Source organism: Girardinichthys multiradiatus, chromosome 4 (assembly GCF_021462225.1).
Source record: "Girardinichthys multiradiatus isolate DD_20200921_A chromosome 4, DD_fGirMul_XY1, whole genome shotgun sequence".
In the NCBI taxonomy this organism is placed as follows: domain Eukaryota; kingdom Metazoa; phylum Chordata; class Actinopteri; order Cyprinodontiformes; family Goodeidae; genus Girardinichthys; species Girardinichthys multiradiatus.
This window is the reverse complement of record NC_061797.1, coordinates 44523787-44667965: the sequence shown is the minus strand read 5'-3', so window position 1 is coordinate 44667965 and position 144179 is coordinate 44523787. Positions and strand designations below refer to the sequence as shown.

The 144179-nt window shown below is 39.1% G+C and overlaps 3 protein-coding genes and 2 long non-coding RNA genes across 7 annotated transcripts in view; 4 read left to right on the top strand and 1 right to left on the bottom strand.

The window, feature by feature from the left end:
• Positions 1-14688: 14688 nt before the first annotated feature.
• On the top strand, positions 14689-18585 carry LOC124866696 (guanylyl cyclase-activating protein 2-like). Its single transcript, XM_047362590.1, has 4 exons — positions 14689-15014; positions 15103-15252; positions 17030-17138; positions 17216-18585. The coding sequence occupies exons 1-4, from the start codon at positions 14817-14819 to the stop codon at positions 17341-17343; spliced, it is 585 nt and encodes a 194-aa protein (XP_047218546.1). The 5' UTR covers positions 14689-14816; the 3' UTR covers positions 17344-18585.
• A 10792-nt stretch (positions 18586-29377) lies between these two features.
• Positions 29378-90908, top strand: LOC124867257 (C-Jun-amino-terminal kinase-interacting protein 1-like). Of its 2 annotated transcripts, none has more exons than XM_047363616.1 (12): positions 29378-29695; positions 43859-43970; positions 58551-58808; positions 72639-72720; positions 77487-78608; positions 79653-79728; positions 81009-81181; positions 83733-83836; positions 83991-84107; positions 84528-84598; positions 84810-84908; positions 87026-90908. In XM_047363616.1, the coding sequence occupies exons 1-12, from the start codon at positions 29619-29621 to the stop codon at positions 87096-87098; spliced, it is 2364 nt and encodes a 787-aa protein (XP_047219572.1). In that variant the 5' UTR covers positions 29378-29618; the 3' UTR covers positions 87099-90908. The 2 variants fall into 2 exon arrangements, with proteins under 2 accessions (XP_047219572.1, XP_047219573.1); XM_047363617.1 differs by lacking the exon at positions 29378-29695 and adding an exon at positions 35114-35357.
• Positions 90909-95193: 4285 nt separating this feature from the next.
• Positions 95194-118859, bottom strand: LOC124867355. The gene is made up of 3 exons (XR_007038026.1): positions 118690-118859; positions 100706-100861; positions 95194-97076 (listed from the first exon to the last, which is right to left on the bottom strand). It is a non-coding gene; the product is annotated as an uncharacterized LOC124867355 (long non-coding RNA).
• Positions 97851-100270, top strand: LOC124867357. Its single transcript, XR_007038027.1, has 4 exons — positions 97851-98052; positions 98429-98525; positions 99082-99225; positions 99331-100270. It is a non-coding gene; the product is annotated as an uncharacterized LOC124867357 (long non-coding RNA).
• An 11353-nt stretch (positions 118860-130212) lies between the features above and the next one.
• The window catches only part of LOC124866475 (N-acetyllactosaminide alpha-1,3-galactosyltransferase-like), a 25745-nt gene continuing 11778 nt past the window's right edge, over positions 130213-144179 (top strand). The window contains exons 1-4 of one of the 2 annotated variants that reach the window (XM_047362273.1): positions 130213-130375; positions 140608-140691; positions 140842-140937; positions 142094-142231. In XM_047362273.1, the coding sequence (XP_047218229.1) occupies positions 140609-140691; positions 140842-140937; positions 142094-142231 (317 nt within the window). In that variant the 5' untranslated portion in view covers positions 130213-130375; position 140608. The remainder of the gene's footprint in view (positions 130376-140607; positions 140692-140841; positions 140938-142093; positions 142232-144179) is intronic. The other variant, XM_047362274.1, reaches the window with a different exon arrangement.

Here is a 144179-nt window from a genome sequence, read left to right as displayed (position 1 = left end):
CCTTTCACGGTGGAATAAAACCATCCCAATGCAGCGTCCTTACCGGCGACGCACTACCAACGACTTTTAAGTACTTTTCTTCTTTTATTTATATAGCGCTTACTCTATTCCCTCTCAGGAGAATAATCCTCAGTCGTTTTCTTTAATCCCCTTCACGGCGGAATTGTACCAAATTTGTCACTATCCCTTTCACGGTGGAATAAAACCATTCGAATGCAGCGTCCTTACCGGCGACGCACTACCAACGACTGTTAAGTACTTTTCCTATGAACTGTATTTTAAAACTGTCTCACCTCGGAGTTGACTTCTTGGTGACTCTTTGGACCCTGTGAGAGTCACCCCGCGCAGAGGAAGGCAATAAACCACTGGCCAGGTGTGAATTCACACACACCGGGACTTTCAGCCACTCCGGCTAAAGGAGGCTGTGCAGCGGTGCTTCGCTCGACGTCAGGCTTCCCCCACGGATCCCAGAGTCACTGTTAAAGCAAAGAGAAATAAGGTTATTGAATTAATCCGGCTTCGAAGGACCAATAAATGTTAGGTATTATTTAGTCAACTCAGAGGTAAGAACGATACAGTCATAGTTACTTGTGACAAGGGTAGCCCACTTTGCAGTGAAACTACAAAGTTTTGACACCCTATCTCTTTATTTATATACACAGTTCAACAGACAGTTCAGACAGGGTGTATGTGTGTGAGACGGAAAGGAGGCTGGTTCACACAGAGATAACAATGATCTCACACACACAGGGAGGAAGGCATAGTGCAGGTGCCTTGCAACCCAAGGTTTTTACATGAGTGATAACAAGTCCTCACACCCATCCAACACTATCCAAAGACACAGTTTGTCTCTTGTTTCAACTATTTAGTTGTACACAATAAAAATAGCTGTAGCAAATGTTCTTGCCAGATAAAAAGATTTTTGGGGCCTTTTTATTAGGAATGTCCCACTAAACATTTTGTTATTTCTGTATTTGAAGAAAATAATATCTGATAATACTGAGAGTCAAATCAAAACCTGTATTTTATGATTGTTTGTAAAAAATAATGAAAACAGCGGCTTGTGTGTGTGCATAGTTGTTTGTGTGTTGCCCTGCGATGGACTGGCGACCTGTCCTGACTGTACCCCACCTCTTGCCCGTAGTCTGCTGGAGATAGGCGCCAGCTTCCCTGCGACCCACTATGGAATAAGCGGTAGAAAATGACTGACTGACTGACAATGGCTTGTTTATGACTGATACTTTAGTCGCTCTACAAATGTCAGAAGTGCTGTTTTGTAATACCATGCAATGTGAGGAGTTCCTCATGTGCATCTTAAGTGCACTGCCTGGCCAAGAAAAAGGTCGCCACCCAAAAAAAAGGTCACACTCTAATATTTTGTTGAACCGCCTTTAGCTTTGATTACGACATACATTCGCTGTGACACTGTTTCAGTAAGCTTCTGCAATGTCACAAGATTTATTTCCACCCAGTGTTGCATTAAGTTTTCACCAAGATCTTGCAAAGCCTTCTCCAGCACATCCCAAAGATTCTCAATGGGGTTAAGGTCTGGACTCTGTGGTGGCCAATCCATATGTCAGAATGATGTCTCATGCTCCCTGAACCACTTTCACAATTTGAGTCCGATGAATCCTGGCATTGTCATCTATGAATATACCCGTGCCATCAGGGAAGAAAAATCCATTGATGGAATAATCTGGTCATTCAGTATTTTCAGGTAGTCAGCTGACCTCATTCTTTGAATACATACTGTTGCTGAATCCAGACCTGACCAACTGCAGCAAGCCCAGATCATAGCACTGCCCCCACAGGCTTGTACAGTAGGCACTAGGCATGATGGGTGCATCACTTCACCTGCCTTTCTTCTTACTCTTACTCTGATCCTTCCTGCCCACAGCCATCAGCATCTACAATGGCTCTTTGAAGAAACCTTCATAATGAGCTACAACAACATTTAATTTCCCTTTGGGATTAATAAAGTATTTTTGAATTGAATTGAATTGAATTGAACATCATTCTGGAACAGGGTAAATCTGGACTCATCAGACCATATGACCTTCTTCCATTGCTCCAGAGTCCAATCTTTATGGTCCCTAGAAAATGGAAGCCTTTTTTCCCGGTTAGCGTCACTGATTAGTGGTTTTCTTCAGGATACAAAGCTGTTCAGTCCAAATCCCTTGAGTTCCCTTCGCATTGTGCGTGTGGAAATGTTCTTACTTTCACTATTAAACATAGCCTGGAGTTCTACTATTGTTCTTCTTCGATTTGATTTCACTAAACGTTTAAGTGATTGCCAATCACAATCATTCAGAATTGTTTTCCTGCCACATTCCTTCCTCGAAGACAATGGGTCCCCACTATCCTTCCAGTTTTTAATAATGCGTTGGACAGTTCTTAGCCCAATTTTGGTAGTTTTTGCAATCTCCTTAGATGTTTTTTTTTTTTTTTTGCTTGATACATGCCAATGATTTGACCCTTCTGAAACAGACTGATATCTTTTCCATGACATGGCTGTTTAAGAAATGAGAAACAACTCATTGCACCAGTTGGGGTGAAATAACTTGTTGTCAGATGAAACATAATGGCCCATGCAGTAATTATCCAATGGGAGGCTCGTACCTCCAGGTGGTGACTTTTTTTTTGGCCAGGCAGGGGATGTGTGAAACATCCAGTGCTTTGAACGGCCATATCATCTGAGGCCTTTTTGCATATTTTTTTTAGTCATGTAGTCATGCTCATTTATTGACCATCTCCTTGATTGCTTGCAGTCACCAGCCAGTTTATTAGGTACACTTAACTGGTACCTAGTTGGACCTTTTGGCATTCAGATCAGCCTTACTTCGTTGTGGCAATGATTTAACAAAACATCCTCAGAGAGTTTGGTCGATATTGACATGACACCATGATGCTGTTGCTGCAGATTCTTTATGTGAGCATCAATGGTGCAAATATTCAGTTCCATCGCATCATAAAAGTTCTCTATTGGTTAGATATCTGGTGACTGGGGAGGCCATTGGACTACATTGAACCCAAACTCAGTCATGTTCAAGAAAACAGTTTGAGATTATTTGACTTTTATGACATGGTGCATTATTCTGGTGGAAGTAGGCTTAAGAACATGGGTTTTTAATGGTCATAAAGGGAAGCCGCATCAAAGCTCTAGTTGGCTGTGACATTTAATGAGGCTCAATTGGTTCTGAGGGGCCCAAAGTGTGCCGGGAAGATTTCCTGTAGACCATCATACTGTACCTGGTAAGCTGAACTGTTACAACAAAAACTAAAACAATGCTTTCATGTTGTTTACACCAAATTCTGACCTGATTTATTGGACCAGACAATGTTTTTTCTTCTCTGCCTTTGTCCAATTTTGGGGATCCTATGTAATCTGTAACTACAGTTAGCTGACAGAAGTGGTCTTCAACTGCTTTAGCCCATCTGTTTCATTGTTTGATGTGTTGTGCATTTAAAGATGGTAATCTACATACCTTTGTTGTTATTAGTAGTTGTACAACCTATTACTACCTTTCTGTAAACCCGAACCAGTCTGCCCATTCTGCTCTGCCCTCTGACATCAACAAGGCATTTTCAAAAACAGAACTGCCCCTCAGTGGCTGTATAAATCTTTTTCATCATTCTCTGTAATCGATGAGATGAATGTCTGTAATGTCCAAGTAGATCAGCAGTTTGACATAGTTAGACCAGAAATATGCCAGAAAAAGAAGTTGGCAGTGAGTGTGTATGTGTGTATGTTATGAAGTATGTTATGAAGTTTAGACGAAAATTCAACTTGGAATACTCACCTCCACTTCCGGCTCCGTCTAAGTACACCACTACGTTCTCCGATCCAACCAATCAGATTCTGGTCCGCATTCCTCTTCAGCCAATCATCCCACAAGACTTTGCTTTAAAAGACCTTCATACGCAGAATTTCCTGCTCTTTGGCTGAGCTTCAACCCTCCTCCACCCCATCTCCACCATTTGGCTTCCAAGTTCCTTCCGACTCCCTTATCTCCTCAGGCCTCCACTCTATCACCAGTATCAGGATCCCGTGGGGGGAGGAGACTTCTCTAATTCTAACCCTAAGATGTTCATTCAAGCTCATGTCATTATCAGCATCCATGTCTTCCACCAGGTCTAATAAACTTATCTAACTGCCATCTCTATGTTTCTCTCATTTGTGAGTCTTTTCAGGTTGAAATGCTATATGACATAAAACTGCTACTCAGGCAGTAAAGCACGTAGCAAAGCGGAATTTTTCGAAGTTGCCAACTGGTTAATTAGTGACTTGGGTCAAACTACCAAGCCGCTGTAGTAAAGCCATTAGCAGCCTCATCAGATAACATACCCTGGAGGTTATGACCAACTTTTCAAAATTCACAGCAGCAACAGCTGACGATAACATACTTTCTTTCCACAGAGGTGGTTTGGTCATAAGGAGTGATATTAGTTTCCTCTAAGTATGTTGAGAGCAACCCTAGTGTGCATCCAAGTGGCAACTGAGTTGCTCACATTCTCCATCCATCCATCCATTGTCTTCTGCTTCTCCGAGGTCGGGTTGCGGTGGCAGCAGCCTAAACAGAGAGACCCAGACCTCCCTCTTCCCAGCCACTTTGGCCGGCTCGTCCGGGGGAATCCTAAGGTGTTCCCAGGCCAGCCGAGACATAGTCTGTCCAGCGTGTCCTGGGTCTTCCTCTGGGCCTCCTCCCGGTGGGACGTGCCCGGAACACCTCACCAGGGAGGTGTCCAGGAGGCATCCTAAGCAGATGCCCGTGCCACCTCAACTGGCTCCTCTCGACGTGGAGAAGCAGCGGCCCAACTCTGACTACCTCCCGGATGACCGAGCTTCTCACCCTATCTCTAAGGGAGAGCCCAGACATCCTGCAGAGGAAACTCATTTTGGCTGCTGGTATCCATGCTCACATTTTCTGTTTTAAAATAGTTCCAAACAGCAGACATGTCAACAACATAATCTGGCACGTTCCATTTGTTTTACAGCTGTTGATGGCTTTTAGGCTTTTAGAGCACTGACTACAGGCATCAGAACTTGAGTGTGGTCAGTTACTCTGATCATTCAAATTGCCCTGATCTGGACAAGCAAATACTTAGTTTGGAATCAGGACATCCCCATTTTATTTACAGAGTCACAGCTGCTTGGACATATCATTTTATGTGAAAGTCATGAAACTTAAACAGCACTGAGGAATCTTGGTAAAAAATGAAAGTGATACGCTTTGTCCTTGTAATACCCTTGTGTGCCACTGAACCAGAATAAAAAAGCATTAGAACCATGACAGAATGCAGGGTGAAGAAGAAGTAAAAATCGATGTGTCCTACTGTTGTCCGCTCTATTGACCTCCGAAGAATGTTCATCATAAGATGTCACTGGGAAAAAAAAATATTGTAGAAACCCAGTTATCTGACCTTGATTTTTTTTATTCAATAAAATAAAAAATTTAAACTTGCCACTGAGAAACCTGAAAAATCAATATTACTGTCTTTAAAGACTAAACCATGAAAATAATAAACAGTCTCTCACTCTTAGGTTTCCACTGCAGACATTTAGGAACCTGTTCGACATAAATGCAGGATGTCCTTTTCAAGAAGGGTAATAAAATGTATTTTGGTTTTTTATGTGGTTATAAATACCTCATTTTGGGTAGTTACTTTTTCTTTGCAAAAGTTCAAAAAATATTTCCTCATTACCAAGACAACTATATTTATTCATCCCTTTCCTTTTGGATATAATGAGAGGCCAGTTGTTTGAGATGTATGGTACAGCTTTTCTTCAGCTTTTGACCCTCCAGTCTTCTTTCTAATCTCTATCCGCTGTACATGAGATTTAATAACTAAAAATAGCATTGGTTTGTGTTACATCTCTTTGCCTTGTGGTGCTTTTGTTTATTTTTTTTTGGGGGGGGGGGGGGGGTTGTGTGTGAAATGTGTCTTGCTGCTCATTGAAAAAGCTGACTATGTTAGCATCCTGTGGATTTTGTGTAGTAAAACTGATATACACTGTGAATATAGCCCATCAATTACTGGTAACCTGTTAATACTGGTTCATCTTAATAAATTAAAATCATTGAAAAGTGAAATTATTTCAGCAATTCAATTAAAGTCATACTACGCAGATTCATAAAACACAGGCTGATATGTTTCAAACATTCGTTTCTGCAACTTATTATTATTTGGTCTTAAAACTAATAAAAAAACCAACATCTGGTTTCTCAAAAATTAGAATATGGATCAATAAAGAAATATGTTTAATACTAAAATTTCCTCTTACCAAAATTTTACATTGTATACTTTGGGTTTTTTGGTCTGGGCTCTTGCATTACTGCATCATTTACTTGTGGTATGGAGGCAATCAGTCTGTGGCATTGATGATGTGTTTAGACACGACCCAGCTGCTTTAATTGCTGCAACCTCTCATTAGACCTCAAGCAACTTGGATTCTGTTTTGCTTCAAAAAAAAAAAGAAAAGAAACTAAAAATAGACCACATCCCAGAATTTAAGAATTCACCTTACTTACACTGTAAAGTTGAGGTATAACGTGTGATAAAAAATAAAACTGTTTGGGTGTATTTTTCATATGTTTGTGATGCTTGCTGATTGAGAACACAAGGGGCTCAGATTCAACACCTCATCCAGTCTGGTTCTTATAGAACAATGACCTGCATAGATCAAAAGTGTTTGACTATTGATTCATGACATTCTGGTGGTGCCCAGCTTAGTAATTTAATTACAAATCACTCAGTTATTATAAATGTGTTTGGGTACTTATTGTTAGCCAAACATGGCTATTATAATTTATAACAAGTATTTCACTCTGATTGTAGTGAATGTATCTAATACTGTCAATATTTGAACTGAATTAATGAAATAAATAAAAATTTGGACTGAATTCTAATTTACTAAGATGCACTCTTACATAGGGGAATCCTGTACAATCGGTAACTGTAAAGCAGTGATGCAACCCTGTTTCCTTAACATTGTGTTTCTTTGTCATTATTTATTTGCAGTCATTATTATTATTTTTAGTTCAGTACTGACTTTTTCTAATCTTAGTTTGATTAAATAGTTTGCACTCCTAAGTACTTTGAAGTTTAAAAAGAATGAAATATTTCATCAAAATGCGGACAGCTTGTTTATGTCTATTTAATTCTTGCTTGTTTATGTGCATCTATATCCTAAGGCTTGTGAGTTTAAAGAAAAAACTGAATAATCTGTGAATGAGAAATAATTAAGCTGTATTAATGTTTGCAAATAATGAATTTGCAGTTGTTGCTTACAGATCTTTTACTATAGTAAGGTTCTGGTAGCCGTTACAAACAGATATTTGATTTTCAGAAAGTAAAGTCCCATAAAATATTTCTGTGGGTTGCATTTAGAGTTAAAAGATAGATGATTTTAGACATGGAACATTTCAGCAATGGTATCTTCGTAATGCATTTGAGTAAAAGGATCTGTCCTTTCTGCCCTCCAGTCCTTTGGACTGAGTCGGGGGGAAACGTATAACTTGATGTCTGATATTACTGACATATGTTTCTGCAAATGGTACATAAAACTAAAATAACTTCATCAACCTCATTATCATTAAAGACACTTGTTTCGATGGTTATTCTGTCTTTTGAGTTAGTCAAATACTGAAGAGTTTATGTGCGTATTTCAAAAAATTTTAAATTTATCTACCACTTTCTTTGGGACTGAGTATAAATATACTATGTCATATGTGGATTAGACTAAATATCAGTATAAAAGAAAAAATATGATGGAATTGTGTTCATACTGTATGTTAATATGACTGCATATTTTAAGCCACAGTAACATTTTAAATATGATAAGAAGTTTTTAGAAATGTGAAGTAACACTGGTGTGTACAGCTAGCGATTATGAGTTATAGATTAACAAGATGTGATGAATGGAGATTTGTTGCTGTATTAGTGTGATGCTTTGTCACCATCTAGTGTACATTAAGGAGAACATGAGACCTGACCTAATCTTTCTAATGTTCTCAGAAGTGTATACATTTTTTAATTTACTGTGTTCTTCTTGGATTGTTGTGATACTGTAAAAGCCCCTTAAAAGAAAAGAACATAATTTTCTTTAGTTCCCTGTGATGACACCCAAGCTCCATTAGCTGAAAGGCTTTTGAATAAAAATATTTAGCTGACAGTAAAATAACGTTCTTATCAACTTTACAGTGATTGTATAAAAAACAAGAAATTGATTTCATACAAAAAGCTTTATGAGGCCTTGGGAAACAACAGTTTAAATACATGTACAGACAACTTAATTTTTCGTAAGTCAACAAAGAAATTTGAAGTGAAAAAGTATTAAGAGTATTTGGCTCTACAAAACACCCCCTGAGCCTCATATCCAGCACTATTCTGAGAAAAACAAAAGGCAACCCTAATTATAATACATACAAAGCTGAATAATATTGGTTTTGGTTTTCAGACCTTTTTGGTAAGACCAAGCAACTGCTCTGCAACCTCATGCTGCAACACAACAGAGCCAGTAAGACTCAACGACGCCTTAAAGTTAAAGTCTAGTACCTTTTTATTTAGGGGATGAAATTGCACTAATTCTTCCTCTTTTGTAAAAACACTGTTTATATACATAAATACAAAAAGCTTATTTTATTTCCTTTTTTATATATTTATATTTAAAATGGCCTCTTTAAGAGTAAAGTGGAAGAAAATAAAATGTCTTGTTTGTGTAAACAAATATGCTAAATAAAGCTGATTCTGATTTAGACATTATTTGCTTATTAACAGCTTTACTTGTAATAATGATGCATTATTAATTTATAAATGACAAATTGCAACTTTGTATTAGTTAACGTTCAATGTTTCAGCTGCATAATAGAAACCTTGGTTGCATTCGCTGATACATTGTGGATAAAATTGGAGAAACATGCATACAACAATGTTCCAATGCTGCCACCTAGCGGATAATCGGACGAGGTGTTTTTTGTTTGTTTGGACTAAATTAAATACCTTAACTTTAAAGAAAACCCACTTTGTTTACCTGGTTTGCTGATTGTATTGGGAATAATAATCTAACAAATTAAATTATGAGGTCAAGTGAGTTACTGGCAGCCCTTCTTGGTTCCCTTCTTGTGGCCAACTCCAACCTGTGTCACAACCTTTACTTGTTTAAAATTTTTACTTTTCAGATTGTTGGTTCAGTTTAGCTGACTTTGTGACAGTTTTTGAAATGTCACTATGTTGTCCTGTTAAGCAGAAATACCATCCAATTATTAAACATATGCTTTAAGCATTTTGCTACAACAAGAAAAAGGTTTGGGTTTGGAGATGAAAGATGCAGATTGTGAATTAGGCAAAAACCTGCTTGATGCCGTTTACTGAGCGTGATACACTCTTAGACAACATTGGTGATGTATTGCAAAGCTTTTGAAGGGACTTCAAGCCAAACTCTTTCTGTTTGATTTATTTGGTGTTTAATCTTATTTTTTTCTGCTTGGCCAAACATACCTCAGGACTTCCGGCAAACCATTACCCGCGCATAGACCTAATTAGCTTAAAGTAGCTTGACTTGATCTTTACATCTTTACTTTTGTATTTTATATCAATGCAACCTGTTGAATTGCTTCAGTTTTATAAGTAAATTCATAGTCATAATAGTCATACTGTTAGTTATTTTTTAATACAAACATTTTATAAGAATTCAAACCATTTTGAACTGCAGTATTAAAAACTTAAAATTAACCGTTAATTGGATATAATTTTAAAGTGAAACTTTTAAAGCTAAATACTATTTAGTACTATATACTAAATACTGTATTTTGTTGCTTGGTTTTATACAGTATACTTGAGAAAAAAAATAAATGTAAAAGAATGACTGCTCCTTGGCATATAAACTGAGGCTACTCAGTGATATGAAATATTTAATATAAAACTGCAATAAGGTGATTGGTGGGATTCCTGCTTTCTATTTCTTCAGACTACATCAAGACATTGAAGAATATCCTATAACCCTTTTACACCTTTCCTCAAATGTTCCTGAAGAGTTACTGAATCACTAAACCAGAACACATGAGCGTTCCTGTGTTAGAACCACCCCCAAAGACTGTCCTAGTTTCTAATTAAGCCAAATGTCAATGTATCCCATTAACCATATATTTACTATGCATGCTTAACCCTCATGGTTATGGTGTCAATCTCCAGCTGCAATTAGGCAGGGTCCACCCTGGTCAGGTCACCAATCCATCACAGGACAAGACACACTTAACAGATAAATCACACACATCCAAACACACTCACACCTACGAGCAGATTACTGTGGCCAGATAATCTCAAATAGATTTTTTTGAATTGTGGGGAAAAGCATAGAACATGGAACATGATGGCATGTCTTTTTCTCATTCATATAAATGTCATCAGAAGCCTGCTTTTTGAAATGTAGTGAAATATTCTTAGACTGCATAATGATTGGTTTCGTACAGCATAGAAACTAATAATATTATTTTGAATTTGAGATATTGAAATGCATTTAGGGGGCTGCAGAGTGGCACAGTGGGTAGCTCTGTTGCCTTGCAGCAAGAAGGTCCTGGGTTCAACTCCCAGCCAGGAGCCTTTCTGCATGGAGTTTGAATGTTCTCACAGGGTACTCCAGCTTCCTCCCACAGTCCAAAGACATGCCTGTTTGGTTAATTGGTCACTCTAAATTGCCCTTAGGTGTGTAAATGAATGTGTGCATGGTTGTTTGTGTGTTGCCCTGCAATGGACTGACAACCTGTCCAGGGTGTACCCTGCTTCCTGCCCACAGGCTGCTGTTGATAGGCACCAGCTTCCCCATGACCCACTATGGAAGAAGCAGTATAGAAAATGACTGACTGAAATGGAATTAGCCTGTCCATATGCATTTCAGCTTGTCATGGAGTTTATACCTGTAACACTCGGGAGGAAAGGTAGGTATCTTCAGTCAAAAAAGCATACATATAAAAGTACATGTTAATAAAGGGCTTAAAAGATTAACAGAAAGAGAGAAGATAAATGCCAACTGATCAGATTGGAGATTAACACAATTTCAATAAAGTTTAAGCTAATTTGAAATGACTTATTTCTTTCTGTCTTTCTTTGCACACACTTTATTACAGAGTTCTAATATATAGACAATTAAATTAAACTAAACTAACAAACAAAAACTGTAATTAATTAAAGCTTCGGTGACCTGTTTGCATAAACATGCAGATCCTAAAGATTACTTTGTTGAAGCACATTTTGATTCATTCCAGATTATTCTTATTAAAATACACAACTGCCACTATTTACAGACAATCTGATTGACCTGAAAAAAGATGGTGTCCCAGTAGGATTTTCTTGATATTTGATCATTTGCATCATTTAGCAAAAGCTATGGTTTGCATTTACAATACAAAAGACCATCTATAGACATAGTTGGTGGTTACTATTCCAAAACAGGTTGAAAACTCAAACCGAACATTACAAATAACCATTGGTTATTTATCAGATACTGGTGGTTTGGCCCTAGTGAAGAATCCTCTCACTGAAAAGGAATTATTTTCTCTAAGCACAGATTGGCAATCTAATTTTGAATTTAGGAGATTGGTAAAACAATTCCCTATTAGCCTGACCTTGAGAACTTCAGCCTCTTAGCTACTTTATCAAGAGAGGCTACACTGAGACAGATTAAGGGCATAAACAGACTTAGGCAGAACCCATTCTGATGATAATACTAGTTCACAAATGAAACACTATCTGAATGAAAAATTAAAATGGAAATAATAATAATAATAATAACAAAACAGATTATAAAAAAACACAACACTTGATATACACACACACAGTATCATGCATCTAACAAAAATTTATATTTGAGCTTTTTGTGCATATTGTCAGCACTCTACATTATTCACCATGCCCTTTTGATCTCAAAACTTTCAATTAATTTAACAAATACTTCTTCTTCTTTTAAATACTAATAGTCAATAGTCAAAAAATCAGTTCGCTAAACATCATTTTCCCAATGTGTAAAAACAGAACAAAAAACGAAAATGACTTTCAAAATCTAAGAAACTCTACCTGGCCGGACATAAATGACAAACTGATTCATGCCATTAAGACCCAGGGCTCCTTCAAAACACAAACAAAAAACAAATAGCATTTTTAAAATCCTAATGACACTATGATACTCACACCCATTTCCTTTGTTTTCTAAAATCATTTTTAAGAAAACTGTCCGATGTAATTTACTACTAGAAGACTTTCATGTTCAAGAGTATTTTTTTCACATGAAGAAAAAATTTTAAAAAAGCAAAGAAAGATTGTAAAATTATTTAGGCTTCATAAATATTTTTTTACTGGTATTGTTTTCTGAAGGAAAGATGATGATACTAAAACTGTAGAATCCCCCAGATGTTACCTTTCACCTACAAGAACTCCTCTTAGCCTAGAGGTTAGGCAAAAATATAATACCACAATGTTTTACATTGAGATCATAATCACAATTCCCCTGTCATAGAAATAAAACATAACACGGCACCTACATCAAAGAGCATTTACATAATCAATGAGTTTGCAAACTTTTGCCCATTTGTGTCAAGCCCAATTGACATTTAATAATATTTTATCATTCTTCAGATGTGAAGCACACTGGAACCCCAAACTGTTTTGTCTTAATGTAAACCAGGAGATGTTTTTTTGTTGTTGTTGTTGTTGTTTTTTATAAGCAGAAAGATTACTGTTAGCAGTAATAATTAGCTTGATCCTATTTGAGGTTCAGAGCTCTTTATACGTGGATAAGGCTTTTATTGTGCAGGTTTGCCATTTTGCCTATACATAGAGGCATAAACCTTGGGTTATTGTTTTGGCTGCTCGGCTGATTGCATTCAGACCCTTGGATCATCACTACCAGTCCAATACATTTAAAAAACTGGTAGTTACACACACTAACCAGACCGTTTTAAAGAGTGCAGCTAACCAGCTAAATGTTTACTTACTATTAGCAGCTATAGGCAGCTAGCAATAGCTGGATTAGAGGGATTGCTTATGTAGTTCCTCTATGCACAGAATAAGGATGAAACATCATCAAAAAACATTTATTTGCGCCTGTAAAGTCATAGTTCAGCTACATGTATTGTACATGTACTTATAAGACTTTTAAGATTAAGAGATGTTTTGGCAGCATGTTGACATTTTCTAATTTTGATTATCTAAGTTTGTCATGTTACCAAACCACATTTTCACCAATTAATTTTGAAATGTCCTTACCTGACCTATCAGATCTAGCAGTAGTAATTATTGCACACACATGTTGTTCCTGAACCCCCAAGATATTAATGTTTTCATGACCTTGAGGTGTTATACTTTGAAAAGGTTTGTCTGGACGCATCTCAGTAAGTCAACATTTCTTCTACATGATTATTATTATTTTGTCAATTTATAACTTCAAAAAATTATTCCTTGATTTTTTTATGTTTAAATCCTGATTAATGTGTGAAAATGTGAAATGTATTTTAATGTAATATGATTATATGTTGAAAAATCTTATGTCAAAACAATCCAGGACATGAAAAAGTACACCATCTATAGCGTTGAATTATTTACATTTCCAGTCACTCTGAAATATTACTGAATCCCTTTTTCCTCGGCTGTGAAACGTGACATAGCCCACACTTTATCCAAGGTCCGCCTCTGGTGGGTTGATCAGCCTCTTGTGACAACTCTGTTGGAAGCACATATTGCCAAGAGCTGAGCTAGGTTCCTGACTCAGACAGCCCAGCAAACCCATAGAGAACCCAGGACTGATCACTCTGTAAAATTCAGTTGTGACAAATATTTTTGTTTGATTCATATGCTTTGTCATGTTTAACTAAATGTCTGTTCGATGTTCCGCCAAAGTTTTTGTTTTGCTTTCCTCTACACCACGGACATGCATCTGCATCTCTCAGCAACTTTCTTCAAGAAAAATCCTTGTCATATCCAACTCAGTTCAGAAGTCAGAAACCACAGCAAACTGAGCCAGAACCATGAGCCTTCAAGTCTGACTGACCAGGAACACCAGCTGTTGTGCCAAGAATTCCCAACAACCAAGCTGAAAGACCGGATTTTGGGAGATGCTTGATCAGTGATCCAAAGCAACCCAGTTTCCTGCTCCCAGTCTTTTTTCTCTACTCCTTTGCAGAAATGAAATCCTCTTTGATTGATCCAAATTAATCTATTTGATGTGTGATAGAGAGTAATTGATAAAGAATCTCTGAGACAGATTTGTTTTATATAATTAGACTTATCTTTCGTGCATACAGTTTATCGTGGCATATTCATGCTGCACATGTCAACAGTATGGAGAACATTTATTTAACTTTATAAGCCAAAAAGATTAAACATATTTTTTATGTACTAATCAAAATTAAATTATTAATTTCACTTAGATGTAAACCTAAGTTTACTTAGATGTAAATTGTGACTCAATCAAAAATTTGGATTCGTTGTGATATGGCTTCCTTGCTTGATTTTTATAATTGATTGATATGCAGAATATTATCAACTTAAAGGGAAAGAACTAGTTGCTGTAGTTTGGTCTCACTGTTCTTTAACAGCAAACCTAAGCAACCCACTGAAATGTAACCCTACCAACATGCATCACTAATCCTGAGGCTACAGTAATCACTTGCTCAGAAACAAACTGGAGGATTTCAGAAGAGGATTCCCAAGGCTTATACACAAAAACACCTAGGAGCAAGAGATGCCCATTTCAAGCCGGTCCGCTCTGTTGTGGAGCGGACTGACTGACTGACTTACTAGCTGACTATGGACTGCTGTCTTTAGCTATGGGACAATCACAGCAAACAGGGAGTTGTGAGGAGATTGATGTCAAAGCCCTTCAGGATATGTATAAAAAATTTGTCCTGGAGTGTCCAAGTGGAGTACTTTTTCTGCACGAGTTTAAACGTTTCTTTGGAGTGCACCCAACTGGGGAAGCATCTGATTATGCGGAGAACATGTTCCGAGCCTTTGACAAGAATGGGGTAAAAGAGCAACACGTGCTTTTCTTGGTTTACATCATTCAAAGCATCAAAATGTAAGAAAACCTTTCTCATTTAACTCATCTTTTAGGACAATACAATTGATTTTCTTGAGTTTGTGGCAGCACTGAATCTTGTTTTCCGTGGAGACCTGGAGCATAAACTACGCTGGTCATTCAAGGTGTATGACAAAGACGGCAATGGCTACGTGGACAGGAATGAGCTACGGTCAATAATTGATGTAAGTCAGATATGAATGTTACGCTTAAATGACCTTTTAATGGATTTTCATAAGTTTACCTACCACCGTGATATTTTATTTTATTATTGTTTTTCTACATTACCTTGTTAGATCTTTTTAAAGGGTCTTACATTGGATTTATCATGTGAGAAAATATGGAATGTTAGTACTTTTTCTAAAATCATGCAAATTGGTGTCATTTGATCAAAATTACAATATTAACTTTGATGTAACTAATTTACAACTCTTAGCACGCAGACATGGGTTGGTATGAAATTCTTATAGTATAATAACCTCTACTAAGAACAGCCTCATGAGATTATGGTATTAAAATAAAATGCAAACAGAAATGTACAATTTGAAACAGTTGTTATCTGAAACAGAAAACCAGAACTTATTGTAGCAGAAGCTACTTCTATAACATGCTTATGGAGTATCACAAGAAAAAAAAACTGATTTTAGCTGGTTAATTAGTCAGGCTACGAGCTCTGATTACCAGCTTCCAGTCAGCCTCTTTACAAACAGGTCACACATAGCTTAAATATTCTAGTCTTAAAGCAGCTTTACCTTAATAAGACTAATGGGTGGCACTCTATTAGTTTTCACAACAAGACTGTCAGTGATTTTTGCAACTGAATATTTTCAAGCAGTCAATTCTCTTTTTTACAGGAATGGAGAAAAAGCAGCAGCCTTTATACAGCCAGCTACTTGGCAGTAAGCAGCAATATGTGGGGGAGGGGGAGTGCTGTGTCACTCTATACTCCATAAAGCCAGAGGCAACCCATTATTTTCCCTGAGATCGCTTTATAATGAATTTTTTTCTGGGTTTTGTTTTTGTAGTTTTGACACGCTGACACTTAAAAACATTAACATGGGCCATTAGCACCTATTAGTAATCGCATCAAAATTTTGCAATGCTTTATTATTTTATAATTATTATTGTACTTTTAGTTGTCAGTATCTTACCTGGTATTAACTGCAGACACATACAATATAATCCAGTCTGGAGAAACAGGTGGGAGTCAAGCTAGCATCTGCGCAGATCAAGAAATTAGAAGAGAAAATGTCTGTCTTTCAAAACAACTTTGATACTGTTTTTAGGTTTGAATGCTGCAACTGTTACCATGCATACCTTCAATCACTGTGTGCTGATCAATATAACCTGCTGCTCAACTGTGTCTGCCAGGAGGTGTTTATGAATATTGTCTTATTTCACCAGGAAAAACATTTTAATGTATCTCTTTTGCTGGATCGGAATTAGATCAACAACACTGGTCACTTTGACTTTGAGTGTAGGATGCAACAAATGTTCACCATGCAGGAGTTAGACATAGAAACACAGATATTGTTGAAGAAAGCAGTCACAAAGTAAAGAAACATTTGTAGTTTATAGTAAATACATTTTAAAAAGTCTTGCTTGTTTGTAAACAAGGAGTGTGTCTTAAGGGAATATTATCGTTTAAAAGAATTGCATAGATGGCATTAACCCTAGAGCATTTTATGTCAAGGAGCAGAGATTAAAAACTATAATGTGTATAAGGGTCATTATTCACCTACCATTGTACTTCTAATTTAATACAGCTTTATTATGTAATTGTGCTAATGCGTATTGCTTTGAATAAATATACATTTAATTCGGGTATTATTTGTTTTATGCAAATAAGTGCAGTTAAAAGGTGGATGTCCAGGCTCCATGTATTGTGTACCGACTGCTAACATTGCAAGTTATCAAAATATCTTGTCTCATATTCCATTGTTTATTTTATTATGAATACAGAGCATCTATCAGATCAAGAAATACTCAAAGAAAGACAAGAGCGAGTCACATCTTACAGTTGATGAGGTCGTGGAACGAATATTAGATGCTGTTGACTTTGATAGAGATGGTGAGGAAATAGTGTTACAACATTGAAAAACGACTGCAAGGATCTACCATTAAACACGTGTCTTTCTGCTTTCACAGGTCACATTACTTTGGAAGAGTTTGTTAAAGGTGCACAGCAAGATCCATGGGTGCTTAATATGTTGAGGTTGGACATGAATCCAGCTGGATGGGTTCTGGAGAACAGAAGAAAGAGTGCATATTTCTAATGTGTCAACTTTGCCTTTGCTGTGAGGTAACAAAGACACAGTCATGGCAAAAATAATACAGCAGATTTTTTTTAATCTGGTGAAAAACATCTTACTTTCCACACTTCTGTGCTGTTTCTTTGAACATGCAGTTTTACATTCACAAATGACAATATATTATTCAATATTTTATTCAATTTAACTTGTTTACTATGATTTGACCTGTAATACTATAAGAACCCATTACAATAATTATAATAACTATGAAGAACATATAAAAAATGCTGTTTATTGGTTTGTGTACATGACTGTGGTTTTACTTTTACAGCTGCTCTAATTGCCATGCTTCATTATACTGACTGGAAATATGCTGTTTTTTCTTCTTGTTTAGTTAGTTTTAATCACGCATTTTACACAAATCAACAGCCTTCTTGTCATTTAGTGTCAATGTATAAATAACAACCTAAGCCACTCTTCTCACTGAGCCACAGTCGAAGAGTGGTCATCTTGCAACCCAAGGGTCTTGGGTTCAGTTCCAGCTTCCTCCTGCCACATGTCGATGTGTCCCTGGGCAAGGCAGTTATCCTCAAATTGCCTACCGATCTGTGTATCTGTGGATGAATGTGTGCGTGTTAGTTAGTGCGTCTGGGTGAATGTGGCTCTAGTGTAAAGCGCTTTGAATGGTCAGTATGACTGGAAAGGCGCTATATAAGTTCAGTCCATTCGCCATTTAATATAATGCTTAATTTTTTTTTACTTTCTTGTTTAATGCTATTTTTTTTAATGCTTTATCAGCAAGCCATGTTACTCATTAAACAGTTATTATTGAAAGAAATATGTGTACTTTGTGAAAGAATTACCCTGTTTATAAAAGATATCCTGCTTAAACCTCAGTTCTTGGTGTAGAAATTTATTTCTAATCTTATTTTTATTTATCTTAGGAAGAGAAAGTGTTTTAGTTGAACCTAAACAACAACATAAACTTTTTTCACTCATTAACTAAAATATATCAACAATGTATATTCTAACGGATCAAAAGTTAGAACAACCTACCTTCTAGTAGTGTGTGCTGACCCCTTTCACTAAAATAACTTCACTGAGATGCTTCTTGCAGCCTTCTTCTAGTCTCTGCATCAGTGTAACGAATGTCTGACCTGCTCCTCCCTGTCATCAGTGAGATGTTTAAAGGAGATTTATGTATGTAGAGCCAGTTTCAAATTCACCCACCATGTTAATTGGATTAAAATCTGGTGTTTGACTCTGCCATGATATAACTTTTTATTTATTAGTCCTTGGTTCCTCCATTTCTTAGTTCTTGGTGGATTTACTGGTACGTTTAAGCTCTTATATTTCAGCTTCAGCCTTTATTTATTTATATTTAATTTTTTTACATGGTTGAATTTATGGTTACTTTTTTAATGGTGAGCTGAAAAGGTCTTGCTACAGCAAAGTGTCCCCAATTCATGAATGTCCACCTCCATGCTTCACAGTTAATATCAGGTTATTTTCCTGAAATGCTTCATTTGTTTGTACGTTAATAGTAGTTGGAGTTAACTGTATGTTTCCATATTGATATTTTTGGGACTGTTTTTAGTACCTTATTTTTACTATCTTGCATTGTCCTCACAGTATGAACCTTCTTGGCTGGTGAGGCTTGAGCAATTCACCAGTTGTTTTAAATGTCTTCTAATTATACTATTTCCTGTACAGTGGAATGACTGATTTCAAACCTTCTGAGATCTGTTTGAATGCCCTACGAGGCTCATAAGCTGCTACATTCTTCTTTCTGTGAGGGTTCATCCAGTTCTTTCAATCTTACCATGGTGCTCACTCACACTTTAGCAGTTAGGGGCACATCAAACTAAATGTTTGAGATTCCAACTACAGAGCAAACCCCCTTTGGAACATGCTAAGAAATGTTGTTTTCATTTTGGGCACGTGATCTGTTACAAATATGTGGATTTTATCCACTTTAACTGGGAGTAAATGTTTGGGTGTCATAATTATTTATTTAACAGAACAGTGCATTTTCTAAATGACATTCTAGAAAAGGGTTTTAATTGTTTTGTAATATTGTTTGGATCTCTTAGTATTATTAAGTTTCATAATAAATGTCCATATGTCCAAATACATAAAAAAACAAACCAAAACCAAGAAAATGCCCTGACTTTCATATGTTGGCCCAATTTTCCTCACTGTAAATACAATTTTATTATTGCTAAAGGCTGCTTTAAATACAAGTTAAATAAAAGTTTTGAAAGAAAGGTTTTTGTTATTTCTATAATGATCTGAAAACATGCATAGGTTTTAAGTGACATATCTGCATCAATCAGATCAAACTTTTTGCCAACTATCAGAATCAAAATCCGCTTTATTTTTAAGCTTGTACAGACAAACAAGGAATTTGACTCTGGTTCACTTTGCTCTCAATAATAAAGAATATCTTTTTTAATGTATGTATATACACAATTGACTTTACAATAGAATATAACATGAGATCAGTCCAAGTATGCATGGTGTTGTTCTGGAATTCTGACTGTTTTCATCAGCGAAAAAGCCTGGGGGAACTGTTTCTGTGGCAGCTGGTTTTAGCAGACAGGGCTTTGTTGTGCCGACTTGGAGGTAAAAGTCTAAACAGTTTGTGTGCAGGGTGTGTGGGGTCTGCAGAGATTTTAGCTGCCCTTTTCATGAACCTAGACCTGTATAAGTCCTGGATAGCGGATAGGTCAGCTCTGATTATTCTCTCTGCAGACCTGATTGTTCGTTGCAGTCTGGACCTGTCCTGTTTTGTGGATGAGCCAAACCACACTGAGATGGACAAAGACAGGACAGACTGAATTATGGCAGTGTAGAAGATGATCAGCAGCTTATGAGCTCATGGAACTAAATCTTTCAAATCTTGGAATCAGTCCCAGTTTAAACAGGTCAGTATCTGCAGCTTGGCTAGTGACCAACCTCATATCCACATCTGTTCTTTCAAGTGAATGTATAACTGACTGTCCATGCCTTCTTAACTGCTATCAATTGAAAATAACACCTGTTTAGGTTGCTGGATAAATAACATAAATAATAATTTTAGTGTTTAAATCCACAGTTCTTTAAAATCGCTTACATTTTTTTAATGAAACTGATCCATTTTGCAGTTGTGTAGTTCATTTGTTATTCAGATGCTGAGTATTTTACTATACGCGATACAAAAAAAATAAAAATACAAAGCAAACAAAACAAGAACATTTATTAATCATACAAGGTCTATTACGGACAACAGGGTGGAGAAGCAATATCTGGTTTGTGGATTACAGCTTTAAATTAGGTTGCTCAAGTCTTTAGCTGAGAATAAGCTTCTTTGTTGGGGTCAAACATTGCATGATTTAGCTGGCACGCTGAGATCTGAACCGAAAAGCTTCTGGAGAGACAACCAACACATGAAGTTAGGTGAGCATCTTGGAATATTTTAGACAAAAAAAAAGAAAGGTTTTTTTTCTGCAGTTTGTATAGATTTGGACAGCACGTGTATACACTCAGCACATATAAATAGTAAAAAAAAAAAGTTAATTTCATTACAATGAATAAATCAAGGAATGTCAAAGCAAATCTTTGTTTTCCTGTTTTCCTTAAGATTCAATTCAATTCAATTCAGTTTTATTTATATAGCGCCAATTCACAACACATGTCGTCTCAAGGCACTTCACAACAGTCAGGTACATACATTCCAATTAATCCTAACCATTGAACAGTGCAGTCAGATTCAGTTATTTATTCAAATTGGATAAAAAGTTTTTCTATCTAAAGAAACCCAGCAGATTGCATCCAGTCAGTGACTTGCAGCATTCACTCCTCCTGGATGAGCATGTAGAGACAGTGGACAGTCACTGGCGTTGACTTTGCAGCAATCCCTCATACTGAGCATTCATGTAGCGACAGTGGAGAGGAAAAACTCAATTTTAACAGGAAGAAACCTCCAGCAGAACCAGGCTCAGTGTGAGCGGCCATCTGCCACGACCGACTGGGGGTTTGAGAGAACAGAGCAGAGACACAAAAAGAACACAGAAGCACTGATCCAGAAGTACTTTCTATGGGAAGGAAAACTAAATGTTAATGGATGTAGCTCCTTTAGTCGTTTCACCTAGAAAGAAAGAACAGATAAACTCTGAGCCAATTTTCAAAGTTAGAGTCTGAAAGAGAGCACATATAATTAGTTACAGTAAAAGCTCAGTCAATTTCCATGTCTAGGGGAGAGAAAGGGTTAAACACTAAAAGACAGGGCTATGTGGATCATCGGTAGAGGGTGAGCATTAAGTTGTTGCCAGCAGAAGCTCGGACAATTCCCCTCTCCAGAAAGGTGTCACAGGCAGACACAGAGCCAGGCCAGGTGTAGCTTCTAGGAAGAGAAAAGAGAGAACAAAGTTAAAAGCTGAAATAACAGCAAATAATGCAAAATTGGAGAGTAGTGTGAGAATGTAGCGAAGAGGTTGAAAGTGGTCGTTATGTCCTCCAGCAGCCTAAGCCTATAGCAGCATAACTACACAGATAGTTTCAGTTCAGATTATTTAGTTAAACGGCGCTTATTTACAACAATGTCGTCTCAAGGAACCCCACAAAGGGTCCCACTGATGGTCATTGTTATACTAAAAACCACAACGATTGGGATACCTCTCTCTGTCAGACTGATTATAACCATTGGAAAAGAGAAGGGGGTCATACAGGTAGCAGAAATGGAGGGTGTGTTTGCACCTCAACCATAACTGAGCCGGTTTAGGCTAAACATGACTCCCCCTTACTCCAACCAACAGGGAGGGAAGAAGATGGAGGTGAAAATAAGGAAGATAGCTCAGGATAACCTAAGCCACTCTAATTATAAGCTTTATCAAAAAGGAAAGTTTTAAGCCTAGCCTTAAAAGTAGACAGGGTGTCTGCCTCACTGACTAAAACTGGGATCTGGTTCCACAGGAGAGGAGCCTGATAACTAAAGGATCTGCCTCCCATTCTACTTCTAGAGACTCTAGGAACCACCAGTAAACCTCCAGTCTGAGAACGAAGTGCTCTGTTAGGAACATATGGAACAATCAGATCTCTGATGTATGATGGAGCTAGATCATTAAGGGCTTTATATGTGAGGAGGAGAATTTTAAATTCTATTCTGGACTTAACAGGGAGCCAATGAAGGGAAGCTAAAATAGGAGAAATATGATCTCTTTTTAATTTTCATCAGAACTCTTGCTGCAGCATTTTGAATCAGCTGAAAGCTTTTAACTGATAGTAAAGAATTACAATAGTCCAGCCTTGAAGTAACAAATGCATGGACTAGTTTTTCAGCGTCACTCCTAGATAGGATATTTCTAATTTTGGCAATGTTCCGGATATGAAAGAAGGAAATCCTAAAAACCTGTTTAATATGGGATTTAAATGACATGTCCTGGTCAAAAATAACACCGAGGTTTTTTACTTTATTATCAGAGGTCAATTTAATGCCATCCAGGTTAAGTGATTAAGAGGATGTTAGCAATGCAGTGATCGAAATGCAAAAAACACATAATTGATCAATTAGTGGATTCATTTATCTGTTATTAAATCATGAAAAGCCATGCTGTAGATCTGGGATCAAAATGTAGATTTATTCCTGATTTATTTTGTCCCATCACTTCTTGTATATCATTATAATTATTTTTTATTATTATTTGTGGCTCATTTTGTGGTGTAATTCCCTGCAGTGCATAAATCTGTTTTGTTTTTTGATACTCTACCTTTAGTATTTAGTGGATGGGAGAGTTTTTTTTTTGTGTGACATTCTTCTATGTTCATTTTTTTTTATAGTTATCTCTCCCTGATAATGTCAGTAAATGTACCTGTCCTAAAACTTAATTTGTGTACTTGAATGACCGTAATGGACTACATGCCCATCCTTGTTATGCTCTTCAGGATGTGAATGAAATTTCCTTATACTACTTTGTTCATATAAGTATGTATGATAAGGCTGGCTCCTGTGTATGCATGTATGTTTACAGTATAAATGGAGTTTGAAGGGATGGCATGGACTTGTTGTTACTTGCCATAGTTTTGGAAAGGCAGCTGAAAGGTCAACCATTCTTCTTTTGTTTCATAATTTCATCACTTTGTTGTCCAGCTTAATCTTTTTGAATCAGAAAAATAACAGGAAAAACAATTTCTAGATTTTACAACAAATAAGTAAATTGAAACAAACACAGTAACTTTACAATTATTCACTTTTTTTCTTGAGGCAGGAACTCCCCTCCTCAATTGGAGGAGTTTAAGTATCTCGGGGTCTTGTTCACAAGTGAGGGAAGAATGGAGCGGGAGATCGACAGACGGATCGGTGCGGGTGCCACAGTAATGGGGGCGCTGTGCCGGTCCATTGTGGTGAAGAGAGAGCTGAGCCGAAAAGCAAAGCTCTCGACTTACCGGTCGGTCTACGTTCCTACCTTCACCTCTATGGCCATGAACTTTGGGTCATGACCGAAAGAATGAGATCCTGGATACAAGCGGCTGAAATGAGCTTCCTCCGTAGGGTGGCCGGGCACTCCCTTAGAGATAGGGTGAGGAGCTCGGCCATCCGGGAGGGGCTCGGAGTAGAGCCGCTGCTCCTCCACATCGAGAGGAGCCAGTTGAGGTGGCTCGGGCATCTATACCAGATGCCTCCTGGACGCCTTCCTTGGGAGGTGTTCCAGGCACGTTCCACCGGGAGGAGACCCAGGGGACGGCCCAGGACAAGCTGGAGAGACTATGTCTCTCGGCTGGCCTGGTAACGCCTTGGGCTCCCCCCGGAGGAGCTGAGGAGGTGTCTGGGGAGAGGGACGTCTGGGCGTCTCTGCTGAGTCTACTGCCCTCGCGACCCGGTCCCGGATAAGCGGAAGACGACGACGACGACGACTTTTTTTCTTCTCACCTGACTGTCCATACTCAGCTATGCAAGTTAGTGAAGTGCAGACAGAAAATTGTCTCACAGTAGAACTTGATTATGGTATGGCTCAAGAAACCTTCACAAATACCTTCCCTCATCTGAATAAACATGGCAGCATAAAATATAGTATTGGACAATTGTTAAAAATGTTGATTAAAAATGGGCAAATACCCGGATTATGAAAAAGCTTACAGTTTCTAGATATAAAAATTAATAAAATAAGTCAGTTATAAAAAACAACACTTAAAGCGCAGTTGTATTCTCTTCCTAGGTTTATTGAATTATCAACAGATTCTTTCTAATAATTTCATTATTAACCATTTATTTGATAAGAGCTCTGGACTGTCATGGTCAGTACAAAATCGTTTTTTTTTTTTTTTTTTTTTTATTTCTCAGTACAGCACAGTGTTTAGAAATATGCCGCACACCTTTTATTTGTCGTATTTCTAAACACAACAGATAAAATGTATTTTAAAGATGCTGACCTCTGCTGGATATGTTGGAAAACGACACACTCTTAATGTTAATGTTTAATTTTTGCTTCCACTGTATGGAAAACAGTTTTTTATTTTGAACACCTCAGATTTCTGAATAAGTACAATCCCACTAAGGTATTAGGATGTGTTTCTTGTCCTCTTTTCTTGGTGTTGCACTCACCTAGATCTTTGTAAATGCTAGAATACAAAAGCTTCTATTTTCCATTATTTATTGGTGCAGTATCCTTTAACTTAAGAGCGATAATATTTTTGAGTCCAATGAGAAACCCACTGACAAATTAGATTGTGAACACAAATTTCTGTACAAGCAATAAAAATGTGTAGGTTGAGGTTTGTTAGAAATCAGTGTGTTTTTTAGTCAGTCATAAAAAAAACAGTAACTATTATAAAGGGGGCTTGTATTTTCTTATATATTTTAACATTATGAACTGTCATATGATGGGTCATTTCATGCTATGCAATATCATATTTTTAAAAGCAGACATGCCTTCTCCTTGTCACAGAAATGCTACCATAACACAAAATCTTCTGAGAAAAAAAAACAATCACACATTCATAAAATATGGTTAATGCATTTCAAAGCAGAAATCATAATTATACTGGAAAATAGGCCTGGTATGGTTCCTGCAAATAGAGACTGGTAGTGGTTTTATTAACAAAAAAATGAGGGACCATACTGATACCTGGTTTTAAGTTTAAATTATTTCCGGTATAAATATGTATTTCAAGTATTTGTATTTCAGTTATTTCTGTTCATTTTGATCAGCTAATAAAAATCAGAAAATTCAGGATGATGACTGCTGACTTGACAGTGGTCAACAGACGGTCACTGACACATCCCGCAAGGTGGGTGAGCCTACAGGATACTGAAGACGTGGGCTGTCCGAAGCATAGACATCAGAAGCATCTGGGCAGAACTGTTGATCATATGCAGAAAGTCATCTTTTCCAATGAATTTGAATGTTTCATTTTTTTTTTTTTTTTTTATTCAAGGTCCCAGAGTCTGGAGGAAAAAATTGTGAGGCACAGCAAGTTGCTTGAAGTCCAGTGTGAAGTTTCCATAGTCAATTATGGCTTGGGGAGCTAAGCCATTTGCATTTATAGTGTTGGTCCACTGTGTTTTATCAAGTCTAAAGTCAGCATGAATATCTACGTGGAAAAGAGCTGTCAAGCATAAGATAAGAGACAGCAGAACCAACAATGCAGACCTGCTAAAGGCTTCTAGTAAAGCTTTCTGGGTTCCCTTAACACCTGAGCATTACTACAGGCTGATTGTCTCAATGCCAAGCATAATAATGCTAAAGGAGCCCATATTCAGTTCTGAAGTTTTAAGCTGTACAATTTATGAATATTTTAAGCCTTCTAATTGATTTTATGTAATATTTACATAGGAGCAAATTGTTTAAAAACTAACTGTTGTGTTTTACAGGCTGTAATATAGGCCAAGATGTACAATATCGTTATATGGAGCTAAATTGGGGCTATAGTTTGTTCAAAAGAAAAAAAATTGAACCTGAAAAATTATTTTGAACATCCCCCCCAAAAAATGTGAAAACTGGAAAAAAAGGTTTTCCAACTGAAAAAAAAACTGATGTGAAACTGGAAAAAATAAGTTCAAAACTACTTTTCAGATTCAAGTTTTTTTTTTCGAACTTGCAGATTTGTTTTTTGGCTTCAAACGTTTGGCCCTGTTTTGTATGGAGTTAAATTTGTCTCAATATTATTCAATCAAACAAAAAACTAATCTCAATCAAAAAAATAATATTCAATCAAAATAAACTAATCTCAGTCAAAAAATATTAAGTTGTGATCAAAACTTTCAGAGTTTTTTCTCACAAAGAGAAAAAAGTTATTTGCAAAACATAAACTTTTATTTGCGCATGTCAAAAATCTTTGGTCACGAGTCTGGCTTTTTTGGTTTTGACGCTGTCTGTTTTTGGTTGAACTCAACAAATTTTGAGTTCTGGAAACATGAACATCCTGGGCGGGGCCTAAAGACGAATGCTGTAAGACGTTTCCCTATTGGTTAGTGCTGACTAAAGCCACAGACTCTGATCCCCCGCACCTCTGAACTTCTGCTCGAACTGCAGGGCTTGCAGCGTCGCTTCAGTGAGGAGACATCAACTCTACAGAAGAAAACTGCAGTCAAGTGAGCCGACAGTCAGAAATACGCGGTCACGCCAGCCGACACCAGCTCTCTCTTAAAGATTAGCGTCGGGCATACAAGGTGCATTACGGTAATGGAGCAGAAAGGACACCGATCCTGGCAACGGTTGAGAAAATAAGAGGAAAACAGAAAAGTAACCTTCAGAACATTTATATTCATTAAATTTTTACAACTTTCACATTCATGTTTTATGTAAAAGAATAAATATTTTATATTTTACTGTACAGTTTTGGAGAAATATCTTGTCAAAATACCTCAAAATGCTCAACCATTATATGCATTTGTCCCACTTTCAGGAATTTATTTCTCCAAAACCATGAGAGGTGACAACACAACCTCTTCAGATTATATTAGAGGGTCATCTACGCTATAACCAGAATTAGTATTTCATAATTTCACTGTAGGTTTCTGGAGAAATACACAACTACCCCTCCCAGGATGTTCATGCTTCCAAAACTCAAAATTCGTTGAGTTCAACCAAAAACAGAGAGCGTCAAAACCAAAAAAGTGAGACTCGTAACCAAAGATTTTTGACATGCGCAAATAAAAGTTTATGTTTTGCAAATAACTTTTTTTCTCTTTCTGAGAAAAAAGTCTGAAGGTTTTGATCACAACTTAATATTTTTTGATTGAGATTAGTTTTTTTTTTAATTGAGATTAGTTTTTTGTTTGATTGAATAATATTGAGACAAATTTAACTCCAAAGTTTTGGCGTGGGGGGCGGGGCCTCAGATCACGGGGTTGCGGAGTCATGACTGACAGCTCAACACAGCGGCTGAACAACATATTCCCAGATGTTGCATTCAGAGACCGTGGGTTTGGAATTATCTGTAATACATCATCAATATTATATATATATGTGATTGGTTTTGAAAGATAACATGCTTCATCAATAGAAGCAGCTTACGTCAATACACGACGCGCATCTTCAGAGGAGAAAATATGATCTCGACAGATTTCCACAGCATTTTAAGTCCGTGTTGGAGATTTCCCATGCTCTCAACATAAAGCAAAAGAACCACCAGACTAAGCGGCGGGAATGAAACCAGATGCAAAACGAGCCGGTATTTTCACAGCCAGGGGCAAACTGGCATACGGGTCAACCTGGGAAATCTCCGGTGGACCGCTGGCTTAGTGGTTCACTTCACCACCATTTTATATATATACCGTTTTATATAAATCTCCGTTTGTGTCTGGCATCCAGCAGAGAGGTGCGCAGTGCATCTTTCTGCTGTATATATATAAATATATATATATGTGTGTGTGTGCGCGCGTGCGCGTGCGTGCAGGGACAAGGGTTAGTTTTTAATGGGCCGGTGATTCAGCTCGTGGGCCGGTGGTTCACTTCAGCCCGTGAACCACCGGCCCACGAGCTGAATGGCCCGCCGCCCTGCACAGACGCGGGGCGAGTGCGACATCAAGTACGCAAGAGGCACAGTTACTGGGGCGCTGATATTTTGCCGGACCATTGTGCCCTAAACATTGCCATATCAACCTGTTAAGGATAACCTTTATTTATATGACTCATAGCAGTTTTTCCCATTTATACCATAATGATATTAAGCATAAATTCTAATGTTTCCATTTTGTTAGAAAAGAATGCTCATCGACAGACATTACAAAGATAAATGGCCCAAGGTTTGTCATGAATGACCTGTGGCTGGGGCACTGGGTTTGATGGTGGAGCAGGCTGTAATTGGTTTGATTAGAATGCAGCACACTTAGAATGGATGGACACCAGCTATTACACAACCTACCAGATAGACACCACAATGGTGACACATGGTCTACTGATAATCACTGAGGGAGGGCACATCCATTGCATCGGAGTGCCAGATATAAAACTACATGTGACCTTCTATCAGGACTCTTCCTCATCCTTTCACAGAGCTACGGTCTGAGATGAGCCTCAGCGCTGATCTCTGTAATCATTCCTCTGCCTAATTTAGATTAAAGGAGCTCAACGTTAGAAACTGTTTAAGAGTCGTTCCTTTAAGAGTCAGTGTTAGATAGAGTCTGATCGCCTCTGGAAACCGCAGGGACTGGATACTCCCGAGGGGTCTGACCGCCAACAGGGTGCGGTAGCTCGGACAAACCTCTCCTCTGCTCCAGTCAAGCAGATCAGCTCTGCTGCACGCTGGCGAACAGCTGATCTGTAACACAGAGCGGAAATAAAAAAAAAAGCCCCGGCTTAATTATGCAGGGGTATTCGGAAAATACCGGCTCGTTTTGCATCTGGTTTCAATGCCACCGCTTAGTCTGTAGTTTTGAACTTACTTTTTCCAGTTTCACAGCAGTTTTTTTTTTTCAGTTGCAAAACTTTTTTTTTCCAGTTTTCACATTTTTTGGGGAGAGGTTCAAAATAATTTTTCAGGTTCAAATGTTTTTCTTTTGAATAAACTTTTATTTATCAGGTTCAAATTGTTTTTGTTTGAACAAACTTTATGGCCCCAATTTAGCTCCATACATTTACACTGTCGCTTTGATGAGCTGGTTGCCTCTATGGAAATAAAAATAAAATTTACGCTTTTGTATTTCTTGCAAATGTTAATAAATAAATAAACCGCAACAGCCATTACAAGTGGCCATTTTTCCCAGAGTCTTCGAAGGCATCACCCTATCGCAGCTTCCCCGCCGCACCTCTCAGGTGTCCGCCGGGCCAGTCGGCTTCACACTGTCATCGGAGTCTGTAGAGGAATGAACGCGCGGCGGCATGGCGGACAGAGAGAAGCGGAAAGCCACCCCGCCTTCCGGCCGTAGCTTCCAGGTGAACTCTCCGGCCAGCTTCAGGTAAGAGGTCCGGCAGGGAGTGCCTCTGTTGGGGTAAACGAGGTGACTGTGTATTCGCAGAGGGAGATCTGGAGAGACTCTGTAGGACTGATGGGTGCTAATGTTCGCTGTTCGGATCCGCCACTGCAGCAGCAGCGTTTGTCCCTACTAAGAGCTTCGGCTTTCAGGGGAACATCTTTTTGGTTATGGGCGTGTCTGCTCCCACGGGACTGCACGGAGCGGTGTTGCTGCACCATCACAGAGCATATGTCGCATAACCTACTTTTTCCTAATCTGATCAACCCTCTAGATCCCTGCAGTCTTTAACACAACGACAATACGAATTGAATAGCTTCGGTTTTTTTTAAAAAAATCAACTGGACCCTATTTGGTCCTGTTGGACTTAGGCTTTATTGTCTGGCTAATTTTTTTTAAGTCAGCTTTGAAGTTAAGAGGAAACCAACTTTCCTCCCCCATGATTTTACAAATGACATGTTATTTGACATGTCAACGTAATGGTATATGGTCCAACTGAATATTTGCATAATTTAGGAGATAATAGTTCATTAGTTTGTTGTTGTTCGACTCTTTGATTTCTCTTTGTGCTACCAAACATTGATGCATGGATCTTGTACTGCACAAATTAAACTGATAATAAGATGCATAATGTGACATGAAAAATAATAATAATAATACATGTGATTGGTTGGAGCTGATTTTATATGCAGATAAGAAAGCTAAGATCAGCAGCATGCTGTTGCTTCATGGACTGTCAAGTAAACTCAGAGGTTGCCTTTGGCCAAAGCTATGCTCATTAAGTGCCATTACTGTGTGGCTGTAGGCCCTTTGATCAATATTCCCCAGCTAGATAACAACAGAAAGTCACCCTCCCTCTGGCTCAGTCTTTTCCCATACCAATATTGTGGTATACACATGCATATACCAGTCTCTGTTGTAGAGACTTGCTTTACAGCAACAGTTGTGCTTATTGTCTGACTAACAGATAGCTATTTAATTCAAATAACATTAAAATGTGCTTCCATTGTGTCTAACAATCTGGAAACCAACAGCTTCAGCATAACAATGAATGGCAATCCAAATGTGTTAGTTGATTGATGAAATGAAAAGACATGTATCACAAGACCTAAAAATCGGTAGAATGATATGGCCAAGATTCAACACATAAATCAAGCTGAAAACCTGGTTCTGCTTTTTTTCTGGTTTGTGATCAAACAAATATTTCAGTATTGTGCCTGACATAATATGAGGCCATGAAACTAAGTCGGGCTTGGATTGGTCCCACATCAACCATATGCTGGCATATTTTTTTCTGTGACATTCTTCCCTTCACATGCTGTGCTTGAATTAATTCCTCCTCCACTTGCTGCTGTTAAAAACAAGACAGCCACACTGCTGCCATTGCAGCTCTTAGCCTTGATTTATTTATTAGCTTAGATGTAGGAACACCTTCACTTCAAACTGAAACCTTTAATTTTATTAGTGTTTTAAATTTGACATCGTTAGTCAACAAAGTCAAGATGCAACAGAATACATATGGATTTTTATAATTAATTTACAATGTTGTCCATTTACCTCATAGTCCTACTTATGCATCTTGTATGTTCAAGCTAGAGACATAGGGGTTGAGCCCTGCAGTCTTGGATCTTTCTACATATATATTAAACAACAGAAGTTAATATTGAAAATACACTTAAAAATATGTTTTCTCTTTTAAATTTTTCAGGCAGAAGAGAAAATTGTATTTTATGTAATTTCAAATGTTCTGACGTATTATGATTTGTATCATTATTAATTGTTCATAACAATGCATTACAATTGGTAATTTGATCTTTGTTATCTTAAGAAGTAAAATAAATAACGACTAGAAGGCATTTGGCTGACAGATGAGATGATATTATACATTGTTTTGATATTTTACTAAATGTTTGCAAAAGGTTTAATGGACCTTCTCACATAAACAAATATATTTAGCTGACAGGGACAGTGGAAAAGTAGCAAAGCTCCAACACACAGTTCTACAATAGCTAAACATGCCACAAAACAATAAGGTTAGTATAGTAAGTTAGTATAATAATCTTTACAAACAGTTTCAAGTTCCAAAGGCTGACAACCGTCAAACATCTTAGAAGGCTGTGTATTTTGCAATCCTCAGCAATTACAGTTTTGCATATAGCAACATGGATTTTTGATTTGTTTATCATTTTTAGATGAAAATCCTAAATACTGTTGAAGATTAATATGTATTATTTTATACAAAAAAGATTTTCAGGTATGTCATTTCAGGCAAAAATTGCTTCTAAAACCTCTAGGGATTAACAGGTTAAGACACAGTTTGGGTTTGTGAAACCCAAAAAAACATACAGAGAAACTCACAGTTTAAAACAGGCAAATAAGTGAATCTGTTTTTTTCATTCTGAGGCAATGAGGGTCTTGCCCAGGAAGGATTTGGTGCAAGGAACTCTACTCATTTATTTATACATTAATTGGTATAATTAATAATCACCAGTTCTAGCATTTAGGTATTCTTTAATCTTGAAGACCTGTAGATTCTATGATTCTGTTGAATGGATTCGTTTAGTCAGATAATTGTCAGGATGCTGTTTGTAAGCATGGGGGATTCTAGACAGGGGTCAGTGCCTCTGTAGAACTGGTCCTGGACCCTGTTATGGCCCCTGTACTGAAGACATGATACCAAATCAGTTTCTTATGATGATATGCACTGGTACAGAAACCAAAACTAATTGATCCCTTGGACCAATTTTATTTTTTCCTTATCAGTTTTACTTAAAAAAAGTGGCTCTTTGGCTCACTTAATATATGAAACAATTAAATATTCCTGTTTTTATTGTTTCATTGTTTTGTTCTGTGCCCTATGAAAAAAACATTGGTCCCACCCTGGCCCCCCTTGTAAATTTGGTCTAGAACAATCACTGTTTGTAAGGAAAGATAGAAGGCAGGGTAGGAATTTTTTTATAACCTTTATGTAAAAATACATTCAGGATCTTTTAAAGGATTACCTTGTAATTGTCAGTTTAGCTCATATTTGAAAATAAGTAGGGATGTAAATTAAACTGATTTGAATTTCACCCTCAGCAGGAACTGACATCCTGGACAGTAGTCCAGGATGTCAGTTCCCCTCTGCTGGTTATTTGCTGCTGTCTCTTTAATTCTGCTGAACAGACATGTATTCGCTGACGGCACCACCCCTCTCTAAATAAACAGCAGGTCCACTTTGTCTCTGTCTTATTACAAAAAAAATAGTCTATGAGGACAGCAGCTTTTTCCTTTCTTTTAAAATTGACACAATTGCTGTCTCTCCAGCTTCCAGATAAACTCAGCTGCACTTTTCAGATTGACATGGCTCTTTTAAATAATAGATTAGGCACATAGTTTTAAGGGGACACTAAGAGACTCTAGTGGGAGGCGGCCCACTTGATGAAAGCACAAGCTTTTGTACAGAGAGACCACCATAAACCCTGGTGACTGAATTCAGCAGAGCCTGAAATTGGAGCCGTGACATTATATGGCAGTTTGTATGGTCAACACTTTCTGCAAAACTCATTTAAGGTTCTACAAATGGATTTATAAAGTGATTTATGAAGTGTTAAACATTAACACTCTCATGTAGACCATGTATAAATTACAAGTTTTATAACCACAACTGTTTTACTGATGCGCTGATACACTGACAACTAGACACCAGGTACACTTTGTGGGCTGGGGATTAAACCGCAGTTGAGCATGATCGCTTTGCTACATAAGCTTTGATCAATGGAAAGAAGGCCTTGTAAATGTGCATCTTCATGAATCCTCATTTCTATAATGCAGATTTGAATTAATATTAGTAATGGGATTTAAACTCATTGCTTTCAAAACCAATTATCTGTGTGACCCACAGCAGTATTCAGTGAAGTCAAGTTCACAAAACACAGATAATGGCCACGCAATTAGCAGGGTGAAGTTTTATATACTCAAGAACACAGAATTCACCCAATTATTTCTCAAGAATTAGAGAATAAATCCTTCATTCTCAGAAATGCACCACATACAGTGCTGTGTTTCAGGAGAGGTGCAGGTGAGCTACCCTCACTACCTGCAGATTTTACCACTAGCTAGTAGTTTGTTAGTTTTAGGTAGTATTTTAAACACAGAGTTACAGTCTGATATCAAGCAGCAGAATATATGAGACAGTGTACAGTTATTTCTAATACATTACTGAATATAAGAAAGATATCCTTTTGCTACAGCTTAAAAATGACCTGACTGCTGACATAGATTCTCTGCTTTAGTTATTCTCTATCACATACCCAAACAAATACCACATGGCCAAAACGGATGTTGGTTGTCTGCCATTTCCTAATATCACTATATTTCACTAATATCTATGATTTTGTTTTTATGAGTTGTATTTTTATTTCAGTTTACAAATTCCAGCATGATGAGCTCTTTCTTTCTCATTCAAATCACTCTCCACTAACTTTTGCATGATAGTGTTGAAGCCATGTGGTATAATTACATATTTTGGTGTATTCTAACACAAAATGTCTCTACTAATGTGTTTTTCTGTACTTTTGTCATGGCAGTGTTATGCAGCTCATGATGCTAACAGTGCAGCTTTATTTCTGTCTTTGAAACAGCTCTGTTAATTGTTCCGAACCTCCCAGTGGTTAAAATAACTGAGGCTTATGGCTTTTATGGATGGTATGTTTGTAAAAATGTCTTTGTAGCTTTTCAGAGATAAGTGTCACTGCGTTATCTGGTGTTCTAGATGGACAGTTGTTTTCAATGGTTTTCCTTCCTCATCACTTTAAATAAATTGATATTAGCAATGCAAAAATGGAAACTTTGCAAGGAATACGTATACAAATAAAATGCTCAACTGAGGACATTAAGGTAAAAAGACACGTAGGAGCTAAAAACAAGAACATTTTTGTTGTATATCTAAAAAATGATGCAACTGAACTAAAATTAATTTAAACCGGAAAGTAAATAATACAATCTAGATAAACAAGAAGTGGTGTTTTTTTGTTTTGTTCTGTTTTATATTACCAAACCTGATCATACTCTTTAAACTGGCAGATACAAAATAAAGAATATGCTGTTAGTAAAATAAATGGAGAGATAGACAAAAAAGACGAATGAAGACTTTGATGATTGATGTTCCTTGTGAATAATTTAGCTTGACACTCAGATGAGAGAAACAGAGAGAGGGAGTGTCCTGTTGTGCTGAGGTTTTTTCCTGTTGGGGCTTCCCGTGCTGTTGAATGATATGCTAACACCAGCGGTTTTCTACAGTGGCGTAGTAAATCTGATGCACACAGCACAGTGTGGGTTATATAACACTACTCCTCTTTGGCAGCTTCAGCGCCACAGCTTCAAATAATTACCCCATCTATCTCACACCCTTATGGATGAGTGGTAGCAAGTGGAGCTTTGAATCTGACTCCTCGCTCACCGACCCGGACTAGCTGCATCCCTCCTTCTTTTTCCTCCGGCTCTCTTCCTGTTTGCTCCTCCTTCTCTCCCTCCCTGCTACACTTTCCAACCCTCTTGCCCCTTCTCATCCTTCTCTTCTCTTGTCTGTGGATGCCCTCCTTATGTACAGAATGGACTCGGGAGGGGAAGGAGAAGAGGGTTGGATGGAGGACCAGTGGGAGAAATGGTAGGGCATTGTTTTTTGTGAGCAACAGCATAGATGATTGTGACCTTGTGATTGTGTAACTGCTGGTGTTTATTTTCAATGTTTTATGCCATCTCCTCGCAACGTAAAGCTCAAACAGGCAAGACCTTTAAGGAAAAGAGATGCACGAGACTGTTTGCACACTTGGAAACAGTCTCGTGCAGAGAGAGAGAGAGATCATAATTTGACCAAAAATAGAACCAGGGGAGTCTTATGTTGTTCATGTACATTATGGCAAAATTGTTAATGCAGAAGAAGCATGGTGTGGAAGAGTCTGTTTTTTGAGTTTGTTGTCATACACAGGGTGTACTTGTCTGGACAGTCCTGGTCTTGTCCTTGCAGGAGGGCAAAGCTGATGAATGACTGACTGCATTGAGTCTTGTGAGCTCTTGGTTGGGACAAAATCATGTGATCTGAGAATTAACAGGAACATATATAAGGGGAAAGACTTAAAGGGTATGCTCGAATATACTATGATAGCTATTTCTTGGCTAGGGTATGTTGTGGGTGATAGCAGCATATTAGCTAAAACGAGAAGGTTTGTTACATATCCAGACATGTTTCAAAAACAGTAACAGTGTGGTTACTATAATTTAGGCAAAGGTCAGGCACATTATATTTATTTATTTATTTTCTGGAGTTCTGTTTACATTTTATGACCCACATGTTTTCTTTTTCGCATTAATGTCATCCTGTGTTACTCATATATTAATTGTAACATCAATATGATATTTATCCACAGTATACTTGTTACAACTTCTTGTAGTATACAGCAATATTAATTTTTGAGGCACATAAAAATATATGTTGCAACTACGAATAAAAACAGCTCTGTTGATTCTGGCTAAAATCTAGATTCACGGCTAATAAGCTGGTTTGGCCCATCATTTCCTGTGTGTGAGGTCATATTGTCCTTCATTAATGAACGTCCAGAGGCATGCTATGAAGACACTCAAATGCCAGTAACCTCCCGCTGTCAGAATAATGCAGCAGTTTAGGCCAAATTCGTAGTTATACAAAATGAAACATCAATCCTGCAGTGCTGTGTCCATCTGCACAACAGGATTTCTCCACAGATAATTTCTCCACAAAATGACATCTTAAGAGTGTGACTTCAGCCAAAAACTGACAGAGTAGCGAGATCAACTGCAAGAGTCAGACCATACACATTCAATGGGAACTTTATGTATGTAAACTGATCCACACAGTTGAAATTTGTGGATTTTACAGACCCACATATGATGTGTTCATATTTTGCATAGGCAAGTAATTTCAATTGTTTGCATTGCTGATTATAACATGATAAATAGAACAATGGAACTGTGAAACTATGAAACCATTATGGATTTCATAAATTACACAGTGGGGTTGTCAATAAGGAGTAGCAGTATTTCAATCTTGTACTTGTAGCTGCTATATTTACTCATGTTTTTTGTGCTGGAATTTAAGTTTGTTAAAAGCTTTCTACATGCTGTCTATTTGTCTTTAGTTTCTGAATGGAATCACCCAGACGTTTTCATATTATGATATAACAGAAAGGATCTTCATCCTTTTCAAACGGTTACCTTTTGATTCAATAAATGTTATATTAAATTCAAATATATTATTTCAATTTAACCTTAGCCAGGGTGATTTGAATTCATGTACTCCCAGAGACTTTGTTGAGTGTTTATTTAAAAATTACATTTAAGAGCTTAGTCTTTGAGACTAATGCTCAAGCTAGTAAACTAAAGAACCTACACGTTTTGGTCACCAGCCAGTCAGTGCTTTGTTATTTTTAGTTAATTTATTTGTTTATTTTTATGTGTCCTTTTTGCTAAGTCAGAAAGGGAGAGAGGTGGGGCAAAAAGGAAAAAGGGAGAGAAGGCGAAAAGAATAGGAGAGAAAGAAGGATGAAGAGAATACAAGGTACTAGAAGATTGCTTCTACACCTGCAGAAACGTATATTACACCAGCAATGTAACTGAAAGTGCATGGTACTAATGAAAGCAAGATGGCAACTGTGGCGCAATTTAGAACAACTGTGTATCTGTTGACACCTGAATCCAAACACCTGTGTGAGCATGCCTTTGTGTATAAAGTTTCTCCATAAAATAAAAATATGCAACAGCGAGTGTGAGGAGCCACAGACCTGCCCCCCTGGACCCAAGACAGACAGGAGATCTGAGCCACAGACAGAGGAGCCCACAGGCCCCACCAGCAGCTGTCTACGCTGGGGTAGATCCAGCCATGGACCCAGAGACCCGAGACCCCGAGGCACATCACCCCCAAGCAGAGGCCTGACAGAGCCAGGGGGCCCAGGCCCCAGCAAGGAGCCACCGGGAGTGAGCCGGCACACACCAAAGAATCCAGCCCTGGACTCCCCAACATGAATTGCCCCACAGGGCCACTCCCAACCAGTTCGACACAGACATCGAACAAATGCCCCCAAACCCAAATGCTATGAATCTCCTTCCCATAGGGGCACAACCCACAGATGAGCTCCATCCCCAAAAAGCTGATGAAGACACATCCACACAGTGCAACCTCCACACACGGCCCCCGCTGGGGATGCTTTGTTATGTTGAGTAAGAATTTTTGGCTCACAGATGATGCCAAAAATATTTATAATAATTGTAAAAATCTGAAGGAAGTTTAAATTCAGTTCATCTGCTGTTTCGACACTTTGAACAAGATAGACAGTGATCAAACACCTGAAAAGCCTAACATTGTTTCCTGTTGTTTCCTTGTGCAAGCAGTGAGGATAAAACGTCTTTAGAAAGTCCTCAATGCTCACTTTACCATCAAAATTAAAGCCGTAGTTTTCTCTTGGTGCTCCTTGGTGCTTAAAATAAATTATCCCTCTTTATTAAAGATGCGTTCATATTCAAAACTTAATAGCAGTTCTGTCTTTATAATGACACTTGATGGGACTCAGCTGTGTAAACAAAGGTTCTGAATGAATTAATTAATAAACGAATGAATGAATAAGTTTTTAATATCACAGTGATCACATACAGTTTTAATGGTAATTTCATTTTAAAATGGTATTACCTGAAATAACTTTTATCACTAGTCTATTACAATAACTGGTAAAAGAAAATAAATAAAAAAATAGAAAAAAGGGAATTTGCCAATCCTGGTGTTCTCTGGCAAATGCCAAGCGTCCTGCACGGTGTTGGGCTGTGAGCACAACCCCCATTTGTGGAAGTCAGGCCCTCATACCATCCTCATGGAGTCGGTTTCTAACCGTTTGTGGAGAAACATGCACATTTGTGGCTTGCTAGAGGTCATGTTGCAGGGCGCTGGCAGTGCTCCTCCTGTTCCTCCTTGCATAAAGGCGGAGGTAGCGGTCCTGCTGCTGGATTGTTGCCCTTCTACGGCCTCCTCCACATCTCCTGGTATACCGGCCTGTCTCCTGTTAACGCCTCCAGGCTCTGGACACTACGCTGACAGACACAGCAAACCTTCTTACTATAGCATGCATTGATGTGCCATCCTGGATGAGCTGCACTACCTGAGCCACTTGTGTGGGTTGTAGAGTCCGTCTCATGCTACCACGAGTGTGAAAGCACCACCAGAATTCAAAAGTGACCAAAATATCAGCCAGAAACCATAGCTACTGAAAAGTGGTCTGTGGTCCCCACCTGTAGAACCACTCCTTTATTGAGTGTGTCTTGCTAATCGCCAAAGATTTCCCCCTGTTGTCTATTCCATTTGCACAACAACATGTGAAATTGATTGTCAATCAGTGTTGCTTCCTAAGTGGACAGTTTGATTTCACAGAAGTTTGATTTACTTGGAGTTATATTGTGTTGTTTAAGTGTTCCCTTTTATTTTTTTGAGCAGTGTATATAGCAAACTCTTACCCAAGTGTCAAACTGAGACATATACCTTGTAAAGGACCACTGTTTGTTCACCAAAGTTTACCTCAACTATATGATGTAAATTTGCAGTATTTGCAATCAGAGTTTGCAAATTGCCATTTACTCTTCTTAGTACTCTGTGGTCTACGTAATGTATCAACCTAACAACGCAACTGTATTTCACTATGTCTTTTACTGTCTAGTTTTGCTCTGGTAGCTGCATCCACCTTGCCAGCAATTCATTGTGGCATCAGGGCCACACTGTCCTGTCCTGTTATCTCACAGCAACTCATTTTCTCCTCCTTTCATTGCGTTTTCTCCTTTTCACTGTCTGCTGCCTTTATTTGGTCTTTATTTTACAGGCCTCAATTATTACCTTCATTTCTTTAACCTCTTGTTGACCTCTATGGCCATCTCTCTTTCTGTCCTTGTGAACCCCTGTTATCAGTAAACATGGTCAAAATAATGTCATACACAAAGCTTATTGGGATTATTACTTTATTCTTACATTATTTGCAATTCTTTCTTCTTTCTCTCTCTTCACATTTAGGATTGACTGAGAGCAGTTCACTGTAGTTGTTCAGTAATATAACAAATACAGATATACAAATATAAAAATTTCAAAAAACTGTGGTAGAATTAATGCTCCACACACCAATAATGTGTTTGGGTAGTTGGGTTGCCCCTCAATGCCTTTGATGCCCACTTTTTAGACTAGTTTGGTAAAAGGGGGTTAATCACAAACAAAATCATCTTAATATTCAAAATAATATCCCAGTTAAATCCCCAAGTAAACAAAATAATAATTCTGAATCATCCTTAACCTTAACACTCAATAAAATCAGCCAGTTTCCCATTGCATTGTTTAAAAAACTGAGCTATTAAAATCATCTCAAGATCATTACTTTACTGTCCTGCACAACTAATTACTATTTGGTATAATGCAGAATATTTCTAGATACAATTGACAAAGGTCTTTGTGTGGAACATAATTAGTGACACGTTTGGGTTTAAACTATGAGAAATATGATAATCTTTTCTACAGTAGTTTAGTACAGTGTAAACATCATTTGAATAACCAGTGCTCATAGAAAATAATAAATAAGTATTTATTTTGGCTTTAAAACACATCAGAACACAATTCTACATAGTTTTATTAGATGTCATCAAATTCTGAAAATGCTGCACAATTTACTGCCTGCCAATACTTACTATAAAATGTAAGATTTTCCATAAATTACCCATTTATACGTGAAAGCTTTTTCTTCCTACAAAAACAGAACATTTTTTGATTTTGTTTATTCTAAAGTGAAGCTGCAATCAAAACCAGTATGTGTAAGAATTATTCATTCAGGTTTACAAAGATGACTGAAGATTTAAGGAAAAGCTGAACAAAAGTCTGCCATAGTGATGCCATTTGTTGTATGTCATATTTTTCTTACTACTGTTAATGGCATGAGATTTGCTTCTTATGACTGTTTTAAGCTTTTTATTTTGTATTCTTCCAAAAAAAAAAACAACAGTTTACTACTCCTTTGAACTGCCTGCAAGGTAGAGAGATAACAGGCGGATGAGACTGAGGACCAGGACAATTGAGGCTTTGTTTACTCAAAGTTAATTGAATCTTGCCAGAGAGAAAAGGACAGTCTGTCAAGAATATTCAGGCTTGCTGTATTGTTTTTGTCTTGTTGTTATATGCGAACGATTTGAGGACTGAGGGCTAGGGAACAGTGAAGCCAGAAAAATGTAATGTTTTTTTCAGAGCATACCAATACCTCTGTCACAACATTGTGTATCGACTTTGCATTTTAACAATCTGGGAAGACATATGGATTGATGTTGAAAAATGCTGCAGCCTCACCTTCCTACTTATCTGATACTGTGGCATGTACAATTTAAACACCACCTAAGTCAGTATACCGCAGATTATTTTTGGACATGTAGTGTTTTACATTTTTCTGGCCAGAAGCTGTAACAACCAAGAGTTTCTAGTGCCTTAATGCAACTTAAATCACATTCTCTTCATATTTGTTTTTTTTTTTGAAACTTTAGCATGAAACTGATAAGTCTTAAAGTCAAAAGCTGGATACTCACCAAAGTGTATGACAATGTAATTTCCTCTGTATTTTACTCTGTTGCCTTGCTCTACTGGGTACAGCTAACTTGGCCACAATTCACCGTGGCATCAGGGTCACTCTATCCTATTCTTCTGAGGCCGTGAAACATGTAATTGGATTACATCTAAGATAAACTTTTATTGCTTTTTATTCATGTTGAAAAATTAAGTGTAAGTGTAGGGATACTGCCAACATATATGGCAAAATGGGAAACAGTGTGATAGTGGCCTCATATCCTAGAGTTATTCTGTAACTTTATTTTGACCTAAAACAAATTTTACTGTTTTAAATAATTAACTATCGATTGACTGAGATTTATTCAATCTAATAGGCGTTTCTACTCTCTATCTATCATTTTGGACATGGACATAGTGTAACAAAATGAGAAAGCAGTTTGTTTATATTCGTATTTTCTTATTGTTCAGGATTAGCATATAGTTACCCTAATAGGAATATTAATAATTACAGAAATTTGCAAAATTAAGTTACATATTACCACATATACCAAAAATAAGCATATGAACTTAAAAGCACATAAATTAAGGTTGTGCTTGAGTTTTCTGTATAGTAGGTTATGATTTTAGATAAACCTAAAGTTGGTGTTGCCTTTTAGTTTTAATTCCATAATGAGTTATTGTTCTCTTCAAGTCTTTCTTCTTTCATGCTGGTATTTCTATCTTGCTTTCACATGTCTGTTACTCTATATGTTTGAACTTTTAAATAAAATAGGGTTTTACCAATGGAAAACAATGACATACTCAGTTAACAGAATATTCTCAAAATAAAATGGATTAAAGAAAATGTTGTATGTTATTAGATTTGATTAGAACATTGTCAATTAAAACAACTACAACATCCACCAACAACCTGTATTTATAGACCATCAAGGTAAAAAGAAAGTGCACACTTTGTAAGTTTGACCCCGCTAATCAAAGGAGCTTGGATAATTAATCATCAGTAAAATATAACCATCTCTATAAATTCATGAATTTTGCAGTATGCTCATTTGGAGCTTACATGGCATGTTAGCACAATGTTAAAAATGGAAACACATCCACAATGGCATTAGGTAAGCAATTGGTGCTACCAATCAGTCTGGCAGGGTTTGTAAAGCATTTTTCCAAACAATGTGCATCCATCATTCTGCAGTGAGAAAGATTACTCACACGTGGGAAAATATTAAAGGAAAATTGTCAGGATTTCCAGGAATGAGTGTCCCAGAAAATTCACCCCAAGGTCAGATGCACTGCTAATAGAAATAGCAAAAAGACATAAAACATCTCAGACTTCACACCAGAAACTGTTCTATATTTCTGAGGGGTAGCCAAAGAAACCTCTTTCAATAATGTTTATGGTTGCACAACCATGGGAAGTTATATATAATTGACCCACAAGATTTCTGGAGCACTGACCTTCGGTCAGATCAGAAACAAATGCTAAATTTGCTGAAAATCAAAGACAGTATATCCGCACAAACACATTAAACCAGCTGTCAAGTATGCTAGGTGAGAAGTTATGACTTGTTACGCAACCACAAGATCTGGTCACCTTGCAAGGATTGAGTGGACAATGAATTCCTCTGTATACCCAAAATATGAGGACATCTGTTAAAGCTTGATCGAAACTGAATCATTAGACAAAAGCTTAATTTAAAAGAACAGCAAAGTTTCCTCCATGATGATGTGAAAGACTAATAAAGCCACACTGAAAGCAGCTACTTCAAGTCATTGTTTCTAAAGGAGTTCTACAAGCTATTTAATAATGTGGTGTCACCTTTCAACACACATTTGTTTTTTTGCTTTGATTTTGTTTTTCTTCAATAAACAAACTGCTAATTAAAGAAGATTTGAATATTGAAATAACTTTAATGCCCTTTCCTTGTACAGTGTTGCAAATAAACTGCTGGTGCACCAGTTTATTAGCCATTGATTGAAATTACAAATAGTGAAAAATATGGATGTTTTTTGTTTGTTTCCTTCCTTTGTATTAAAAAAAAAACAACTTTTTATTAGTCTGTAAAACCATTACTTAAAACTAGGAAATTGTTGTGCTGCTTCAACAAGGAACCTGCCACACTTTTATATTAATTAATGACACATTTTTGTTATGTCAGTGTACATAAATGTGTAAATATATATTTTTGTTCACACAGATGAGTTTTTATGTTTTACATTATCAGCAAGAAAATCCTAACAGTCCCAAATCAAAATTGTCAGGTCAGACCTCAAACCAAACTATAAATCCAAATCAGCCATTAAGATCCTGACTGCATGAATACCCTGCACATTTGGAAATGTTTTTCCATTTATTCCTCATGCTATGAAGGCTAGAATACTGTTAACAGTGCTTGAATAGTATGTGACTTTAGCTAGATAGATTAATTATTTTGGCCAAACCATTTCAATCAATCTCATGATTATAATAAGGCTGTGTGAATTTTGAGGGCCGAGAGATTAACTTCTTTTTTTTTCTCTTATCTCTCTCCTTTCCCCTTCTCATCTTAATCTTTCCCTACAACTAGGCTGACTCATGACATCAGTCTGGACGGGTTTGAGGATGATGACCTCACAGAGATTACAGAGATCACAGATGAACGAGGGATGAGTCTCAACTGTAACGGCCCAGATATAAAAGTAAGATGTCAGGAATTATAAAATCTCATAAAATATGCTACTCTAAGTTTGTTTTATAAGAAGTAAGAACGCTGTCAAAAACATTGTGTATGTAAAGACGGAAATGTGTGCATATTAGTCAATAGTTGTGCATAAGTAAAATCCAAAAGCGGTATTCTATATTTTCTCTGTAAGAATACAAAATAAAATCTTACAGCTTCAAGAAATTACAAACACAAAGCTCAAGTTTACAGTTGTGGTTTATTCTTTATGAATACAATATGCTATAACAGTTTGTGAATACGATTTCTTTTCTATGAGAATACGACTTTACATCAGCAACTTGCCGTCACGTGATCTCAGGCTGGTTAGTGGAAAACAGAGTTAGTCGATTCGCGTTGCGCAGGCGCTGTCACACTCCTCACCGCCAGTTAACATAGTGCCGGAATTGGATGATGGAAAACGGTAATGGAAGATAATTCAGTCTGAAAGGAATATTAGGAACAGAGGGGAGATAGGGGGGGAAATCAAGAGTATTATAAATAAAGCAGTGTTCTTATTTTTATGAAATACAAAAGTAAAACATAAAATATAGTGGGTGGAGTTATACAATTATGTACAGTAGGTGGCAGTATGCACCTCTGAATTTGTTGCGTACCGCCAGCAGAAGAAGTGCTCCACTAACCAGCCTGAGATCACAACTGTAAACTTGAACTTTGTGTTTGTAATTTCTTGAAACTGTAACACTTTATTTTGTATTCTTACAGAGAAAATATAGAATACCTCTTTTGGATTTTACTTATGCACAACTATTAACTATATGCATGTCTTTCCGTCTTTACATACACAATGTTTTTGACAGCGTTCATACCCCATAGTTTTAGGTCTAGATGTTTGCAATACTTTATAATTTAATGCAGAGATTGGCTTGAGGAGAGTTCCATAATGGTATTTTTTAGCTATTGATTGAACTGATTTACAACTATTGATTGAATTCCGGCTACAAGTGAACTAAGAAATATTTTACCTGAGAAGCTTCCTAAAATGCAGTTATGGCCACAGCTAAGAGCTAAACTCAATGAAGGATGTACATTTTTACTTCTGTGTGTTGTTTTTTTTTTGTTTTATTTTCAGGTGACAAACATGAAGCAAGACATTATCCATTAGAATAAATGCATTCAGAATGTCAACTTACTATTGGAGGAATGATACATTTAGTTCACATGATGATACAAAATGTTGGTTTCACTAGGAAGATATGAGAGTAGAGGTTAACGATATTTTTTGGGAAACTAATAATCCTTTCTTTATGTCCTCACAAAGGGTTTAATAAATCACAGACTGTATTTAAAAAATCTACATTGCAGAATATTTAAGTCCAGGTTTGGCTTGCCTGTATTGTAATTTTTAATGCTTTTCTCATTGAAAATGCCAGTATTTTGTATTTGCTGCTCAGTGTGTATAAATCACAACCATCTTTGCAAAATATATGTGTGCAATATTGCTATTGCAAAAGACTGTGTGGATGCTATAATATTTTAAGTGCCTCCTGTTAAAACTCTGCTTACCAATAATATGCCTTGGTGATAGGATGAACTTTCACAAACTTCAAAGCTGATAGATTTCACTGATTAAGATCTTAATGTTTAGGGTGAGGACATCATAATGATGGACTGTGAGCATTCAGGAAATGTGGGTCGCAATTGATATTTTGAAATGATTATGGCAAAAACCAACATTGCATGTTATGTTTTGACATTATCATGTCCATCTCCTCAAATAAAGGATCTTTAAATAAATAAAATTCAGTGCAGATTTCATCTACAGTAAAATAGGTCTTTTGTTTGATAATATATAGCTGTTGACCTTTAACTCTCAGTCCAGAGCAATGAGTGCCTTTGCAAATTAATGCTTGACAAAGTTCTCCTCTGTTCTAAAAATGGCAGCTACAGTCAAATAGTTCTCCTTTAGTTGAGGATCCAGTCAAAATTAGCAAACCAGATGCCAACTTCAGCATTGTTAGCGAGGCTTTGTGTACAGCCATATTTTCTATGTTGATTACAAATAGTTTGAGTCTTGCCTGTCACAATGCCATCTTATTTTCAAATGAGCACCATACAAACAATTAAAATGTGGTGGGGTGTCTTTAAAGCTAAGTTGAACTGACAAAGTCATATTGACAACAAATGGAAAGAGTTCATAAGATACACTTTCTTTAAATAAAACAATATTGCAATGCTATAATAATGTATTTCACCTCTCTGTTACTGAGATGTTATCAAGTTAATCAATGTCTATAAATGCATGGGAGACATAATGGTTACCAAATGGCAAACCTACATATACACCTGACCAGATTTTGCTTAAAATTCTTTAAGAATAAAAGCTGTTCACAAATATTGCTTGCTTTATCAAAGTTTGACTGTAGTCTGTGGTTAAAAGCTGAGTGGTTTCCCTTATCACTGTTAGTTGGCTTCATGTTAGGTTTGATGATCCATAATAAATAGCACGGAGAGAAAAAATAGCCAGAAGTAGAAGTAGATTTATTATTCTTATAAATCTCCTCTACTCTGTTCACATTGAAACCACCATCACAGCCTCCATTCAGTTCTGCTACAGTATCCTTGGCAACTGGAGGGTTGAGGGGCGTTTGAGTGACATTTTCTAATGATCCATCTTTGATCACTCAGCAATGCGGAGGCCAAATTTATAGGAAATATTCCAGAGGGCTATGAATATTGTGAGGTTTAGAATAAGTTTATGCATCCTTCTCCTGGTGTGTGTGTCATGTTTTAGATCAAACAGGAGGGGTTAACTGAAGAACGTTTTATGCAATACACACACACACACACACACACACCCACATATATATATATATATATATATATACACACACATATATATATATATATATATATATATATATATATACACACATATATATTTATATATATATACACGCACACACATATATATATATATATATATATATATATATATATATATATATATATATATATATGTATATATAGGATGTCTAGATTGAAGATTCATGTTCTAGTAGTTATTAATTAGTTTATCTTGGTATGTGTTTCCTTTTTTTTCCTTTTTTTGGGTTAGCCTTTGTTGTAATTTCCTGACTAGCACCCATTCCTTTCCATTAGTTTCAAATTGTCCATGTTACTCTCCCAGCTACAGCCCATTTGTAATCACACACCAGGATACCATCCCATTTAAAAATCCTCCTAGTATGTTTTCCTCCCAATTATAGGCAATTCCTTTGTCAGATCTTTTTCTATGCTTATTTGCATCCTGCTTTTTACCCACATAGGTAGTCCCTGCTTCTTGTCCTATGACCTGTTTATTTATGTTCTTCAAATTCTGGATTTTTCGGTGTGTAAACAAAGGTTTTTCTTTCGCATCTCATTGTCAAACTAAAGTCTGCATTTGGGTGCTTTCTACAAAATTAGACCCACTGGCACTGGCTAATTAAAGTTTTGTGAACTTAGCTATTTTAGATTTAGATGTTATACCTTTAAACCCCCTAATCACACCTTGGATTGTGCCAAACTAATATAATTGCCTTTTTACCTTTCTTTGTTGGATGTGAATCCCTTAAAGCTCAAGTGACAGCACATATCTCATCTTGATATGATTTCATTGTAATTTTGAATTTTATCAGACAAAAGCAGTTGAGGAGCAATATTTATAGGATCATTTAGAAAGTTCAGCTGCAGTCAACAACCTATGAGACTCTTTTTGAAAAATTTAACTAGTGGTGACCACATCAGCGAACTCATCATCTAAGGAGGGGTTCAGAATGCATTTTGCTTCATCAATCATTACCAGGAAAATGGATGCAGCATTACTCCAGACAGTGCCTGTCTCAGCATTGTGGGATGGATTAGAGGTTCTGTAAATATATGTAGTTTTTAAAAGCGGTCAGGAATGTACAGACCGTGGAATGTAATCGAACGCTGTTCAATCTGGGTTACTGTCACATCTTCAGATTTTTCATAAAAAAATGAAAGAGAGCTTGATATTTAAATACTTTCTTTTGGTGTAAAGACTGACATGTAAATTCACAAAGCTATTTGTAGAAACTGAAATCTAAGCAAACCTGAGTTTGCGTGTCCTTTTACTCCTCACACTAGACATAAAGGCATGTTGGCTCCCAAAATAGTGATCCTGAGCAAAAGGTTTCTCTTATTCAAGGATTCTAGGATTTTTACTGTCATAACAGCTTATATTTACATGTTAAGGTATGAAAATTGGACTCAGGTCCTAGTTAAGAAGCCTAATTCTTAAGTAAAAACAAAAGTATAACATACAAAGCTAAATTTAACAATATATAGCAATCAGTAAAAACATGTGCAACAAAGAGCAAAAAAATAAATATACACAGTTAAATGGTGAAGCTGAAATTAACTTTGCAAAGTACTAAATACACATGTAAAGCATAAGAATATCCTTAATATTGCACCTATAAGTGAGTGAAATATTGCACCTTTGGTGGGTGATGGGTTTAGTGCAGGTCAGTGTGTAATGAGAGAGTCTACAGTGTGGCTCGAGTTCAGCAGGCTGACAGCTTCAGGAAAGAAGCTGTATCTAAATGCCCCTCAGCTGCCTGCCTAAGGGGAGGGGCTAGAACAGTCTGTGTGCAAGATGGGTGGAGTCCTTCATGATGCGAAGGGCCCTCCCCCTGCATCGTGATGTGTAGAGGTCCAAGGTGGTGGGAAGCCTGCTCCCTAAAGCCCTCTGTGCAGCCTTTACCACCCTCTGCAGAGCCTTCCTCTCAGCAGCAGTGCAGCTGCCGTGCCATATGGTGATGCAGATGCAGAGGATGCTCTTCACTGCACAGTGGTAGCAGCTCCTTGGGACTGAGCTCCGAAGTCCAGCTGTTGGACCACTTGTTTGCCGAATATTGGACCATTTGCATGTTGCTGGACGCCACAATGCCTTTCCAACGTCATCGGCCATTTTGTACTGCAGGATAGTCTGTCCTACAAAACCCAGCAACCAAAACCACAGAGTTTCAAGGAGATGCAACTTTCCCTCCTTGGTTGGTTCTAGTCGACTGCTGATGATCAGATCATATTTTTCCTTTTTGCCAAGGAGGCTAAAGGACGAAGATTGACCGCTCTTCCTGAAGTTAACTGTGGACGCACATTAACTTCCAACTCCCCCCCTCTTCCTCTCTCCCTCTGCTCAGAAGGAAGACTTCAACAAAGTAAAACCCATCCTCTTTTATTTCTCTTCTATTTCTTTATTAAGGATAGCGTGGGCAGGATAGAGTAGGACATTTTTGTGCGATTAGAGTCGCCATTTAGAGTCTAATGTGTTCTGAATTGTATGTGCATGCCATTGTTTTGAAACTTGCTGGTACTTTCGGAGACCGCCGTGTCTCGCAAGTGTGTCTTTACCGTGCAAACACCTGCGTGCAGGTGCGCTGTGAAACTGAACTGTTATAATAATCTCATGGGGAAATTCACCATTGTCTTCAACTTTACTGCTTACTAGCTTGCCGCCAAAAGTTGTATAACTCTTTGTGTGCTCACACCCGCCCAGAGTTGGGGGATGTTTTATGACTGTGCATTTCACTGAGCTACACTTTCTGGCGGGCTGCGCTCCCAAAGCTTCGTTCAACACCATATTCCCTTGTCATATTATCACTTTGGCCATAACTGTTGGTTTGATCTCATACACATCCACTGCTGTTTTGTTTTATTTTGTTTAGTTAGTATATTTTGCCCTTTTGTGTAGAACTTTGCATGTTTGATTAGGTGAAGATGATTAAATCGGAAGAGCGGATTGTATCAGGCTGTGATTTAATAAATATTCACATAGATAAAGAGAAGTCATGGGTGTTTATTTTGTGCAAGAGTGATTCGTCAGTCAAAATAAGGTTAAAGTTCCACACGTTTTGGCAGAAACAGTTGATTAAACAGTGACATCTCTGGTAATAGTTATCATTTATTACTGAGTATTTAACGGTTGTAATTATCAAAGGCGTTGAGCCACAGTTACAACACCAGAAGACATCCCTGGTCTTCGATTCATAAATGAGGATTTTGGTTAAGAAATTAATTTGACAAATTATGATTGTTAATTATAATTCTTGATAAATATTAATTAATCGATAATCATAATTCCAACACAGCATTTGTCAGTTTCCTGAGGAAGTAGAAACGCTGGTGAACCTTCCTGACCAGGTGGGAAGTGCTGGCACTCCAGGTGAGGTCATTGGATATGTGCACACCCAGGTACCTGAAGCTGGGGACCACTTCCACAGCTGCCCCTCTGATGTGCATGGGAGGGAGAGGGTGATTGTCCCTTCTAAAATCCACCACCATCTTTCTCACATTGATGCAGAGGTTGTTTTCTCTGCACCAGGTGTTCCACTTCCTCTCTGTATTTGGACTCATCATTATTCGTGATTTGTCCCACTACTGCTGTGTCTGCGAACTTTGCTATATGACAGCTGGGATGGTAGCCGAGCAGTCATTCTTCAGCAGAGTGAACAGGAGGGGGCTCAACACGCAGCCCTGGGGCAAGCCAATGCTGAGGGTGATGGAGGAGGAAACAGTGTTATGGATCCTGACAGTCTGAGGTTTGTTGGTTAGGAAGTCCAGGACCCAGTTACCCAGTGTGGGACTCAGTCCAAGAGAAGAGAGCTTCTGCATAAGGGTCTGTGGGATGATGGTATTGAAGGTTGAGGAGAAATCCAGGAAGAGTAGACAGGTAGGATTCACTGCTCTCCAGACGGGTGAGGGCTGTGTGGACTACCAATGAGATGCCGTTGTAAATGGAGCAGTTTTTCCTGTAGGCGTGTTCATGGGGGTCCACAATGGTGTCGATGGAGTTCTTGATATGAGTCATGACCAGCATCTCGAAGCACTTCATGATTACCCGGGTTAGGTAGTGAGAGGGAGGTGTTGAAGATGTCCGCCAACACCTCAGATAGCTGATGTGCGGAGTTCCTCAGTACCCGCCAGGGGGGGCGGGGGGGCATGACACAGAAAAAAACAGAAACTGACTGGCATGAACAGGTGGACGAGATGAAACTGATTACTGACTGGGGCATGGAGTGAAATCAACATGAACAAAGATGCAAGAAAACATACCCAAGTAAACTCTTACAGAACAGAAACAAGAATGTATCTAGAACAGAACACAAGAATCATTAAGAAACTAAAGCACCACTGGGTCCACTTCCAAACCACAGCTGTTGCTAGGGGGAAAAACTCCAGGTGCAAGCGGCAAAAAAACAAGCAGCAAAGGATGAACAGTAAATTAAATCAAAGAAAATCCACACAATCTTGTGGTTGACGTGTTTTAAATTTCTAAAGCCTATCAAAAAAAGGGGGAAAACAGAAGAAAATAGTCATATATTTGAATTCAAATGAAAAAAAATACTTGATAACAATGCAGAGAACAAAAAAACTTTATTGTTAAAAAAAGACAGAGTTCCTGAAAATCAAAAGTTTCCCCAGAAAATCTGAAAACGAAATGATCAAGACTTTGACCAACTGAGGGTCAGGGTGAGGAGGCACCATATCAGAAAAAGGAACTAGCAGCTGTTGGACCCACAGAAACAAGCACATAGTTCTACCCTACTGCTTATCCCTCTAGTTAGACGTAAGGTCAATAAAAACAGTTTAAAAGCAAAAATGAATCAGACAAGCGCCTAAAAAAATACATAGCATTTAAAATGTATTTTTTCCAATATTGTCAAGTGGTTCTAATTTCTGCCTTATCCATACGGGTAGCCTACATTACAATATTGAAATGTTTTTAATTGTTTGGATTTGGACTTTTTTTTTTTTTTTTTATGCATGAAGTGAGAAAGACAACAATACGAATCAATGAAGGTTTTTGTAATAGTACTGGCAATAATTTAAAATTACTTTCACCCTTCTTTTAAGTAAAGTACAGGCAGCTGTTTAAGTTATTTGATGTACTTGGAAGGAAAACGTCTGCTAAAATGCTGGTGTTTATTTTAGAGCTAGAGAAATGAAAAAAACAACCTGTTGCACTCCTGGCTTCATAAAAAGCAGGTCAGGGATGTTACACAAGGTAGAATTTCGTGTGTTTGGACACATTGTAATAATTTTAAATTATGATAATTGTTTATACTCAATCAATGTTTTGTGTATCAAATTAATTAGTTGAAGGGATGCATCATTCCACTATGTTTTAATATCTGCAACAAGGCTTTACAAATGCCATGATGGCTGTTTAGAAATGCCATTATGGCATGATTACTCCAGTAAGATGTTAAATATGCAACACGATTTTATTTCTTACATTTAATCTGATATTACTGCTTTAGAGGTTATTTGACAGATAATGATATGCTAAAAAATATTCAAGTTTTATATTTAAACAAATCCACCTTATTTAGAAATTATGACAATATATGAAATCTGTTGCTAGGAACATACTTAAAAAATTGCCTGCGATTTAAGAGAAGATAGAACAATTTATATCATATACAAATATCAGTTGATTTTTGAAGATTCTACAGTCAGCTTATTTGTAACAGGGAAAGGGGTCAGGATGCATAGCTCAGCCTTCCCAAGAAAAGAACGGCCATGACTCATCAAATAATAGTATTTAAGGGTTAATGTGGAGCAGAACAAGCCTAGACAAAGCATTAAGAGATTTAATGCTCCTTAGAGACATGAGATGACATGGATCATTATCACATCCACTCAAGGCGTGAGAAAGAGACGAGTGCTTCCATGAAGATTGTAAGGGTGAATGCATTTGATGGGCAGCCATTTGTTGTGTGTGAAAGGTTGCAAAGAGTGACATGTCAGAATGGGGACATCAAAATGTCTGCAGAAGTACACAATAACACTCGGGGGGCAGATGCACAGAGCTATGTGTGGACACTGGCTATATGCACGCCTGCATTTGCGTGTGCTGAAACTCCGAAAGTGTCTTCCCTGACCAAAGAGCATCTTTTGGCAGAGACACGATTTAGTTACAAATAAAGAAGACATTATACATATATTTAGGGGTGTATTTTTGTATATTTATATAAATCACAGCCAAAGCAAAGAACTCCTTGTTCTCAAACCCAAAGTGTTTGTGTTATGTTTATTATGGGTACAAAATACTATGCTGATGGTAGTTTTACTCCAAGAGAAGAAAAACAGGGGAAATAACGATCTGTTGCGCTGCTGACATCACCAAAAACCAGATCACAAATGTCACAAATGGTAGAAATCATTCCATTCACTAAGGTTTGCCTAATATTTTTGGAAATGTTGATGGGTGGCATCAGGATTTCTCCTGCATGTGTTCAGTACAATCTGATTCATGAATCATCCATTGTAAAATGAAAGCAAATAAGGGGAGCAAAATAGTTGTGAAAATGGAGGAGGTTGTACTGTTTCTTGAATATACAAAAAAAAAAGCTTTGATTAATGCATTAAATCAAACAAACCCTCAGTGTTAAAAATGTACCCTTAAAAAACACTATTTTCTATCATTTCTTACTTACATGAATACATCCCTAATGACTGTGGACATAGTCTAAACAGGAGCCAATAAAGAAAGGGCTTCTGTTTAGACTTGAGTAGATGAGGCCATCTTCCTCTCTGGTTGCCATGTGTAGAGGAGATGACGTGAGCAGTATCCATGGGGGTGTTGTGTGTGTTTATGTGCACGCGCCAACACTACATGTATTTTCAGCTTTGTCACATGTAGTGGGTGAGATAAATACTGTTTCTATGGAAACAAGTCTGCTTATGTTCTCATAGGCACATCCATAACAGTGCTTTTCAAACTGTCATCCGTAGGGCTAAATGGTTTGAAAACAACTCTGACAATGCTGTGTGATTTGAGTGAGTAAGTAAGTAAGTCAATTTTATTTATATAGCACCTTTCAATTCAATTAAATTAAATTCAGTTTATTTCTATAGCGCCAATTCACAACACGTCGTCTCAAAGCACTTCACGAAAGTCAGGTAAATACATTCCAATTAATTGTAACCATTGAACAGTGCAGTCAGATTCAGTTATTTATTCAAATTGGATAAAACGTTTTTCTATCTAAGGAAACCCAGCAGATTGCATCCAGTCAGTGACTTGCAGCATTCACTCCTCCTAGATGAGCATGTAGAGACCGTGGACAGTCACTGGCGTTGACTTTGCAGCAATCCCTCATACTGAGCATGCATGTAGCGACAGTGAAGAGGAAAAACTCCCTTTTAACAGGAAGAAACCTCCAGCAGAACCAGGCTCAGTGTGAGCGGCCATCTGCCACGACCGACTGTGGGTTTGAGAGAACAGAGCAGACACAAAGAGAACAAAGAAGAACTGATCCAGGAGTACTTTCTATGGGAAGGAAAAGTAAATGTTAATGGATGTAGCTCCTTTAGTGGTTTCATCTAGAAAGAAAGAACAGATAAACTCTGAGCCAGTTTTCAAGGTTAGAGTCTGAAAGAGAGCACATAGAGTTAGTCACAGTTAAAACTCAATCAATTGCCATGTCTATGAGAGAGAAAGGGTGAAATACTGAAAGACAGGGCCATGTGGATCATCGGTATAGGGTGAGCATTAAGTTGTTGCCAGCAGAGGCTCGGAAGAGAGAGAACATAAAGTTAAAAACTGAAATAACAGCAAATAATGCAAAATTTGAGAGTAGTGTGAGAATGTAGCGAAGAGGGTGAAAGTGGTCATTATGTCCTTCAGCAGCCTAAGCCTATAGCAGCATAACTACAGAGATAGCTGAGGATAACCTAAGCCACTCTAACTATAAGCTTTATCAAAAAGGAAAGTTTTAAGCCTAGCCTTAAAAGTAGACAGTTTGTCCATCTAGAGCCCACTGATGGTCATTGTTATACTAAAAGCCACAACGATTGGGATACCTCTCTCTGTCACATTGACCATAACCATTGGAAAAGAGAGGGGGTCATACAGGTAGAAGACAGCAGTCAGTATGTTGTATTAAATACATTTACATGCATATTTTAAATTACACTATGAAAACATACAGTCAATCATAGCAGCCCTGGAATGTCTTAAGTTTCTTCATGCTTTCATGCAGATTCACTCCATGTTATTTACTTTTCTGTATTTAATATGGCTTATTACAGACCTTCATCATAGTCTCTTCATTAATTAGTAGGGCAGTTTTTTTTCATTTGTCTTTCAATGCACAAAGTAGAATACTGTTACTTCTAGCTGAATGCAAGCACACAGTAACACAGTTTCTTGTCAGGTATCTCTAGTGTTAACTATTTTTGCCACTATAGCGTTGGTTTGCTTTATGTTTATGAAGACAACATTTGGACTCTTAAGTTTTGCTTTTCATTTAAATGATCTTAACTAATCTTATCAGCTATGGCAAGCGGTTTCTTTATGCCATTTAGATCAAGCAAGCTAAAATAAACAGAAACTTTTTATGAGCTGAAAATAACTGTGTTTAGTCAAAAAACTCCATGACCCCAGGTAACAGAGGCTATTTATGCAGTGCAATAACTTTTAATATATTGAATGTTTATTTAATCACCAGACAATTTTTATGTTGTTGAAGATAGACACAACATTAAAAGATACATACCGGTATTCCTAATCCCCCTTCAAAGTTTGATAAACAAACATTTTATGTTTTCGTACAATGTACATTGGTCTAACTACTTGTTTTTTGTTTTTAAAATTGTCTATTGTTTTCTCCCTTCTCAGTCTGCTTTGATCAAAAGAAATTCATCTTCATGGCAGCAATTTTGCCTTTGCCACTGGGCCGCTTGTCTCTTAGCAACAGGGGCAGGAGTCCTTTAAAGGGGCCAGTCCTCATTTGTTGCCAAAAAAGCAAAAAATAAATAAATAAAATTATAGCCAGCTGCAATAAAAACAATTGAAGTTTCAAGTAAGAGGACAACGGATAGTTTGGAATGGGGGTGGGGTTGGATGAAAAAAAAAAAAATAATAAAACAGTGAAATGTATATATATATATATATGTAGCTAAATATAACTGACAACAGTGACAATCGCTTGGTGGCTGAACAGAAAATAAATAAGAAGGAGAAGAGGATGATTACATTTAAGTGCATTTATGATAGATGGCCTGAAAGCATGAAAGCACTGGCCACTGATTGATGCATGAAATGATCAGGACTGTCAACTAAATGGATATATGGAACTGGGATTGGTAGAAAGATTAAAGATTAATGAACAGGTGGGCTGATTGGTGATTGATAGATGATGCCTCATCAGATGAATATGGGCTGGCTTAAGGTATGGATAGACGGACGGGAGGACGGATGGACACATGGATGGATTGACAGATCAATAGATAATCTAAATGATCTTTGAAATATATCTTGATAAGTGAATTAATGTACAAATATGTAGACAGATTAAACTAAGTAGATTGAAATACAGATAGATTTAGACAGATTAAGAGGAAAAGATGAATGGGTAATACTGTGAAAACTAAGGATGGATAAATGACAAAAACATGTTATAATTTTACTATAGAAGATGGGGAAGTAATAGTTTTTATATTAAGATAATTTCTTGTTCCCTTGATTTGGTATGAGTTCCTCCCTGTCTTGAAGAATCATCCAGTTTGTGATGTCACATATTTATCATTCGCTTTCACAGCAATAAATAATTAGCAGAACATTTGCTTCCTGTTTACATAACAGACTGCCAGACTGTTATTATCTTTTTATGAGGCATTTCTGCAAACTCTTATTTTTTTTTTTCAGGTTTACTTTTAGATTTTATTTTAAACTATTTTAGCCTTTTGGTTTAATTTACGGTGGGAAATTACTCAATTGTCATTTTTTTTTAATTATTTTAAACTTTACAGCAATGTGACTGTACAAAACACTAACATTTCTTAACATTGTAGGATTTATTTTCAATCTATCTAATGTAGACTTTAAAACTAGAGGTCTGTAAATAAAATTTTTCTTGCTCTGCCTTTAGATCAAAGGTTTGCAGATTTTTAACATACCATTACTATTTTCTTTTTTCATACAAACAGGCTTTTTTTTTTTCTTTCTTGGTGAAAGACAAAAAGTGAAAGACCTTTGGAAATCTGGGATGAGCGCCTCACTGCATACAAATGTGCTTGAAGGCAACACTTAGCCGATGGAAGTGGATTAACCTCCATTCCATTCACCAGCTGGGTTTTAGATACAGCCTGCAGTAGTAAACATGCATGCTAATAACCAATCTACTGCATTTTAAATAAGAAATACAAATGATCAGTTCATTTGGTATAAATAAAGAAGATTATGATTATGCCATAACTTTTTATTATGTAAAACTGAATGTAACAGTATTGATTAACTTTACAAAATATGTGTTAAAGTAATTTTTTTTTTTTGTTGACATCATAACTCAGTCTCCGATGACATTCTAGTTAAATAGTCCAAATTTATGTGGCCGATTGTACTTGCACACATTTTATGTTGTGATTATCTCTTTGCAATTATAATTTGTAATTGTGTTTTGCAATTAGACTTTGCATGTGGAGGAAAGAGAGAGTTCAAGACTTTAATAGGCTTTACCGTGACTCTGAAGTCCACGTCAAAGCTAATAGAAGCAGTTGGGGTTGTTGTGTGTTGTGTTCATCTGCTGAAGCAATGATGATAAGTAAAGCAGACTTAACTGGCTCATTGCCCTTTTACCTACTGTCTCTTCATTAAGCTCCTGTGTGTTGGTTATTTTTTGATTTGGTCAAAGAAAAATCTTTCTGTCTGTCTGTCAATTCTGTTACATTCACATTATACATTTGTGAATCCTGTAGCAATTCCACATATATGCAGTATATGTTACACAGTTTTATGACAATCCCAGACAGCCTGGCTCAGTTGATGATCAAATAATGTATGCCAAAATCTCAGATGCCTAGAAGAGTGATGCTCAAGCATTAATTACAGCAAATTTGGTACCTTCATAGAACATTGATGTGCAGGACAGATTTGCAATAGTATTGGTATAATTTTGGGTCATACAGAGATAGGAGATCAGCAAACTCATTTGGTAAGTAAATCTTCGAACTTCAAATGAGTAGGAAAAAAGTTTATGTAGAATAGGAATAAATGCATGAACTTTTTACAGTTACTACATATTTCTTCTACCTTCATGATAGGTTTTAGATTTTTCTGCTACTAAATGTGTGTTTTAGACATGACTATCAACACTGATTGGTTGCAACATAATAGCACATCCTAAAATCAAAATGGCCTAATATGAGCATAACCTCAGATTCAGCCATGGAGTGGAAATATGAATTCAATTTTACTAAGAATATATTAAAGAATACTTTACAAAAATTACATTTAAACTCAAGACCATTACAGTGAATGCTGAGGAGCATAGAGGAGACAGGTTCCATTACTTATTATTCCAGGTTAATATTATCAATTAAGAGGATTCAATAGACGGTCTTTGTATGTACTGTTCTTTAAGTTGCTCACTGTTGGTAGCAAACCGTTGTTGTCGAAGACAGAACAGCTTCTTATTGGTTAGGTCCATCTCCTCATCCCATACACACATGCTCTCTCTTCCTCTCTGTGCCACTCTCTATTCCTCTGCTTTGACTGATGCTGTGTTCCCTCCAATCCCTGCAGGGCCGTGTGAGACGAGGAACCAGTAGCATGTCAGGAAGGGTGGAGCTGGGAGCGGTTGGCCAGCTTCAGGCAGAGATGCTGCATTTAGACCTCATTGACGGTGCTGACGGTTACCGCGGTGATAAAGACTCTTCGAAGGCATCTCCTGTTGCAACCGCACTAGTCACCAAGGACTTTGTAGGACCTGTTACCATGGATACTTACCGACCCAAGAGACCTACAACCCTTAACCTCTTCCCGATTGTGCCACGCTCACAGGTATGGCCTGAATTAACCTCATCTTCACAGATACAAACACACATATATGGATACTTTCTGACAGAGCAAAGCACTGATGGAAGTCAGAATCAATGGAGAAAGATTATTTTTGTGTTTGACTGCCTATGTGTGTTTATTTCCTTAAACGAAAAGTGTCTTGAAAATGAAGAAAAGATGGAACACAGTTGACATGTCCACTGAATTCATTACAGTTGTTTTCCTAACAGGATGTATTTTCGGGACTGAACAATGGCTTCAATTGTCAAGACACATTTTCCCCTTGGTGCCTATCTCTTGTTTGTGCTTGAAAACTGATAGAGCTCGTGATGTGGATGGTTTTGTTCAGAAAGTCAGTCTTTGTGATAATAGAAGGGACAATTTCTCTATGAAGTTCTAAATCAGAGTAAATTTTGTACTTTTTGTTTAGTATTTGATGCCAAAGAATACAGAGCGATATGGAAGCTTATTAGCATTGCAGTCAAATAATTACAGTAAAAATGCTTTGAGAAAAAGGTTGTGTGAGAAAGACAGCATAGTGCAGGTATTGTATGTGTGGAAATGAAAACATTTAATATTATGTTTTCTGATCTGTTGACATTAATTAAGCAAGGACTTAAGCTATTTGTGTCCCCATCATTAGAAATAAATGCCTCAGATTTATTGTGGTCTAAATGTGCTTAGATTTAGGAACCATGGATAGGTGTGATAGTTACAGCCTTTTCAGTTGCCTGCTAACAAATAAAATATCTGCCAATTGCAGAAACTTCATGCCTTTAGGCATCTACAAGTGATGATGACAACTTGCTGAAGTTTAAACTGTGCATCAGAATGAGGAAGAAATTATATTTTAATAATTTTGAGGTTGAATAGTTCTTGATGCCAGGCAAGCCTCTGAGTATTTAAGAAACTGCTGATCCCGTCAAATTTCAATGCACAAACATTTCTCAAATTTGCAAAGAATAGTCCAGAAAAGAGTAAATATCCTTTGAGTGGTGGTTGTGTGGGCTAAAAAGTCTTGTTGAAATCAAAGGTACACCTAGTAGTAGAAAGGTGAACTTGAAAATGTTTGACTGAACTGATTCAAATGTTATATTTTGTCTTAGATAACAAATTCTCCAGACATTCGTGTTTAGGCAGTTTGATACCTAGCCATTTTACTTGGTATAGATTATTTGCAGAATAATTTGAACCCTATGCTATGTAGCTGTGGGGCAAAAGATTTGGGTCAACTTGTTAGTTTGATATTTAGGGCTCCAAGGTACTCAAATGTCATTTGAATGGTATTTACTAATGTCTGTGCAAAGCATAGAGACTCCATCTCACCCTTCACAAACCCCAAAACACCTATTTCCACTGTCCCAGTTGTTGTGCAACAATAGGTTTGGTATGTCTATGAATAACTATTATTAAGTCGCAAAGGCAATTATTAAGGAAGCTAATAATTTTAATCAAAATTAATAAATGGGCACCACGTAATTACCAGGAATTAATAGACAAATAGCTCTTAGTCTCTCTCACTTATTGTTTTATGAATACCTGCCTGATGAGGTGTGGTATTACAAAATATAAATAGATTTAGTGTTCTCAAACAGCAAGAATAACAAACATATACAGAATAAACAGAAATAACCTCTCTCCAAAATACAACAAATTATTAACAAAACGCTGGTAACAATTAAATAAACTACTAAGCAAAATGATAACAATTAGGAAAATTAATTAACTATGGGGAAAAGAACAGTAAATCAAACAAGTAAGAATAAAACTGAAAACAATAACCAATAGAACAAGCAGTGATTATCATAGTTATGTATGAATATGGATGTTTGAGAACAAAGGACTGTTTTAAGGCAATGGGAATGAGGCCAAATTAGCTTTAAACTGACCTTGAACAAAAATTGGTACTGTATGTAATACAAAACAGAAAATAAAACACTATTTTAATATAATGTTTGAAATTATTTTTTTTTATTTAGAAATCAGTAACACTTTGGAAAATTGGTTCCTAATGTGTCAACCAGCCATCACAGTGACTGATTGAATGGAGAGCTGGCAGCGTTCTATGGCTGATTGCCACGCAAACAGAACAAGCAATGTTGTAAACACAGCAGAAATAATGGTGGAGGAAAGGAAAGGATAAAATGAAAAACGTTCACGTTACCAGAGTAAAGAGACTCTTTACCAGTCATTTAAATAAAGTTTGTTGCAACTTCAATACCCAGCCCAAAACAAAACACAATGAAATAAACAATATTTAGACAATTTTATCCGAATTAATTAATTAATTATCTCTTCCTAGACACAACCTTTTGTAAACTATTCTGATGAACAGATGAACAGAAGAGACTGAGTTCAGCAGGTATGATGAACACAGAAGACATGGGAGCCGCTCTTACTCTAGTGGCTGGACAAATGTCTGCTTGGGATTTACGCACGTCAGGCGTGCAGAGCTGCAGTTTCAAATGCTGTCTCCCCAGGCAGTGGAGAGAGCTGCTTCATAATTAGAGACGACACATCTTTTCATGGAGTCTCTTTGGCTGTCTGAGCTTCTGCAGAAAGAATCTGAGCCAGTTTCAGGTGGTTGGCTTTATTTTTGGCCGGGGTACGGTCTCCATATGCACAAATTGCAGATTGTACTTTGGATTGAAGGATTTCTTCCAATATGTAGTCATTTACTTGGAGTGCGAGATCAAGACATTCACATGCGTTTCCTCCCTAATGCAGCTAGTGGAGAGATGCAGGGAAAGAGGAAGGACACTGCTGCGTGCAGAGTTTTGCAGTTCTGTGACATCACAGGGATTCCAGCTGTGTCTCCTCTTTTCTGGGAGCTGTCATGTAAATGGGTTATACTGTCCCCTCTGGGATCCCAGTGAAATAGAGGGTCATATGTACAGTTAACCACACCCCACTCCTCCCATGGCAGATGGCCGTTCGCACTGATCCAGGTTCTGCTGGAGGTTGCTGGAGGGTTTTTCCTCCCGCAGGGGAGTTTTTCTTTGATCTGTCACTGAATGCATGCACAGTATTAGGGACGTCTGCTGAGTTGAAGACACAATGAAAGCCACTGGCGCTACATGCTCGTCCAGGATGAGTGAATGCTGCAAGTCAGCAAATTAATGAGGTCGGCTGGGTTTCCTTAGATGGAAAACTTTTTAAGCAGTTTGACTAATAAAACCTGACTGCTGTGTTTGTTAACTAGGATTAAATTGTAATGTGTGTAATTGACTTTTAATCAGTCTGTATGATTTGGTTGACTTTTTTTCTTATGAATATAAATAAATTAAATCAAATTTATGACTAAGTCTAAAATGCCATCTAAAGCAATAGATTGTAGGGACTCTTTTTAACTGCAGAATTCATATTACTTGTAGTGATTTTACATACTAAAATTATACAAGGTTGAATTAAAATCCATTCTAGTTGATCCCAAAATAGAACTAAGCTTCCAAGTAAGTTCATGAGAAATACCAGATACTTTAAATTAATTTTTATCACATTTGGATTGGAAACAATTTCAACATTTAACCATGCTGTTTATTCTGCAACCTCAATAAAATAACAACAAATAAAAATGTGGTGAACATTTTTACCACAGTTTATAAACTATTCCAGCATTCCCATAGGTCAAGTAGCACTTCAATTTATTATATGAAGATGAGACAGCATATATAAATCACAGATTTGTCCTAGTAAACAAATTGCAATGGCTTGTATAGTCTTGGTATACAGATCTAAATCATTTTGCTGCCAGCTTTGGTTCCCACCAATTTTCCTTCATGAGCAGGTGCTGTTTGGTGGCATCCTGCTTGGAGGTCAAAGCCACTTCTTTGCTGGAGCTGACCTACAGTGTTTCTGTCTAATAACTGATGTTGTATGTGGTGAAGCAGCAGCTGGGGTCTGTGTCCTTTTTATTGCCAGCCTGAGCACAGCTGCCCAGATTATTAGTGTCTGGGAATCAATTAGGGTCATATTTAGCCTCATATGCACATATTTGTTGTCTCTTGTGAGCCTCCTTAGCAGTAGTTTGACATATTTGCCCTAATAAATAACTGAGAGGACATCTGAGATTGTGCAGAAATGCATATTTTATGCATGAACTGATTTAAATAAAGTAAAGATGAAGACCATCGTTATAATGTACAAAACAATTTTTTTTCATATGACTGGAAATAATGTGTCTCTTCAAGAAGAAGTTACCCCCTCCTGTGGGACCTAATTTTTCTGACAGTTTTGAGGCTTAAACAGTCACACTTTGAGCAGCCAAATTCAAATAACATGTGTTATGTGTGAAAACTAATGTTCTCCAGGTATTTATTATTTCCTCACATGGAGTACTGTATGAACATGGGGGTTAGAGGGGACAGAACACACATGAGGTCAGTAGATTTGAACTACTGCAACATTCTGTATACATTTAGTTGTGCATCATTTAGCTGCAAGCAAGAAACAGAAGTGGAGCTTGTCAGACAATTGAGACTTTTTTGAAGAGTACCTTTTTGTATTTAATTATTTTAGAGTAAAAATAGACACATTTTTAATAGCCTTTAAGTTGCACAAAAACAACCATTTGAAATGAATAAATACAGTAGACAAATTGCCATACAGTAGAGTAAAGAAACATTTGTGTTGACAGGGAAGGTATTTTCTGACTGTCCCTTTTAAGTCTGCTTGGGTAAAGCAAGCCAACAGACAGAAAGACAGACGCCCATGACAGAATGGATTCCTCAGTATTAATCTCAGTCGAAGGCTAATCACTGATCTAGTTAAGACACACTTCTTATGTTGAAGTACATGGATGTTTGAGTAAGAGATTTGCTAGGCCTACAAACCTCTTTACACAGTTTATAGCAGCAGATCTACCAAAACCAGTTAAATTAGCATAAAGTGACATTACAGAAAAAAATATATCTGTGCTGAGAAGTGAATAATTATCCTGACCCGACCACATCTTGATTGCCCACTCCTGCCAAATGAAGAGGTATAAATTCAGAGGTAACTTGACTTAGCCTAAAATCCTCTTACTTTTAGGAAACCAGTTATTTCCTCCTTTTAATATTTGCTCCTGGAGTAAAATAGGCTTTCTTTAATGATTGGGCAGGAAAAGAAGGTGCTATCACAATGAAGTTCATCAGTCATAATTTATCACAGTATATTTTTGAGGCAGGTTATATTTTAGGATATCATTCAAACAATAAAATTCAGTTTAAAAACACCAACACCTTCATATTCATCAACACAGAATGAGCTGGATTCATTTCCCCAGCCATCATCAGCTTGTCATAGTGGTAAAATATTTTGCTTCTCTTCACCTGCTGATTCACTCGTTACCACAGCAACAGTTCAGTTTCCGCCTGGTAAACGTAGAGGAGAAGTGAGTCATGTGTGGTGGGTGAGTGGAGGAGGAGGACAGTATCTAATCTGGGACTCACTGCCATCACAGGAGTTTCCAGATCTTCTTCTTTCTGGTGTTTCTCCATGTCTGGAAATAAAACCCAACTTCTTTAAACCCAACCGTAGTGTCTGAATGTGTCGTATATTTAAAGCTGATCTCAAACAGCAGTCTGATGTATGATCTTGTTTGACAGTTTTTAATGCATTCATGTAGGGCCATCGTAACATTTAGCTTGTTTCCCACTTTTTAAGGATTTATTCTGTTGGAGGGAACATCACCTTGTTTTGCTTTTGTTTTTTTCTCTACACGTTCCTTTTGTCGAGCTCCGTTGCTGCAACAGTAAAACTGAAGGTCATATAACCAAATTGGTTATGTCTGTTTTGGAAAATATACACATTATTTTCATATTTTGTAAAGGCGTTTCTGTCAGAAATGATTGGTGTTACCAATTTACATCTAAATCACAAGGGGTTTTCATGAAGTTTGTGCTCGAAATAATGTCCAAATCTGAGTTTTTCTGAGGTAATATGTTTTTCAGTGGCTAGTGATTATTCTGAGTAATTTTTGAGTAAATCCTGGGTGGATTGTGACAAAACCTACTTGATTCAACTGCTTTTAGTTTGAACTGTTTAGTTTTCATTTAGATAGTTTATTGCAAGATTCTAACAGTTCTGACACCACACGTCTATGTTCAACTAAGGGAACTCACAGTAATGAAAGTAAATGGGCTGCATTTGTCATCCACCCATTCATACACTGACAGTAGTAGGCTACATTGTAGCTTCAGCTGCCCTGGGGCACACTGAGAGGAGTGAGGTTGCCACACAATCAGCAACACCACACTCTGACCACCTTCAGCAGGCAAGGCGGGTTAAGTGACACAACAACTGAGACAGAGGGAGCGGGGGTTCGAACTGGCAACCCACCGGTTACAAGATGAGCCCCTACCACTGCCCCAAGTAGAAAAAATAAGTAAATTTCTTCCCACAGTACTGGGGGTTGGCGATCTATGATTTATTGGAGCACTGAATACAAATGAATAACCAAAAGCATACATGTTCGTGTCAAGGAGTGCTGGTGTTTTGCAAGACCAAAATGCAAAGAGGAGCTTGCAAGCCCATGGTGAGTGCAGAACGGGCTTCCTTACAGGGAAGTGAAGGGCACAGAACATAGGCAGATTTACTGGCAGGGAGCATGCAGGCAACCCGCAGATTCCAGTGAAGAATAATAAAAACCAAACAGCTTATATACAGAGGCAGAGTGGAGAAATGTCCATTGAACAAGAACAGCTAATCAGATGAAATGTGGAGCAGTTGTGGCAGGGGGAATGCAGCAACTGAAGGAAGGAGGTTAATAAACACAGATAAGCAGGAACACAGAGAAGTCCAGGAAGGGAACACAAATATCTAAAGTCTAAAGTCCATTTTAACAAGTTCAAAAGATCCTGGAATGAAGGTAAGGTAAGTTTATTTATATAGCGATTTTCAGTAACAAGACATTCAAAGCGCTGTACATGAGGAAGAACAATTACAATACAATCACAAAGAAAATAAACACAGATACAGAAGAACCTAATGTACAATGAATGAACCAAAATTACAGCAAATAAAGGGAGGAAACAGATTAATAAAGAAAATCAACCTCACACACCTCAAGATCATGACAGTTCGTACCTGCAAACTCTATTCCATAGGGGGGCTTTCAGCAGCAGGGCTTAAGGTACTTGTACTCGTCATCTTCCGCTTTATCCGGGTCGCGGGGGCAGCAGACTCAGCAGAGACACCCAGACGTCCCTCTCCCCAGACACCTCCTCCAGCTCCTCCGGGGGGGAGCCCAAGGTGTTCCCTGGCCAGCCGAGAGACATAGTCCCTCCAGCGTGTCCTGGGCCGTCCCCTGGGCCTCCTCCCGGTGGGACGTGCCTGGAACACCTCCCGAGGAAGGCGTCCAGGAAGCATCCGGTATAGATGCCCGAGCAACCTCAACTGGCTCCTCTCCATGTGGAGGAGCAGCGGCTCTACTCCAAGCCCCTCCCGGATGGCCGAGCTCCTCACCCTATCTCTAAGAGAGTGCCCGGCCACCCTACGGAGGAAGCTCATTTCAGCCGCTTGTATCCGGGATCTCGTTCTTTCGGTCATGACCCAAAGTTCATGGCCAACGGTGAGGGTAGGAACGTAGACCGACCGGTAAATCGAGAGCTTCGCTTTTCGGCTCAGCTCTCTCTTCACCACAACAGACCGGCACAGTGCCCCCATTACTGCGGCAGCCGCACCAATACGTCGATCTCCCGCTCCATTCTTCCCTCATTTGTGAACAAGACCCCGAGATACTTAAACTCCCCCAATTGAGGAGGGGAGTTCCTGCCTCAAGAAAAAAAGTGAATAATTGTAAAGTTACTGTGTTTGTTTCAATTTACTACTTTGTTGTAAAATATAGAAATAGTTTTTCCTGTTATTTTTCTGATTCAAAAAGATTAAGCTGGACAACTCCTCCACTTGAGGCAGGAACTCCCCTCCAACCTGAAGAGGACAAGCCACTGTTGTGGATTTTCCTTATCAAAATGGGAGAGAAAATAACTCATTAACAAGAGAAAGACCGGACTTTGTCTTTATAAGTTTATTCAAATGCATACAGCATTTGAAGACCCTGTCACTGAGCTTAGTCAGTGAAGCAGAGCCCTGAACAAAATTTACAAACAGTATTTATACCAGTATGTGGATGTTATCTCAACTTAAAAGAGTTTGGAAATATAGCCCCTAGACCCTTCCCGGGTCAGAGGTAACAAGGTTATTTATGAGAGCACCCATCTACCATCCCTTGAGATATAACACGTCAGGGAGTGTTAACCATAAAACTCTCCTGATAATGAATTTAGAGCCCATCTCCTCTAAGTAATAAAACACAGAGGTCAGAGAGGAGAGATGTAAAGGGAAGGTCAGAGCATTTTAAAAAGAATTTTCCACAACACTCCTTTCTTCTGATTACAAGATAATCACAACTAAAGGAAAATTCTACAAAACCATCACCCAAGATTATAATCAAAGTAAAACTAAAAAAAGAATATACAACACTTTAAAAGAATAAATCTCCAAATCTCTATTTATACCACTAGAATGCTGAACATCAGTATTAACTCCCCAAACAGTTTACAGTTGTTACAGCATTATAGCATCTTAAGCAATATAAAATCCATCCTCATCCATACCGTCTGTTACCTCAAATGCAGAATCACCATAGTCATTACAAACAGAAATTAAGTCTACTTTTGGACCACTTGTTTGCTGAATATGGGACCATTTGCACGTTGCTGGATGCCACTATGTAGTGTTAGGATTATTTATGAATAATCCTAACTCTACATCCATAACAACTTTATGTATGGAAACATTAATCAGTCTCATTACCATTCATTTAACCATTGGAATAATGCAACATGAAAGAAACATCAAAATCAAAAATAAAAATAAAATAATTACTCCAGTCTTTATTAACCAGGATGTCCAACCACCAGTAATGAACCAGGACCAAGGATTCCAAGAGCAACCCATATTTTCTTTCTGTTGAGTCGTCAGCAACTCCTGTAATTTATCATGGATACTTGTCATGTTGTTAGACACATCAGGAATAAAACTGCAACATTGTTCCCCAATTAAATGACAAACACCACCCCTCTCAGCTAACAGGTAATCCAAAGCCATTCTATTTTGCAAACTCATCGTTCTAAGAGCTTGCTGCTCCTTGGTCAGAACAGTGAAACATTCCTCTGTGAAAGCAGTAAGATTTTCTAACTCAACACATTAATCCTATGGGTGGCATTAGCAGCACCATAACTAAGAACAAGTGTACCCAAAATCCCTTTCCAAAAAGGAATCCTAGCTCTCTTTTGCCATTGGGGCATTGTCTTCCTTTCTAATAATGGGGTGATTGAATCATAAGTTGTGGTGACTGTAGTTAGTAAGTGAGCTAGATAACATACTCCAGACAAATTAGCAGGCAGATACAGATATGATCTATTTCCACACATCCAAACCATGTTCTTAGGACATGAGTACCCATCTCTACTAGGAAAAGTAACAAGAACCCTGGTTAATTTACCTGCCTGGCCATACAATTTACTTCCATTCGGTAAGGCTGTAAGATTAAGAGTTAACACAAAAGGCTCTGGGACCGAAGATCCTGAAATGGTATAAGCAGCAGTTCTGATAGGACATGACTCAAATTTATGTCTGTTGGTTAAAGCACATGAAACAGGTATAATAGTTTTGCAACCCTCTGTCTTTCCAAGGAAATAAAGTGTGTTTTCTTCCAGAGCAATACCTATATCTGGATCCCTTATAGAATTCCTATTACCCCCAAATCTATAAAGAGTTCCTGTAGTAGCACATGTTAAATTAGTATTACTAGAAAATCTACTAACATTTCTGCTTTGCCTTACGGTGTAATTCCTCACCCAAGGAAAAATGACCTCCACCAGCTGGTTATGTTGCCAATCTGGAAAGAAAGTAGCTAGAGTACAAGCAGTATCAGTAGGAACAGGTACCAACAATGGTTGATCATTAATAGCACGTGGAATCAAACAACATACATAGCAACTGTCATTTCTTATCTTCCTCACAATTTGATGCAACAGTTGCCACCAGACATTATCAGCATGATCATGGTAGTCAGAGAAGTGATGATTCTCTCTTTGAATCAGCTGATAAGTATTATTCAGTTTAGTCACAAATTGTCTTTGCTGTATCTTTTCCCAATAAACACAAGAGTAATACCAATCATTAGCATCAGAACAGACCATCTTCCATACAGCTGCATCGTGACCTTGAAGTGGAATGTCCTTTCTTCTGGTACTGAAAGCAAACAGTTCTTTTTTCCTTTTTTTTTTTTCTCAAAGAAAACAAATCATAAACAAAATTTAAAAATCCTGCTGCCTCTCCTGAGTGGCTTCTGTGCTTCAAGCTGCCCTGTAACCAATCTGGTACAGGTGGGCGGTCGTTGGAAGCCCCTCTAGGCCGGGGGTTCAGAACCAGGATGCTGCTCAGGTGGTGTTCCGGTGAACACCTTGCAGTGTAGCATGAATCCAGGTAACACGCTCTGCTACCTTGACAGTGGTGTGGGTGACTAGTAAAATCTGATATGGGCTATTCCAGCATCTGGACATCAAGTGTTTTCTCCTGGAACCAAGGAGTGGAGTTTGGAAGTGGCTGTTTCCAGTAATGCAGCCTTCACAGTCTGTGAAACTTGAGAAATCACAGTGGACAGGTTTTCAGAATGTGGTCTTAGGGAGCTATGCACCATTTATATAAACAAAGTACAACGTCTCTTTCGCATTGTTACTAAGTCCTCACTGGAGGTATGAACTACCCTTTTTCCCATGAGCGCAAAAACGTTTGTAATCTCATGTTACTTTATTCTTTATTCTGACATCCCCCTCTTCTGGCGCAGGGTCCAACCCATGCGACAATCCAGCAAAAAGTAAAAAAAAAAAAAATAACTATATGTCACTGTGAATTTACCAAAAGCAACATAAATAAAATCCAGATGTTCTTAACTGCCATTAACAACAAAACACAAACTTCAGTTGTTGTGCATTTCATCAATGTCTCACTTAGAATTAAGTCACATACCATCCTGATTTGTCTTGTATGAAGATGAGTATTAGATTAATGGACATCTAATGTAATGTTGATGCATACACTCTACAAATTTTATCTAATAAATAATTACCACCAAGTATGAAATCATGACTCTGATTCTTTATCAAAAATATATTCCTTACTTTTGGCATATCTTGAACTGTCAGCTAGCTTAATGGCACCAGGGAAAACCTTCAATCTAATAAACACCAATAATTCTGCATGGACCCAAAATCTATGGTTCACGGGCTTCAGGAGTCCGAGACCTCAGGTTGTGGACTGCTGCATTGAACAACGATGTTAGCTTTCTGCAGAGATTGAAGGATTGGCTTAATATCCACAGATCTATTAGTGTATGATTTCTGGCTTGGACAATAATCAGATTTAAAAATTGCAATCACTAGTTCACAGCTCCTAATTTGTCTTACATCATATTTGCTCCTAACCCAGTTCATAAGAAGCTTCAGACAAACATTATGCTAAAAAAAAACCAAGAACACAACAAAAACACAGATCTGTTTTAAAATAAAGAAAAAGCATGGTTAAAAAATTTGGTACTGTGGTGGAAAATAATTCCACAGTTCTGAAGGCCTTTTCTATGCAGAGTCTTTTAGGGACCATGAGATTAGTTTAATTTTGTGTGGTACCACTGTCCAATCAGATTCTTTCTTACCTTCAAAAATAACCCAATTTTTTTCCACTCATCACCAGGTGGTGATCAGTGGACAGCTCAGCCCCTCTTCACCCGAGTGTCCAAAACATGCAGCCGAAGGTCTGATGATATGACAACAAAGTCGATCATTGACCTTCTGCCTAGGCTGTCCTGGTGCCAAGTGCACTGATGGACACCCTTATGTTTGTCACTGTCATTTCCCACGTAGGCGTTGAAGTCGCCCAGCAGAATAATGGAGTCCCCGGGAGGGGCACTATCTAGCACCCCCAACAGGGACGCCAAGAAGGCCGGGTACTCCGCACTACCACTTGGCCCGAAATGACAGTCAGAGACCTGTCCCCAACCCGGAGGCACAGGGATGCAACCCTCTCATCCACTGGGGTAAACCCCAACACGAGACGGCTGAGCTGGGGGGCAACAAGCAAACCCATCCCAGCCCGACGCCTCTCCCTGTGTGCCACTCCAGAGTAGAAGAGAGTCCAACCCCTCCCGAGAAGATGGGTTCCAGAGCCCATGCTGTGCTTGGAGGCGAGCCCGTCTATTTCTAGTCGATATCTCTTGACCTCCCGCACAAGCTCAGGCTCCTTCCCCCCCAGCGAGGTGACATTCCACATCCCTAGAGCCAGCCTAAGCATCCGGGGATTGGGCCGCCGAAGTCTCCACTTTCGTCCGCCGCCCAATCCTCTTTGCACAGGTCCTTCACGGTTCCCCCTGCTGGTGGTGGGCTCACTGGGGAATGGCCTCACATCTCTCATTCGGGCTTGCCATGGCCGGGTCCCGCGAGGAGCAACCCAGCCACCAGGCGCTCTCCGACGAGTCCCGACCCCAGGCTTGGCTCCAGGGTGGGACCCCGGCTCCGCCGTACCGGGCGACGTCACGTGTCTCGATTTAGTAGTCGTCACAAGGGGTTCTTATTAATCCATAAGGATACAATTATATTTTTTTAAACAGAAGTGTAAAGTAATTAACAATGTTCAATAGTTACCCAAACTAAGCGCCTTTTTTTTTTTTTTCAGGCCTCTTGTGGTTAGAGTCACATATTTCTCAACAAAAGAAAGTTTGTTGTTGTGCTAACACTTTCTGGGCTCAGACATAAAGGTGACATATTTATCTATGCATAGGCATGTTAAGTGAACGGGTAGGGGTCAGTTTGTTTTACTTTTAAGACAAATACAATGTTCATGTTGAACTTTTCCTTGAAACAAATACCACTAATTAGTTATCACTCAAAAAAAGGATTTTGTTATTGATATGATATAGTAACAACCCTGTTAGAATTCATAAACAGATCATATTCTAACATGTGACTCAAACTGAGTTATTCACAGCTCTGTGTGAATGAATTTGCAAGTGTGCTGATGGTTAACCTTTTGCTGAGTTTAGTTGGGTGTGGTCAGAGATGCACAGAGTTGCATCTAAAACATACACCATAACACATGGTACTGTTATACATCACAATCTGTTTGGTTTTCATTGATCTTCACTGGAATCTACTGTTTGCCTGCCTGCTCCATGCCAGTAACTCTGCCTATGTACCGTGTCCTACAGTTTCCTGTAAGAAAACCAGTTCTGTCATCATTGTTTCTTTTCACCATGCGGCTCGCAAGCTCCTGTTTATATTTGGGTCCTGCAAAAAAACAGCACTCCTTGAGACTAGCATTTATGCTTTGGGCATTCATTTGTATTCACTGCTCCAATAAATCTTAAGATTGGTGGATTTTATATTCTGGCAGGACCTTTCTTGTGGCCATAGTTTCTACTTTGTAATAGCAAAGTTATAGCATTAAAACAAGAACCATGTGTGTTATTTCTTAAACATAAACTGCTAGAGAAAATGAGAGTAAAGGTTCTCTGACTGGGTGCTCCCAGGAGCTTTTATAAAAGGTCCAGTCCCTTTAAATGCGTGCCACGAAGCACAAACAAAAGAAATCCCTGCTCATTCATTGTATCATTGTGTATGTGTGTGTGTGTGTGTGTGTGTGTGTATGTGTGTGTATGTGTTAGTGCACGTCATGCTCTCACCAAAGTCGTATACTATATGCCAGTATCTCGAATGTTCTGTTTTGTCCTCTCTAATTTTATCTTAATATCCATGTTTTCCTCTCATCATGCTCTTGTCTTCCTCTTTTTTTCAGGACACATTAAACAACAACTCATTTGGAAAGAAATACAGCTGGCAGGAAAAAGTTTCAGGCTCATCCTCTCCCCTCAAAACAGGTAAGCTTTTTTTTTTTTTTACCAGATCTTTAGAGCTTGAACATTACTTTGTAAATGTATCCTTTAAAATTGGATGCTCTACCTGATGATGATAGTGGACTAGCTGAGGGAATGCATTTCTGAGTCTTTTTTTTTTCTTTACTCAGAGGAACTAATACAAAACGGGGAAAAATGAAGACCACTTTTCATGTGTTCAGAGCTACTCTTGGCATGCATAGGCTGTATAGGCGGTATAGGGATTGCTAACCTTGCTAAGATTTCCCTTAAGTTACAGTTTTGCTAAGTGGTGTTAGCAGGTGGGTTCTTTTATCTTTACAAGATGAAGTTAGCAAATGATTGACTGCAACCAGTCTGTGAACATCACCTTTCAAGTCTTGCCACAGACTCTTAGTTGGATGTAGGTCTTAACATGGATCTGGAAATTCTTACACATGGATATGCTTTGATCTAATCCATTCCATTTGTAGGAGATTATGATTATTGATAATAAGTATTTATCAAAAATTATCATTAAAAATCATAATTCAGAAGTAATACATTCTAACTAAAGTTCATTTATTACGAATTGAAATCAGAGATACACTCTGGTGTTGATAATAGCACTTGATAATTACAATTAGTTAATTGTAATTAACACTAGAACTCCCAGGGACGTCAATTTGACGGTTTTGAAAGTTTGACATGCCATAACTCTGGTTTATTAAATTTCTTATCTTCCTGGCATCCTGACATTTTCTAAACCCGTGTCTTGTGTATTCCTATGTCTCTTTTTTTTTTTAAATAACAAAGTAAATAAAAGATCTAAGTATTTCTACCTCTAACTACCACAGCCGCTATTTTGACGGCCCTATTAATTACATTGATATTTTTTCCCCGCGGCTGAGTATACGCGCGAATGTTGACTAGCAACCGCCACTCTAGAACGCAGTCTGAGAAGGAGATTGTTGGCATCCTACAAATGGCTTCTAGAAGGATATTTTCTGCCCAAGAGACATTGGAAATGCTGCAAAAATTAGATGATCGTGATTCTGGGGTCGAGAGGGAAGCTGACACCTCTTGGTCAGCATTCAATTCCAGTGACAGCGGGTCAGAGAGTGAGCCTTCCCAGGCTAAAAAACACGAGTCGTTCCATTAGTAGGAGGTTGTGGTGTATTATTTCAAGGTAGTAAAAGACTAGCCTATGTAACGATTTGATCATTTTAGGCTATAGTTTACAGATTAGTAAATTAATAATATATAAACTATAGCAACAATGCCACAATCACCGCACGCTCAGAAACAGGGAGATGAGCCTGGTGCCCAGTGCCCAGCTATAAACCCAGCAATCCAGCTCCCTGGCAGGAGAAAAACTACAAAACAAGGTACTGATAATGGATAAAGAAATAAACAATAAGTTAGGTCATAGATATAGTAGCCCAGTAACAACAATCTACTCTGTGCTTTACAGCGTTTTTATTACAAGACGAGCGCACACCTGGGAAAGAGGAGGAGATAGGAAAGGATGGCACTGTGTGGACAGTGGTAGGGGAGGAAGAAAGTAGAGGGAGGCGTCAGAGCCGGAACGCATTGACAGAGCACCAGATCCAAGATGCCCAGACCGTGTTCCTCTGCTTGGTGGATGCCAAAATGCTCATCCACGCTCAGGGCAGCGCTGTGGCTGAGGCCCGCAGAGTTTTAGGAGATGATTCCTTCTTGGACATGAGTGTGGATGAGCTGAAGGCATATTTTGCTGTACTTTATGTCCGCGGAGTGAATGAAGCGTAACATGGAGCTGTCCAGCTCTTGATCAGATTAGTAAAGCTTTTTTTTAAAAATGTACCCGCTACTCTGTATTATTTTTGAGTACTATTTATAGATAATAATAAACCATAACAGGTTTTTATCAAATACTATTATTAATTCTTGTCAAAACCATATAGCATATATATATATATATATATAGCGTACAAGAAAACTTTTAGCATTCTGACCCCTTGTAATGTGTCATCATCACCGCCCTCGCATCCAGAATGCTCGCCGTCAAATTGACGGGCTTGGTAGTTCTAGTAGTGTTAGAATTCTGGGAGTCCTAGTGTTAATACTTGAGAATTATTAACTAAAATCACGCTAAATGCCACTGTGGTATCAGCCATTTTATCGAATGGTGGGGGACACTAACCTTATTGTACAGACAAATCACTCTTGCACACAATAAACACAAACACTACTCTATCTATTCGAAAATGTATTAAACCAATAATCCACTAATACAGTTCACTATTCTGGTCCAACAACCTTCACCTAATTAAGCATACAGTGGTCTACGCAAGGGAGTAAATGAATAACCAAAAATGAAAATGCATACTGAGTGTAGATGAAGATCAAACCAGCAGTTAATGGACAGAATGGGAATAAAATAACAATTGGGGTTGACTTGGAAAGTGGAACAGAATTAAGAAACGGTGAAGCCTTCTGTGATTCGTTGATGCATCTCGATAGCGGCTGTCAGCTGTTATACGATAGAGCCAGGCCAGCTCAGATGCGGTAAAGCACCTAGCAGCCGGCCATTTAGCCACTAACAGCAGATAGCGGGCTATGAAAACGTAGAGAAGTGAGTTATGTGTGGTGGGCTTGAACATAAAATGAGTCTTTATGCACATCCATGATGTGAATCTCCCGTTCCACCACATCCCAAAGGTGCTCTATTGGATTGAGATCTGGTGACTGTGGAGGCCATTTGAGTCCAGTGAACTCATTGTCATGTTCAAGAAACCAGTCTGAGACGATTCGTGCTTTATGACATGGTGCGTTATCCTGCTGGAAGTAACCATCAGAAAATGGGTACACTGTGGTCATAAAGGGATGGACATGGTCAGCAACAATAATCAGGTAGGCTGTGGCGTTGACACAATGCTCAATTGGTACTAAGGGGCCCAAAGTGTGCCAAGGAAATATCCCCCACATCATTACACCACCACCACCAGCCAGAACCTTTGATTCAAGGCAGGATGGATCTATGCTTTCATGTTGCTGATGCCAAATTCTGACCCTACCATCTGAATGTTGAAGGCAGAAATTGAGACTCATCAGACCACGCAATGTTTTTCCAACCTTCTATTGTCCAATTTTGGTGAACCTGTGCAAATTGTAGCCTCAGTTTCCTGTTCTTAGCTAACAGGAGTGGCACCCGGTGTGGTCTTCTGCTGCTGTAGCCCATCCACCTCAAGGTTTGACATGTTGTGCGCTGTTCTGCATGCCTTGGTTGTAACGAGTGGATATTTGAGTTACTGTTGCCTTTCTGTCAGCTCGAACCAGTCTGGCCATTCTCCTATGACCTCTGGCATCAACAAGGCATTTGCGCCCACAGAACTGCCGCTCACTGGATATTTTCTCTTTTTCGGACCATTCTCTGTAAACCCTAGAGATGGTAGTGCGTGAAAATCCCAGTAGATCAGCAGTTTCTGAAATACTCAGACCTCTGGCACCAACAACCTTGACACTTTCAAAGTCACTTAAATCACCTTTCTTCCCATTTCTGATGCTCGGTTTGAACTGCAGCAGATCGTCTTGACCATTTGTACATCCCTAAATGCATTGAGTTGCTGCCATGTGATTGGCTGATTAGAAATGTGCGTTAACAAGCATCTAGACAGGTGTACCTAATAAAGTGGCTGGTGAGTGTAATGTGTGAATTGAGTTACTGAAATAAATGAACTTTTCAATTATATTCAAATTTTTTGACTATGACTATAGAACAGCTTAATAAAGAACACAGAGTAAATTGCCAACAGGTAGACACTGTTTAATATTTGACTTCTAATTTTAATGCAATTTTAGATTTTTATGTGTAAAAAAAATAGTCTCCTTTTCCTTCTGCTTTAGAATGATGGTCTACTTTGGAACGGTTGATCAGAAGAATTATCAACAAAATACATTGAGGTTTATGGTAGTAATGTCTGTGGTAGTAACATGACAAAACAAGTTTAAGTGATATGAACACGTTTGCAGGTGACTGTACAAATTCGAACAGGAGATCTCAGTTCAAGGTTCTTCCAAGTAACGCATTCTGTTTAACTTGGTTATTTGTCTGTAATATAGAATAAATGATCAAACTTAAAGAATTATGAATAAAAGTAAAATCTTAAAGTGTGAAACATGTGACATAGCAGGGCCTTACAAGCAGTGAAGATTCACCAAAGGTTAGACTGGTTTAATCCTTATTGTCTTTCAAATCGTAAACTACAAAAAACTACAAAATCTCAGTTTTTGCCTTTTAATCATTGTAAATCGGTTCAAGTGCTCTCTCTGTTGATGCAATATTATTTCCTTTTGAGAAAAGACCAGATGGAGGTGTTTCATTTTAAGTTTACTTTACTGACAGTGTAGTGCTCTATGACATATACTGTATGAATGATACTATAATAACATAATGTTTGATTCACTGGCGATGGATTATGACGTAACATGTGACATAACCCAGCAGGCACCTTATCCTGGCTCTAAATTTGATGAGTAAGGGGGGTTTATCTGTGTAATCCAACATTACCTAACCATTTCTACTTGTCTGTCTTTCTGCTTTGGCTTTTTCCATTGTGTCTGTGCATTCGCTGTCATGTCCATTCATCTTGTTGGAACTACGTTCCTATGTACGTCACCCACACATCTGTGTGTCGGCATCATGTGTACTTACTTTGTGTGTATGCCTGGCCTTTGCATGTGCTTGTGTGTCTCCATGTTTGTCTGTGTGGCTATCTGCATGGTTTTGTTTGCGTCCTTTCATCTTGTAGGCGACCTCACTCCTCCACGAGAGCACAGCTGTCTGAGCGACGAGGACAAGGTGCAAGGTGGGGCTGCGCAGACCAAAGACAGAGGAACGTCCACTGACGCCCCCTGCAAACACAGCCACACCTCGGGGCACTTGCACAATTCAAGCTCAGGAGCTGCAACACGCTCTAAATTGCAGGAGAAACCACCCCAACCACCACCGCCACAGAACTACACACCAGCTCCTCTTTACCCAGCGGGTAAGATTGACAGCTCGGGTCACCGGGAAAAGATTCGCTACCAGACGGATGTTCATCTGGAACCCACAGAGGAAATTTATCTGACTCCAGTGCAACGTTCAGCAGACCCTGTGGAACCCTGTGTTCAGGAACGGCCCTTTCTCTCACAACAAACTGAACAAGGACGCATGTCCATAAGCTCTGATACAGAGGGACCACCTCCGTATCAGCCCCTTCCAGACCGGACCAACCCCTCCATTTATGAGGAGGACGAGCTCTATGTACCCCCACCTTCATATGCTTCCTGCGTAGAGTCTCTCATCACACCACCTAATATAGCTGTTTCAGCACACGGCTCTGTTGCAATAGACCTCAACTTGAAAGGGACAAGAGCAGGGGCCATGCTGAGGGCTGGGTCATCAGTAGAATATGTGGACGCTACTGATGAAAGTTACTGTGGTGAGGATGAGGATATAGACAGAATAATAATAGACGGAAGGATGAAAAAGATGGGAGGAAAGGGAGACGGTGGTAGCAGTAAACCTACCCCTCTAAGGACAACCATGAGCTCTGAGGCCAGAAGCCTGACATATGACTCAGTGAAATACACACTAGTGGTGGACGAACATGCTCAGCTAGAGCTTGTCAGCCTAAGACAGTGTTACCAAGGCTACAGTGATGACAGTGACTCAGCCACAGTCTACGATAACTGCGTCTCCTCACCATACGAATCAGCCATCGGGGAGGAGTATGAGGAAGATGAAGATGAGGACCACGACCCAAGGCCCGGAGCAGTGCAGAGGGAGGCCACAGCCTGCCTCTCTGAGGACTCAACACCTGAGGAAGACCTGCATTTCTCCAAGAAGTTCCTCAATGTCTTCATGAATGGTCGCTCTCGCTCTTCTAGTAAGTCACTACTCATTAAACTCAACTCAAAATCATTTCTTAATTTGTATGGTTAATAAGCTGATAGTTACGCCAAATACAAAATATTTTTGCCTTATAGTAATAGTTTGATTATAATTTACTTTCCCTTTGGGATTAATAAAGCATTTTTGAATTGAATTGAATAATGTCTTGTGGAAACACTCAGGATTCAGAATGTTCCCATACTGCTTAGATAATTACCATCTTAACTGGTTTTGGTGAGAACATTTCTAATTTCAGATTAAAGCTTGAATAGATAAACTACATATTTCTTGAGCAATATTCAGCCATTTGGCTGAAGGATATTTTAAATAGGTAAATAAAATTGAACATTAACAGCCAGTTAACTTCCCAGGCTTTGTAAATAAAGCTACGTGTGTGTATTTATATATATTTACCTCCTTAGCACAAGCTTGGCACATTAAACCTTCCTCATCACATCTCTGGGAAATCTTTATATATATATATATATATATATATATATATATACACACACACACTTTCTCACTTAATGGGTATCTTTATTTTCATGACTATTTAAATTGTAGATTCTCACCAAAGGCAATAAGACCATGAATAAACAGATAGATAGATCTGGATCTTAGTTGGACTTTGTGTTACTAAAGCTTCTATAGCATCTATACTGTGCTCTGGTGTTGGTTTACTCTTCATTGTATTATGTGCATTTTTGAAGGCTTTTAGAACCACAGCAGTGTATCTACCTAATGCAGACTAGAGCGAGGAATCTCAGGGGATTGTAGGAAGAAATTCACAAAGCTCATCTGTTTCACACTTAATTAAAATGTGATTTATGGACTCTACAGGCCAATGTGTGCTTAAAAGTGAACTGATTGTACTTTAATTGGATTTTTTTCTTTGCACATGGGTGACTTTTGCTGCAAATAAAACTATCAGTTATCTTTTTTGACAGTGTTAAACAGAAGTTGACACTGCAGTCTGTCAAGTATTTCTTTTTATGCCAGTTTTTTTTCCTCACATTTGACTTCTTTTGTGGTATTGAAGGTGCTGAGTCCTTTGGCTTATATTCCTGTGTCATAAATGGAGAACAGAAAGATCAGACCCACAGAGCAGTATACAGGTAAAACAGAAAACTGTTCCCAACAAGCATTTTTTTTTATTATACCTGTATCTATGCTGAAAGGAATTCTGTTTAAATTCATATAATGTGCATTCAGTATCATACTTAATTAAAATAGCAAACACACTTCTAACTCATATCTAATAAAAACATTTTATGGTGTTGCCATGACATGATATGCAACATACTGCAAAGACTGTCATAATAACACTGAATAGGAAAAGTACCTTTATTTCTACATGTAATGCATTCACACTAGGGATGGGCAATTATTGTACCTTTATCGTTATTGTAAAATTATTTTCTTCATCTTGAGAATTTTGATGAATCAGGCAATGCTATGTATGATGTTTGCATGCCCCAAAATTAAATATATTGTTGAGATTTTTGAATATTTTTACAATTATTTCCACTGTTCCAAGAGAGCAGAACCATATATCAAAATATAGTTAAAATATGGTTAAATGTAGTCTTCTTTGTGTAGTTTAGTAAGAAATTTGTAGCCCTTAATGTATCTGGTGGTATCAGTAGCTAGTGAAATAATCTGTTTATCATTTCTTGTTGATTTTTTTGTTTGGTTTTGTTTTTATAAGAGCAGCATTTGTTTGTTGGACTTTCACTGCAGTGAATTGCACCCAGCCAGACAATATATTGCCAAAAACAAGAACAATGGGTTTTTAAATATTTTTTATCATCACTTTAATTGGTATTGCAATACATTTGTCAAAATATTGGGATATACTTTTCAGTCCATATCAGCCATAATTCACAGCACAGATTATTATCTTGATGGGCCTTCCTTTAATAGCTCCACTACACTGTTACAGCTTAAATGAGTACTGGAGTGTACAGTCCCGAAAACAAGAGCATCTCTATCTAGCAGGAGAACATATGATGAGGGGGGACATTGTTCTTGCATAGCTCCGACTAGATATGATAGCAGTAGTTTGGTACAGGGTTCCTAGTCTGCAGTCATTAACTGTTAGGAGCAGATGTGCTTGACTGGCACCTTGTTAATTAGCCATAATGAAAAAATGGTTTTCCTTTGAGATGCAGATATATGGAGCCATTTTAGTTCTATTAATAATAATAATATACCTTTCAGGGCACACAAGGTCACCATACAAAAGTAAAAAAAAATTTAAAACTAAGACCATGGTGCTTAATCATGGTAAAAAATGCTTGTTTGAACAGACACGTTTTCAGCCAGGAATTGAAAGGGGGAAAAGTCAAAGAAAAGCATCAGCTTTCTCAGAAGCTTCCAACATCTATCTCAACAGGTTTGTGCCTCGACATGACGATGAGCTGGAGTTGGAGGTCGATGACCCGTTGCTGGTGGAGGTCCAGGGAGATGATTTCTGGTACGAGGGTTACAACATGCGCACTGGTGCTCATGGGATCTTCCCCGCCTACTATGCCATAGAGGTGAACAAGGGCACAGAATGCTATAAAGGTACTGACATGCCTGGTGTGTGCAAATGTTGGAATATCTTAACATCAGTGGAAAAGTGACTTTTAACTGAAACTGAAACAAAACTACTACAGTAGGAGTCAATGGTCATTTCAATTTTAATGTCCACTGTCTATTAGTTATGAAAATAAACAAAGGTTTATAACTACAACTTGCTACGAACTTAATCAAGCAAACTGCCACAATAATGTTACAGCTAGTGCAATGTATTGTTGAAATGCCAATATCTAATATATTCACCCATCTACAAACACTGCACACGTTTTGTCTTTTTGGGATTACATTAATAATTTTTTTTAAATTGAGACATTGTCTGATGGTAAATGGCCTGTATTTGTCTAGTGCTTTATCTAGTCCAAAGGCCTTTACACTACAATCAGTCATCCACACATTCTCACACTGACAGTGGTGGTCTACCACAGCTGCCCTTGGGCATCCTGCCGAAGGCTGCCATACAATCGGCGCCACCGGGCTCTCTGACCACCATCAGCAGGCAAGGCAGGTAAAATGTTACGCCCCAAGACAAAACGACTGAGACGGACGGAAATGGGGTTCGAACCATAAACCACCGGTTACAGGATGGACTCGTACCACCTGAACCACAGTCGCCCCTGTGTCATGTCTGATCACATCCTAATGATGATTGAGATATTAGCCTGTAAGCAATATTCAGTATTATGGTGTTTGCTTCCCATAACTTTGTTGTTGTCTTTGTATGCTGGGCTATCATTTCAAAGCTTCAGAAACAGCAGTAATTTCGAAAGAGCAGCAAACAATGTCGGATTTTCTACAATTATCTACAAAGTTATTGGTTTTTACACTAAACGGCCACTTTATTAGTTACACCTTGCTAGTACCCTTTTGCCTTCAGAACTGTCTTATTCCTTCGTGGCCTAGATTAATCAAGGAACTGGAAACATTCCTCAGAGAGTTTGGTCCATATTGACATGATAGCATCACACAGATGCTGCAGATTTGTCGGCTGCATCCATGATGTGAATCTCCCGTTCCACCACATCCCAAAGGTGCTCTATTGGACTGAGATCTGGTGACTGTGGAGGCCATTTGAGTCCAGTGAACTCATTGTCATGTTCAAGAAACCAGTCTGAGATGATTAGTGCTTTATGACATGGTGTGTTATCCTGCTGGAAGTAACCATCAGAAGATGGGTACACTGTGGTCATAAAGGGATGGACATGGTCAGCAACAATACTCAGCTAGGCTGTGGCGTTGACACGATTCTCAATTGGTACTAAGGGGCCCAAAGTGTGCCAAGAAAATATCCCCCACACCATTACACCACCACCACCACCCTGAACCGTTGATACAAGGCAGGATGGATCCATGCTTTCATGTTGTTGACACCAAATTCTGACCCTACCATCTGAATGTTGAAGGCAGAAATCGAGACTCATTAGACCAGGCAACGTTTTTCCAATCTTCTATTGTCCAATTTTGGTGAGCCTGTGCGAATTGTAGCCTCAGTTTCCTGTTCTTAGCTGACAGGAGTGGCAACCGGTGTGGTCTTCTGCTGCTGTAGCCCATCTGCCTCAAGATTTGACGTGTTGTGCGTTCAGAGATGCTCTTCTGGATGCCTTGGTTGTAACAAGTGGTTATTTGAGTTATTGTTGCCTTTCTATCAGCTCGAACCAGTCTGGCCATTCTCCTTTGACCTCTGGCATCAACAAGGGATTTGTGCCCACAGAACTGCCGCTCACTGGATATTTTCTCTTTTTCGGACCATTCTCTGTAAACCCTAGAGATGGTAGTGCGTTAAAATCCCAGTAGATCAGCAGTTTCTGAAATACTCAGACCAGCCCATCTGGCACCAACAACTTTGACACTTTCAAAGTCACTTAAATCACCTTTCTTCCCATTTCTGATGCTCGGTTTGAAATGCAGCAGATCGTCTTGACCATTTGTACATCCCTAAATGCACTGAGTTGCTGCCATGTGATTGGCTGATTAGAAATTTGCGTTGACGGGCAGTTGGTGTACCTAATAAAGTAGCCGGTGAGTGTATGTTAATTATGAAGTTGTGCATTAGATAAAAACATTGAAAAAACATGGTTCATGTTTATTCAAACATTAAATTAATGATTTTATGTTGTACAGGATGACTAAAATAAAAAATTAATCAAACTAATCCCGTTAATGTTTGCTTTTACAAATCAAGTAAAAATAATAGTTCTCTCTCCAACCTTTGTTTATATATTTTTTTCTTCATAATTATTTTGTTTTCCTCTTGTACTCAAGAGAAGAACACGTCAGGCAGCATCTAAGACTACTGTGCTGCCTCATGAAGGCCCTTACTTCTCTTTGCAGCACAGCAAACAAATGATGTTGAATGCATGGTTGTACCATACAACTGTTCGTGCAACAGTTTATAAATGCCATGTAAAAACATGGATTCTGTTTGAGCTTTCAGTAAAGCTGTGAAATCTGATCTCTGCTCTCTTAACCTCTAACCTGTCCCCACTGTAGATGAGAACTTATTTAAATAATGTTAAAGTTTATAAAACTTCTCTTGCAGTTAAAAGCAGTGAGTGGATGGATAGATACCGATTGAAGTTTCTTGGATCAGTCCAAGTGCCCTATCACAAGGGAAATGATGTTCTGTGTGCAGCAATGCAGAAGGTTGGAAGCCCTTTGTTTTGCATGATTGTGTGTATGTAAACACAGTAGTACCATAAAAGTCTATTGGATGAATTATTGTTTATATTTGTCAATTTTAATAACTAATCTTTGATGAATTTGTTGTGATTAAGTTATACTTTCATATGTCCCTCAGATTGCCAACAACAGACAGATGACAGTTAAGTTCAACCCGCCTTCCTTCTGCATCCTGGAGATCAGTGTCAAAGGAATCAAACTTGCAGTTCAAGAGGACTATTATGCTTGTGACAGAGTAAGACTCTCACTGAACCTTTGTCCAACTAATGTAAAAATTTAAACATGCAATCTAACATAGTAAAACTTGGATATGTTTCTATAAAATATGTGACTTCTTCCAAGGTCCTACAACAACCAACACGTCTGCAGAGGTCAACATTTTATCAAAATGTGTCTCCAGAACTGAATTTGTCATGTTTTGTAAATCTTCACTGAATACAAATTGTATGTTCCTTTTAAAAGTTAAAAGTGCATGTTTTAGTTGTTTGCTTTTACTGTGCAAACAGATTTCAAGGGTTCAAATTCATTCTAATTGCAGTTAACGAGCAGATCTGATGCAATGTTTGACGTTTTTTTGTCTTAACAAAAATCACAGATACTTCTTGATTTAATAAGAAACTTTATTCTCTCTCTGCTGTTTGTGTCTTGTCAACAGAGTAATGAGTGCAGTCATTTCTTCCAATTGAAGAATGTCTCTTTTTGTGGCTACCATCCTAAAAACAGCAAGTACGTTTTTTCATTTGTTCAGTGTCTATATGTAGAGATTTTAAGTTGCCACTAGGGGTCACTGCATTTACAAAAATCTAGAATTCTGAGAAATATGAGACATGAATGCCTACTGATTGAAATGCCAACCTGCAAAATATCAAAACCATGAAATAATTAAGGTGATTGTGATTCCTCATGTTCTTTTTGATGCTCTTTTTTTTCTCTACAGGTATTTTGGGTTCATCACTAAGCACCCAGCAGATCAGAGATTTGCCTGCCATGTATTTGTATCTGAAAACTCCACCAAACCTCTTGCTGAATCAGTTGGGTAGGTTGTTATTTAAGACTGATTACATTTGAGTTTGTAACAATTCATCCTGCAACAAACACTTACTCTTTGATGTGCAGTGTCTGTAAAAGTAGTCCTACCCCTTGAACCTTTTCACATTTTGTCTCATTACAACTACAAACATCTGTGTTGTTACTTGTTTTCTGGTTATAGATCAGCACAATATCCTAAAACTCTGAAGTGAAATGAACATGATACATGGCTTTATGATTTTGTTCTAAAAGAAAAATCCAGAAAGTGCTACTTTCAGCCCCATTTAATCAGAAAACCAGTTAATTTTTAAATTCACCTATTTAGTACGTAGTATGGCTGCACAGTGCCACAGTTTGCAGCACTGTTGCCTCGCAGCACGATGGTCCAGGGTTACAATCACGGAGTCTTTCTGCATGGAGTTTGCTTGTTCATAGACAAAGTTGTGGAAGATAAGTTATGAAACAATAGTGCAGGCTTTAAAGATATCACAGACCACTGTTCAAACCATCATCTGAAAAAAGAAAAGAGTATGGCATCGATACACTCCTAACAAGAAATGGCCAGTCACCTAATCATACTGTCAGAGCTACAATCAAATCGTTTACTTCTGTGGTATGCAAAGTCAGTCCACAAGGACCAGTGACCTGCCTGATTTAGATGTTTCCTTAATTCAACAAACCTGAGTCAAACGCATGGTTTACCAGTAGGCCTCTGAAAAGCATAATAACGTGGTGAGGAGGTAATACTGCCATAAGAAACAGCTATGTTGGAGCAAAGGCATCTCTAAAACATGCAGGGTGCTTGTGGACTGAAATTTAGCATCCCTGGTTTAGATCAAAGCACATTTTAGAATGCTCCAGTCAAAGTTCAGATGCAAATCTGATTGAAAATTTGCTTAGAGATTTAAATGCCGATGTTCGCAGGCACTGCTGTCAGAGACATACCCCCAAATAACTTGGAGGGATAACTTTAATCAGTGAATTCAACAAGACCTCAAATTCATTAAACATTTTTTAAAGGCAACGTCTCATTTTTGTCAAGGTATTGCATGGTCTAAGGATCATACATTTAACACTTATAGCAAACCTACTGGAGACAACAAGTCACAAACTTTGGTGGTAAATGACACTTTCGATTGGGTGAATGAATGAAGACAACACCGTTAGGCCACTGTTGAATTAAGCAGTTGAAACTTTACATGAAAGGATAAAATATATCCTTTTTATTGTAAATCATTTAGATTTAAAAACTTATATACTATAATATATATAGTCATCAGTCAGTCATTTTCTACCGCTTATTCCATAGTGGGTCACGGGGAAGCTGGTGCCTATCTCCAGCAGTCTATGGGCGGGAGGCAGGGTACACCCTGGACAGGTCGACAGTCCACCGCAGGGCAACACACAAACAACCATGCACACACTCATTCAAACACCTAAGGGCAATTTAGAGAGACCAATTAACCTAACAGGCATGTCTTTGGACTGTGGGAGGAAGCCGGAGTACCTGGTGAGAACCCACGTATGCACGTGGAGAACATGCAAACTACGTGCAGAAAGACCCTCGGGGTATATATATATATATATATATATACACACACACACACACTTCCTGACTTTGTTTACATCTGCACATTTGCTAAGATTTCACATTTCACAGGGGATCAGTTTCTATTTTATGACAATAAAATGCTTCTTCTGCTTCATTCTTTTTCTTTGTGGACCTTATTTCATCCTCAATTTTAGCATATTCCTTGGGTGTTCCCATCATGAACCAGCACTGCTGCCACCTACATTTCAAGGCAAAAATACCTGCAACAGTGGTCAATCTCCAGGAGATGGAGGCATATTTTTAATCTCACGGCATAAAATACGTTAAGAATAAAGTTAGTCTGTCAGAATTGTGGTCTGTCTAGTAGTGTTGGTCCAGCACCCAAAATTGGAAAAAAAAGTATTAGAATTTGTGTTTCTTGTATTACATTACAATCGGATTTCACCCAGGTTAATCATGTAGCCAAAAGTTACAATAAGTAATAAATAAAATTGGATGTGCTGATGTAGGAATTTAGGTATGCACTTTCAAATAAAGTTAGGAAATAACTGATTTTCTTTTCTCTTTTTCAGGAAAGCATTCCAGTTGTATTACAAAGAGTTTGTGGAGTTCTCATGCCCAACAGAGGATATTTACCTAGAGTAACCCAGCCTTGTACAGAATACTGTATCATAAAATAAAGTTGCATGAAGGACAAATATTTAAAAAGAAACAAGAACTACAGCTTTAAAAAATAGACACTATGACTACATAACCTTTGTCCAGGAGTGGGGCATGGAAATGAGCCAAAAGTGAAAAGAATTATGCAAGTGAGGTGAGCTGAAAAGGTGGAGACTAAAAATGCTAAGCACAAAATATATCTTGGCAGCAATAATCAGCCTGTAGCATCATCTCAGCAGCTCCATCACGAGAATACTTGACTACTCCACATTTCAGTTGTACCCAATATAAGAAAACCAGTATCACATATTAAAAAATTATTTGGTCAAGTATTGTTGTCTTTAAAAAATGAGCTGTACATGTACAAACGTAACATCCAGAACACCATTCAAGCATTACATTAGCTCAAATAAACACCAGTGTGGTTAAACTTGTTTATTTTAGGAAGCCTTTTAGAGTGAGATGATCAGTCAAATAGATGCCAATTTGTTATTCTTGAATCATTCTGATTGGTGTTAACTCAATTAAACAGGCTAAGATGTTAAAAGTCCACAGGTTCAGGTTCTATGTCTGTATGCAACTTTTGGTGCAGAGAAGACAAAACATAACATATAGACTGATCCGTACATCCAAGACACAAGAAATCTAACAGATTTTGTTGTCACACTTTGTAGTCTGCAGTGTAATCACCACCTTCAGTAGATGTAGATGACTTGTACTTAGTAAAAAACGATTTAACGTAAAAAAATAAAAAAACTCAAGTACATTGTGCATTAACTGTCTACATTAAAGGACAGCTTTGGTTGGCACTGCAGAGCAAAGCTAAGCAGCTGTATCTTGTGTCCCGTAAAGATTAAGTTAATGTTTCACTTTTTTGTTTTCGCCAGATATCAAACACACTGTGCCCTTTTTTTTTTTATTTGACCCAACTTGTTGTATGAGGTGACAGCAAATGAACAAAATCTAAGCGCTGGTTGTCTTCTTACCTTCACTAGTAGTGCCTCTTTTGTATCAGTTCATTGTAAACTTTCTCAGTAAACACATTTTGCCGCTGAGTGTGTTTAGTTTACAGGTTTGACTGCAAATTAGAATGAAGAAGTGTTTTGCTGTAAATGGCTCTATATACCACTGCATTACATTTGCTGTACAATATTGTGACTATTGAATTCAAGCGTAATTAATATATTTCACAAAACAGATGTTTCACCTTTTGGGCAAATTGAAAATGACAGGATGAACAACTTCTAATGTCTGAACAGCATATGGGTATGAAGGTAAAGCATAGTCAAAAAGATTTCTCATCCATTTATCCATTTACTATATCAGTTTAAACCTGTTCATGGTCCTAGCTGGGCTAGTGCCTATCTTCAGTGGGAAACAAGTAAAAAGGGGCTAAATCATGTAACATTATAAATTACAATAAATGTATGCAACCGAGTTTATAACTTTTTATTTTTCCTTGTTGACATTTAGTTTTTATAACGGTAAATTTTACAGATAGGATAAAGGCTACATAAAACTTTAATAGGTTCTGGTGTGGGACTTGTAGAATTGCCCGTTTCCATTAAAACATAACTGATTTGATTTGGATGAAATTGTTACAAAAATAACTGTTTATTTATCTCAAGAAAAATAACTATTTTAAGGTACAATGTGATTTTTAATGGGGTTCTGAGCTGTCTGGTGCTGCTCAAAAATATCAAGTAACCAAATGAAAAAATTAAGTAAAAAAACAAAACAATGATTTTGTTGGCCAGTTGAGAATAAATAACTTAATCCAAAATATGCAGGATGGCAACCTGGGTAAAAACAAACCTGAACAATGATGAGCATCTTGACTGCACAAGAAGGTGTGCATGACTAGACACGACTTGGCATCTTTCCTGGTTCTCAATCAAAGAGCAAGTACATAAAACCCAAGAACACCTGCTGACAAGAACTATATCAGTTTTAATTTAGACACACGACCAACATGCCAGTTCTTCTACAAACATGAGCTGCACCAGCCTAATCCTTTCAAACTATACTGAAGGCACCCATGGTACAAAATGTAAAGCAAGATCAAAATTAGGGTTGGTATGACTCCCCTTGTTTACCAACAGTAGTTATGAAGCGGCACTTTCTACTTGAGACAGAAATGGCAATGAATTACCCTAAGGTCATCATTACAGTAGATTTAGTGCTTGATCTTCAAAAGATATGCATGTACAAAAATACGTGCAAACTGGATCGTGTGCACAAAGCTAATCTACAAACCAGGTGGAAATCAAATTACATGTGTAAAATCAGCTGAACAGTGTGCGCAAAGTTTTTTGTGTTTGCCACTGGAGTTGTCAAAGCACATGCTGTGGGGGAGGGGTGGCGGTTAATTGAGCCGGCGGAGGTAATACAGATGTTTAGAACTATATTTTTGTCAGTAACTGTTATCTGTTGCACACAATCTTTGTAGATTGCATGCCACACGCCCAGTTATTGCACTTACAGTTTGTTGGGTTTTGTTTGCACAAGCAATTTATTTTCACAACGCTTCTTCATTTTACATAGTTTGTGTGTGTTGAGCTCTACATTAATAAAATACACAACCACAGTGAGGGCCCTTGGATATCATGAAAGAGGACCTTAGGATTACCATCTCTTCATAGTACCCTTTTTTCAGCATAGTTAGAGAAAAGCGATTTTGTCATATGAAAAATGTATTCTCTTAACATCTGTCTAGTTTATTATTTTACAGATGATTGTGTGTATTGTGTATGTTTCAAAGCTGACTTTCTGCAGTATATATTAAGGTTGACTGTGTCAAGATTCCACAACCTCAGAGGACATGAGCACTTGGCCATTGACGCCTGTCAATAGAAACACAAAAGGGTTTTGTACCAAGTAGAGTGAAGTGGAGCTGATTTCATGATATGGGATATCCACATAACTCCAGTTTTCCTAAAAACAGAAGCAGCTGCAGGATTAAGACAGGTAAACAAATAACTATTTCAGATTTTCTAAAAGGTAAATCTTTCCAATCATCCTGACAGACATTTTAGTCTAGTTTGGCAGAAAGATGGGAAATCCACTTAAAAGTCCAGTTAGCATACATACTTGTTTATTCATATTTAAATTTTATCAATTGCCACATCTGTTGACTTGTCTTTATCTGGTCCCAAAATATCCAGTCTTTCACCTTCTAATCTTACTCTCTTTTCTGACACAAATAGTCTTTTTGGACATCTATATTAATAAAATACACAAAGAAGGGTCTCGGTGATCATTACAGAAAACCAAAGGTTTACCATTTTTATTTCATTGAAACCTACTTTTAGCATACAGGAGTTACAGCAAAGTCACAGGGTGGCATGGAAATGTATTCTTTCTACATCTTGTCTAATTAGCTTGTTTTACAGACTAGATGATGTACTGTATTACAAAATAAAACATTTTGTTAAAGAAACATAAATAATTGAAGATTTCTGAAACTTTCTGTTCAGCTCACCGGTTTTATTCCCCATGTTGTGTCACTTTTAACATAAACGCTATGCTGCTATTTTCTAACTATTTTGTCGACATCAAGAGCTCAAGACTTTCTTTTGACCATACTTCTTTTTCAAGAGCCAATCATGGTAGCAGAAGGTTTACTGCAGTGGAAAGGATGTATAAAAATGCGATTTACGAATAGTAATGTAATATTTGTAATTATGAAGAATATATTGTACTGTTTTAATGTGTTCTAATTTAATGTGTGAAATTTTGCTTTTGTTTTTGATCTTTTCAGCTGTGAATTATTCTTGATTTAAAACTGTCAAAGCAGATGGTGTCCTGTCGTTATTATACTGTTATCATTAAGGCACACATTGACAAATTTAGTTTGATGCTACTAGACAAAGTCCCAGAAAACCTCTCGGCACAATGTGTTGTCATACAGTCATAATATTTTATCCATGTGTAGGAGGTGACTGATGCTAGTTCTATTAAGGAGTCACCATTTATAGCCACTCTTTCTGGCTGAGGAGCTTTCTGACCTATAGGTCATTCTATATCAACATTTCTGCATAGATGCAGACAAAGAATTACCTTTGTATATCCTGCACTTTACAATGGCTTATACAATTAGCTCTGAAACGGACTATAAAGTTGTCTTCCACATTCCCATTAAGTTCCAAGAACTCCAGGATCCGTGTGTGTATCATTCCCCTCCCTGGGAAATGTGACTTTAGAGGGGAGACACCGATTCATTGTATATCCTCAGATTCTGGAGTAAAGAAGTGGCTTTCACCCTTGCCTTGGAACAATGAACTAAAAGCCTCTCAGAAAACTCCTATCTTAGCCTAATTAGGTTCGCTGCTAAGAGTGACTCTAAACTAGGACATGCAGAAATTCCTATCTAAGGCAGGAGCCGTGGTTGTCCTCGTTGCTGGGTGTGACACTGTATTCTAAGTGTGATCAGTTGTTAAAAAAAACAAATGGGCTGCTAGCAGGGGCGGACTGGCAGTGTATGAGTTCTGGGGAATCACAGAACGGCCGGTGCTCTGCTGCACATGATTTTTATTTATTTTTTTGTTACCTTGCAGATTTTTACGCTCACATTTCTACAGAGCCCGCGACGGGACATGGGGGAAATTTTTTTCTTTTGCGTCCCCACGCAATACTTTTGCATTCGCTGGCAAAAGTTGTTAATCACCTTGAGAAAGCTGTGCATTTTGGAACAGCAGCATATATGAAAAATTGCTCGCAAAACAAACAGCACTGATATGGCATTAGTATGATTTATTTGTCATATGCAGGTTAACACGCAGTCAACAATGCGATTAAATGCTTAGGGTAATAAGAACCGTTCAAATCACTAAGAAAACAAAAGCACTAATGGCATGCAAAAAAAAAGTATCTTGCAGCAGCAATAAGCAAATAAAGTGTCACAGATGTGGTTTCGTGCAGTATTATTGTCCAGAGTTCAGTAGTTTGACAGCTTGTGGATAACTGTCCTTAAGTTTGATTGAAGATCCTTTTATTTAAGGCTGATTTCAAAATAAAACTCAATAAAGCTCAAAAACGGGTGTAGTGTTTGTTCCACTTTTACAGTTATCTGGTTTGTAAACTATCCCACAAAGTATTGCGAGATAACACAGACTATTGCGTGAGAACGCAAAATCCACATCTCAGGAATCTGCGCAAGGACAAGGAAGAAGCTCACAGCAGTGGAGATTGGGCGCGGTACAGGCAGGCCAAGAACAAACTAACAAAGGAGATCAAAGCAGCCAAGAGAAGCTACAGTGAGAAGCTGAAAAACATCCTTTCTACTGGTGACACTTCAGCTGTATGGACCGGTCTGAGAAACCTGACTGCCTACAGGAGCCCCCCCACCCTTCCTGAACAGAGTCTTCGCCTGGCCAACCGTCTGAATGGGTTCTACTGCAGACATGACAGGAAGCCATTCACACCTCAAATCATCTCCTCCACATCCTATTCAGGAACAGGTTCTTCCCACAAAGCTACCAACCCCCTACCTTCAGATCGTCTGCATGCACTAAAGATCTCCGAGGAAGATGTAAATAGGCTCTTTCAGTGCATGAAAACAAAGAAAGCTGGAGGACCTGATAACGTCTCCCCATCATGCCTGAAAGCCTGTGCAAATCAACTCGCCCCGATCTTCACCCGGATCTTCAACAAATCACTGGAGAAATGTGAGGTCCCCTCCTGCCTCAAACGATCCACCATCATCCCGGTGCCCAAGAAACCCACCATCCTAGGATTAAATGACTACAGGCCTGTAGCCCTGATGTCTGTGGTCATGAAATCCTTTGAGCGGCTGGTGCTGAAGCACCTGAAGGACATCACAGGCCCCCTGCTGGACCCCCTGCAGTTTGCTTACTGAGCAAACAGGTCAGCAGATGATGCTGTTAACTTAGGTCTACACTTCATTCTGCAACACCTCGACCACCCGGGGACGTACGCCAGGATCCTGTTTGTAGACAGGTTAAATGTTAAATTATGTTCTCTTTACAGGATGATTCATCATAACTCATAATATGTTCTGTGTTTCAGATAGCAGTTTATATTGGTTCAGCCAGAGGGACGTCAGTGTTCTGAAACCCTCCTTTCTTGGAGACAATTTAAGTAAGATTAGAATACTGTGCTTTATTGAGTCAACATTGGTGCTAGTCCTGTCACTTGAACTGTAGTGAAACTTAAGGACACATCTTTGCCACCTACAGGACTGGAATGTGAAACGGTAGATTTGCAGGGTTAAAAACAAAAAAGACATACAGGTCCTTCTCAAAATATTAGCATATTGTGATAAAGTTCATTATTTTCCATAATGTCATGATGAAAATTTAACATTCATATATTTTAGATTCATTGCACACTAACTGAAATATTTCAGGTCTTTTATTGTCTTAATACGGATGATTTTGGCATACAGCTCATGAAAACCCAAAATTCCTATCTCACAAAATTAGCATATTTCATCCGACCAATAAAAGAAAAGTGTTTTTAATACAAAAAACGTCAACCTTCAAATAATCATGTACAGTTATGCACTCAATACTTGGTCGGGAATCCTTTTGCAGAAATGACTGCTTCAGTGCGGCGTGGCATGGAGGCAATCAGCCTGTGGCACTGCTGAGGTCTTATGGAGGCCCAAGATGCTTCGATAGCGGCCTTTAGCTCATCCAGAGTGTTGGGTCTTGAGTCTCTCAATGTTCTCTTCACAATATCCCACAGATTCTCTATGGGGTTCAGGTCAGGAGAGTTGGCAGGCCAATTGAGCACAGTGATACCAAGGTCAGTAAACCATTTACCAGTGGTTTTGGCACTGTGAGCAGGTGCCAGGTCGTGCTGAAAAATGAAATCTTCATCTCCATAAAGCTTTTCAGCAGATGGAAGCATGAAGTGCTCCAAAATCTCCTGATAGCTAGCTGCATTGACCCTGCCCTTGATAAAACACAGTGGACCAACACCAGCAGCTGACATGGCACCCCAGACCATCACTGACTGTGGGTACTTGACACTGGACTTCTGGCATTTTGGCATTTCCTTCTCCCCAGTCTTCCTCCAGACTCTGGCACCTTGATTTCCGAATGACATGCAGAATTTGCTTTCATCCGAAAAAAGTACTTTGGACCACTGAGCAACAGTCCAGTGCTGCTTCTCTGTAGCCCAGGTCTGGGGAATGCGGCACCTGTAGCCCATTTCCTGCACACGCCTGTGCACGATGGCTCTGGATGTTTCTACTCCAGACTCAGTCCACTGCTTCCGCAGGTCCCCCAAGGTCTGGAATCGGCCCTTCTCCACAATCTTCCTCAGGGTCCGGTCACCTCTTCTCGTTGTGCAGCGTTTTCTGCCACACTTTTTCCTTCCCACAGACTTCCCACTGAAGTGCCTTGATACAGCACTCTGGGAACAGCCTATTCGTTCAGAAATTTCTTTCTGTGTCTTACCCTCTTGCTTGAGGGTGTCAATAGTGGCCTTCTGGACAGCAGTCAGGTCGGCAGTCTTACCCATGATTGGGGTTTTGAGTGATGAACCAGGCTGGGAGTTTTAAAGGCCTCAGGAATCTTTTGCAGGTGTTTAGAGTTAATTCGTTGATTCAGATGATTAGGTTCGTAGCTCGTTTAGAGACACTTTTAATAATATGCTAATTTTGTGAGATAGGAATTTTGGGTTTTCATGAGCTGTATGCCAAAATCATCTGTATTAAGACAATAAAAGACCTGAAATATTTCAGTTAGTGTGCAATGAATCTAAAATATATGAATGTTAAATTTTCATCATGACATTATGGAAAATAATGAACTTTATCACAATATGCTAATTTTTTGAGAAGGACCTGTATTAGTATAAATTTCCTCATGGTAAATTTTGAGTAATGACAGTGAGAAAATGCTAGTTGTTTGTTACAGGTGCAGTGGAAAGCCTTTCATGTACAGAAAAGCAGTGCAGGTGGAAGGCAGGGGCAGGAAAGAATCTTGAATCCAAACGTTTAAGCCAGATAAACTTCAGACACCACAGGGCAGAGCAGCAGTATAACGTGAACTTCCGGGCTGCAGTGACACAAACACTCCCACTGTTAACAGCATCCAGGATCAATGGCCCTCTGCTAGTCCTGATGGGTTTGACACAGGACATTTTGTTTCTACCAGCACATCTGAGTTAAGATGTGCTGTTAGAAACAAAATGTCCTGTGTCAAACCCATCCTTCACTCACTGGGTAGCTTACCCAGAAATGCAGCAATATCAAATTGGTAGATGGAAAGCTGCTGCTGCAGAAAACTGGAAGCAGAGGCTATAACATGCAGCTTGCAGCTTACAATGTTTTGCACAGATCTAAAGACTGTCACTTGTTATATGGACACCTAGTGAGCATGTTTCATTTACGGTGCAATATGATGTAAAATTTGTAAAGGATCAAGTAAAGTGCTTAAGAGGGTTTAACTTTTCATGTTTCTTGCCTTGACTTGTAAAGGAATATGCAGCAAGACGTTTTTAGCTGAATTAGAGATACTTGAAGATAATTGGCAAGCTTTAATGCACATTTGCTCATGTGACAACTGTAACTGGGACAGCCAGACATTAACATCCTGGCAGTGTTCGGTCTCTGTCCTGTGAATGAAAGGAGACATTTCATATGAAATATGATGAATAACACTATAAGTTACATAATTTAAACATATGGTAATTAATGACAAACTGATAACTGTTGTTACTTCTGTATTTTTGTAATCTTACAAGACAATAATTTAAAGAATGCGCAATTGACCTTTTGAGAAAAATTTTTGTTTCCATTTTAGTCTGTCACATTGTGGTTGAATAAAAGAAAGTATTCATTGTTCAGTTGTTTGCACTATATCTCATAACCTTTTCTTGTATAAAAATCTGAATGTAGAACAGGAGATAAAAAAGGGAGACCTGAATATTATTTACTCTACATATTTGTACATCAAATTTCCACCATAAAATTATTTCATTAACACTACGCAATTAATTTGATGTTCAGGGGATCAATCTTGATATCTGAGTCCATGCTTGTTTATGACATATAAAGTTATTCTGTATCACGAATGAGATCCTCTCTTAAATTAACTAGAGCAGCACATATCCTCAGAATCTTGTCTATTTTACAAGCCATGCTTATAGGACCAGTTTGTTATAGTATTTTGAAGACTTTAAAACATCTGATTGCTCAATCAACACGGATTTTTACATTTGCTATTTGATCCTCAGTTAGCTGTCCAAGTTTTTTGTGAAAGAAGTTACTAATCAAACTTTCTCTCAAAGAGCAAGTATTTTATTGTAAAACCTGTATCTGCCATGACTTCCTCACCAAGTTTCAGTTATGTTAATATTCCCGAGTCGATTGCGATAAACTACATCGACCGGCATATGCCACAGAGACAAACACGATTAGTCCACATTGAGCCCAGATTTCTGGGTTTATGTAAATTGCTCTCACTGCACTCTGTAATGTATGTTGTATTCGGAAGGTTATGCTGCAGGCATAGTTGCCTGAATAGTTTCTCTTGGCATTCAAGGGATAAATGGTCAGAAATTAATCCTCCAGTCAATCTGGTTCTCTGATCTTGCTACCCATGCTTTGTGATAGATAACACTAGCGGCTTAGGTCACCTATTACATGGTTACTCTTTGATTTCATAAGTGTCATTGCAACTTGATCTCGTATAGGCATTGCAAAGTTGTTGTCATTTCCTTCCAGTGTCTACACAGGACTGTTAAATGTTTCTAAGGCTATACCTGTGAACGGCAAAGCGTCTGCTTCATTTTGACAAACGGAATATGCAACTTCATAGTTTAAAGTCATCTTATCCTGCACATATTTTCTGTGAGACGTGTTGCAGTAGTTATGATCTTGTTGTTAAGGGTCCTCCCACTGTGTCTGAACCAAGTGCAGTTGTCACTCAGGAGATTGTGTGGAGATGCTGGCCTGGTCTGGAACGACTGAAGGTGAATACACAGCGCAGTCTGAATAACACAGAAATGTGATCAAATGTACACTCATGTAAACTCTGTTGGCATAGCAGAAACTGTAAAACGTCACTTAGCTTGTTACATTTTATTAGAGTGTTGTGATTTTTATTATGAATATAATGAATATATATATATATATATATATATATACATATATATATTTCTGTAAGACCGTATAGTAGGAGTCTGTCAGCTAACAGAACGCATGCTACTTCCGCTGTCCGGTTTTAAACCTCAAAGTACCCAAAGCCAGTGTTAATGACAAATTTGATTACTCTGTGCTGTACACAATGACACCAACACATCTTTTGAAGAGGTACAGTGTTAAACGTTTTGTTGCAATGCGGAATGCCCACATAAACCGTTCTGTATGAGACTGCTTCTAATAGTCCAACTGTTCTTTCTCCATCAGAAAGTTCCATGTCCTATCTGTTTCTTGAAATTTACATCACACTTTGTAGAGATCCATGCTAGCATGTGTGAAGAAAGGTAATTTGTATGCTCAACATTTATATTTATTTTGAATGTATATGTAAGTTGAATACTTGTTTTATTTTTCTATTTATACCAACACATGCTATTGTAGAGAAAAAGAAAATCTAAAGATGGCTGAGACACCTGCAGTGAGAGAACAATGGAGAGGAGCAGGTAAATGCTGTGTTGCCTGAATATATAAAAATCTTCATCTTACACAGATCCTAATTCTACACAGCTTTTGTGGTCAACATTTGTAGCTATTTATTGATTCTAAGTTTTGTTTGGCAGCATTGATGATGTATTGGATGCCATGTGTGGAAGAGCTGACGTAGAGAAACAGTTCAGCATCCAAATCTCCAGAACAAACATTCTGGAGAGAGGCCTAGTGCAGTGGCAGCGTCAAAAAAAAATTCACCCACTGCTGCTCTGAAAGTGACATTCTTTCGGGAGGCAGGAGTGGACACAGGTGCTCTCCGGAAATAATTTCTCACAGGTAAAACAAAAGGACAACATTTTTAATAAGTCCACAGATCTGTCTCTATGAATACTGCCTTTTGTTCAGATATAAGGTTAGCTCAGCCAAATCATGACTAAATGTTACATTTGTATTAATAATATGTCCAACTTATTAATGTAATAAAGTTATCACAAAAAAAAAAAAAAAAATTGGAAGAAAAAACCCTATAAAATGATCTGAATGGCTTAAATAAATTTTGGTCAAACAATCCAGCGTTATGTTATTGGTTAGGTTTTCAATTAAAGTAATATGGTCTAAAGTAAATGGGTAGTAGTAATGTCACACAATAATATATGAGTTGATATTGGAAACACTAGACCAACAAAGTTATTGTGTTTGTACATGTCAATAGAAATGATGATAGGAATTGAGACCCGTTTCTTTGAGGGGCCAAAGCACCAGAGGAGCCCACGATACTCTCTGACTGACTTTGACAGCGGCCTGTACAAGTGAGTTTATTTTTATGGAAGTCAAAACAGTTTCTTTTTGTAATATGTCTTTAAAAACATTTATCCTTAATTTGTGGAAATAGGACTGTTGGAGAGATTTATGCAGTAAGTTTGGCACAAGGTAGCCTGGCCCCTGCCATTTTCAGCCCATGGGCTTATAGTTACCTTTGTAGTGGCCAGATAAACCTGGCAACTCTCAATCCTGATGCAGTTGCAGATGTCCAGTTGCAAAGGTTAAATGACCAGGTATGACCTCTGTATAAAGGAAAAGCAGTTTTTTTTTTTATCATGCGTCCTTTGTAAAATATTTTCATATGTTTAAATGGGAAAAAAACATTTTCTTACTGTTAATGAAACTTTTATTGTCAGGTTGAAATGTCAACTGAATCAATTGAAGGCCTTTCTGACAAAATTATAAATAGTGGATGTACTGGAGCTATCTCAGTGAAAAACAAGGATTCCATTGTTCCGTATGCTAGGACTGATTTTTGCCTGTACACTAAAATTCACTTAAAAGTATTTTTTGTAGCAATTGTTTTCCTGTCTACCATTGTAGTGCCATTGTACTCCATGCAGTGCTGAGGCTGCAGCCTATGTTGGAACTGAGACAAGGCCTGCAGCTCTATGACCTTCTTTCCCTAATCAGGCAGTACCTAGATATCTGCAAGCCCGTTTGTTGCTGTTGAAGATGTAAATGTCGGTAAGACAGGACCAGTTAGAATTATTATTATGTGAAGAAATTCCCAACTGCTATAACATTTCATAACAGTGACAAGACACATATGTTGCTTTTATGTCATCATAGGTTATTGCAGTTTATCATGGCATCCATTCTTCCTCAATTGAGTGACAAATGGACTTCCAGACATCAGATGGTGCTGGAGATGATCAACTTTATTCAGGACTTTCTTTATGAAGCTGAAGGTAGATAGTTCTTTATGTCTTGCAGATCAAATTTTTGAAAACTCAGTAAAATGTGAATGTTTATTTTGTAACATTTGGGGCTTTGAAAGTATTCCGTCCCAGTTATAATTATGCTGTTTTTGAGCATGTTATTTTCTACCTGAAAAATGTTTAAGAATGGTAATCATTATTATGGACCAGAGTGGTTTGTATTTTAAGACAGTTGTCAGTTTTTTGGAATGCGATGCTGTAATGACAATCAGCACTCATACAAGAACATGCATACAAATGATTGGTTCTCTAAAGCCATTGTTATAAATGAAAACATTGAGAAAGTCCAAATCATTGTAAAATTTGAAGTTTTGATCAGCTGTTTTTCTGTGGCTGAGTAAATTTGTCTACTTCACTCTTTTAATTGAAAGAACTGCATTGTATGTAGTAAGGAGTTAAATTGTCACATAACACTTGTTTTTATAGCTGAAGACCAGGGGCATGTAGATAACCTAGATGGGCTACATTCCATCACACCTGCAAGGTTTCTCCAGTGGATCACAGGCCAAGGTCACATCCCACTTCTTCCCTCAGAGAAGAAGGATTTTGCTTTAACAGTCAAGTTTAACCTTGACTGTAGTGCAGACTTTGGCCATCATAGTGTGTCCTACCCTATTGTGTCAGCATGTTCCAATAGTATTGCAATACCTGTAAAATATATGAGGCCTTATGACCAATTCAAAAAGGTTCTGATTGAAGCTTTTCATCTGGGCCAACAGTCTAACATGGTGTAACTGACCTTCAACTGTTTTTCTAGGTTGAACAACAACCTACGGTTAAAACATGTTTATCACCAGTTGCTACAGTTTTACTTATAGCCTGGTTAGTGAAACACATTTCTTAGTAATACAGTGTTCCAATACCAATATTTTGTAAGAGAAATTAGTCAACATTATTATGAACATTATGAACATTATTGTTTAATAGCAGTACTGTTGAACATTTCATACAAACATGTTGAGGTTAAGAATGTAATTTTGCAACAAGATTTCATAAAAGTAATTTGTTTACACCTCATCTAGATGTGTAGCTAATTGGCGTTATGTTACAACCGAGCATTCTTAGCTGTGTAGCTTCACTGCTGTCAGTAACAATAAACATTTAAAACAAGTTCAGTGTTCACTTTGTGAAAAATATTTGTGTTAAACTGGGTTTTGAAACAAAATGTTTGCATCTAGGGTATGTGATTTAGCACGTAGTCCAATATAGCCAAATAAATGTCTCACCCGTAGGAATCTGATAGTCTTGTAACATCAGTAGTGTCCCTCAGGCCTGTCATGTCCTACTCAGAGAGCGGACATTCAATGGGCAGGAGAATCACTCCATGACTTCTCCCTTCTTGCTCTGGCAGCATCGAAATGAAGATCTACATCCTCAGTTTCCTAAATTTATAAATAAGAGATCAGTTTAGAAATCAGGGAACATCATGTAATATAACAATTTATAAATAAATGTATAAATTATTTCGAAGATTAAGAAGACTAATGTGAACAGAACGGATACCATCCTGATGCCAGTATCGATATAGTATCAGCTCTTTTGTATTTTTTTAATGCGACATAAGCTGTTCTGCTTTTAAACCGATCATTTGTAGCTCAAATTAGCCCTATAACTTTCATTAAAGCAACCCTGTGTAACTTTTAGCCACCAAGGGGCGCTTGACCTGTAACTTACAGGTTTAGCCCCCTGAAGGTGACTAGCAACACTGCACCGCTGCAAAATGAAACTCTCTCCCTGTGTTTCGGAATCTGATAGCAGACCACTTTGGACCAGCATATTGAGAAGTCATGGACTTACATGTAAAGACAAGGCCACATAACCCTAACCCTAACCCTAACCCTCACCCATCTATATTAAATCCTACAGCAGAGAACGAAAGATATGTCTGATCAGGTAAGTGTCATATCTGTTTTGTTGCCTAACAACTTTCAGCTCAGCTCTTGTGTTTAAGGGAAGCTCAGACTGCTGTAAGTGCTGTGACAGATCTGATCCTCTCAAATTACATGGGAGAGTTTATGAGAAGAGCAGCCCACATGGAGCATCAATACGTGTCAAATGCTGTATATGGACCAGAGAAATCATATTATATATCTCAAATTAAGCTAATACTTGGGTCAAAAGTTATGCAGCGTTGCTTTAATTCGATACTGATGATTGGAAACCCCATAATGTCAGTATGTATAAATGAGATATAATAATTTTGCTACAAAATCATCTTTACATTTTCTTGTACCAAATTTTCGTCAGTAATGTAATACAACATGAAAAATGTTACTTACAAGCTTTATCATGACAATACATTTCAGGGATTTCTATACAATGTTTTACACATGTTTTAGACAGACTGTGTTTTAAATATATTAATTAAATGAAACAACTGTAATAATCAGTACAAGTAAAATATAATTAGTACCTCTGTCAGGTCTGGAGCATCAACAGGATTCCAGAGGAGCCCCATCATCCACAGTTGTGAGGAGCGATTCTGCTCTGTTCTCAGAGGGTGATCCCACCCCACTCAGAAGACATCAAGATCCCTCTGCAGACGTGGGAGAAACATGCTGGGCACAGAACAGATGGATGCTGTCAGAGGGATCTAGAACACGATCATCCTCAAGGCTGTGAAGAATCTCGTAGTGCACATTAGAAACAGTCACCCAAACATCTCGCCATAGACGTTCTATTCTGTTAAAAGAAAAATGTGAACTTTCACTTGAACTTGTGTTTAAAAAAATAAATATATATGGAACATGAAACAAAGGCCTACAGTGCACACTACAGCCCAATATAGGACAATTTATTGGACAACTGGAAGTGAAACTTCAAGCTACTGCTATTCCTAGATTAAATGGATATAAAGATGCCACTCTGGTCACAAACTAGGACATGATCCAGTTGTAGGAATGGGTTGGTTAAACTGGTTTGAAATACTTACATACCACCAAACCAATATACCTTTAGGTGTCACATTGAACACCGCAGATCCTCTCCAAAGTGACACTGAATGGTTAAAAAACGGTCAATCAACTAGGGCTGTGTTAAAGGAAATCAATTTTCCAATTCTGAATCGTTTCTCATATTAATTCCTGAAGATTTATTCTTAAATCTTAAAATTGCATTTTCCACTGCCCGTGTTAGGTGTTTTATGTGGTCTCTTTGTTTAGACCTGATGTTTTTCACATTTGGTTATAAGCAGTAAGAGTGCAGAGAGTTGGGAAGAGGGTGCAGACTTTTGCTCCATGTTTTGTGTTTTTTTTTTTTTATTGGACCTGTCTTGAGATCTCTCGATTGAGTACATAAAGAAAACACCTTTGATTGTGTACACTCTTTCCAGACAGGAAACTGCCCATTCCACAGCCTCTAATGGTGAACATGCATCGAGCTATACCAACGTTTTCCACTCCTTGATCACCTCTAACTCTAAAAAGAAAGTATCACACATGAAGAAAGCAACAGCTTGTAAAATAAAAATGTTCTATTTATTTCTTTCTAAATAAAAAACAAGACATCCTAACTTCTAACATATTTATGTATTATAAAAATACAACACCAAAAAATCCAAGACATTGTCTTTTAAACAAATGAAATTGCTTTATTATAATTGTATTACTAAACAAGACTTTAAATAACCATTTTGGCATGATGAAGGTTTGATGTTAAAACATGTTTTAGCACGTATTTTAATTTTTATGTGACCATGCCATTATAGTAAAGGCACTTTACTCATGACCAGTATACCACTTATAAACTGTGAAATGAAAAACCCTGAACCTTCTTACAAGCAGTTTATTCACAAATGACCGAGGAAGAAGAAACACAATTAACCACACTTAGTCTTAGCTTAAAGGAAAGCCATACTTCTGCACTGCCTCCAAGAAAGCAAGTGCAGTGGATGTTTTATTATTGGTCGCAGCACCTAGGTACATGATCTGAAGAAAAGAATATCACACATAGGAAATTGAATATGTTTCAAACCTGTAACAAGAAGTAGAATCATGTCTGTCATTATGAATGGAACATGATCCCATTAACTAGTAATCATACCTTTCGTGAGAAGCCATCAATCCCTCCAAAAATAACAAGGCCATATCTGTTGGGGTGAGGGCACACTAATTCAGTTTGTTTTACTACTTGTTTATATATTTCTTGGCTGCTGCAAAACAGGAGTGTTAAAAATGTGCTGGGGAACCTTTGGGAGTAATAATAATAATAAAATAATAAAAATAATTTTTAATTTTTAATATATCATACCGAGCCAAAATATATGACCTACCTGATGAGCTTATGATTTGTATCAATATTGTGAAGGAAATTCTTGCAGTAGGCATTCCACAGTGTATGACCTTTGGTTTACCTCACTCCAGTGAACATCTGTGTTAGAGGAGGAAGCTGTAAAAGCCATTATCAGAAGTTTAATGGTTAAGGACATTTGTTACGGTGATGCCTCGGGGAGAGTAGATGGTTGTTCCTATGTAACCTTCTCACCTCTGAACCCGAGAAGGGTCTAGGGTCGTAAAACACAGACTATTTGAAGTTGAGATAACACTGTCATGTTGTGGTATAAATACTGTGTGTAAATGTTGTTCGGGGTTGTTTCACTGACTAACCTCAATGTCAGGGTCTTCAAATGCTGAATGCCTTTGAATAAAACTTATAAAGACAAAGTCCGGATTTTCTCTTGTTATGAGTCAACTTCTACCCACTTTGATAAGAAAATTCCACAACAATTTTGGCGTCACAAACAGGATCTAACGTGCCAGAGGAAACCGCAGGATTGGACACGGGAGCCTGGCCAGCCTGAGAGTTGTTCTCAGTCCACTTCCATATTACGGGAGGGGAGTACGGGTGCCCGCCTGTGGCTTCTGGCCGATTGGATCTGAACTATTTGTCTTCAAATATATCTGGGTGAGAAGTTGCTCTGTATGATATAATGTATATTATTATTTTTATTACACATTAACCATCATCTCCTAACTAATTAATTAGGTTCCAGAGTTGCGAGAGGGAGGACATCAGCTGTGGGCCCGGTTACCCTGCAAAGGAATGGCAGGGAGGTTCTCATTGGTAACAATGGGATAAAGCAGAACACAGGGTTTTGCGTGTGGTTTTTAGCAATTTTCTACACCTCATAAAGGAGAAAAGCCAGACGGCAGACGTGCCACTGTACGGGTAAAAAAAACATGGTTCCGGAACCTTGAGGCATCAGGGGTGTCTCCTTCTTCAGACACTGATTTATAAAATAATGAAAGGAAAAAGTGGAGATGATTGTGTTAAATGTGCTTTAATTTGGAAGATAACATTGTTTTTTTTACAGTGGGGAAGTTTAAGTGTAAATAAGTTAAAAAAAAAAAGGTTAAAACTTTCCTGAAGGAAGTTTCGTTTGTCTTAAATATTGCGATCAGTCGGAAAAGAAGGTAAAAGTGAAAAGGGACATTAGAGAGTCCTGAAGCCCGTAAGCCATAGATTTTGGGTCCATAAAATTATAATATTTAATTAAAGGTAGACCAATTACCTATTAAAATAGATCTAAGCCAATAATGAGTTCCAGTCATTTGGTGGCTTTGAAATGCAATAATACTCAAAATTTCTACTCTGGGGAACACAGATTGGGGTTGAAGAGTTTTGTTTTGGAACCAAGGTTAGGATTTTTATAACAGAATCAAGACAAGTAAAATCCTTCATTTTAGGAAAAGAAAAGAAATAAATGCCCTCTTAACAGTAAGAAGATGGTCGGCTCAAACTCCAGTCGCCTTGTTTAATTTATTAGGGTTTAAAGATTAAAGGAATACATATGAGTACAAAGGTACACAAGGTGATTTCAGATTACTAAGAGATAAAATATTGGAACATTTATCAGCATTTGGATTGTAAAAGAGGGGTTCTAGTAATAAGTTCTCCCCAACTCTCAAAATGTAAATAGCCCAAATTAAAGAAAATGATGTTTGTTCTTTTTTAAACACTATGTGGGAAAAAGTCCAGTTTGGAGACAAGCTTCTTTTCTTAATTTCTGATTAAGTCAAACACTGCAGTTTTGTTTACTTTGGGTATACCATAAAATGTCAACGCCAACTTTTCTAATTTCCCCTCGGGGATCAATAAAGTATCTTTAAATTTGAATTGAATTAAATTAAAAATACTTCTTTGCATTTAACTTGAAATTCTGCAATGCAGCTGCGATCAAATTGAGCCAAACAAAAAAGTGAACTATAACAATAACTCTCAGGATTGTAGTTATTATTATTACAGAGTTACAGTACAAAGAATTAGCAAAAGGTTTCAGCTTCTGTAAATTTGGATTCATTAAATAGAAAACTGTTGCTGTGCTTCTAAATACTTTGAGATTTTTTGGACTATGTGCACTCATTTTTAAAAAATAGGATCCTGAAGATTGTCATAACAAAATTGATCAATTATAGCATTAAAAGATATGGTTGAGAAAACATATTCTGAAAAGAGATTGTTAAAAATTTCTTTGAATTCTTGAAGCTTCAAATTTGGCCATTTGTTTATCTTTGATGTTTGTGTTTGTTTTGTTGGAATGGATGTTTGGTTATATGTTGCATGAAACAATAATCCATGTTCAGAATAATGTTTCTAAATCCCAGATTGATTAAACTTTGAGTTTTCAGGAGAGTTAAGAAGCAGCTTGTTTTTGTGGTAGGTGCATGTTAACAGTTTTGTAGTTTAAAGTTCACTAAGATGGGTTGGAATGAAGAAACTGTGGGTCCCGCCCATAGGCTGCCAATCAGAGGTTAGTTCTGCCTGACTCCGCCCACCTACCAGGTTGGTTCACGCCTTTGCTGTCATGGTAACGCTCAGCACCTCCCTTCCTGAGTTTTAACACTGTTTAAGAGACAATAGAATCAAAATGCTTGTAGTGATTGTCGCCTTGAAAACGTGTTTTTTGTATAATAATTAAGGATGTAGCATGACTTTTAGATTTATGTGTTTTACTATTAAAAGGTTAATGAAATAGTTTAAACTAGTTTGAAGAATTAGTTTTGCATGCAGAATCATTGGTGATTTATTAGATTGAAAGTTTCCCTGGTACCATTAAGCTAGCTGACAGTTCAAGATATGCAAAAGTAAGGAATATATTTTTGATAAAGAATCTGAGTCATGACTTTATACTTGGTCGGAATTATTTATTAGATTAGAATTTGTAGGGTTTATGCATCTGAATTATATAAGATGTCCATTAATCTAATACTCATCTTTGTACAAGACAAATCAGGATGATATGTGACTAATTTCTAAGTGAGACATTGATGAACTGAATAACTAAAGTTTGTGTTTTGTTGTTAATGGAACTGAATTGCAGTTAACACATCTGGATTTTTTTTTATGTTGCTTTCGTTAAATTCATAGTGACACATAGTTATGTCAGAATTCATTTATTTGGTTCTATGTAATGTGATCTTGCTTACTAAAACATTTTTGTTCAACCTTTTTGCTGAATTGTTGCATGGGTTGAACCCTGCGCCAGGAGAGGGGAATGTCGGAATAAAGTAACATGGGGTTCCAAAAGTTTTAGCACTCATGGAAAAAAAAGGGTAGCTCATACCTCCAGTGAGGACTTAGTGACAATGCGAAAGAGACTTACTTTGTTTATATAAATGGTGCATAGCTCCCTAAGACCACATTCTGAAAACCTCTCTGAAATTATGGTGTTGATTCTTTTGTGAAATTTTACATCTCCACCGATTAGACTATTTTTGAAATTCTCTTTGGGTTTTCTGAAACTATGGAAATAATTACCTGTAATCAGGCCTTCCACAAACATCATATGTCACATTTTGTATATTCAGAATATTTAGCTGATGGTCACTGCTAGTATATCAGGTGAAGTCAGAACATTAATTCTCTTTGGTTTTGTTGGATGTTTTGATGAAGTTCATGTAGTTAAGCACTTAGGGTTGAGAATGGGACTTTGAATTGAAAATTAGCCAAGCGTTGTGAAGGCCCTGTTCTCACTTATATGAGATTGAGACAAAGGACACAGGCAAATCTCAGTCCTTTTGAAGTGCTGTGTGGCAGTTCTCCTAATTTGGACATGGGGATATTGCCAAGATAATTTTCTTCCGCATCTTTGTGTGAAGATAGGATGTTGTTTTATTGTCAAAACCTGTCCACTGTGTTTTCTCAAGTTTCACAGATGGTGAAGGCTGCATTACCAGAAACAACCACTTCCACCCTCCAGTCCTTTATTCCTGGCAACTGGATTCTGGTCAGAGAATTTAGGAGAAAACAGGAGAGACAGCAGACTTTTTTGTTTTTTTTGTTTTTTAAGTTGTGTTTATAATTTGTTTTCTTTGGAAAAAGCTGTTTGCTTTCAGTACCAGAAGAAAGGACATTCCACTTCAAGGTCACAATGCAGCTATATGGAAGATGGTCTGTTCTGATGCTAATGATTGGTATTGCAAGTATTTTTATGACTCTTGTGTTCCTTTTGGGAAAGGTACAGCAAAGACAATGTGTGGTTAATCTGACTAATAATACTCATCAGCTGATTCGAAGAGATTCATCACTTTTCTGACTACACTGATCATACTGATAATGTTTGGTGGCAACTGATGCATCAAAACTGTGAGGAATTATAGTGTAAGGGAAAACAGAAATGTTAGTAGATTTTCTAGTGAGATTAATTTAACGTGTGCGTCTACAGGAACTCTTTATAGAATTCGGGGTAATAGAAATCCGATTATGGATTCAGATATTTGTATTACACAGGAGGAAAGTACACCTTATTTCCTTGGGTAGACAGTAGGTTGTGAAGCTATTATATGTGTTTTATGTGCTTTAATCAACAGACATAAATTTGCGTCATGTCCTATCAGAACTGATCCTTATACTATTTCAGAATCTTTGGCTCCAGATCCCTTTGTGTTAACTCTTAATCTTACAGCCTTACCGGATGGCGGTTAGTTGTATGGCCAGTCCGGTAATTTAACCATGGTTTTTGTTACTTTTCCTTTATGTGATGGGTACTCATGTCCTCAGAACATGGGTTGGATGTGTGGAAATAGATCATATCTGTATCTGCCTGCTACTTGGTCTGGAGTATGTTATCTAGCTCATTTACTACCTACAGTCTCAACTTATACTTCAATCAGCCTAAGCTATTAGAACGATGAGTTTGCAAACTAGAATGGCTTTGGATTATCTGTTAGCTGAGAGGGGTGATGGTTTTGAATAATTTTCCTTTAGTTGTAATTATCTTGTAATCAGAAGAAGGGAGTGTGATGGATATTCTCTCAGTAGGCATTCCACAGTGTATGACCTTTGGTTTACCTCACTCCAGTGCACATCTGTGTTAGAGGAGGAAGCTGTAAAAGCCATTATCAGAAGTTTAATGGTTAAGGACATTTGTTACGGTGATGCCTCGGGGAGAGTAAATGGTTGTTCCTAGGTAACCTTCTCACTTCTGAACCCGAGAAGGGTCTAGGGTCGTAAAACACAGACTATTTGAAGTTGAGATAACACTGTCATGTTCTGGTATAAATACTGTGTGTAAATGTTGTTCGGGGTTGTTTCACTGACTAACCTCAATGTCAGGGTCTTCAAATGCTGAATGCCTTTGAATAAAACTTATAAAGACAAAGTCCAGATTTTCTCTTGTTATGAGTCAACTTCTACCCACTTTGATAAGAAAATTCCACAACAATATGCACCAAGTGCAGCGGACCCTGGACAGTAGTCCTTCTTGCAACACACCGCATCCTTGTCAGTCTTGAGTGTACACCAATGCAAAGTCTACACGATGCATAGATGAAGAAACCCTGTTCCACTGGACATAGTGACCCATGGCCTGCAGTATTCCTTTCATCATTCTGCACCCGACATGTGGTGTCCTGGCCTTCACAGTCCTCACTAAATTGTCTAGTTGGTCATCGATTAAGGTACTGTAGTACTGCATTCAGGAAAGGCCATATTCATGCATGCGCCACTTCACTGTCCTCTCAGAAGTTTTGCAATGCATGACACTGGTAGGAACATTTCAACCAGGCTTTGTAGTTGCTGAGGAGGAACAGCATATTATGGCCTTTCCATTTCTCCTTTTTAACACTGGCAGCTGAGAAAGACTCGTATTAGAGCTGTCCTCTATATTAACAAGCACTTACAGCTATGTCAATGCATTTACAACATCTTGTGGCATCTCAACTTAGCTAGACAATGACCTAAACATGACCATCTCCTGGTTGAACACAAATTGCAATTAGCCCACATCCAGTGGAAGTGTGACCTGGGAAATTTTATGCCCCTTTTCCACTGGCTCGATTTGGCCACGGCTTTGTACGTTGTGTGTTGCATTTCCATAGACCCGCTTTCGCTCCGCTGAAGGGGACACCTCCTTGAGGCGCGGCTTTAAAGCATCATGTGTCGTGCTACATAACCGTAAAGGAAACACGTGGCGGCGGTATTGGAGCACTACCGTTCTTCGCCAACCGCCAATGAAAGAACACCGAAACGCGTTACAAAAACAAGAAGAAGGAGCTATGGAAGACGTGGGGCCTGTGCTGTTTCTATTTGTGAGCTTAATTGGGGTTCTTCTTCAATTCCAAGAAGATATAAAGCGAAGATATAAACTCGCTTGAATGCACGTTTGAAAATGGCGGGGTCGTTTTTTTTACAATGGTCGACTCTTACAGCCGGCCGCGCCCACTGTCAATCAGTGAACAGCCGTTTGTTCACATCATGTACAGTACCGACTCGGCCACGCTTAGCCCTGCTAAGAAGGAGGTACCAAGAAAGTAGATACTGGTACAGAAATAACAGTAATTGAAATGCTTGCAAAGCGAGCCAAGTGAAGCCGAGTCGGGCCAAATCGAGCCAGTGGAAAAGGGGCATTAGTCAGCAGTCTGTGAACAAGGTGCGTTCTCTTTCATAGCATTCGTTTCGTGTCTCACATTGGGAACGCCCTCAGCTCCACAATGGTTCTGGCTCTCCAGAGCTCCACAATGTTTCAGAGTCTCCCGAGCTCCACCACCAACTTTCTTGTAGCCGACCTCCTGACCAGCGTCTCCTAGGGTCCACTACGGTCCGCGGTGGTCCTCGAGACTGTCTGCTTTGAAGATGCATGCCTGCATCTGCCACCTTCAGCCTGCTGTGACTTGTCTTTTGTTTAATTAGCAATCTGGTTACTCACCACGCCATGCTGCTGCCTGCCTGTCTGCATTCTGGCGTCCACTCCGAACACCACAGCCTAACAGAGCGTCCATATGATTAAAAATAGGATGAATCTTACATTGATTAAATGTTCCTACTTATTTATCTTTCTTACAGTGTAATTATTCTGATTGAGGCTAAACATATCTTCTTTAGATTGTCTAGAATTTCAATATTGTGAGACTGACATGTTTATTGAAATGACAGCATATATATTATCAATATGTAATACCGACACAATATGCTTGTATGGGTTACGTTTTTTTTGGTATGGACCATTTATTGCAAAGATATTAACAAAACTGACAACAGAAAATTAAGTTCGTCATAGGAGCCTGGGATGGAACAAGGTAACCAGAGGAAGAAAAAAATAAATGCTCATCTGATTAAGAAATATATATTTAACTTAAATTACAACAAACAAATAATTAGACAGACACCAGATAAGTGTGTCAAGACAAGATTACATTAGACAAGTATCCAGTCATTCAATCAAAATGGTTCAGTTTGTGGTTATCCAACCTAAATATGAAAGTTCAGTTATTGTCCATGTTCTTTTAGTTAAGTTCCTATTGGGGGAAAAAAAAACAGGACTCTCACAGTGTCCAAGGTCCCGCATCAAAAGGGAAAAATAAATAATCCTACCAGCTCACCACTCTAGAAGAGGATCAGGGAGTCCAAAAAAACCTGACCTATAAACAAGGTCAAAATACATGCAATTAGCATCTGGAAAAAATACATTAGGTTACCGGTAACATCTCTAAATTGCATTCTGTACATACAGAAATTACAATAATAATTCAGAATTTAAAACGATTCAAAATTAATTCATTGATCATTGTATTCGAAATAAGCTGTGCAGCTACATTCAATTAATTCAACAAAATACAGGCAGTAGCATAAAGCTAAAAGAAACCATGCATGCCGTAAGCGTTTCACTGACATTGCTACTAACATTAGCAGCATTAATATTTAAACAGTGTCAAAACATTTGCATGATTCCATAGAAATGCAGCCAAATTGTTAAACATTTGCCACAAACAAATATACGGTCATAATTTATGACCATAACTAACTTTATGAACATAAATGTCTAAAAATAGCTGTGTTCTGGACTTCTGTTCGCGAATGCGGAAGTGAAGCCATAACACAACCGGCATTAAAAATGAACTTCAGCAGAAAAGTTGACGACTTTACCCAACCGGTCTGAACAATCATATTGTAAAGTAACTTACCAATGAGTATGGGAAGATTTACATAAGGTGTTAATCAGATTTCATGTTGAATCAGTCATTTGTTTATTCCAGCCATGCACAGCCAACAGCAAGGAGGACGTTACATCAGAACGGGGCGTACTCTGAGAGCGTTTCCCTTTATAACGGCGCCCCTGATGGCTGAACGGGCACTCAATTTAAGTAACATAGATTACAGTGGGTCCTCCCCTGATCACATGTACGTTCCTGTACATGATTCAGACTGTTAGGAATGTGGCTGGCTGACACTGCCAGGGAGGATTCTTCGTCATCATCGTAGTGCGTGGTTGTAGAGAATGCTTCACTCAATCCCTGGAAAAGTAGTTGGATACTTTTCAGGATGGGATGTCCCAGTCTACTATATTGAAATCTATTTGGTGGTCGTCTGATTCGTATTGACGTTCTCATTTGCTGTTGTGGTTCTGAGGTTGATACATTTGTGTCATGAAAAATATCAGAAATATCAGGGTCTGCAGCACTTGAGGTGGGGTTGGGATCAGAACCAGTTTCAGATCCATTGATTTTAGTGGGGACTAGCACCATTGAAGGCTCCAAGTCATCTTTGTATTCAGTACCTGCTGTTTCTTCTGCGGGTTGCGCCGAAGTCACCTCCGGCTGGCCCCTGGTATTTGGTTCAGGCTGTTGGCTCAGGCTGTGTTGGCTCAGCAGCCGGTTCCAGACGTGGTTTGGAAATGTGCAGTGAAGTGGTGAACCGAATAGGTTCTGCACCGAGTGGATTGTGCCAATCGGACAACAGGATATCTTCATCCGACAATGGTTCTTCTTCAGGAAAGCTTGGAGATGAGGTATAGTTGACTTGTTTTTTCGTAGGTGGTTGCTTGATGTGGGATGTGGCAGGTAAGTATCCACACGGCAAAAGCAAGTCACGGTGGAGAGTTCTCAGAGGTTTGTCTGCGTGCTCGGGTCTTACAGTGTACACGGGTAAATTCCCAGCCCTCTTGACAACCACGTAAACATCGCGCTCCCACTTGTCAGCAATTTTGTGTTTTTCCCTTATCCTAACGTTTCGAACCAGCACACGATCTCCAACTTCCAAGTCTGAAACAATTACATTTCGGTCAAAGCGAGCTTTATTCATCAACATTGTCTTCTCAGCATTTTCGGTAGCCAATTGGTAGCTTTTCTCTAGATGTGATCGTAAGTTTCGAACATACTCAGAGTGAGTTTGACTGGGTTTATCCACAAGTAGGCCAAATACTAGATCGATAGGAAGCCTTGGTTGTCGCCCAAACATCAACTCGTAAGGTGCAAATCCAGTAGTGTCATCTGTCATCTGATCTTTTGAATACCTATCAGTGCACAGAGCTCTTTTATTGTTCTGGATTCAAAATACGGTCCTTGGTCACTGTGGAGTTTTTGAGGTATGCCATAATGTACAAAACAATTTTCCCACAGGCATTTTGCCACAGTTTTGGCTTTCTGGTTTGGGGTTGGTACTGCAACAGCATATTTGGTGAAGTGATCTGTAATGACAAGGATGTCTTTGGTTTTACTTTTATCAGGCTCTAATGTTAAGAAATCCATACAGACAAGTTCCAGGGGGTATGATGTTTTAATGTTCACCATAGGTGCAGCTTTCTCTTGTGGTGCTTTGCGCTTTACACATCTTTTGCACATTTTTATCTTGGTATGAACATCACTAGCCATCCTTGGCCAATAAAATCTATTTCGAACAAGATCCAGAGTGCGTTCAATGCCTATATGGCCCATTTGATCATGCAACCTAAACAGCATATCAGCTCTGCTTTCCTGTGGCAGCACAAGTTGGTGTTGCAACTGGCTTCCAAGCTGCCTTCTTCTCACGACGATGTTATCACGGAGTTCCATACGATTTATGTCTCGCAAGAGAAGTGGCAGCTCAGGGAGTTCTTCTCTCAGAGAGGGAGATGGTGATTCTCCAGTCTCCAGTTGTGTTATTATGTGCCTAAGCACAGGGTCATCTCGTTGTTGTTCAGCAATTTCAGTTGGTGTCAGTTGAGAGATAACAGATGAGGCAACCTGTGCATCAGTAGAGAAGCTGTCTGGGATGCTGGCAACTGACATGGACAATGACCGGACAAGAGCGTGATCTGCCAGTTTATTGGGTGCACTATAAATGAGCTGTCGGGCACACACCGCTTGTACTGTCTGTTGATCAATGGATATGACATTAGCCTCTTCAATATGTTGCTGTGTGAACCGAAGGATTCTTTCCTTTTCCTTCTGTGACATTGGGTCAGTTAAAAGTTAACCATGGGGTCTGCGTGAAAGGCCATCTGCATCAACATTTTGTTTACCAGCCCGGTAAATTATTTTAAAGCAGAAGGTGGAGAGAGCTGATAGCCATCTATAACTTGTAGCATCAAGTTTAGCTGAGGTGAGAAGGTAAGTGAGATGATTGCTATCAGTCACTACTGTGAAGTTTGTTCCATATAAGTAGTCATGGAACTTCTTTGTCACAGCCCATTTCAAAGCCAAAAATTCTAGTTTATGGGCTGGGTAACATGACTCACTCTTGGATAATCCTCTACTGGCATAGGCAATTACTCTGTTTTGTCCCTCCTGCTCTTGATACAACACGGCACCCAGGCCACTGGAACTAGCATCGGTGTGCAGGAGGTAGGGCTTCTGTGGATCAGCGAAGGCAAGAACAGGAGCAGAGGTAAGTTTTTCTTTAATGTTCTTAAAGGCTTCATCACAGGCCGGTGTCCTACGATCCCTGAATGGACTGTTTGGATGAAAATATTGTTCTGACTTCACCGAGGATTTTACACGCCTTTGAGATGGCGGGTATCCAGCTGTTAAGTCATGGAGGGGATTTACTATGACAGAATAGCCCTGTACAAAGCGTCGATAATACCCAGCAAATCCAAGAAATGATCTGAGTTCCTTTAAGTTCTTTGGAACTGGCCATGTCTTCAAAGCTTCAATTTTGGCTGGATCTGTTTCAACACCATCTTTTGACACTACATGGCCTAGGTATTGTACGGAGGTCTGAAAGAAAGTGCACTTTTCTACTGAGAGTCCAAACTCCTTAAGGCGATGTAGAACTCTTATGAGTCTCTCCTCATGTTGCTCCAATGTTGGTGCAAATACAATCAAATCATCGATGAATACTAACACCTCTTTCAGATTCATCTCCCCGACACATTTCTCCATCAACCGTTGAAATGCAGATGGGGCATTAGTGACTCCTTGCGGCATACGATTAAACTCCCAAAAGCCAAGTGGACACACAAAGGCAGTTTTACACTTATCACTCTCCTCCATCTCAATCTGGTAATATCCAGACTTTAAATCCAGCACTGAGAACCATTTAGATCCAGAGAGTGTGGTGAAAGTGTCCTCGAGCTTTGGGAGGGCATACGCATCCTTGATCGTCTGCAAGTTGAGCTTCCTGTAATCAATGCAGAGCCGGACGCTGCCATTCTTTTTCATTACAACCACAATAGGAGATGCAAAAGGTGAATCTGATTCTCTGATAACACCTGCATCAAACAGTTCTTGAAGATGTGTTCTAACAGCATCAAGATCTTGAGGATGGATGGGACGAGGTCTCTGCTTGAAAGGTGTTGGGTCTAGGAGCTTAATTTGGTGCTTTACTCGATCCGTTCTGCCAAAATCCAAGTCATGTTTGGCAAAAACCTCTGGAATGCTATTGAGTTTCTTAATTATCCTGTTCCTCCACTCCAGTGTGAGTGGTGAATCACCAAAATTATAGTCAAATTTAGGCTTTGTCGAGTTGGATGGTGTGAACTCTGCAACGGATTGTTTGGAACAAGAGACAGACTGGAAAGCACTTAGTTCAGCAATTGTAACTCGTGGTGGCAAAGTAACATTATGCTTAGATTCATTGCAGACTGAGACAGGTAACACTGGCTGGTGGCTTGAGAAGTCAACGAGACAGGATTTCACCACTATTCCTCCAGGCAAGTGGACGGAGGTGGGGTGTTCAACAATAACAGCCTTTTCTGCTTGTAACGAGTGGGAGACGGCGATGCCTTCCAAAATGACCGTCTGACCAGCAGGGATAGATTTTGGAGTCACACTGAGGATTTTTGCAATTCCATGGTGTCCTTCCTTTCTCATCCTGTGTCTATGTTCCAATATTTTCAGTATAGCACGATACCCATAAGGCACCGTTTGAAACTCTGGGCATTTTTCACTGAATAGTGAATAAACAATGTCCAAGGTGTTAGTTCCTATCAAAACCAAGGGTTGCCGAGTTTTGAAATCAGGCACAACCAATGCAAGTGTGGTAACATCTATTGGGATTCCCAAGAAGTCAGGGTGATGTTGAGGGCAATATAACCCAGATAAGGCACCATTTCTCCGGATGCCCCTTCCACTTCAAGAAGGTCATTCAGAGGCTGCATTTCAAGGTCTGATAGATGTGCCATATACACTGATTCAGGAATGGTAGTTACTTGGGATCCGCTGTCCAACAAACTTTTTATCGGCGTTCCTTGTATGATAACCAGGGCAGTGCATTTAGTTCCAACAAGCCCTTTAGGTAATGAGTCATATTGTTGTTGAGGTGTAAGCTTGGGACATTCCGATGCAGCAGCCTCCGCTAGCCCACCAGCAGAAACTGCACTTAGTTTAACTGTTTACTTTGACCGTTATTTTGCTCCCATTGCTCTTGTTTCTGCTGGAGCCGTGTTTTCTTCTGAAGAACAAGCGCTGGATTGGCTGGTTGGCTGCATGTTGGAGCAATATGCCCATCCTCTCCGCATTTAAAACAAAACCCCGGTCTGGGTCGTGTTGTCTGCGCTCTGCTGCTTCCTTGAAGTGGAAGTTTGTCGCGGTTAGCCAAGTTGGAGGGGCCGCGAGCTTTCTGCGCCAAAAGTGCAGACATCTGTTGCTGTAATTTTTTCATCTGCTGTTTCAATTCAGTGATAGCAGGAATGTCTGTATCCGCATGCCCACAGGAGCAGGCACTTTGAGCATGCACAGTAGCTCGCTGCTTAGAAGATCCAATATGTTTCTTCATTAAGCTTTCTTTGGCCACTTGTCTGTCCTCTTCTGTTCTCAGGATGAGCAGTAGTTCAGAGAATGAAGGAGGATTATTTTTTCTCTGCTCTAATTGTAGCTTACTGATTATGGTGTTATCCCAGCAGCCTCGGCAGAACTGTTTCAGTAAATGCTTGTCAATTTCAATGGAAGCCACGCCACCGCGTTTTACCACAGTGTTTAATGTAAAGAGCAGCCGTTGCAGATATCCAGAGGGCTTTTCCCCAGGATCCTGTAATGTAATTAAAAACTGTGCAAATAACTCATCACCATCCTGCACAGTCGAGTATGCAGAATCCAAAACTTGTAGATATTTAGCGGGTGATGTATCAGGTTGCAGCCCTTTTACAACATCTGCAGCAGGAGAATGAAGGCTTTCCAGAATCTTCCGGGTGATGTACAGTAAAGGTAGCTTATCATCAGCCATCAAAAGATCAATTTGTGACACAACCGGCATTAAAAATGAACTTCAGCAGAAGAGTTGACGACTTTACCCAACCGGTCTGAACAATCATATTGTAAAGTAACTTACCAATGAGTATGGGAAGATTTACATAAGGTGTTAATCAGATTTCGTGTTGAATCAGTCATTTGTTTATTCCAGCCATGCACAGCCAACAGGAAGGAGGACGTGACATCAGAACGGGCCGTACTCTGAGAGCGTTTCCCTTTATAATGGGGATGTGAGTAGTCAGTTACTCTGCTGTGAAACAAATAAGCAAATAGCACTGCCACAACCTGCCATGTATATGTCTATGTGTATTGAATGTTTATTCATTTAGGTTTAAAACAAACTGACTGACTGACTGACTGACAAATTAATAAAAAAACTCTGATTGCTGCATGTGTGCTACAGTCAGTTGCAGCTGGTGATGCAGGACCTGGGTGGTTGCCAAGTGAGATGAGGAAGACCATTCCTGTTCAGGACCAGAGATGGATTGGACATTCCCTCTTTCATGCTGGAAAAGTGCGCCCAGATTTGAAGATTTGAATGTGTATAATGTACTTTATTTAAATATGTCATTGAAATAAAAAAAATTAAGAACATTTCAGTTAATATGAGCCTTAAAAAATTTTAGTTTTTGACAAAGTAATGCTGTATTTTCAGTTAAGTTCACAGCTAATTTTTATTTGCACATTTCCACAAGATGCACTATAATCCTTTCTAAAACAACTTTCTTTTCGACTCTCCAATGTCCCTTTTCACTTTTTTACCTTCTTTTCCGACTGATCGCAATATTTAAGACAAACAAAACTTCCTTCAGGAAAGTTTTAACTTTTTTTTTTTTTATTCATTTATACTCAAACTTCCACACTGTAAAAAACCAAACTTATCTTCCAAATTAAAGCACATTTAACACAATCATCCCCACTTTGAAGTTTAGGAGATGATGGTTAATGTGTAATAAAAATAGGAAGAACAATAATATAGCACTCACACAGTTAATATTTTAACATATTTATGTCCCTTCAGCAATATGTATGGTCGACCTAGCTCAGTTTATGAGATCTCTTTATTATTTAACACTTAATTTCATTCCCTTCCGGCGGAATGTTACCAACCAAATTATCCAGTTCACTTTACGGCGCCTAGTCGTCTCTGATCTCCTTGCGGCGAGATCCTACCTAAATTTATCACTATTTCCTTGCGGCGAAATAACACCTTTCCAATGCAGTGTCCTTACGGCGACACACTACCAAACGACTTTTAAGTACTTTTCTTCTTTCATTTCTATAGCGCTTACTCTTATCTCACGTACTGTATTTTAAAACTGTCTCACCTCTGAGTTGACTTTCAGGTGACTCTGTCAGATCTCCCGGACCCGCCCGGCATCGAGCAAGACAATAATCCCCCGGCCAGATGCGAACGTCACACACCGGGACTTTCAGCCACCAGGCCTAGATGCGGCTGTGCGGCAGCGCTTAACTCGACGTCAGGCTGTCTCCGGAGATCCGCCAGTCACTGCAAAGAAAGATAAAATCAGTTTAGTTCTTATAATATCCGGCTCGAAGGACCAAATTAATGATAGGTATTATTTAATCAACTCAGAGGTAAGGAAAGACACAGAGTCAGTTTTACTTGCAAGGGTAGCTGTGCACTACAGACTACGAAGTATTAGCCTCCTCTCTCTTTATTTATATATGCTTGGTCACACACAGTTCAAACATCATTCAGAGTGGGTGTGTGTGTGTATGTGTGGGGTCAGAAAGGTTAGGGTTCATGTGTCTTGATTTTAGAGAAAGGAGTGAGGATTGGTGCCAGTCCCTAGATGTTGCTGATAATAGCATAACTCACCCTTCTCTCTTATCTCTTTGTCTATGACATGTGGGGGAAGAAAGCACTTAGAGCAGACACAAGTGATAAACAATAAGAAAAGTCATAAAAACCCTAACATGCATAAAACAAATCCAATGTTTTGTTTTCTCTGGTAGAGCAGCTGACAAACTGTTGAAACGTTGGAAGTGTAGCAGAGAGTGAAGCATGGTTAAAATCACCAGAAATTACCACAAAAGCATTGGGGTTTTGTGTCTGTAGCTTAGCAACAGCTGAGCTGATGGCATCACTTGCAGTGTCGGCAACAGCGGAAGGTGGAACGTAAACGGTTGCCAAAATAACACTGGTGAACTCTGAGTAAATAATATGGACAAAAACTTACTGCCAACAGTTCAATATCTGGACTGCAGAGACGACACTTTACAGTAACATGTCCTGGATTACACCATCTGTTGTTTAGAAGTACTGCCAGTCCACCTCCTTTACATTTGCCGCTCCTCTTTAAATCTCTGTCTGCTCGTATGGTGAAAAAGCCTGGCAGAGAGACGCTGGAGTCGGGGATATGATCCTGCAGCCATGTCTCAGTAAAACACATAATACTGCATGCCCGGTACTCTGGATGGGTCCTTTGTAGGGCTTGGAGTTCATCCAACTTGTTTCCCAACGATCTTACATTGCCCATCATAATCGACAGAAGAGATGGTTTGAACTTCCTCCTTCTCTCTCTTCTCTTAGCTCCTGCTCTGCATCCACGGCATCTCCTTTTCAACTCATCAGGGATTTGGGGTTGTAGTTGAAGTATTATTTGAGCTTTTGAGATATTAATCAGCTGCTCCCGGTTGTAAGAAACAACCCTGTTGCCATGGCAATGCATCATAACAAATGTCCAAAAATAGAAAGTATTAAGAAAAATCCTCCAAACTGCACAGCATCTGACACCGGAGTGGACAGTCGTCCAAAAAAATTCAACTGTATCCACCACGAGAAGAATAGTTCCCAAAAAAGAATAAATCGGAATCAAAAGTAACAGAGCTACTCCAACCTGCTGCCACCTTGAGCGGCGCAATTGTAGAATAAATAAATAAATAGAATAAAAACTTTGCTGAGAGAGAATGAGATCTCGAGGGGGCCACAGATGAGAGTAACAATTAACACATAATATATAATCATACATATATATATATATACATATACATATATATATATATATATATATATATATATATATATATATATATATATATATATGTACCACAACATTTAATTTCCCTTTGGGATTAATAAAGTATTTTTGAATTGAATTGAATTGAATATATATATATATATATATATATATATATATATATATATATGTGTACAACAACATTTAATTTCCCTTTGGGATTAATAAAGTATTTTTGAATTGAATTGAATTGAATATATATATATATCCCCAGTATGCCCCCAGTGCTACCCTCTCCCCCCTAGCTCTGCCCCTAAGTACCGGCAATAATCTAAAACTACTTTCACCCCTGAATACCAGCAATTACTAAGTTGAGCAACAATAGAAGAAAATAATTCTATCCAAAATATAAACGACACAAAACAAGTTTAATTGTTGTCATCTGATTTTCTGTTAGTAGTATTCGTCTTCTATATTAGGTCGATAGTAGGTTTCAGTGCCGGGTAGAAGTGGTGGGTGGGGCTTTTCACCATAATCTGTGGGAACAATCACATACTTTTTACCTTTTTGCTGTCAAGCAAAAGATAATTTTTTTTCTAAGCACATAAATCCTGGATCTCTACTTTGTCTTATTTAGTACTTTGCAATTTAAAATTATAAATTAGTAAATGCACACAATGCAACATGAAAATATGGCTGCCCTACCATCTGTTAGGCTGGTTTGCTCTTTCAGGAAATCAGGGGAAAAGAGCAGCTGTAACTCCGCTATGTTCCTTTCAGACCTGTTAGAAGAAAAAAAAATCAATGAGTGCATGCACTGATATGACTTTATTGCCACTGACTCCACCTGTGACTCAAAACTCAATTTGTCATAAATTACCAACGACAGGTGTTTATACAGTGGCACCAGCTCAACAGTTTGATTACTGATTGTTAATGAAGATATCATTGTAGGCCTTTCTCCAACGTCTATGCACATTTATTTTGTTTTCTCAACACTGATATTTAAAAAGGAAGCTTAGCACTAATTAAAAAAGTCATTCACTACCAGGCCATGTTCATAGTTCTAGTACTTTAACATTTCTTTGTTTCTAAACAAGAACTTAAGGGCATAGTTCTAGAAGCAAATGAACCTTTTTAAAAAACACCCTGTTTATCACCCAAATTGTGTGGTATGCATGTTAATCTTAGTTGTTAGGTTGAATGTATATATTATCACATATTGTCACTCACTTGTATTTCTGTTTGCATTTCTGAGAAGCCTATGCCTTGGAACATTCTGTGTGCAGCTGGCCTCGCAAGTAGAATCAACTGTTTTTGTTCCTCTTTCCACTCTCTAACTCTGCCTGACCTGTCTCGCACCCCTATTTGTAACCTAATATGTCTGTTTACTTTGCTGTATAAAATAAACTCTGTTGGTAGATCCCACCTCTGTAGTCCACTGCAGATCAGTGTGATTACCCTCGCGGTGAGTAGAAAGAGTCTCTGTGTCGTTCCTCTGAGTCTGACTTGGTTTGAGCTGATCACTCATTCCACACCTCAACATTAGTGTTCTCGTACTCATACTCGTCGTCTTCCGCTTATCCGGGACCGGGTCGCGGGGGCAGCAGATTCAGCAGAGACACCCAGACATCCCTCTCCCCAGACACCTCTTCCAGCTCCTCTGGGTGGAGCCCAAGGCGTTCCCAGGCCAGCCGAGAGACATAGTCCCTCCGGCGTGTCCTGGGCCGTCCCCTGGGCCTCCTCCTGGTGGGACGTGCCTGGAACACCTCCCGGGGAAGGCGTCCAGGAGACATCCGGTATAGATGTCCGAGCCACCTCAACTGGCTCCTCTCCATGTGGAGGAGCAGCGGCTCTACTCCAAGCCTTTCCCGGATGCCCGAGCTCCTCACCCTATCTCTAAGGGAGCGCCCGGCCACCCTACGGAGGAAGCTAATTTCAGACGCTTGTATCCGGGATCTCGTTCTTTCGGTCATGACCCAAAGTTCATGGCCATAGGTGAGGGTAGGAACGTAGACCAACCGGTAAATCGAGAGCTTTGTTTTTCGGCTCAGCTCTCTCTTCACCACAACGGACCGGCACAATGCCCCCATTACTGCGGCAGCCGCACCGATCCGTCTGTCAATCTCCCGATCCATTCTTCCCCCACTCGTGAACAAGACCCCGAGATACTTAAACTCCTAAACTTGAGGCAGGAACTCCCCTCCAACCTGAAGAGGACAAGTCACCCTTTTCCGGTCGAGTAACATGGCCGCTGACTTGGAGGAGCTGATCTTCATTCCTGCTGCTTCACACTCGCCTTAGTGTTTAAAAAATAAATATTTAGTCATTTGTTTGATTGGTAATGGTATTTGGCTGGATCATGTGGCCAATAACATTTAAGCCTGAAACTGAATTAGCATCTTAAGTATGAGAAACACGTTCCTTCAGAACTGTTTTGCTGCATAACAGAACCTCCAAAAACAATTTTGTACACAGCTAAACTGTCCTATTTTGGATTAACACATCTTAAAAAACACGTACATGCCTCGGGTTCCTCCTCTTAGTACCTACATGAGCTCAGAGAGAACATAACAGCATAGTTACCGGTACCTGAACTCTCTAACCTTGAGCTGTTTAGGGCATGTTCCCTGAAACTTGTCAGTAACTTGACAACACAAAATATGGGTTTTTGAGTAAAAAATAAATAAATAGCTTTACTCATTGCAGATAAAGTGCAAGCCCATACATGAAATATATCTTCAAGACATGCAGAAGTCAAAGAGAAGTAATACCAAAATAGTACAGAAAGTCCTTACAGCATGCATTTACCAATGTATGACGTGCAGGGAGGAGGAGACTAACCTGTTCACCGCAGGCGCAAACAGATGACCCTCTACCAACAGAAAATATATGAGTAGGCAAGCCAACATGGCTTTTGTGCTCTTGCATTACCACATAAAACAAAAAACATCTGAGCAAACATATGTTACCCATGACAACAAAAGCCTTCTAGAATGATCAATTATTCTTAATTCTTTCTCCTGTTCAAAACAGTTTTAAACTGTCTTTCTCAGTAACTGAGTTGAGTGCTTAGCATGTTTACTGCAGTATTATCATTGGAATGTCAGGATAGTAATACCATACTGATTATGCCATGCTGCACTATTATGCTGCACTATTTCAGTCAGAAAACATAATAGTAAACCCTTTATGGTGTAGCAGGGTAAATCCACATCTTTGGTGTGAAACCTTTTGTTAAGTCTGTCTTAGGGACCCAGAGTGGCAGGCAGTGGTATTCGAAAACAGGGTACTTGTGGCCTCTCCAGGATGCTCCAGCCCTCTCCAAGATGCAAATGCCCTGGTCTCTAAGGATTTCCACATTGTTTGGGTATGCCTAATACATTCTGCAGAGTTTGATAATGATCTGGTGTTGTTTAGCCTTGCAGGGTTGTGTAGGTGCTGGGGCCTATCTCTGACAACAACATCCCTAAAACAGCTACAGTGAAACCATTCATGTTAAAGCACATTCATCTGTTAAAACGGACCTCAATTCAATTGAGAAACTGTGGCAAGAGTTTGACAGCTGATAGAGTTAGGGTGATTGCAGTTCAGTGGGTAAAGTGGTTGTCCGACAATCAGATGGCTCAATTTCAGCTTCCTCATGTAGCATGTCTATGTCCCCTTGGCTCTTCACCTACCAATCTGCGTATTTGTGTAGGAATGTGTGTGCATTTGTGAGTGCAACTGGGTGAATATGCTTCTAGTGTAAAGTGCTTTGAGAAAAATGCTTTATAATTTAGTGACATTTATAATTGATGTTCAGAGTAGCTCTTCATCCAATCTGATTGAAAAGTAAAATGGCAAAATACAGGGGTTGGACAATGAAACTGAAACACCTTGTTTTAGACCACAATAATTTATTAGTGTGGTGTAGGGCCTCCTTTTGCGGCCAATACAGCGTCAATTCGTCTTGGGAATGACATATACAAGTCCTGTACAGTGGTCAGAGGGATTTTAAGCCATTCTTCTTGCAGGATAGTGGCCAGGTCACTACGTGATACTGGTGGAGGAAAATGTTTCCTGACTCGCTCCTCCAAAACACCCCAAAGTGGCTCAATAATATTTAGATCTGGTGACTGTGCAGGCCATGGGAGATGTTCAACTTCACTTTCATGTTCATCAAACCAATCTTTCACCAGTCTTGCTGTGTGTATTGGTGCATTGTCATCCTGATACACGGCACCACCTTCAGGATACAATGTTTGAACCATTGGATGCACATAGTCCTCAAGAATGGTTCAGTAGTCCTTGGCAGTGATGCACCCATCTAGCACAAGTAGTGAGCCAAGGGAATGCCATGATATGGCAGCCCAAACCATCACTGATCCACCCCCATGCTTCACTCTGGGCATGCAACAGTCTGGGTGGTACGCTTCTTTGGGGCTTCTCCACACGGTAACTCTCCCGGATGTGAGGAAAACAATAAAGGTGGACTCATCAGAGAACAATACATGTTTCACATTGTCCACAACCCAAGATTTGCGCTCCTTGCACCATTGAAACCAAAGTTTGGCATTGGCATGAGTGACCAAAGGTTTGGCTATAGCAGCCCGGCCGTGTATATTGACCCTGTGGATCTCTCGACGGACAGTTCTGGTGGAAACAGGAGAGTTGAGGTGCACATTTAATTCTGCCGTGATTTGGGCAGCCGTGGTTTTATGTTTTTTGGATACAATCCGGGTTAGCACCCAAACATCCTTTTCAGACAGCTTCCTCTTGCGTCCACAGTTAATCCTGTTGGATGTGGTTCGTCCTTCTTGGTGGTATGCTGACATTACTCTGGATACCGTGGCTCTTGATACATCACAAAGACTTGCTGTCTTGGTCACAGATGCGCCAGCAAGACGTGCACCAACAATGTGTCCTCTTTTGAACTCTGGTATGTCACCCATAATGTTGTGTGCATTTCAATATTTTGAGCAAAACTGTGCTCTTACCCTGCTAATTGAACCTTCACACTCTGCTCTTACTGGTGCAATGTGCCATCAATGAAGACTGGCTACCAGGCTGGTCCAATTTAGCCATGAAACCTCCCACACTCAAATGACAAGTGTTTCAGTTTCATTGTCCAACCCCTGTATGTGCAATGAATCATCAGCAGACATTAGATGAATATAATGCATACTTTTCTCACTGTACTGTTTTTGATAATAAAACAAGGCATCGTTTCTCTTCCACAATAATACACTACATCTTATTGGTCAGCCACAGTAAATCTTGGGTAGATTTTGACAGAGGGTAAACGTTCAAGGGGTATGAATACTTTTGCAAGACACTGCATCTCATATGCTACTGTCTTTGATGTAAAGAGTTTGTAGGCTGTTTTTACTGATTCCACCCACAGAATATAATTTATTTGCAACATTAACTGAAAGAATTTCATTCATTCATGAATGAATGAATAAATAAAATACTTGAATAATTTAATAGAATTCATAGTTTGGGATGTAATATTACACCCTTTATTCACATTAGGAGAGATGGTAAAATAATTCACGAAATTATAAGTAACATACTGTGGTGATTAATTTTAACTATTCAATACCAGACCTGCAAGTTAAGCATGAGTTAAACTATTAAAATATGAAACAGAATAATGAGAGAAAACAAATATCTTTTTAGATTAAAAACTGTTTCTAACACATTGTTTCTCTCAAACGTTTAAAGATGGGGTTTCAATATATATCTTAGAATGATAATTAGTAAATACAGGTCCTTCTCAAAAAATTTGCATATTGTGATAAAGTTCATTATTTTCCATAATGTCATGATGAAAATTTAACATTCATATATTTTAGATTAATTGCATACTAACTGAAATATTTCAGGTCTTTTATTGTCTAAATACGGATGATTTTGGCAAACAGCTCATGAAAACCCAAAATTCCTATCTCACAAAATTAGCATATTATTAAAAGGGTCTCTAAACGAGCTATGAACCTAATCATCTGAATCAACGAGTTAACTCTAAACACCTGCAAAGATTCCTGAGGCCTTTAAAACTCCCAGCCTGGTTCATCACTCAAAACCCCAATCATGGGTAAGACTGCCGACCTGACTGCTGTCCAGAAGGCCACTATTGACACCCTCAAGCAAGAGGGTAAGACACAGAAAGAAATTTCTGAACTAATAGGCTGTTCCCAGAGTGCTGTATCAAGGCACCTCAGTGGGAAGTCTGTGGAAAGGAAAAAGTGTGGCAGAAAACACTGCACAACGAGAAGAGGTGACCGGACCCTGAGGAAGATTGTGGAGAAGGGCCGATTCCAGACCTTGGGGGACCTGCGGAAGCAGTGGACTGAGTCTGGAGTAGAAACATCCAGAGCCACCGTGCACAGGCGTGTGCAGGAAATGGGCTACAGGTGCCGCATTCCCCAGACCTGGGCTACAGAGAAGCAGCACTGGACTGTTGCTCAGTGGTCCAAAGTACTTTTTTCGGATGAAAGCAAATTCTGCATGTCATTCGGAAATCAATGTGCCAGAGTCTGGAGGAAGACTGGGGAGAAGGAAATGCCAAAATGCCAGAAGTCCAGTGTCAAGTACCCACAGTCAGTGATGGTCTGGGGTGCCGTGTCAGCTGCTGGTGTTGGTCCACTGTGTTTTATCAAGGGCAGGGTCAATGCAGCTAGCTATCAGGAGATTTTGGAGCACTTCATGCTTCCATCTGCTGAAAAGCTTTATGGAGATGAAGATTTCGTTTTTCAGCACGACCTGGCACCTGCTCACAGTGCCAAAACCACTGGTAAATGGTTTACTGACCATGGTCTCACTGTGCTCAATTGGCCTGCCAACTCTCCTGACTTGAACCCCATAGAGAATCTGTGGGATATTGTGAAGAGAACGTTGAGAGACTCAAGACCCAACACTCTGGATGAGCTAAAGGCTGCTATCAAAGCATCCTGGGCCTCCGTAAGACCTCAGCAGTGCCACAGGTTGATTGCCTCCATGCCACGCCGCATTGAAGCAGTCATTTCTGCCAAAGGATTCCCGACCAAGTATTGAGTGCATAACTGTACATGATTATTTGAAGGTTGACGTTGTTTGTATTAAAAACACTTTTCTTTTATTGGTCGGATGAAATATGCTAATTTTGGGAGATAGGAATTTTGGGTTTTCATGAGCTGTATGCCAAAATCATCCGTATTAAGACAATAAAAGACCTGAAATATTTCAGTTAGTGTGCAATGAATCTAAAATATATGAATGTTAAATTTTCATCATTACATTATAGAAAATAATTAACTTTATCACAATATGCTAATTTTTTGAGAAGGACCTGTATTATCTGCTAGATGTGTTATGTTGACCACAGCTGTTTGGTTTCAGGTATTTACAGACACAAAGATATACTCTATACTGAGCTACGGTTCCCATTACATACATCCTATATTAATTAGTACCGTATACTTTTCAGTGACGTTGTTGTTATGCGTTTGTTGTTTGTCTCTGTTATTTTTTTTTTCTCTCTGTCTTTCCTCTATTCTTATCTCCTCTACCTTTTAACTTTTTGCCCCACCCCCAGCACTCAGACAACAATTCTGAGAGCTACTCTGCTGGACAGGACACATTAAAAAAAGTACCTATTTCAGAAAAAACACAAGAAAACATGTCTTCTTTATGAATTTATTTATGTCTGTTATCCCCTCTTTCACCAAACTCCTTTTGCAGCATTTTGAGGCCACTGATTGTCTAATCCCATTGCTAGAGCTGGCATTCTTGTGATTGTTAAAAAAACAAGTTATAGGTGTGGCAGATAAATAATTAACAGGTTTTCAAAGAGCTTTATGGGGTAAGATGTAAGGCAAATCTTTAAACCTTTGGTCTGAAAAAAGCCTGATTCTCCAGGATTTCATAAACAACTTGATACGCTGTAAATTCTGAGGGGGATTGTGACAAAGCTTTTATTTCTGGAATCTGTGAGATATCTGCTTTCAGCAGATGTGCTGGTTGTGTGTGTAGAAGCTGTGCGGTGAACAGCTAAGGCAGAGTTTTGCGGTGCTGCCATTTTGTGATGTTTGCTTACTTTCTGATTCAACTGCTTGTAGTTTTAACTGTGTTTGGTGTTTATAGAAATGGTTTATATCAGCTTTTAGCCAAGATTCTAAAATGTATGTGGATAGCACACATTTATGCTTAACTACAAAAATTTAAAGTAATGAAAGTTGAAAAGAAAATTATTTAATTCTTCCCCCAGTTCTGGGAGCTTAGGCTTAAAGAGGTTAAACAATCTATATATTTTGTTAGCTAAAAGCTTGGGTTTGCTGTTGTTTATGACTTCTCTGAAAACGAGACCTTTAGTCACTCAGCATTGTGACACTCAATGTTATCATGCTCCTTATTATAAGCAACTTTGGGCTCGTTTTTTCTTTTTTTTGGGATTCTTTTTAAAATTAAAGAAGCTTATTTTTGCTTGACTTTCTTCCGAGTGAGACCTTTATCATCTCCCAGCTCCCCGCATTAAAGCAAAACATGAGTGGTAGGAAGTTTGTTCTTTCAAAGCCACATTTCCAGTTTATTAAGCCTGAATTAGTCAGTTTTTGGCACAACCCAAACAGAGTCATGCGAAATCCCAGAGTTAGGGTAATGAGTGATGACACAGCGTAAGAATTAGTTGCAGTGTGTGGGCAAAATAGAAAATGTGTGTCTTTTAAACAGAGTTTAAAGAAGGTTTTTTGTTGACAGTGTTTACTGTAATTACCTTTGCAAAACGCACTTTTGAACAGAGTTTAAAAGTATAAGTTATCCAAAGAATTTAAGTCATTCAAAATGTGTATGCTGAATGTGATTAGTATAATTGTGTTGTTGCTTATGTATAATGCCATAATAAATGTATATTTTTATATTGTTTGCAAGCAGCCTCTGTTTTACGTAGTGGGTAGTGGGTTGCCGTTGAGCCTTTTTTTGGCTTGTTTTCATTAAGCTAGTTGCTTTTTTCTCTTGCGAGATCTGATTGCTTACCTCGAAACTGGGGAAAATAACAAAGCAAGCATGTACTTTGTTTGCCATCCTGGTCCATGGTACTAGGGGTTCCTGAAACCAAAAAAAAAAAAAAAAAACTTTTTTCGGTGTTTAAAACATGGATTATCTGTCATAATGCCAGGAAGCTTTCTGACCCACATGCAGAAGGATCAACAGGAAACACAAACAAGTTTAACAGTTTATTTAGCAAACAGAATATCCGGTGCAGAATTTCGGATCACATATTATTGTTCAATAATTAGAACCTATTTCAGAAGCAGCATCAGAAACATGTTGTCTTTACGTATTCATGTCTGGTATCCCGTACTTCATCAAACTTGTTCTGCAGCATTTTGAATATGGCTGTCATTCTTGTGAAGTTATAGGTGTGCCAGATGAATGATTAAAAAGCTTTTGTAGAGCTTTATGAGGCACGACGTAAGCCAAAACTTTGAAAAAAAGCCTTATTCTCATTAGGATTTTTTAAAACAACCTGGTAGGCTGTTTTAGATTCTAAAATTTAGTTTCCATAATTTTGAAATATTGTGCCTCTTTATTTCTGTCAAGTTTAATTTGACTTGTTAAACTCGATTTAACTAATAAATGAATAAGTGTTGCAATAAGAAACACGTTATGACTATGCCAGTTTTTGATAATTGGATTTTGTTCTTCAGAAACCAGCAATGACAATAAAAACCGAACAGACCTTCATGGTAACGACTGAAATTGATTGTAGCCTACTTTATTGAGTTATGCGTTTACTAAGCTTATATTGCAGCTAAGAATAAAAAGGAAAGAGGTGCTTCCAGAACGGTGGGACGGAGCTGGGATGGTATTCTGGGCGGTGCAAAAAAGCATTTACATCTGAAAGCAGCAAATCTCTGAGAATAACGTCCGTTTGCTAATGGAGACTGGTCTTACCACAGGGCAAAGCGGGAGGAACATCAGTTTCCGCAGGGCGAGAAAAACATAGTTAAAGAGAATCATTTGGACTTTGTTGTCTTTTTTTTTTTTAGAAAACACACACCTGCAGGTGAGTTGGCCATTTGTTTCTTCAAATATATATATAGTTAATTTAAACTAAAAAACAGGTGTTTTACGAACAGAAATAAATAATTGTAATCTGTTCAGACTCGGAAAAATGCTTTATTTTGCTTGTCTTTCAAACTTGTTGAAAAGCATCCGTTTTATTCCGTTTTTTATAGAAAGTGAACGGACCGTTCATACGGAATGTATGAAGCTTGCTTTTTTAGCCGTCGATTGAAACAGCAATAGGATTTTTTTCCGTTCCCACACAGAAAGTAGCGTCCTCATTTAAAGTCATGTCATTGAATTTTGATTAATACTGAATAGGGACGTCTGCTTTGTAGTTATAAAAAGTTGTCCTTTCAGGTCGCTTAAATATATATATTTTTAATTCTCATGCGTGTTTCTGAGAAAATATATTAGTCGCTTTAGGCTACTCGCCTACACGTCTTTAGTTTATGAATATACATCGTTTTTTAGGTGAAGGTAACAGAGATGTCCTGGTTTAGCTAAGATCAGAAAACGTACATGCCAGTCAGATCGCAGGCGTCTATTTAAAAAAATAAAACTAAAGTCGTGAAAGTTCCTCGTAATTAAAACAAAATACCTTAGGATGTTTCTTTTGAGATTTATATTTCTACATACTGATGCTCATTCCCGAGTGACCATTTTAATTTATTGTTGAATACATTTTACAGTTTATCGGAACTAAAACGCAGTAGCCCACAGCTTCCCTTATTCTTTTAGTTTTGAAAAGCCCACATTGTGAACGTAAATAATCTGGCGAAGATAATTTTTCCTTTTTTGTTAATATTTGGGTCTGTTTTTGATAAATATTTTGTTTTATTTAAAAATTATCACCTACACTACAACTCACTTATGTTTTTATGTATATTTTCGAATATTTTTTCATACCACCAGAGAAAGTTAGATTGGATGTAAGTCCACCCAGTAGATTTAAGACAGTAGGTATTTTTGGTGTTTATAAAACATATATATATTTTATTATAGTTGAAATCGCAGGTTTGGTGTTGTTAATGACTTCTCTGAAAACGAGACCTTGAGGTCTAACCACTCAGCATTGTGACACTTGTAACAGATCGTTTGCTCTGGAAATGGGGAGAATTTTAAAGGCACCTGTTGTTTTCCATCCTCTGGCAGAGGTGTTTCTGAAACTTTTCCGGTGATTAAAACATGGATTAGCTTTCATAATGCCAGGAAGCTTTCTGACCCTGTCGAAGCCGTCTCTGCTACCCCGGGTCTGTTGATTTGGGCACAGGTTTCAAAAGAGTGAAATAAACACAAAGTACAATCAGCTTATGTTCGCCTCTGCGCAGAGTGAGAGAAATATGCCCCAGGCAAACACCTGCGAGCCCAACTCTGCCCTCTCTCTGCTTCCAGCTCGTTTTATTATTCAGTCTCAAGGGTGTGTTCAACATATACATATATCATGTCACTCATGTATAACATAACATTTCCTTAGGTCCAAATAAGGAGTGCTTCTGGTTATTTTCTCCTAGCAAGCTTGTCCTCCCGTATCTTCTTCACCCCTATCCGGTAATCCCTTGTCATTCACCAATTTATGACCTTGGACTCTCTATGCTTCACTCCCTATATTTTCACTCCCCTCTCCTCTATCTGCACACAGGTTACACACATAGATAGTTTATATTCTACAACCCACACACAGGAAGATCAACAGGACATACAAACAAGTTTAACAGTTTATTTAGCAAACAGAAAATCTTCAGTCTAGGTGAAGGCAGTTTGAGATGGAAGGGTCATTGTGACAAAGAGAAGTGGCAAGTGATCTGAGGTATGTTTCAACAGAGAGGAATGTACTGAATTCAAATATGTACAGGTAATCTAAATGTCTCTGTGGTTGATAGATCTCAGGAAGAAGTTCAACCAGAAACCTTGAATTGCTGAGAAGTCAAAAATTGGTTGAAGCAAAGAGTAACAAGGAAGTAAAGGTATTAATATGGAGCGAGAGGTATCAGAACAGATGACACAAACATGTTGACTGACTGGTTGACAGCTCTTATGCTCCACTTGATGAGCCAAATTGAATGCATGTGTGGAGCTCAGGGTACATGCAGCTACAAGGAAGAGGGAAAAAACACATGCAAACACAGACCTGACCTGATATCAAAATGATCAAAGATTTGAAGATGCCCTTTTAAAATAAACAGCCATGGGCAATGGCAATAATTGCAAATTTTCTTTCTTTACATTTAACCACATACCATTCCAACTTCAATGTATTTCATTAGAATTTTATTTAACAGACCAACGCAAAGTACCACAAAAAAGTGAAGTCAAAGGAAATTAGTTTTATTGTAGCTCTGTTTTGCCTATATTTAACCAGGCATGATAGATACATGTACTTATCAGAATCAGAATCAGAAAAGCTTTATTGCCAAGTACGTTTTTGGACATACAAGGAATTTGTTTTGGCGTAGTCAGTGCAATACAATACAAATTAAAAAGTATAAACATATCTACAATATAATATAAATATATGTGCACAGTTTTAAGTGAGTGAGAGTAAGTATAGAGCAGTATAAGATGCAAGAGCAATACAACAGTGCAGATGATCATTGTGCAAGTATGGCAGTGCAAGTAAAGCAGGAGTCCAAGCTGAGCGTTAATGTAACGCATAGAGTTACAGTTTACAAGTGTCCTGTCAGCAAAAAAAAAAAGGGGGGGGGGAGAAAGGGGGAGTGTCAGTGTGGTTTCCGGGTTTTGTTAACAAGGCTGGTGGCAGATGGGAAAAAACTGTTCTTGTGGCGTGAGGTTTTATGGATACATGGTTTTGAATTTGCTACTACAAAGAAACATCTTAAAAAGTGTTGCATGCATTTTTTCTAGCCCTTTTTACCCTGATACCCACAGTAAAACATGGCAGCATATCCGTAGGCAAGTGTTTCTTTAGCATAAAAAGTGGTCAAGGTTAATTTGAAGATCGAAAGAGGGCAATCCTGGAAGAAACCCAATCAGAGGCTTCCAAAGACTTAGGTGAAGGTTAACTTTCCAGTAGGACTATGATCCTAAACATACAGCCAAAGTTACAACAGAAATGTTTAGATCAGAGGTCACCAACTCCAGTCCTCAAGAGCTACTGCCTGGTAACTATTAGATACATCCCTGCTCCAACACAGCTGAATCAAATGATTGAGTTATTTCTTCAGCATGCGTTCAAGTTTGGCAAAGGTCTGGTAATGAGCTACTCATTTGATTCAGGTGTGTTGAAGCAGGGATGTATTTAAAAGCTGCAGAACAGCTCTCCAGGACTAGAGAGCCCTGTTTTAGATCAATACCTATCCATGTGGTAGAGTAGCCAGTTCAAAGTCCAGAGTCTTCATGAGCTTTATGAGGTGGTCACGTGAAGTGGTTTTCCAAAGAGTTTTGAAAAAACTTCCAAGAGGTTTATTGAGAGACGGCCAAAAGTCAATGTTATAGTCATCACAGCAAAGGGCGTCTACTTTAAGGAATCTAAAGTGCATATGTAAAGTTATTTTACAATGTTTCGTTTGCTACTTAATTCCATATGTGTTAATTCACAGTTTTATTGCCTTCAGTGAGAATCTACGTACAATCTAGATAGTCATGAAAACAAAAAAAAACATTAAATGAGAAAGGCGTTCTAAAACTTAGAGAACATACATGTCATCAGAAAACATATTTGTGCAAAATTTGTTTTGGTTTATGTTTGTAATGTTACTTGTCACAAAATAAACCCCTGCCATTTTCACGCAAGCATGTGTGTAAATACCAACAGAACGAAAGTTACGTATGTAACTACGGTTCTATGAATCCCGGATGACCGCCAGAGGCGGTGCTTCAAGCACTGAATGATCATTCTTGCGCATGCGCAGGTCGAGAAATTAATAACAACATGGTCACATGTGACCTACCGGTGGCTACGTGAGTCTATATAGTCACATGACACCGGGAGCCCAGTCCCGACAATCTTCTCGCGAGCACACAGAGACCGAGGGACCGAGCGCTCTGGCGGTCATCCGGGATTCATAGAACTGTAGTTACATACGTAATGTTCGTTCTATTTCATCCCTACTGACCGCCAGAGGCGGTGCTTCAAGCACTGGATGACGCATACCAACAGGGTCCCGAGGGATCCTACTGAGACCCCAAGGAACACAGCAACACCACTAACCTCAGTGGGACGCAGAAGGTGGTTGCTCCAGTATTCCCTGCAGGGGATGCGGCGTGGCGACGTTCACCCTGTAAAACCTGGCAAAGGTGCTTGGCGCCGTCCAGGAAGCAGCTTCACAAATGGCCTCCAGAGGCACCCCGGTCATGGCAGCCCACAAGGTGGAGAGGCTCCTAGTGGAGTGACAGCGCACGCCGCTCGGCAGGGGCTGATCCTGCAAGGAGTAAGCCACAGAGATCATCTCCACAATCCAACGTGCCAACCGCTGTCTAGAAAGGGCCTGACCCTTCCGAGAGCCAGCATAACAAACGAAGAGACAGTCAGTCCGACGAATGGGCGCCGTGTAGCGGACATACGCCTCAAGCGCTCGGACAGGGCAAAGAGGCTCAGAGGGGGCACCAGGATTAAATCGGGAAAGCTGGAGCGGCAGCACACTGCCAGCCACTGCAGGCACCTTTGGCACAAAGGAAGCATTAGTCCACAGTGTAACACCGGAGCCATCCGGGTTCCACCGACAACATGGTTCAGACACAGACAGAGCATGCAATTCCCCCACCTGTTTGGCAGAAGCAATGGCCAACAGGAAGGCGGTTTTCAGGGAGAGCCACTTGAGGTCCGCCCTTGTAACGGGCTCAAAAGGGGGGGGGACTGAAGAGCCGCAAGCACTAGCGACAAATCCCACGTAGGGGCCACAGGGCGCCTGGACGGACACAAGCACCTGGCACCCTTCAGGAACAGCGCGACATCCCCGTGCCGGCCAACAGAGCAACCAACAACCCAACATGCCAACGGGAAATGGCTGCTACATACACCTTCAAGGTGGAAAGGGATCGCCCTGGATCCAGCAACTCCTGGAGGAAGGACAGCAAATGGGAAACAGGACAGCGAATAGGGTCCAGTCCCTTACCACGGCACCAGCCGGCAAAGACCGTCCATTTAGCACCATAGGCGGCCCGTGTGGACGGTGCCCATGCACCAGTCATCGTCTGTCCAACACTGCCTCCATAATGGGAGAAGGCAGAGCCTGCACCTGCAAGCTGGAGCAGAGCCTGTGCAGCAGAGGAAACCAGGTCCTCTCTGGCCAAAAGGGGGCTACCAGCAGAAGCTCGTGCCTGTCCTGAAGAACCCTCAGAAGCGTCTGGGGGATCAGGGGAAATGGGGGAAAGGCGTAGAGAAGGGTCCGGGGCCACTCGTGCGCCAGTGCGCCGTAGCCCAGAGGACTGGTGTTGTCCATCAGGGAAAACCAGAGGGGACAGTGAACTGCATCTCTGGAGGCAAACAGGTCCACCTCCGCCCTGCCGAAGGTGGCCCAAATGCGATCCACCACCTCCGGGTGAAGCTGCCACTCCCCCGGAAGTGACACCTGCCGAGACAGAAAGTGCGTGGAGACACTCTGCGGACCCGGAATATAGGCTGCCCTGAGGCTGGTAAGGCGTGGCGCCGCCCAGACCAGGAGCCGCCGGACCAGGGACAGTAGTCTCAGAGACCTGGACCCCCCTTGGTGATTTATATGGAAGACAACCGTGGTGTTGTCCGACCGGACGAACACATGTCGTCCTAGCAGCCCTGGAAGGAAAGCACGGAGCGCCAGGAACACAGCCATCAGCTCCAGAACATTGATATGGACCGCGCACTGTCGCGGGGACCACACCCCCTGAGCCACACGGTCTTGCCAGGTCGCTCCCCAACCCTTGGAGGAAGTATCTGTATGGACGACTTCCCTTCCGACATGGAAGGGGGCCGAGCTGGACACCCGCCATGATGTAGGACCCGTTCTGCCACTGGGACAGAGACTGTAGGCACTGAGGCACAACCCGAACCTGTCGGAGCCGGTTAGTACGCCGGGAGGGGTCCAGGCCGACCCCGTTCAGCCACATCTGCAGGGGCCGCAATGAAAGAAGCCCCAGAGGCACCACGCTGGACGCAGCAGTGAGCATGCCCAGAAGACGCAGCCACTCCACAAACCGTGGAGCCCTGCCAAGGCGGAAGCTCGGAAGCACGGCCAGGATATCGCCGACGTGCCGAGGAGAAGGACAGGCGATCATGGAACCAGAATCTAGAACCATGCCTAAGAAAATAGTCACCTGGGAGGGGGAGCTGCTCTTCTCCAGGTTCACCCTCAAACCCAGCTGACGTATGTGGGCGAGAACCGTCTGGGTGTCTCAGATCGCCCGATCGCGGGTTGCAGCACAAATGAGCCAGTCGTCCAAATAGGGCAGGATCCACAGTCCTGTGCCTGCAGGGGGGAAAGGGCCGCTGCCACACACCAGGTGAACACCCGAGGAGAAAGGGAAAGAACCAAAGGGAAGGACCCGGAACTGGAAGTGCCTCCCGTGAAAGGCAAAGCGGAGAAAACGCCAATGGTCCGGAGCAATGGGGACATGAAAATAGGCGTCCTTCAGGTCGATAGTCGTGAACCAGTCTCCCGGGGAGATCGCCTGCAGGACCTCCCTGGTGGTCAACATATGGAAAGGCAGAACCTTGAGAAAAGTGTTCAGACCCCGGAGGTCCAGAATTGGACGAAGACTGGAACCTTCTTCTTGGGAACCAGAAAATAGACTGAATAAAAACCCACGGGATCCTGCAGGGGGTCCACCGGAACAATCGCACCCTTGACCAGCAAGGTGCAGATCTCCCGGTCCAGGGCCCGAGCCTTCATCGGGTCGCAGATGACCGTCATCTTGGCCCGGCTGGGGGTAGGAGGCCGGCGGCGGAACTGAAGACGGTATCCCCGGGACAGAGTGGACAACACCCACGAGTCTGGGGCATGAACAGCCCAATAACTGAGCTGGCCCGGGGAGAAAAAACCCCACCGCCGGCTCCAGAACATCACCGGCGGGTCCCCTGGCCCCGGGAGGGCCTGGGGAAACGCCGACCGGGATGAACAGACCAAACCGGGCGCAAACCCTGAGCCCCACCATGGTCCCCTTGGGCCCTAGTCGGTCTCGGTCTAGGAGCCGTGCTTGTGGACCCCAAGAAAGGGACAGGAGGGGGGAGGGAACCCCGGAACGAGTCCCTAGTTGCCCCAGCAGCAGCTGCCGTGTTCTTGAGGCCTGGGCTGTACGCTCCAAGGCTTCCAGTGCGGCGGAACCGAAGAGTTCTCCCGGAACCACAAGAAGAGCCCTCAGCGTTCTCCTGCTAGGCTCGGGAAGGGGCGATTGCGCCAGCCATACCTGGCGCCGAGCATGGACCAATGTAGAGAGCGTGCATCCCAGCTCACGCGTCATCAGGGCGAAGGCCTGCAGGGAGGCGTCCAACAAGCCCTGAGTTGACTGGTCCAAGGGAACTGACTCCAACGAAGAGGAAAGGCCCAACATCAGATAGGAGAGGGAGTTCCCTATGCTGCCCATCCGGGCATTTGAGTCGTAGGCCCTACACAGCAAATCGTCCGTGACACGGCATTGCGGTCGTGGACAACGGGCATTAGTCCTCAACGCCTCATCGGGAGGAACGATGAGGGAGGTAATGGCAGACTCGACAGGGGGCATGCAGCCCAACCCGAACTTGGGCGCCTCGTGCATGGCAGCCAGGGCCCTGCCATCCGCTGTCAGGCGGGAAAAGGCCCTTGTGTCCGTCCAGCTAGCATGCAGCTCCTGGACATATTCTGCTGAGGGAGGAACAACAAAGGCAGCCTCGGCATTACGGTGCCTAAAGAAGGCGCTAGATGGAGCATGCTGGGCCAGGGGAACGTCCAGCTGCAAACGGCCCAAAGCCATTTTAATAGCCGCAGACACCGGTTCCCCCGCACCTCCCAGGGAGGCACCGGAGCCCGAACCTGAGGTCCGGGAGCCAAATTCTGGAAGGGCCTCTCAACAGACGGTGCCCGAGGCCGCAACTGAAATAACATCATCCTCGCAATGCGAGGATCCGGCCTGTTCAGGAGGGGAAGGCTCACTGCAGTCACCATCCCCACGGAGAGACTGAAGGAGGGCATTCATCTGGGCCAGCTCCGTAGAAAGTTGGTCCACTCTAGACGACAGTCCCGGGGGCCCTCGCCGCTTGGCTCTCCTCCCAGACGCCAAGGGCACATCCTCAGCAGACCGCTTCGTGGAGGCTGCACCTTGTCCAAGCGGCAATGGATCCCGCTGGACAGAGACCGTTCAGTCAACAGGCTGTTCCACCGAGGACAGCTGGGCCAACCACACCGCTCGGGGCAGAACGCTGCAATTAGAGCAGGCATGATCTGAAAGCGCCTCCCTGAGATGGTCAACACCAAGGCAGGGAGGGCACATGTCATGACCGTCCTCCGGCTGTAGGGGAGCCAAACAGGACGCACAACAAAGATTGTCCATGTACCTAGTGGACAGATGGGGTCGAACGGGCAGAAAAAACGCCGTCAAGACCCTGTTACAGCGACAAGCCGTAGGACTCAGCATGAGCAGAAAACGCCACTGGCGAGCCAAATCAAAGCAAGCAGCAATACTGCTGAAGAAAGTAAATAGACTCAGCACGAGCAGCTACCTGCGAGTCAGACAATCAGAGATAGCAACGTATAAATGAATGAACGGACTCAGCACGAGCAGAAAACGCTACCGGCGAGTCAGACAATCAGAGATAGCAATGTATAAATGAATGAACGGACTCAGCACAAGCAGAAAACGCTACCGGCGAGCCGAACAAACCTACCAGAAACCCTGGAAGAAAAGGCAGCTTGCGCAGCCTCTGGAGGGCAGAATCATCCGCAGCTCTGATCACAACAATCACGAGGCTCCCAGCAGCAAGCAGCAAGAGGAACGAGGAACAAACAAACACAAGTCAACACCTGCATTCATCAACCTGCGCGCGAGAAGAAAGAAGGGAATGGGCTCCCGGTGTCATGTGACTATATAGACTCACATGAGCCACCGGTAGGTCACATGTGACCATGTTGTTATTAATTTCTCGACCTGCGCATGTGCAAGAATGATCATTCAGTGCTTGAAGCACCGCCTCTGGCGGTCAGTAGGAATGAAATAGAACAAGGCTTGTAGGACACTCAGTCCAACAGGGTCTCAATGGCTGCCTGGAGGTGACTTTGAGAGGTGCAAGAGGATTAAATAGAAAACCATAGTTCTTAAAGAAATGACAGATGCACTAGTTGAAAGTCAAAATAAATACCTATATTTTGATGTGCAAATTATTAATGTGCCAATAAGAAATTGGTTTGCAAACTTTTAGTCAAGTCAAGTTTATTTATATAGCGCTTTTCAGCAACAAGGCACTTAAGGCGCTGTACACACGGAAAAACATTACAATGATACAGAAAATCAAACAACAGAGGTAATTCAAGAGAAAAATAAATAAAAATTATTTTTAAAATAAATTTAGGATTTCTATATGTAAAAAACAAAAAAAAACAGGTAGCTTGGGGTCTTGTGACCAGTTTAGGCAGAAAAAAGCTGCATTTGAGCCCAAAAATGTTTTTTCAACAGCGATTTTATGAAAAGGCTAAAAGATATTAAAGAAGGCCTTGTCATCCATCTGAAATTTGAATGGTCCTGGGGTGGCAGAACAGCTCAAAAGTAGAATGGTTAAAATTGCATAGAAAATGCAGGAGTTGAGGTCCAAAGAAATACAGAAAGATAATCTCAATATTGTGAATACCTTATAGCCTTCATACAAATAGGACAAACTTAAACATGTTTTTTTTCGCTGCTGTTTGTAAAACAAAAAGCTTATTTTTTTTAAAGAATGGGTAAAAATTCCAATTTCTAGATTTGCAAAGCTGATAGAGATACCCCAAAATATCTCTGCTATAATTGATGTGAAGGATGTTTCTACAAAGTATTGACTCAGTGGGTTGATTACAAATATCTTTTATATATTTGGTTTGAAGCCAAAACTTCAAACTTGAAACCATGTATTTTTCCTTACCTATTGTACACTAGTTTGCGATGGTCTATCACATATACTCCTATAAAGTTAATGGTGGTTTCAGGTTTTTTTCTCATAATGTGAAATAATGTGAAAAGGTTGATGGGATGTGAATACTTTTACAAGTTAATGCAAGTCATCAGATATACCAGTAAAAGCTATGTTTTTAGTGCTTCAAGATAAATTAATTTTGTTTATTTGCTTTATTCCAGTATGTTAAGTCCCAGTGGAAGGATTGCCGCAGTCTTGAGTTGTATCATGTTACTTGTAACATGCTACATTTCCTTGTATTCAAGGTTTGTACCAAACACTTAAATACTTCTTTTGGAGTTTTTAGCACTGCAGCTGTCAGTGGGATGGTTGTTTTTTTTGTGTTTTTTTTTTTTGGTGGCTTTATTTTCAAATAATTATTTTCTTTCTAAACATAATTGTTCTTTTAACACTAGGCATTTATTTTCAATTACTTTTACTGAAAAACACCATGTGTCCAGGGAAGCAACACCAGAACTCAGAACTGATTTGGATGATGAACTAAATTACAGGTAAGATATCTTAAAAAAATGGATTTCTTTTGCAGGGCAATTATTTGTTTTGCAAAATACTTTTCTTATCCTGTTGTTTTTTTTCTTTTTTATTCATTTTCTGAACACTGACTTTGCCTTTACTGTGATTGTCACATAATATATTTTTTGCATTTTTAACGATAGATAGATAGATGTGTGTTCAAGAAAAGTCAGATTTGGGAGGGTTTATAATGCTACAGGCATCTCTACTATTCCAAAAAAAAAAAACAATAGTTGGCATCAGTGAGCTGTAGTCCATCAGAAAAGTTTCAGTTTGTAAAGAACCTTTTAATTTTATGCTGCTTTTGTGCGTAAAGCCACTTTTGAATCATGATTAGTACTGATGTGAGGAAATTTCCAATGTCAATGCAAAATTTTCACTATCACTACAAACAAAATTTGATGAAGACTCATTTTTAAAAGGAAATCTGTGTTACATAAAAATAATATATATATCCACTGTTCATTTCACACAACTGTACAAGGTACAAGGTGCATTGGGTATTCTTAGCATATTTTAGGGGGGAGAAGGAACCTGTTTCATATGCTGGAACACACATTGGTCACAGCTGTGCCACCATGTTATCTGTTTTCTTTTATGAGGTAACTTTATGTAATTATGATTGTATTTTGAAATGATTTTACCCCAGTTATTTTCCCTTTTGAACCTAAAACATGTTTATAACCAAGAACGTTGAAACAATGTATAAAAAACCAGAGAAAATGTGGCAAAACCAAATAAAAATAGGGAAGTAATAGTGTAAAATATATGTCCAAAACCATTCCCTGTACCAGCACTGTCCACCAGTCCCCTTCCGTGTGTTTTGTACATTTCAACATCTGATCATGTAGTTACTTTGGTGCAATGACTGTTAACAGCACCCAATGTTTTGGTCTCTGAATGCAGATCCCGTTTTCAGCATTAAGCTTGGGAATACTTTTGCATATAACCTGTAGTAAAAACAGAAGTAGCCTCCAAAACAGAATATCTAAGTGCTAAGATTAGTCTCACTTTGAGAGAACTTCAACATGTATTTAAGTTATTTTAATGGTAAACATTCTTCAGCATTTATGAAAATTGATTAAAGTTCCTAAAGCATTTTCTCAAAGTTGTTGTGATTCTTTTCCTATTCAGGGCCAGACCAGGAGTTCAGACGCGGACTCCTTGGAACGCATCTATAATGTGGGAGTTGATGTTCGATAATAATCTTTTTGACAGACACCACAAGAAGGCCAACACAGCTGTGGCCCTCACTGTTTTTGCTGTTGGGAGGTTTGTTTGTTCCAGATTTACAAGCATTTAAAAATAACAAAATTATTTAAAGTTGCTTCTCCAATATCCAACCCAAACAGTTGTATGAATACATCTATAAAGATGAATTTATTATCGCATTGTAAAGTACAATTGTGGTAGAGCTTTTGTTTGAAGAATAGAAAAAAGTGAAAATAAAATAAGTATTAATATTTTATCAAATTTTATAATTGTTTAATTTTAAAATTAAAAACAGTGAATAAAAAATGTGCAATGAATGAATCAAAAAAATAAAACATAAGTACTTTTTGTTATTTCTTGTATTTAGTCTTTGGGGTGTTTATATTGTCAGTCAGTCAGTCATTTTCTACCGCTTATTCCATAGTGGGTCGCGGGGGGAGCTGGTGCCTAACTCCAGCAGTCTATGGGCGAGAGGCAGGGTACACCCTGGATAGGTCGCCAGTCCATCGCAGGGCAACACACATACAACCAAGCACACACTCATTCATACACCTAAGGGCAATTTAGAGTGACCAATTAACCTAACAGGCATGTCTTTGGACTGTGGGAGGAAGCCGGAGTACCCGGTGAGAACCCACGCATGCACGGGGAGAACATGCAAACTCCATGCAGAAAGACCCCAGGCCGGGAATTGAACCAAGGACCTTCTTGCTACCAACTGCGCCACCGTGCAGCCCCGGTGTTTATATTATAAAAGATTAATTTGCGAGCTGTTTCAGCATTGAAAAACTAGTTTTTTAAGTGTTTAGAGGAAGATAACATATTTTTAGCATATTTCTTTGTTTTAAAATGTAAGTATTTAGTTAAAATAACATTTACATTTCCTATGACCAGGTAGTTTTAGTTTTGTGAAACTAATCAACAGTTCTAACTATAGTTTAAAGTAATTTATAGTTGTTTTTGTATTGTTTGCCACATATTTTCTTCACTGAAATTATCTGTGAGTGCAAGTATCCTTTTCCAAAGAGCAAGTCCAGAGTAACTGCTATGGTTTGTTTGGTGAAGGACCAAATTGCACAGCTTGTCTGAGGTGAAAAAGAGTTTTTTAATAAAAAAAGGTGTGGATTTACCAGCTTTTGACAGGAAAAAACAGGACAACTAACAGGATCGTGACACTAAGTGGTCAACAGAATAAAAATGGTGTATCTTTTAATTAAAACATGCAAAAAAAGACAACCTTATGCAAGTGATTTTCAGCCTGCCCCAGGCTGATGATGATTTCTTTTGATAAACAGAGGCTTAGGCTTTTTTTCTCCTTTAGACTATGTTGAAGCCGTCTCTGCTTCCCCGGGTCCGTTGATTTGGGTACAGGTTTCAAAGAGTGAAATAAACACAAGTACAATCTACTTATGTTCGCCTCTGCAGAGTGAGAGATGGAGACTCCAGCCAAGTACCTGTGAGCCCAACTCTGATCAACTCTTGCTTCCAGCTCGTTTTATTCAGTCTCAAGGGTGTGTTCAACATATAGATATATCATGTCACACATGTATAACATAACATAACAGTCCCTTAGGTCCAAATAAGGAATACTTCTGATTGTAACATGCAACTCATCCTCCCCTGTCTCTGGCCTTCCCTGTCCTCTTCTAATTTATGACCTTGCACTCTCTATGCTTCTCACTCCCTATGTTTTCACTCCCCTAGGCCCCTCCTATGCTTCACTCCCTAAGCTTGACCCCCCTATTTCCACACATTGCAGTTACACACATAGATAGTTTATATTCTACAATTCCCCCTTTTGAACTCTTATAAACAGCAAGGCCAGCAAGGGGCAGATCTCCCGGTCCATGGCCCGAGCCTTCATCGGGTCACAGATGACCGTCTTCTTGGCTCGGCTGGGGATAGGAGGCCGGCGGCGGAACTGAAGATGGTATCCCCGGGACAGAGTGGACAACACCCACGAGTCCGGGGCGTAAACAGCCCAATAACTGAGCTGGCCCGGGGAAGA

Coding starts and splice junctions, on each gene's coding strand:
- LOC124867257 (XM_047363616.1), top strand. CDS start 29,619: ATGGCGGACAGAGAGAAGCGGAAAGCCACCCCGCCTTCCGGCCGTAGC. Junction 79,729..81,008: donor ACCCACAGAGCAGTATACAG/GTAAAACAGAAA, acceptor CTATCTCAACAG/GTTTGTGCCTCGACATGACG. Junction 84,909..87,025: donor CCTCTTGCTGAATCAGTTGG/GTAGGTTGTTAT, acceptor TCTCTTTTTCAG/GAAAGCATTCCAGTTGTATT.
- LOC124866696 (XM_047362590.1), top strand. CDS start 14,817: ATGGGACAATCACAGCAAACAGGGAGTTGTGAGGAGATTGATGTCAAA. Junction 15,015..15,102: donor GAGCCTTTGACAAGAATGGG/GTAAAAGAGCAA, acceptor CTCATCTTTTAG/GACAATACAATTGATTTTCT. Junction 17,139..17,215: donor TGTTGACTTTGATAGAGATG/GTGAGGAAATAG, acceptor CTGCTTTCACAG/GTCACATTACTTTGGAAGAG.